The sequence below is a fragment of the Medicago sativa genome, chromosome 3 (genome assembly GCF_051527215.1).
Source record: "Medicago sativa cultivar Bolivia chromosome 3, Bolivia_mono, whole genome shotgun sequence".
NCBI lineage: Eukaryota > Viridiplantae > Streptophyta > Magnoliopsida > Fabales > Fabaceae > Medicago > Medicago sativa.
Window position 1 is genome coordinate 99,468,255 of NC_140751.1, and position 144,179 is coordinate 99,612,433.

The 144,179-nt window shown below is 33.6% G+C and overlaps 12 protein-coding genes and 1 pseudogene across 18 annotated transcripts; 8 read left to right on the forward strand and 5 right to left on the reverse strand.

Moving 5' to 3' along the window:
* Positions 1 to 9,397: 9,397 nt before the first annotated feature.
* LOC146942789 (alpha/beta-Hydrolases superfamily protein) lies at positions 9,398 to 14,576 on the forward strand. The gene is made up of 10 exons (XM_085756871.1): positions 9,398 to 10,030; positions 10,143 to 10,210; positions 11,079 to 11,149; positions 11,340 to 11,609; positions 11,869 to 12,029; positions 12,128 to 12,183; positions 12,281 to 12,333; positions 12,411 to 12,546; positions 13,610 to 13,707; positions 13,989 to 14,576. The coding sequence occupies exons 1-10, from the start codon at positions 9,801 to 9,803 to the stop codon at positions 14,058 to 14,060; spliced, it is 1,215 nt and encodes a 404-aa protein (XP_085612997.1). The 5' UTR covers positions 9,398 to 9,800; the 3' UTR covers positions 14,061 to 14,576.
* A 13,226-nt stretch (positions 14,577 to 27,802) lies between these two features.
* On the forward strand, positions 27,803 to 28,848 carry LOC146942790 (EPIDERMAL PATTERNING FACTOR-like protein 2). Its single transcript, XM_085756873.1, has 3 exons — positions 27,803 to 28,139; positions 28,252 to 28,286; positions 28,418 to 28,848. Exons 1-3 carry the CDS (start codon positions 28,040 to 28,042, stop codon positions 28,667 to 28,669), a joined length of 387 nt encoding a protein of 128 aa, XP_085612999.1. The 5' UTR covers positions 27,803 to 28,039; the 3' UTR covers positions 28,670 to 28,848.
* Positions 28,849 to 31,688: 2,840 nt separating this feature from the next.
* On the reverse strand, positions 31,689 to 32,166 carry LOC146942791 (uncharacterized). Its single transcript, XM_085756874.1, has one exon. The coding sequence runs from the start codon at positions 32,164 to 32,166 to the stop codon at positions 31,750 to 31,752; it is 417 nt and encodes a 138-aa protein (XP_085613000.1). The 3' UTR covers positions 31,689 to 31,749.
* An 8,150-nt stretch (positions 32,167 to 40,316) lies between these two features.
* Positions 40,317 to 43,622, reverse strand: ERG28 (ergosterol biosynthesis protein). The gene is made up of 3 exons (XM_085756875.1): positions 43,302 to 43,622; positions 41,413 to 41,619; positions 40,317 to 40,744 (listed from the first exon to the last, which is right to left on the reverse strand). Exons 1-3 carry the CDS (start codon positions 43,414 to 43,416, stop codon positions 40,665 to 40,667), a joined length of 402 nt encoding a protein of 133 aa, XP_085613001.1. The 5' UTR covers positions 43,417 to 43,622; the 3' UTR covers positions 40,317 to 40,664.
* Positions 43,623 to 57,496: 13,874 nt separating this feature from the next.
* On the reverse strand, positions 57,497 to 59,681 carry LOC146942793 (formin-like protein (DUF1005)). The gene is given in 2 exon segments (XM_085756876.1): positions 57,497 to 58,448; positions 58,838 to 59,681. Coding segments are annotated over 2 exon segments (1,365 nt in total). The 5' UTR covers positions 59,464 to 59,681; the 3' UTR covers positions 57,497 to 57,709.
* Positions 59,682 to 65,461: 5,780 nt separating this feature from the next.
* PSRP6 (plastid-specific 50S ribosomal protein 6) lies at positions 65,462 to 65,948 on the forward strand. The gene has a single exon (XM_085756887.1). The coding sequence runs from the start codon at positions 65,505 to 65,507 to the stop codon at positions 65,817 to 65,819; it is 315 nt and encodes a 104-aa protein (XP_085613013.1). The 5' UTR covers positions 65,462 to 65,504; the 3' UTR covers positions 65,820 to 65,948.
* An 8,688-nt stretch (positions 65,949 to 74,636) lies between these two features.
* On the forward strand, positions 74,637 to 79,318 carry LOC146942795 (RNA-binding KH domain-containing protein RCF3-like). Of its 4 annotated transcripts, none has more exons than XM_085756878.1 (8): positions 74,637 to 74,792; positions 74,878 to 75,580; positions 75,880 to 76,320; positions 76,408 to 76,662; positions 77,300 to 77,608; positions 78,278 to 78,354; positions 78,464 to 78,572; positions 78,949 to 79,318. In XM_085756878.1, the coding sequence occupies exons 2-8, from the start codon at positions 74,927 to 74,929 to the stop codon at positions 79,090 to 79,092; spliced, it is 1,989 nt and encodes a 662-aa protein (XP_085613004.1). In that variant the 5' UTR covers positions 74,637 to 74,792; positions 74,878 to 74,926; the 3' UTR covers positions 79,093 to 79,318. The 4 variants fall into 4 exon arrangements, with proteins under 4 accessions (XP_085613004.1, XP_085613003.1, XP_085613006.1 ...); XM_085756877.1 differs by having other exon boundaries at positions 74,902 to 75,580; XM_085756880.1 differs by having other exon boundaries at positions 74,637 to 74,788.
* Positions 79,319 to 81,603: 2,285 nt separating this feature from the next.
* Positions 81,604 to 87,493, reverse strand: LOC146942796 (amino acid permease 6-like). Its single transcript, XM_085756882.1, has 7 exons — positions 87,287 to 87,493; positions 86,329 to 86,562; positions 86,063 to 86,156; positions 85,678 to 85,892; positions 85,426 to 85,571; positions 82,318 to 82,545; positions 81,604 to 82,233 (listed from the first exon to the last, which is right to left on the reverse strand). The coding sequence occupies exons 1-7, from the start codon at positions 87,390 to 87,392 to the stop codon at positions 81,808 to 81,810; spliced, it is 1,449 nt and encodes a 482-aa protein (XP_085613008.1). The 5' UTR covers positions 87,393 to 87,493; the 3' UTR covers positions 81,604 to 81,807.
* A 15,481-nt stretch (positions 87,494 to 102,974) lies between these two features.
* LOC146942797 (uncharacterized) lies at positions 102,975 to 111,184 on the forward strand. The gene is made up of 13 exons (XM_085756883.1): positions 102,975 to 103,307; positions 103,400 to 103,488; positions 104,278 to 104,432; positions 105,123 to 105,187; positions 105,309 to 105,483; positions 106,682 to 106,927; positions 107,038 to 107,361; positions 107,490 to 107,549; positions 107,779 to 108,027; positions 109,867 to 110,125; positions 110,204 to 110,409; positions 110,494 to 110,544; positions 110,670 to 111,184. The coding sequence occupies exons 1-13, from the start codon at positions 103,237 to 103,239 to the stop codon at positions 110,958 to 110,960; spliced, it is 2,241 nt and encodes a 746-aa protein (XP_085613009.1). The 5' UTR covers positions 102,975 to 103,236; the 3' UTR covers positions 110,961 to 111,184.
* Positions 111,185 to 113,854: 2,670 nt separating this feature from the next.
* Positions 113,855 to 116,707, forward strand: LOC146942798 (cation/H(+) antiporter 1-like; annotated as a pseudogene). The gene is made up of 3 exons (XR_015032857.1): positions 113,855 to 114,135; positions 114,248 to 115,252; positions 115,379 to 116,707. The product of XR_015032857.1 is annotated as a cation/H(+) antiporter 1-like (transcript).
* A 2,606-nt stretch (positions 116,708 to 119,313) lies between these two features.
* Positions 119,314 to 123,504, forward strand: XK-2 (xylulose kinase-2). The gene is made up of 11 exons (XM_085756885.1): positions 119,314 to 119,402; positions 119,515 to 120,169; positions 120,264 to 120,352; positions 120,940 to 121,004; positions 121,208 to 121,263; positions 121,491 to 121,611; positions 121,711 to 121,785; positions 121,858 to 121,911; positions 122,012 to 122,103; positions 122,182 to 122,356; positions 123,002 to 123,504. The coding sequence occupies exons 1-11, from the start codon at positions 119,344 to 119,346 to the stop codon at positions 123,232 to 123,234; spliced, it is 1,674 nt and encodes a 557-aa protein (XP_085613011.1). The 5' UTR covers positions 119,314 to 119,343; the 3' UTR covers positions 123,235 to 123,504.
* Positions 123,505 to 124,629: 1,125 nt separating this feature from the next.
* Positions 124,630 to 126,634, reverse strand: LOC146942800 (tubulin alpha-1 chain). The gene is made up of 4 exons (XM_085756886.1): positions 126,419 to 126,634; positions 126,064 to 126,298; positions 125,590 to 125,960; positions 124,630 to 125,429 (listed from the first exon to the last, which is right to left on the reverse strand). Exons 1-4 carry the CDS (start codon positions 126,509 to 126,511, stop codon positions 124,773 to 124,775), a joined length of 1,356 nt encoding a protein of 451 aa, XP_085613012.1. The 5' UTR covers positions 126,512 to 126,634; the 3' UTR covers positions 124,630 to 124,772.
* An 8,465-nt stretch (positions 126,635 to 135,099) lies between these two features.
* LOC146942801 (uncharacterized) lies at positions 135,100 to 140,397 on the forward strand. 3 transcript variants are annotated; one of them, XR_015032858.1, is made up of 3 exons: positions 135,100 to 136,827; positions 138,919 to 138,965; positions 139,897 to 140,397. XR_015032858.1 is itself a non-coding variant. In XM_085756884.1 (2 exons), exon 1 carries the CDS (start codon positions 135,134 to 135,136, stop codon positions 136,790 to 136,792), a length of 1,659 nt encoding a protein of 552 aa, XP_085613010.1. In that variant the 5' UTR covers positions 135,100 to 135,133; the 3' UTR covers positions 136,793 to 136,827; positions 139,897 to 140,397. The 3 variants fall into 3 exon arrangements, 1 of the variants encoding a protein (XP_085613010.1); XR_015032859.1 differs by having other exon boundaries at positions 139,936 to 140,397; XM_085756884.1 differs by lacking the exon at positions 138,919 to 138,965.
* The last annotated feature ends 3,782 nt before the right edge of the window (positions 140,398 to 144,179 follow it).

Here is a 144,179-nt window from a genome sequence, read left to right on the forward strand (position 1 = left end):
TTTAAAATGCTAAAAATTGTCTCTAAGTCTTTTAATTCGCTTGTATAAACTCTTGCTTTAATCCCTTGTTAAAAAATCATTTTAAAATTGCATTTGAGTCGTTTTTAGTCGTTTTAGTCCCTAGGGGCGTTTTGGTCATTTCACATAAAAACTCTTGTCTACTTCGTTGTTTTTAATCGTCTCGCTTTACGATTAATTTTCAATTTACTTTTTTCAATTCAATTTTAGTTTTAATTTCCATTTTGGTCCTTGTACTTTTGTTATTTGCATTTTAATCCTTTTTTAGTTTGTTAGAGTCCAAGTGCCACGTGTCCAAATGTTATTGGTCCACAAAAGTTTGTTACAAGTCAAGTGCCACATGGCATTATTTTATTGGTCCAGGCTCACCACATCACCTATATAAGTCAAAGTCTTAGTCAATTTTTCAACACCAATCATTTTTTACACAAATTCCACAAAAAAATCAAAAAAAACTTTTCTCTCATTTTTCCCTCCTTCTCTCTCACGTGACCACCCTCATCCACCATAACAAACTTTCTCCTCCACCTTCTCCCACCATAACAAATTTTCTCCTCCACCTTCTCCCACCATAACAAATTTTCTCCTCCTCCTTCAACCAACACAACAACCTTCAACCACCATCAAACTTCATCTTCAACTACCACAACAACCTCCAATCACCATAAAACTTCATCTTCAACCTCCATAAACTAACCTTCACCTTCAACAATCATCATCACCAATCTTCAATCAATTCTCACGCTGATCCTCACGCTAATCACTACCGCGAACAGTTCACGAATCCGTCAAACAATACCACCGGAACGGAAGCAAAGGAAGAGAAAGAACGGTGCATATTCGTGCTCGGAAAAATCGCAAACGTTGCTGCTCCAAAAGCAAGGTCCAGATCTGATCAAAGGGAAAAGACGAAGAGGACGACGAACGAGACCGGAACGGCAATAGCTTCTTTCGGATTGTGTCGGCACCGTCGAAGGAGAGGTAATAGCGCTCCCTTTGTGATTGTGTTATAGTTGTGTTTATGTGAAATCAAAGTTTGAGAGTGAATTCATAGATCCACAACGCTGCTATCTCCCTCTTTGATTCTCGTTCTTGATTTGGGACAAAGGGAAGAAAAGGACATTAAAGATTGTAAAAAACGAAATCGGAACATAAGGTTACTCCGGCGCCGGAAACCGTCACCGGTGACCGCGTCGGAGTTGTTTAAACTCGCCGATGAAGATGAATCTTCATCCCCTACCTCCCCTTTTTTCTGGATTCGTTCATGAAGAGAGAGAGAGGGAGCAAGGCGTTGAACTTAGAGGAAGAAGAAGGAAAATGCATTTGAGCTTGCTTTCATGTGATTGTTATTTTAAGTTGTTGTTGTTCCATTTTATTCCATGCATGCCGTCCACCATATTATCATGCTCCCTCACTGTCCTGGTCTTGTGATTAATCAAGTGGCTCCTGAAGCTTCTCTGTGGGCTTGGGCCTTTGTTTCTTTGCTGATTTCATTTTTTTTGCTATTTTGGTACGGATAATTGCTAGTGACACCTCCTGCGTATCTTCTTTTCATGATAAAATTCCAAGAAAATTACTATTGGTTTTTGATGCTTTTTTGAGGTTTCTTGATAATTCTTGCATGTTAAATCTTGGTTAAAAAATGCGTGGAAAAAAAAATATTTTGGTAATTGTTTTTTTTTTTGTTAAAATGTTGCTAAAAATTTGTAAGAATCTTTGAAGATTTGGGGGACTTTTCTTGTAAGTAATTTTGGTATTTGAAGACTATCTTTTGGAAGGCAATTGCATGTAAAAAATTCATTTCGAAAACATGTAGGACATATTCTTGTTTTGCTTGCTTTTTATTAACATTTTTGTGAAGTTTTGATGTGGTTTTGAACTTGTAATCTTGTTACAAAATTGTGGCTTTGAACATGTGATTTCTTGGAGTGAATTTGCCTATTAAATGTGACATGTGCTTGCTGTTTTGAGTTAAATTTTTGTGGACTTTGTGTTGTAAATAATGTGAAACGCTCTAGTGAAATAAAGTGCATAAAGGACTTGAAAATCTTATAATCTTTGGCATGTCGATTTTCCTTGATTCTCATATCTCTTTCCTTGAAACAAGTCACCTAAAATTTCCAATGTTGTGAGAATTTAGGCCTCAAACTTGCTTTAGAGGCATATTGAATTTCAAGTCCCTTTGTCACTTTTTTACTAAAGTTGGTAGTTTACTTTACTTGCAAGTTATATTTGTTTTACTATGCATTTGTCATTTTGTTTCTATATCATTGGTTTTACTAACCCTTTTTGTTTCATGTTTCATAAGCATACTTCATCCTTCCATTTTAGTTTTATCTCTTGCAATTTAATTTTTGCCAAGGCTTAGAATGTAATACTTAGGAGCTTTTGTAATATTTTACTTTCATGTCATTTACTATTTTTGCAAGACCATAGAATGTATCTAGGATATGATGTAATAAGGACAATAGACTCTAATGATGTACACCGACACAAGCACCGACACAAGCACCGACACATGCACACATATCACTATATAGCTAGAATATGCATGTTTAGATGTATGTTTAGGATTGTATGTTTAGATGTATGTTTAGGCCTTATACTTAGAAAAATCATTTTCCCAAAAAACTTGAACAAACTTCACTCAAACATTTTTCATAATAAACCTTTGGGGTCAAAACCCCATTGAATTTTCCTTTTATTTTCTTAACCAAACTTCAATGAAAAATAATCAAACTTTGACTTCTTTTGCAAATGACTAATTCAACCTCACAATTTCCCAATCTCATGCCCTTGAGGCCTCTTTCTATTCTTCAAATTCCAATTTTCAAACTTAAAATCAACCAACAAAAACAAAAACATTTTTGGAAGAGAACTACGGTGGATTTGATCCCTTAATCAGGTACGTAGGCAAGGAACAAAATTCCTTCAATTCAACTAAAATAAAAATCCAAAAGCATTCTTCTCCCTCCAATTCTTCATTTAGTAACTTTTAGGTGTAAATAACATTTTCAAATAGCATTTAAAAACAAAGCGCGCGCGTAGAAATTAAAGACGGTTCCTATAGGATACTATAGTCGTTATGGGTGCCTAACACCTTCCCGTAGCGAAAACAACTCCCGGACCTCGATTCTCAAGGGTTTTGCTTACTTTTTCCCTTCCCAAGAAAAAATAAGATATCACCGGTTTAAAAGGTTCAAACGTAATCAATGTTTGACACCCGAAAACCAAGATAAAACACAGACAAAATCAAAAAAATTGAAAAAAACAAAGACAGAGGCATCGCCATTCAAGTGGGTCAAATGGAAAGAATGCAATGTATGTTGGTTTGATTAATGGCGACTTTAGCCTGTGGTTTGATAAATGGCGACGTCTGCCTGTGGTTTGATAAATGGCGACTTCTGCCAGTGGTTTGATTAAATGGCGACTTCTGCCATAATGATTGATTGATGAGTTTTACCCCGAGAAATGGCGACTCCTGCCTATGGGTTAATTGACGGTGTCGCCCATCTGTGGTTTGATTGATGTATTTTATCCCTTAGAGATGGCGACTTCTGCCAAATTGTTGATTGATAAGCTGTTTCCCCAAGTGGATTGATTATGGGGCATTCTCCCTTCAAGTGTTTTGATTATGGGGCATTCTCCCTTCAGTGGTCGGATTAATGGGTTGTTTCCCCTTCAAGTGGTTTATTTATAGGGCTTTACCCCACCAATGGTTTGATTATGGGACATTCCCCCTTCAGTGGTTCGAGTAATGGGTTGTTTCCCTTCAATGGTTTGATTATGAGGCTTTACCCTATCAGTGGTCTGTTTGAAGGGATTTACCTCGACAGTGTTTTGATTCATCTCCAGTAATGTTATCCCCAATGAAGATTGCCGAGTGTTTATACTGCAATGTCTGTCCATCTCCCATCTTACCTGTCTTGTTTTGTTTCATCGAGTTCACCTGCCATATAAAGTCATACAAGTTACACAAGTTTCACTCATACATTCATTCATACATATATTCATGCATATAAACATTCATGCAAACATAACTTGCATACATATGTCATTCATACATGATTGCATTAACCACCTTGTGTCTTATTTCAATTGTATCCCAAAAGTGACATCCTCAGTGTGTCTGCTCCAGAGAAGTCACCCATAACCTTGTTTTGGCCGCATCCTTTCAATTCAATCTTCACTCTTTGTATGTGTCAAGCGAATAGCTTGCAAACATATTTTGTTACATGTATGTCAAGCGAATAGCTTGCAAACATTTTGTTACTTGTGTGTCAAGCGAATAGCTTGCAAACCTCTTTTGTTACCTTGGTGTCAAGCGAGTAGCTTGCAAATATCTTTTGTTACTTGTGTGTCAAGCGAATAGCTTGCAAACCTCTTTTGTTACCTTGGTGTCAAGCGAATAGCTTGCAAACATTTTTGTTCCCTTGGTGTCAAGCGAATAGCTTGCAAACCTCTTTTGTGCCTTGGTGTCAAGCGAATAGCTTGCAAATTTCCTTTGAAGTCGGGTTGATATCCTGCCAAATGCCTTTGAATCAGGTTAATACCCTGCAAATGCTTTTGAATCAGGTTAATAGCCCGCAAATACCTTTGTGTCAAACAATCATTTTACCAATGCTAATCGGTTACCCCGGTACCCAGCTTAAAGTACTCCGGTATTGATAATAATCAAGCTTTATCTTCTGTTTCGTCGTCGTTACCACAGGCAGTTGGTAATAGACGAGCTTTGTCTTCCGTGGTTTCGTCGTTACCACGGGCAGCTGGTAATAGACAAGCTTTACCTTCCGCCTGAGCTTTATCTTCAGTTCAAGCTTTATTTTCTACATTTTCATCAGTTACCACAGGTTGTTGGTAATAGACAAGCTTTACTTTCGTCTCAAGCTTTACTTTCTGTCTCAAGCTTTACTTTCCATCTTAAGTTTTACTTTACGTCTCAAGCTTTACTTTCTGTCTTAAGCTTTATCTTCCGTCTCAAGTTTTATCTTCTGTATGAACTTTATCTTTAGTTCAAGCTTTATCGTCTGCATTTTCATCATTTACTACGGCAGCTGGTAATATACAAGCTTTATCTTATGTATGTTTGTCTTCACCATGGTAGTCGGTAATAGGCAGCTTTTCCTTTTCTCCCCAGTAACCTATCAGTTTATTCCCCAGTCAGTTTATTTTCGTCGTCTTTGCATTCATACTTGCATCACATTCTCATCATTTCAACTAGTCAAAAATTGATGTACTTAGTATTTAAGTCTCTTCGACCCGTTGATTTAAAAACTTCATGTTTTAAATCCCCGCGACGAAGAAACTTAAATAGGGGCATCTGTCATACCCCAATTTTTGACCATTTTAAAATTTTTAATAATATTTTTAAACGCCGAGTAATTTCGTCGTTTCAGACGAAGTTCGGCAGAGAGGTATTTTAAAATACCTCATTTGGTTCCGATAGGGACATTTATTTATTTATTATTACTTTATTTTATTTTATTTTTGCTATTTTATTTCATCTTATTTTTTTCTTTATATTTTTCTTTCTTTTCATTTTGTCACTCACGTGACACTTTTTTTTTTTTTTTTTAAGTTTTAGTCTTTAGTCCAATTTTAGTCAAGCAGAGTCCAATTCAGTCCAAGTTTCATCCAAGTCTGGTCCAAGTAAGGGTACAATGGTCAGAGGGACACATCATCAGAATACCTGCAAACCCTATTTTTACACAGTATAAATATAGCATTAATTGCAGTCACTGTACACAGACTGACAGCCGCAGAGCACAATCAACAAACCCTAAATCCATACAAACTTCAATTTTACAGAATCAAAACACAAAAAATGAAGAAATTAGCAAGAACACGAATACATTCCATTAACAAATTCGTTTCAGATTCAAGTCCAACACAAACACCTCAAAGGGACCGATTCACACAAGTATCATGGCTGGACTGTGGCGAGCCAGTAACAAACGTGTTTAAACTGTGAAGAAATAAAAGAACAGAAGAAGGAAGGTTCAACCACAACAAGCTTGAACCGGATCCAACTCATTTCGACAAAGCACGCAATTGTGAATAAAGAAGAAGGCGATTGAAGCTGAAATCGCGTGAAGAAAAAGGAGGTAAAGTTTAGTTGTTGTTTCTTCCTTCGTTTATAACTTTTGTGTGCGTTTTTAAAAGGTAGATCTAGAATGTTTAAAGCTCGTTTTCAAAATTTTGATTGCGGATTCGCACTTTAGAAAGAGAAGGATTTCAAAGCATGAAAAGAAATTTGAAAACGGAGAAGTTTTGTTCTCCGGCAGGGCGGCGACGCCGTTTTTGGCCGGCAGCCACCGTGCCGGAGCTATGAAGCTCCGTCGGAGTTCTTTTTTTTTTTTTTAGCAAGCTTTTAAAGAGAGAGAGAGAGTATGATTCCTTTCTGAAATGTTTTTATAAAGAGGATTTAAGGAAGAAATGAACCTTTTAGCAGCAAAATGTGTTTTATACTCTCTCCACTCAACCGACCCGTTTCAAATAACCCTACCCGCTCCTTGAACCCAACCTATTGCTGGATCTGCTAAGCCCAACTGCTTGTATCATATTCTGGTTTCTGCTTGCTATTGGTATACCCCTTGTTACTGCTCCGTACCCCTATCCCTGCATCTTTAGTATTTTTTTTCTTTCTTAACTTAATACATCATTTTAACCTTATTCCATGCATTATTTTTTAATCAGTTTTAATACCATGTGTTGTTTTAAGGTTTAATACTTTAATCTCATTTCATGCATTTTTTATATCATACGTCTTTTTATTATTATTTAGTTTTGTTTGATTAATTCAACATATATCTCATACATATTTTAAACTCATCTTATGTCTCTAATTCTAAGCATTTTGAAACACCTTAATCTTCATGACTTTTTATTCTGCTTTAATATTTTAAAACATTATTTCATGCATTTTAAATTTTTTTTTACTCTATAATATCTTGTGTTGATTTTGCTTTAATATTTCAATTTCTACTTCATGCATTGCTTTAATATTTTGACATCATGCTTTCTATTCGATCATTCCTCCTAGTATGTGATTCATTCAAGTCTCTTTTTATCTCTTTATATTTTGTTTGCTTTAATTTTAGTATAATCTCATGCATTTTCTTTATTTCTTGCAATTTATTTAAATTTCATGATATTAGTGTGTATTTAGGTATCGATGTAATTTATTTTTGAGCATTTTATTTCTCGCTTTAGAATGGATCTAGGATGGTATGTAATAGCGTAGTAATTGCACACACCGACACAAGCACCGACACCATATCACTTTATTTATTGCTTTACTCTCGCTTTATTTTTCACGTCTTACGCTCGCTTTCCGTTAGTTTAGAAAAATCTTTTTACCTCAAAAAATCAAATGAGCAAAAAGTCAAATTATTTTCTTAATAAACCTTGGATCCAAATCCAAGAGATTTTTCCTTTATTTTCTTAATCAAATTCCTAAATGAATCTTAATTAAACTTAGACTAAATTTCATAAATAAAATGAAACAACCTCACTCCCATTTTATTCTTCTATACCTTGAGGTCTCGCAACCCTTCTTAAAACCATTTTCAAAAAAATTAAAATCAACCTAACCCACCAAAAATATTTTTGAGAGAAAACTACGGCGGTTTTGATCCCTTTTAAGGGTACGTAGGCAGAGGGTTTATTCCTTCCAAATCAACCAAATAAAAATAACAAAAGCTTCATACTTCTTCTCCCTCCATTCTTTCACTTAGACTTTAAACAAGAAATTTTCAAATAAAAATAATCTAGCACAAGATAAAGTTAGAAAGAGGTTCTCACGGAGTACCGTGATCTTTAGAGGTGTTTAACACCTTCCTCTATCGAAACCAACCCCCGGATCCAAAAAGGGTTTTAAATTCATCTTTTCCCTTCCCACGAATAAAGATCGAAAAGTCCAAACGATTGAAGGTTCAAAACCAATTAATGGATTGATACCCGAAAATCATGGTCTACAAATATGGTTACACAGAAGATATGAGGTCATAAGAGCTCTAGTAATTCAAGCAAATCGTCTTCTAAACATGAATACCATATACTAGTATCAATATAATTTTACAATATTATATTAGTCTATTCCTCATTGATAGTCCCATTACAAACGTCAGCCACGAGTGTATGCATCAGGTTGAACTTTAAAAAAAAAGCAATTGCACCAAACAGAAAGGGAAAAAAAGCAGTATTACCTAACTTTTCCAAACAAAAACTACCGTATTACATGCTATAGCACTTTATTTATATGTAATTAATTTGTCCTCTCAAGTATATGTTTGGTTCCACATCTAACCGGGTTAAAATCAATTTAGATGTAAAATTGATTTTAGTATATTTGGTTGTGTTCGAGTAATATTGATTATTTCAAAAATTGATTTTATTCGAAGTTAGAAATTGCAGTTTTTGATTCTAAAACTGATTTTTATGGTGATTAATATTTTAATTCACTTTTATATGGATATAAACACAAATTATTTTATCTTCAACTTATTTTTAGTTAGAATTAATTTACTCAAAATCAATTTATGTTGCCCCATAATCATATATTCACCAAGTTTTTGTTGGAATTCAATTTACAAAATCAAATTCTATCAATGCACACACTAGTACTAGCATGAAGTCACTAACAAATACTCCCTCCGTTTCAAAATGAGTGTCGTTTTAGGTGTTTACACACATATTAAGAAATACAATGATTAAGAGAAAGATAATAGTTATTTTACCAAATTATCCTTATTAATTATTGGTTAGTTTTAAAAGTAATATTTTGGAAGTAGTGTGCAAAGTATTAATTGGAGGGTACAATTGAAAAGAAAAATTTATTATTGCATTGGAAACTGAAAGCGACACTCATTTTGAAACAATTTTTTTTTGCTAAAGCGACACTTATTTTGAAACGGAGGGAGTACTAGACAATAGAGATTGTATGAAGTCACTAGACAATAAAGATTATCAATGTCTCCCTAAACTATATAAACCTCAAGATTTTTTTATTTTTTTTTACGAAATATAAACCTCAAGACTTGATAATGGTAAATAGTAAATTCTACCTGAAGATTACCCACAACATTATCCTTTTATCAAGAATAAAAGTTGAACTCACATCTTACGAAATATGAATTAAATTTTTACGATCCAATTCAATCTCCATTGACATATTTATCCATCCATAGTATTTAGGAGAAACATACATTTTGAGATAATAGCCTTCCACCTTGAGAGAGGGTGAAGAAAATTTCCCTTAATTAATTAGAAAATAAAAAGAGAGAGGGAAGAAAAATCAAAGTCAACTATATTTATTTTGTAACCAAAATGTCAACTATTTATTTCACATTTCTAGAAGGAAAATGAAAAATGGAAAGATGGATCAATCATAAACGAGTGAGGCGCAACTAGAAGAAATTTACAAATCATCGTCGCAGCTTAGTTTTCCAATCTCGTACATACAAAAACACACACACCTGCCATTAATTATAATCCGACGTGTCGGTTCCAGATCGACCAACTATTATGGATTTTATTACTAGAAGATGAAGAAATAGGAAATCCTTGATAAAATAATAAGGAAAAGAGAACGGGTCTTAAAAAACGAGAAGGAAGGAAGGAAGGGTCAAAGTCAAATGAGTTGAACCTGAAAGGAAAGAAAGAAAGTCCTTACAAGGCTGCTGTTCTGCTCTAGAACCAATGCCCATACCCTTTAAATTACAGTACAATAATATCCCATATCATTTTTTTCTAAATCTCAAACAAACTTTATTATAGCTTTAATGGAATCACAACAGATACCCAAGGTTCAACATAGCGTTGTTGATGTACAGATCAACAACAATAACAATAAGAAGAATAAGAATAAGAAGTTGAAATTCCCTAAGTTTGGTTGTTTCAGAATCCAACATGATGCTAAAGGGGATGGTTTTGATATTGAAGTTGTTGATGCTTCTGGTCATCGTTCTAACCCTACTCACTTGATCATTATGGTTAATGGTCTCATTGGCAGGTTTGTTTTGTTGATCCAATATGAGTTTTAATACTTTATGAATGAATATTATTATAATACTCCGTTAATAACTTAGCTATTAACAATGACTCTTTATTGTATTGTATTGCAGTGCTCATAATTGGAAATATGCTGCAAAGCAATTTCTCAAAAGGTACCCCTATGATGTTATTGTACATTGTAAGTCCCTTAAATCCTAACACCTTCCTTCTTTTTCTTCCTTTATACCTTTCTAACGATTATTATCATTATCACTTTCATGTTTCTTACTATTAGATCAGTACAGTAGTATAAGTAATCTTACTTTTTCAATTACTTACTATATGTAAATTGACTAATGCAATGCATAATGTTGGTTTTTAGTCTTGTAAGATTGTAGAATTATTTGTACAAAAAAAAAAAAAATATTGTAGAATTATTACATGTGTTAAGGTATTGATCCTAGTTTCACCTGTCTCTATGTCTTGTGGTCCCAACAAATTTTGGGGCATATAGTTCTTGCTTGGAATTCTATTCTTATTACAAAGGGTGAAACCTTGGTGCTGTGGTTGGTTGGCAAGTGTATGCTTGGTTCCATTTTTCGAGAAGACAAAATTGATTTTAAAGATGTACAATTTATTTTGACATGTTTGCATGCTCTCAATTATAATTGATTATAATATGAAGCCAGAATTTGGAGTTTTTGCATCCACGATTAATATTTAGCCTTGAATTTATTGTTCAATGCACTTTTACATGAATCTACCCAAACATAAATCACTTTACATTCAACTCAATTTTATTCAGAATCAATACCACAAACTCAATTCATTCAAAATCAATTTTTATCAACATAGGACCAAACAAACACCTAGTCATTGCATTTATATCATCATAGTGTGTGTTTGTGTATTTATTCTTCTGCTTTATTTTGATTTTTTTTACAGTTAGCGAGGTTCTTCTTGTCTCTGAGATTTATTTTGGCAGTTTAGATTATTTTCATTCTTTTACAATCAAAGCAAAACTGGCTTCCATCATTTAATGTAATGCATTGCTATTTTGCATGCAGGCAGTGAATGTAATTCTTCAACATTGACATTTGACGGTGTTGATGTAACGGGAAATAGATTAGCAGAGGAGGTGTGTGATTTCTTTGGCATTTGACTCTAATCTTTGTAATTCTTTATTGCACTCGCAGTTCATATTGGATTACATTACAGTATCACTATTATTTTTGAATCTGTGTCTGTCTTAGGATATTGAATTGACTTCAACTCTATTGCATCAAATTCAGAAAGATAAAAGATATTTTTTCCATCTCCTTTCTCAGGTTATATCAGTTATAAAACGCCACCCAAGTGTTCGGAAAATTTCATTTATAGCTCATTCTTTAGGTGGCTTGATAGCAAGGTATGCAATAGCCAAGCTTTATGAGAGAGATATTTCTAAGGAACTATCTCAGGGGAATGTACATTGTGAGAGTCAGATTTCCAATCAAGAATGTCATGTTAGAAAATATGAAGGAAAAATTGCAGGACTGGAGCCTATTAATTTTATTACGTCTGCAACGCCGCACCTTGGTTGTAGAGGGCATAAGCAGGTAATTCTTTTGGACATGTAGTATATCATGCTTTTTTTTTTTTTTATTAAATTTTGTGTGAGTTGTCTGATGAAACTTTACTGCAAATAATGTAATTTATGTCTCCTTTACTATGGCTGATTACACTGCTACAAGTGATGGTTATTGGGGGTAATTAAATAGGAGTTTACAGCACCATAGCGTAAAAAAAAATGTATGTCATACTAATCTGTGTTGGTGAAAGCTTCATAACATGGTTTTGGAACTTCACATACTTTAGGTACCTTTGTTATGTGGATTTCACTCTTTGGAGAAAACAGCATCTCGTCTTTCACGGTTTCTTGGTAAAACAGGAAAGCACCTATTTTTAACTGATGGTAAGAATGAAAAACCTCCTCTTCTTCTCCAGATGGTTCGTGACTCCGAAGATATTAAATTCATGTAAGGTTTATTGTTTGGTTAGTTTGATTTTCACAACTTGCTTATGGTTTAGAAACCGAATCATGAACAAACAACATATTATATCTCTTTCTCTTCAGGTCTGCTTTACGGTCCTTCAAACGTCGCGTTGCCTATGCAAATATTCGTTATGACCGTATCCTTTTGTTTTAGTTCAGAAACATTAACCATTGCATATTCCAATTAAATTCCACTGTCTGTAAGTTTACATGAATAACTTGACTCCTAAATAGAGCTAGTTGGATGGAGCACATCATCTATAAGGCGTAGAAACGAGCTTCCAAAGGTAGACCGTAAAACTCATGCACCGTGATATGATATACTTAATTTATGTGAAACATATCTAACTAGATTTTTATTCAGAGCCGACATTTTAAAAGACACGAGAAATATCCACACATTGTAAATGTAGAGACAACAAAACCCACTTCCGTTCTTCCAGAGGAAGTTCCAAGTGAATCCAATGTTAGTAGTGGATCCGGTAAAATTGACTTCGAAGGTATTTTATCTTTTTGAAAAAATGGATTTCATTTGGTGTCTTACAATATCTAAAAAGTTCTAGGCATACCCACTTTGTTAACATGTGAGAAAAGATTGACCAAAGCTCAAAAGATAAGCACTTTTGCATACTTTTGCGAGATCAAATGGGCCATGAAAGCAAAAGTGGAAAAAGATACCATTTGAAGATTACTCAAATATTTTTTTTTTCCTCTGTTTAAGTTAATTTTTCATATTATTGTAGATATTTTGTTGGAGTAAGATAGTAACATCTCAGTTGTCTTTTTCTCTTGAGGGCTGTTAGATATCAGAAACTAATGATTCAATTCTTGATATATATCTTAAAGGGAGAAAATGTTCTAAGGTCTAGTTTGGATTAACTTCTACTTTGCATGAGCTTCTCAATTAAAACAAGCTTATGATTATTCACTTATGGAAAGGAAAAAAAAAGTCCAAATGAGCTTATAGGTGTTCAGAAAATAAGAGAATTTATGAAAAACTGATATGTAGAAACTAATTTTAACTTATACTAGAATGAATAGTAGGTGTTTAAAAAAACTCAAAATTTTCCATAAGCATTTTTTAGAAAGTTTCTCAAACAAAAAGATTTATGTTCAATGGACATCCCTCTAAAAAAAAAGTTCAACGGACATACCCTTATAATAGTGGTGTGATGTGGCAAAATAGTGAATTTTCATCGGACGTTGGTGAAAATCTGTCTGTTTTACACTGACTGTTTATATCCTTTAAAATTTAAATCCAATTTTATATTCATTAATTGAGAGGCGTAATTTTTGTTTACACACCAAGGTGTAATGTGGTACCTCTGGGGGAATATTTGACCCATGTTCCTTGAATTGGAAAAGACATATTTATAATACTACTATCCTCGTGTGTATCCTCTAATGATTAAGAACCTTGAAAACAAGCCTGCATAATGCACATTATCTGCATGTTTTTCAAATTACATTGTTTCTGCCTTTGGTTGAAGATGGAGAATTGATTATTTGTATTTTGAATCGTTGCTAAAATATATAACTGATGAGTGATGACAATACTCGCAGAGGAAATGATCAGAGGCCTAACAACAGTGAATTGGGATCGAATTGACGTCAGCTTCAGTGGTAGTAGGCAAAAATATCTCGCACATAATGCAATTCAGGCAAGTTAGTTTCTGCTTCGCGAAAATATAGTGCATGTTTGGATAAACAGTGAGTGAAATCATTGCGTGGCACTGATTTTAACAAAAGTTTTAATTTGGAACTTCAATAAAATCATGGTGCTTGTGTGATTTCATCAAACTCGCCATCATGCTTGAGTCATCAATGTCATAAAATCTCTGTTCTGAAAATCTAGTGATAATAGCCTGCTCTCATCTCTGGCATCTTATTATGTGTCCAAACTATTAACAATTATATATTCAATGCTTGGATTATATTTCAGGTTCAAACCTACCGAATTAATTCCGACGGAGTAGATGTGGTCCAACACATGATTGACGATTTTCAGTTATAGAACTTTCCTATATTACCCCCTTCTAACAAATAGGGTAAGGCCATTATTTTATCTTTTCAAGGGGAGACGGGCCGGGTTGTTTGTGCATATTCCCACCAACTTACTTCGCCACTTTGTAGTGGCGAGGGGTTTGAGTAGCATGCAAGAAGTCTTAGATTCAAACTTCATCCCCTTCATTGTACACAAAAAAGATTTGCCATTGGAAGTTGAAAAAGGTATAGGCAAAGAAGCCAAGAAGTATTATAACACGAAAGAGGGCAGGATAAATTGATGAATACCACAGAAGATGCTTTTATGCTACCTATTCTACACGGTTGCATAATTAGGTTTTTGAATTTGCCCTTGTTCTTTCTCATATTTCTGAAAGAAATGGGAAGAATGGTGATTGTTTTTATTTAAAATTAACAAACATGCATGAGATTTGATATATTTCCAAGTTTGCTTCAAATGGTGGAATTACCTACCACTGTGATCAATGTAGAGATAAAAGGGAAATGAATGCTCTCCTTTTTTTTCTTTTTCTCTTCATTATTAAAAGTTTGGTTGTGATTTTGCGGTTCCACTTGTGTACGATTAAGATATCAATGGTATATATCATTGGCCAATTAGAGTGTGCCACCTACCAATGTTACTTTATAAATGCTTTATTTGATAGTATATTTTTTTAAAGGGTGTGTCACGTGGCACATTCTAATTGGGCAAAATGGTATATACCATTATGGTACACAAGTGCTATCCGTGATTTTGAATGTATAAATGACATTTGGACCCATTATAGTCACGCTCTAATAATTATATTTTGAAAGCTATGATATAACAATGAAAGAAGAGAAATGTAGTTTGTTTCGTTCCCTCAAAAAAAATGTAGTTTGTTTCGTTCTTAATTGTGATAGAACCAAAAAAAAAAAAAAATGGAGGGAAAAAAAAGAAATGGACATGATCCAGTGCCAGATAAAATGTCTTTGGCTACGACGAAAGAACGTAAGTGGTTGCACAAACAAATAATTCCTCTTTTTGTAGATGCATATAATTCACTGGGTTAAGATTTTCTGCAACTCTATCAAAACAACTACGGTTCATTATCACTTTTTAGTATATCTCTCGTCTTTTTTACCGACCTTTCTAGGGATCGAAGTCGTTTTTCAACAATATGACATAAGTACTACAAGTTGTTCTTAGACTTTGTGATCGAATCTCAGACCACCTCACAAAACTTGTATATGATGCAATGGTTGTTTTCACTTCTAAAAATTTGTTCGATAGCGAAACCTGAAGATAACATATGATCAAACTGATCTTGAATTAACTCTCATATCATCTTAAGATTCGTGGTTGAGCATAACACAACCTCACAAAATTGGCTTGTGACGTGTGGATCGTCTTCACTTATAAACATTTGTTCACACTGTCTCTTATCCAAAGTGACTTTTTAACGGTTATCAAAGAGTTTTTACACCAACTCATTTTTGCCTAGGTAAAACGAGTTTATTTTGCATTAAAATAATATTAACATTATTATATACATGACATATATACTTATATAATATAGACACCCCTAAAAATATATTATAGACTCATAAATAATTCAAAATTTCAACTTAATTAGAAAAAGTAATAATACATCACCATAATAAAATGTTGCACTCATAGACCGGAAGGACTAAATCAAATGACAATGCCGGTATTGATAAGTTGAACACCTTCACCCAAATTCGAACTTGATACCTTGCATTTGTGTGTGTGAGATTTATGTGGCACTTACAACTTCGTCTATAAAAAAAAAATATCATACTCATAAACTTGTATAAACTACATACATTATCACACCAAATCATAAAAACTTGTATAAAAAATCATTAAAAATAATAAATAAAAGTTTCATAAATTTTTAAAGTTATTAAAAGTAAAACTATAAAAAAATCTTCAAAATCGGATAAAATTTAATTAATTTCTTCCGATTTTGTCTGATTTCAAAGACTTTGCCCCATGTTAACTCGAAATCCATATTTTAAAATGTGAAATCAAACAATATTACAAGTTAAAACTCGATTTTAACTGTGTAGCAAGATGCCCATGTCTTATTGTTTTAATAGTGTTTGGGAAGAATTACATTTTTGTAAACCAAGAAAGGAGAGTGTGGCCATGGGATACGTTAATATGTCTCACCACTTATTAATTAATTACACACAGGAAATAACAGTGACGCATGATGTGGGAACAGCAAGCAACTGTGCATGGAATACTGTGGCAATTCTAACAAGACGCACGCTATTAAACTAGTTATATCCCAGAGATGAGATGACCCACCAACCATTCCATTCCAACAATTTTGAGCACGGAACGATACACATTAAATGTTTACTCTCCGTATCAAGTCTTCCAATACATCATCATTCTTCCAACTCCTACACACGTGTGTAATAATCACTTTATTGTAATTTTTGTTTGTTTCGACTCATGCTAACATATGCCCTAAAACACAAGTACTTGTGGTAAGCACAATAGTACTAACTCTAGCAGCGATATGGTCTCTAAGGATCTATATGTTTGCTAGTTTGTAAAAGTGATGCCTTTGGGAAGGAGCCTTATTCGGCTTTTATACTAGCTGCGACCTTGTAAAAAGCAGAACGCCTCCTCTACGTGGGTTGCCATCTTCCTCTTTGTTAGGGTTGTGGACTGGAGCCGTTACCTTTTTACTCACCCCTTATTCCCATATATTTCTCAAGACGGACTTGGTCAATTGCCATAGGCTCAAGGATCTACCTCGGGTGCATGTATCGAACTTAAGACAAATATGGGTCTTAAGTTTGATTTACAAAGATTGCTTTATATGATATAACATTTAACTAAAAAAAAATTTTAAAAAAAAAATTGGGTCTGGACTGGTGTGGCACTTGCCACACTAGGCCTAGTCTAGGTCCGCCCCTGCGTGGAGGGACCACCCATCTGCTCGGGGAGACATGTGGGCCCTTGGCTGGTGTAAATCCTATGGCAGTACAATCACATTGGATTCTAGTTACACAAGTGAATTACACATTACAATTTTACTCAAAATTTTAAGGTATTACTTATAGGGTTATGATAGAAGACACCTTTTATGAAGGTGTCTTTTATCAAGTTACTCTATGAGCATTTGCGAAAAGACACCAACTTACTTTTAGGAAGGTGTCTTTTATCAAAGTTATAACTAAAAAGTGAAAATCACACCTTAAGGTGTGCCTTGATAAAAGACACCACCAAAGGGTGGCTTGTAACATAACCCTTACTTATATATATATAGGGAGCGTATCCAGTGAGAACCAATATCTATTGTGAGAAACGAGAACTATTAATTACAACCGTTAGATATATTAAACGGCTGAGATTAAAAAAATTCAATAAAACATCGCATCGTCTTTTCTGCACATTATAATCTGCTTTTCGTTATTTTCCGGTGAAAGGTGTTTTACAAGATGGAGAAGGCAGCGGTCAAACCATTCATAGAGAAAGGTACTTTTCATCAAAGGGCACATGAAATTGGAAAAAATCACCATGAAAATCAAATAACCAGCGGCGAAGCTAGCATAAATTTTATGCAGGGGCCAAATTTAAAGAAAAAATAAAATATTTTTAAAATCAACATATTAAATTTAAAGAAAAATTTAATTTTAGTCCAATAAATTATAACTTTTTAGGTTTAGTCACTACAAAAAAATTATTCAATTTTTGCCTAAACAATGAGTGTTTTTGGTCATGTAATCTTGATAACAGTAAATTAAGGACTAAAACTAAATAAATATTAGGAACTTAACTTAAAAATTGAGAGTGTTTTATAGACCAAAACCAAATTTAACCCTAAACTTAAATAATATGTTAGAAAAAAACAATAATTTTTACTTACATGAAATGTAAATTAAAGCAATAACAAAGAAAATAAAAATTGACAATAACTATTTAAAAAAGTTGGGCACAACACGTTTTAAAAAGTTAATTTTATTCATAATTGATTGTATACAAAATAGATTAATAATGTCTTTTTCAATGTAAACAAATAAGTTATTTGCAAAAAAACTCATTATATGTTTAATTTGTTTCTGACTATTGTTTTGACAATTTTTATTCTTACAAAAGTTTTCTCCATATCTGTTATTGAGACCGAAAATGTTAAACTAATACACATAAATCTATCGGTCTCCGTAGTAATTTCTCAACTTTCCTATTTATGTTAATTTTTAACAAATAAATTTGTCTGGGGTAGCTAAATATTTTTTATTTGGGGTAGCTAAATATAAAAACATACCAACCTATTCAAGAATAATATTTTTTTTGGGGTAGCCATGGCTACCTCATGCCAATGAAGGGAACCGCCCCTGCAAATAACCTGCATCACTTAAATCCAAATCACCGATGAAAATCAAATTGATTTGATTTACTTCTGCGATGTAATTGGAAAATAAATTGCTTAATGAATTGAAAAATAAGAAGCTTTTGCAATGGAATTGGAAAAAACTTTTGCGATTGACTTGGAGGTACTCTTCATCAAAGCTTAAAACACTTGTAAAAAAAAAAAATAGCATCAGCTCCATGAAATTGACGAGATGGATGTAGGTGATAGAGTGCCCATAACCCACGCGATGTTTTATTGAAATTTTTTAATCTCAGCCGCTTAATATATCTAATGGTTGTAATTAATAGTTCTCGTTTCTCACAATAGATATTGGTTCTCACCGGATACGCTCCCTATATATATATATATATATATATATATATATATATATATATATATATATATATATATATATATATATATATATATATATATATATATATATATATATATATAGGGGTTTGCTACAATAGACCCACTCATTTTTATGAAGGTCTATTTTAGCAACCAACACCTTTTCACTTGGACACAAAAACCCTTGTTTTTGTTTTTTGGAAAAACTAAAACTAAAGGGTGCAAATGTCATTTTAATTTAAATGTTAGATTTTATTTTTATTTCTATTTATTTTTACGAGAAGCTTCAAAGTCCATTCTCTTTCTTCCTTCATTGTTTTTACAGACTTTCTTCATTCTGTTTTTTTTACAGATCCTTCTTCAAATTAAACAAATTGGTTATTGGAAAATTTCTTAGTTCCGTGGGATCATTTCCGAAATTGAAGTGGCAGGGGAATGGTTATAAAAAACTGAAAACAGTGGATCATCATAAAGAAACTAATAGTGCTACTAATTACAATGGCTGAATTGAATAGGTTGAGCCCTCATTCTGCTTTTGTTGTTTTGCTCATTGTTGAAACTTCCTTGTGTGATTTTTATTGCAGTTGTTGAATTACTAACATTGTGTTTCTTTATTTAGTTTTTTTTTTTTATTGAAAAAGGGAAAGAAACAATGCATGTTACGAAAGAAGTAAAAGTAGCCTCAATAGTTCTGATGAATGCTATGACAAGCATCTATGTGGATGGTGTGGTGCTATTCAGAGACAGCTTCAAAGATCTCAATACAAAATGCAATATAGTCGGCATGTTCGAATAATTATCCCACAATGGTTTGTTTAATTTGAAGAAGGATCTGTAAAAAGACATAAAATGAAGAAAGTCTGTAAAAACAATGAAGGAAGAAAGAGAATGGACTTTTAAGCTTCTCGTAAAAATAAATAGAAATAAAAATAAAATCTAACATTTAAATTAAAATGACATTTGCACCCTTTAGTTTTAGTTTTTCCAAAAAACAAAAACAAGGGTTTTTGTGTCCAAGTGAAAAGGTGTTGGTTGCTAAAATAGACCTTCATGAAAATGAGTGGGTCTATTGTAGCAAACCTCATATATATATATATATATATATATATATATATATATATATATATATATATATATATATCATTTCACTTATATGTTGTTCAACGTCGACTATTTGATCAATGTTAGACCTCTAACTCATCAATCATTTAAATTCAACCTCGTACCCCCTCCATAATTCTAAGACTAACTTTCCATTTTTGCTTATAAATAGAGATGGAGTAGTTTTCATCCATTTTTGCTTACAAGGACCTAAACAATATTTAGCGTTTGAGTAAAAAGATAGTGTTTTCTGTAATAAAAAAAAAGTTATTTTAACCCTATATTAATTTTGTTGTTTGCATAATATAGTGTAATTTTTAATTCTATAATTTTAACCCTACATTGATAGCAATTGAGAATGATCTTTTGAAGAAAATACGGCACGAAGTTGATGATTTTGCTTCAAAAAGTTTTAAAATGATTACTCTTTTTAAGTAGTTAGAAGATTAATATTATCTTGAAGTTGTATTTTGATGTTATTGATAACAAGATGGTTCTTTTTTTATGTTTTTTTTTAAGGGATGGTTCTTTTTTATTTTATTTACATTGATGACTCTTTTTGATGTTATTGTCAAGTTTTTAATATTTACAATTTAAATAAAAGAGGAATCTTTTAGCATATTTGTGTTTTTTTATTAGGGATTTAATTTTTAAAATTAGAACAGAACTTCCAAATTGTTTAAGAGAATAGTTAGGACCCTATCTCTTTACAATTATTTTTTGAGTGAATGATATCTCTTGTAGTACAAGTATTTCTTTAAAGAGAATAAATTTGACCATGTCTTTCCATTCTAATGGAGACATTTTATTTGGTTAGAACTCGGAGTTTGAGGACTGCGTATGCATCCTATCTAATTACCACATGTATGCATGCATGTATCATAAGCTTTAATTTGTTAAATACTTCGAGTAACTAGTTGTAAGTGGAGGACCAAACCAACAAATTACCCATTTATGTAATGTAATAGATTCCAATGCATGCCCGTGAGTTGCTTTACTTGGAAAATATAAGGCATACTTGGCGTGTCCAAATAGAGCTGAACATTATTTTTCCCCCCGCTCAAGAAGGATACATACACACACAAAGATTAAAAATGAAAAGTGTGATAAATTAATTATTGAATGAAGTGTTGATAAAGTTCCTTTGGTTTTTCTCTTGTCTTTTGTTATTTGCATTTCGCAATAGTTTGCTCTGTGCGGGCCGTGGCAATAACTGTATGCCATTGCCTGCAGTTTAAGATTTGTCCCTATTGTATGATATATGCAACTTGTAGTTTCTGAGGAGGCTCAATAAACGAGATACTCCTACCTAGCTGTGTCTGTGTGTGTGTGTCTTAGTGAGGTCCTTGGTTATGCCCTTTCTTTCTCTCAAACGTCCAACATTGAGAATCCATCCTTTTTGTAGTCCTGCCTCATCAATTGATGGGGAAATAATTGGGATGGGAGGTAAAACTTTTTAAAGAGAGGTGTATGACACTGTAATTCTATAATTGCTAGGTGGTAAACTGTCCTATATGGTTTATGATAAAGAATTTTTAAACTTTTTGGTCAAAAAAAGTTATACAATATTGAGTAATTAAAATCACATAATTTAAAAGTGATAAAAGGATATTTCTATTATCATACTTTTTTACGTAATTCTAAACTCCAAATGAACATTTATAAATTCAAGTGATTGAGTTGAAGTAATTAATGATCTTCGTGTTTTTGATGGCTTAAACTTGAAATGTCTCTAATTTTATAGGAACTAAAAACATATTTAGTTTAAAAAAATACTATGTAACTTTTTAAGTGAATTAGATTGCGATAGCTCCTTGAGTCAGAGTATGTTTCAAGATTCATAGTATTAGGAAAGAAGAGAAATGAGAGTAAAATGATTTGTTATTGATGAAATGAGGGTTACAACTAGTATATATACAAGTAGCTAGGAGTATAGTAAGCTATCATGTGCATACAATAGAGCATATAAACCCTAGCTGCTATAACTTGTGCAACAAGTAATGGACCACTAAGTGATCTCAGGATCACTGTGTAATATCCCCCCACAAGTTGGAGGTTGATAAATGTTTATCAAGCCCAACTTGGATAATAAAGCATGAAACGTCTTGGGAAGCAATGCTTTAGTGAAGAAATCAGCAACTTGGTCTTGAGAAGAAACTGGAAGCAACTTGAGTATACCAGAATGAAGCTTTTCTCTAATCAAATGACAATCACTCTCTAAATGTTTAGTCCTCTCATGAAACACAGGGTTAGATGCAATGTGAATGGCACTCTGATTGTCACAATAAAGCACAGGAAGCTTGGTACAGGAGACATGCAAATCTCTGAGAAGGTACAGAATCCACTGAAGCTCACAAGTAGCAGATGCAAGAGCTCTATATTCAGCCTCAGAAGAAGATCTGGATACAGTGATCTGCTTCTTTGTCCTCCTTGAAATAAGAGAGCTTCCTAAAAAGAAACACTGACCAGAAATTGATTTTCTAGTGTCAAGACAGCCAGCCCAATCTGCATCTGAAAAACCTTGGAGGGCAAGAGAAGTGTTTCTGGGAAAGAACAAACCATTGCCTGGACAACCCTTGAGGTATTTTAAGACTCTGAGAGCTGCATGGTGATGAGCTTGAGTTGGTTTAGAGAGAAATTGGCTCAGTTGCTGGGTGATGAAAGTAATGTCTGGCCTGGTAGTGTTAAGATATAACAGTCTACCTACCAATCTTCTATAGGCAGGAATATCATCATAGAGAGGACCAGAATCATGATGAAGCTTAACTGATGAATCTGAAGGAGTGGATACAGGTTTGGAACCTATAGTACCTGAATCATCAAGTAAGTCCAAGCAATACTTTCTCTGACACAGAGAAATCCCTGATTTGGAATGTGCAACTTCAATGCCTAAGAAGTATTTTAACTGACCCAAATCCTTGATTTTAAACAATGAATCCAAAACACATTTGATGTGAGTGAATTCCTGAAGAGAGTTGCCTGCAAGTATGATGTCATCCACATAAACCAAAAGAATAGTAAATGAGGATGATGTTTTCTTCACAAACAAGGAATGATCAGAGGCTGCCTGAATATAATCATGTTGCATGAGAGTGGAAGTTAATCTTTCATACCACTTCCTACTGGCCTGTTTCAAACCATACAAGGACTTCTGCAGTTTACAAACTTGATTTGGTTTATCAGTCTTAATGCCAGGTGGAACTATCATGTATACATCTTCTTGAAGTTCACCATGAAGAAAGGCATTATTAACATCAAGCTGATGAATGTGCCAGTTATGAATTGAAGATAAAGCAATGACCAGTCTCACAGTTGTAAGCTTGGCAACTGGAGAATATGTGTCAAAGTAATCCAAACCTTCAATCTGATTGTATCCTTTGGAAACAAGCCTAGCTTTGTATCTCTCAATGGAACCATCAGCATGAAACTTGATTTTATATATCCATCTGCAACCAATAGGCTTGACATTTGGAGGTAAATCCACAAGTTTCCAAGTACCAGTTTTCTCAAGAGCTTGAAGTTCAGCTTGCATAGCATTCTTCCAACAATCAAATTTACTTGCTTCAGCATATGATGTGGGCTCAGATTGAGAGTGAAGGGACATAACAAAAGAAGAATGAGTATTAGATAACATGTGATGAGAAACATAATGTGAAATTGGATATGTGGATGCATGAATGTTATTGCAAACATAATCTTGCAAATAAGAGGGAGTAGTAATATTTCTGGTGGAATATCTGGGAACAAAAGGAGCAACAGTTGAGAGGAAGGGACAGATTCAACAATAGGAGGAGGTTGTGAAGAAGAAGTAGTAGTAGGTGGAGAAATAATGTCATCAAAAATGGGAGGTTGTGAAGGAGAAGTGTCAACAGAAGGAGAAGGAGAGTGATGAGAGAAATACTCCCAATCAGGTGAAGTAGAAGAAGGTGAATGAGGATAAGGGATATGATTTTCATGGAAGGTCACATGCCTAGAGACAAAAATTTCTCTGGAATGGAGATCATATAATGTGAAACCTTTATAACCTGCCTTGTAACCCAAGAAAATGGATTTTCTAGCTCTAGGTTGTAACTTTGTTCTATGAGATTGTAAGGTGGAAGCATAACAAAGGCATCCAAAAACTTTGAACAAAGAAATGTTAGGAAGTTTATGATGAAGCATGAAATAAGGGGAGTGATTTTGTAAGATAGGTGTGGGAACTCTATTAATAAGGAAGACTGCATGGTGAATAGCATAAAACCAAAAAGAGGGTGGAAGTTTGGATTGATACAATAAGGCTCTTCCAACATTTAAAATATGTTGATGTTTTCTTTCAACCCTACCATTTTGTTGTGGGGTTTCAACACAAGATTTTTGATGAATAATACCATGAGATGCATAAAATGAAGGTAAATTGAATTCAGGGCCATTATCAGATCTTATGAACTTGGGGGTTGTATGAAAATGATTTTTAATCATGAGAATGAAGTTCTGGACATGACTAGATACTTCAGATTTGGTTTTAAGAAGAATAACCCAAAGGAATCTGCTATGGTCATCTAAAATGGTAAGAAAGTACCTATGTCCATGCACAGAAGTGACAGATAAAGGACCCCAAATGTCTAAATGTACAAGTTCAAAATTGATGGAAGCATATGAAGAACTAGAGATAAAAGGTAAATGCTTATGCTTGGCAAAATGACAAAGATCACAAGTATCTTTATTATTGAAAGTAATATCAGGATACAAAAGAGACATTTTGGAAAGTCTTTGATTAGACAAATGACCAAGTCTAAAGTGCCACAAGGCATCATTAGGTACAAAATGATCATTTTTATTACAACTGAAAGGTAAAATAACATTGCAAGAAGCACTAGAAACAGAAAGTGACTCAATATTTGAAGCCTTGCATGAAGGATAAAACTTGTACAAGCCATCCACTTGTTTAGCCAAACCAATCATCTTCAAAGACTGTGTGTCATGTATGATACATTTGTCAAGATAAAATTGAAAGAAACAAGACAATGATTCACATACTTTGGCTACAGAAATAAGGTTGAGTTTAAAATGAGGTGAATAGAGAACATGATGCAATGTAAACTTGGGATTGAAAGAGACAGTGCCAGCATGATAAGCTAATACCAAATTACCATTAGGTAAAGAGACATACATAGGTTTGATTCTATAAAATGAACTGAAATATGAAAGATCACAACAAATATGCTCATTTGCACCTGAGTCAATGAGCCAAAAAGAAGGTTTACTTGTGGAAGAAGAAACAGAAGCAGATATACTTGCAGAAGCATCAGGTGTTGCAATGCTGGTGGAAGTGACATGATTTGAAGTAGCTTGTGAAGGAGGAGATGCTGAAACAACTAAGTTTGATTGTTGTAGCATGGATACAAGCTGAGCAAGCTGCTCTTGAGAGAAACCAGCAGATAAAGAACTTGCAGAAGCACCTGAACCAGAAGAAGATGAAGTACCAGTTTCCATATCTTCTTGACAAGCAGCATTTGCATTGGCACGAGGCATGGATCTATTGTTAACATTGGGGTAACCATGCTTCATGTAGCGAAAATCCACAGTATGATTTGTACGGTTGCAGAAAGTACAAAACCTAGTTGGTTTATTACCATAGGAACCTTTACCACGCCCTTGAGGTTTCCTTGATTCAGAAGCATTAATTTGAACAGAGGAATCTTCAGAAACACTTAATGAAGTGAGAGAAGCATGATTACTCTCCTCTTGAACAACCAAAGAGTAAACCTTGTTCAAAGAAGGAAGAGGATCAAGAAGAAGAACTTGAGTTCTCACCACAGAAAACTGATCATTCAAACCAGTTAAAAACTGCATTATTTGATCTTCATTTCTATGATACTTAGCAGTTCTTGAAGCAACACAACGACAGGGATGAACACAAACACAGTTAGGGATTGGTCTGTGTGAAGATAACTCTTCCCAAAGAGATTTCATTTCAGTGAAATACTCTAAAACACTCTTAGAACCTTGCTTCAAGTTGTTAATTGATGAACGCAAATTTGCAATACGAATACGATCAACTTTGGAAAATCTTTCTTTCAGATCAAGCCATACCTCAAGAGCAGTGTCACAAAACACAATAGTTGGTGCAATAGATTCTGGCACCGAATTGATGAGCCAAGATTGAACCAGATGATTACAACGTTCCCAAGCTGAACGATTCAAATCATCTTCATCGGGCATTGGAATTGAACCATTGATGAAACCTAATTTGTTCTTCGTTCCTAAAGAACGCTCAACAGTGCGGCTCCATGCAATGTAATTGGAACCAGTAAGCTTAGGAGTAATAGAAAGAGAATTAGGATTCTCACTAGGATGAACGAAGTAAACAGATTCAGTATCAGGAGATGAATTACGAGGCGCCATGGAAATTAAGAGAAGAATTCAAGTTGCAGAAAAACAGAGTATGAAAAAGCTTCAATGAAGAAGATGAAGAAAAGCAAGAAATTGGTGCAACTGTGAAAATCAACGGCGTAACAAGGTTGAAACAACCACAAGAAGCAAGAATCACGGTGGAAAACAAGAATCAACACCGGAAAGAACAAGAACCAACGATCAAAATGATGATCGGAGAAGAAAGTGCAGCGGAGAAAAACGGTTACAAAACCGTTATTGGATCGTAACAACCTTTCTCCTATGGAGAAAAGGCTCATGATACCATATTAGGAAAGAAGAGAAATGAGAGTAAAATGATTTGTTATTGATGAAATGAGGGTTACAACTAGCATATATACAAGTAGCTAGGAGTATAGTAAGCTATCATGTGCATACAATAGAGCATATAAACCCTAGCTGCTATAACTTGTGCAACAAGTAATGGACCACTAAGTGATCTCAGGATCACTGTGTAATTCCAAAAATCTAGGTTGCGATAGCTCCTTGAGTCAGAGTATGTTTCAAGATTCATAGAGCATCAACTAAGGTGCTTAGAGCAATTCCAACAACTTTTTCACCCGGTCTATCAAAGTGTACCAACAAAATATCAACTATTTATCCGTTCATTATTGGAGTCCGCCAACTTGAAGTGTATAGTTGCTTCAACAAGCAACTTTCATGAGGCAAAAGATGATATAAGACCCAATATAAATAAAATATTAATATATGAGTTAGAGTTGTGAACCCAATATGCGTTCATAAGAGATGCTCTATTAGAGCAAAAAATAGTTGCTTCAAGATAATGTGATTTTATGGACTTCACTTAAGATACTAGAAATTGGGCCAAGGCGCAAGCCTAGGCGGACTCCTTGCCCATCTCTCGTACGCGCCTAGTCCACATACACCAACTACACACATAGGATCCTTGCGATCCGTAACGCCTCCCAACATCAATATCCCTCAACGGTAGCCAATTTAGTCTATTTAAATCTATCGTTCGTAACAACTTTGTTGAGGCTTTCCAACGACTATCTTCTCAACCATATACGTTCCTTCACTGCAAAGCTACGTACAAACTCTGCTTAAAACATCTTTCATTATTGCTCTCTTACTAATTAGAACGCCAACGTACTTGTAAATACTCTCAACTTTCAACTAAACAAATCATTGTTCCAAGCTTGATCAATCACTCTCGAACACCTTAAATCACTAATGTTGGGTTGCACCATTAAAAATGTTCTTAAAAATATTATCCATCAGATAAATCCTTACATCGACAACGAAAGTTAAACTCTCGTTTTGTAAGCTATGAATCGATTGATTATATGGACTATCATATGCTGGGAAACTGCCAAATAATTTGTGAACTAGCAAATATCTACAAATTAGATTACTACAATATTAGCACATGTTCATTTTAATAGTATATTTTTGAATTAGTTGTATGACAGGTCGTGCACTGCACTGGTTGAATATGACGTGAACAATGTATTATAGAGGGGTGGCATTCAATATCTGACCCATTTTAGGACTCCTTTTTCAGAATATCAGTTTCACTGCCTTCTCAGCTGCCACATATCCCCTTCTCTCTCTTTCTAATTTCTATCCCTCCTCCACACACGTACATTCACTGTTCCATTCTACCAAATCTCATTTATTTCTCTCTTCTATCAAGTTTTTAGCAATATATATAATTTATTCTCACTCAAAACAATATATTAACTGCTCCCTTCCTCTGCCTCTTTACTTTACATACCCTGAGAAAATGAGCAGAACTAGTAAAATGAGTCTCAGCTGTCGCAAGTATACACAAATAATCATATACATCATTCTCTTTGCTTCAACTTCCATTTTCATGGCTCAAGGTTAGTCTATTTACCTTGCTTGCTTCTATAATCCAATATGATGTTCTATTCAATATTCCAAGTTGTAATATTCTTATTTTTAACCATGTCTATAAAATTATTATCTATGCAGGAAGACCAATTTCCAATCTCAATGAAGTTGCAAAGGTATTACTCATAAATCATATATATATATATATATATATATATATATATATATATATATATATATATATATATATATATTTTATATCTCTATGGTTCCATTATATCTCAATATATATTTTATGCATGTGCAGAATAGCATGGAAGAGAATGGATCAATGCTAGCTGAGAAACTTCAAATAGGGTCAAGGCCTCCAAAGTGTGAAAGAAGATGTAGAAGTTGTGTGCATTGTGAAGCAGTTCAAGTACCTATTGTACCATCAAAAGTTCAAATCCATAGAAGCCATTATGATTCAGCAGCTTATTCATCAAGAGGGGATGGTCTTTCAAACTACAAACCTATAAGTTGGAAGTGCAAATGTGGGGACTACTTTTTCAACCCTTAATTGACTCAAAATTGGATCGCCCATATTTATTTATTTTGGAATAAATAAATACTCCAAGTAGTATATATTAATTAATTTTTGTCTCTCTCTATCTCTCAGCATGTTGCCTCTCACCTTGTATATGGTAGATATTTGGCAACTATAGTACATATTAATTTATGACTTCTTTTTGCTTTAAAGACTCGTTTGTAAGCATTTGTTATTTCTCTCTGTTTCCCTTTTTTCATTATTATGTATTGCAATTTCAGATTAGAAATTACTAGCATGTTATTGCATTTGTTAAGTGAAAATGTGAAATGGTAAGATGAGATTTTACTAAGATTGCATAAAGAAGAAGTGAAGAAGAGGAGAAGTAGTGCAGTGTGTCAGAGAGAGAGAGAGAGTTGTGTTTTCGTATCCTACAAGATTAAGATTTATGCATCAGGATGATTGATGATATGAGCTAAAAAGCAACCGACCTCGAAGGAATAGAGAGTGGATACGACAGCAACAGCACATATACTATTTACTATAGCCTAGGTAGGATCTCTCATTACTCACTAATGTTCTTTCTTTCTCATTGGTTACGTTTGTTTTGTTGGATTCAAACTTACCTTAGCTGACACAAATATTTCAGTGATAACAACAAAACGTAGTACTAATTAATTTTCAAAGTTGGATTTGGTGGGTTGAACCAATTTCTGTCTAATTAACATCATGAATGCCAAACACATGATTGTGTTAAAAATGTAAATGTAAATTGTTTTTCTTAGAAAATATTTTAGTGCACATTTTTGTAGTATCAATCAAATTCTAACTAGTATGTGAGTATTATTAATTTTTTGTTAAATTAATGTACTGTACTTGTATCTTAACTTGTAGTACAATAGTATCACTTTTCCGGAAACAAGTATTGTTTTTTTTAATGAATCAATTCTGATAACTTAGTATCAGTAACATATCTTTACCTAACATTGAAGGAGAGAAAGACTTGGGTGATTCTCTCAGTTAGTTGCATTCACTTTTTATTTTCTCTCACTTTTGGTATTATTATTCACTCATAGTCTCATTTTCCCCTTTCCAGTTAGTTTTTCAACACTTTTGCTTAGCTGACACAATTATTTCAGTGTTGAACATTTAAGATGATGCATAAAATTAGCTAGCTATGTACCTGAGAGAAGTAAAGGTAAATATAATGGAAGTGGGATTTGGTTGCGTTGGATCAGTTTTTGGTTTAGGAAGGCATAATAATAACACCAGGACTGCTAAACACACAAATTTAAAAATCAAATATAAAAAATGTCATGATATTTAATAATTTGATATCTGTGATATTAGTTGTAATCACATACATTTAAATCAACAATGGTTGTTCGATCAAGATCAAACAATTTAAATTTAATTTCGGTATTTTAAATAATGAAATAAAAACAAAGCTTTCTCATGATCATATGGAATCTAAGTTTCCAAAACTTTAGAGCACCAGGGTTAAAGTAAAATATTTTTATTGAACTCACAAAAAAATTTATAGACAAAAATTGTTACACTTGTATTTTTTTTGGCACAATCCTTACATTTTTTTTATCTTCAAGCAGCCTATCAATTAAAAATTCATTTTTTAAAGGTGAATAAGTGAGATCTCCCTATCAATTTAGCTTAACTCACGGGGACAATCCTTACACTTTTGTTATTGTGTTACTTAATACCCATTTTTCAAGTTTAAATTTAGTGTTTACTTACAAAGCTTTTAATTAGTGTCATTACTTCCTAAAATGGTTACTTTAAAATTTACAATTTTCTATTAATAAAAATGTCTCTTAATAAGTGTATTCAAAAGCCTAATATTGAGGGAGGACAACAAATAGCTTATTCTTACTTCTAAGTTGGATTGCATATTTGCATTCACTTTGTGTGTCTTCTTTTGGTCCATACACTGTAAAGTAATTTAATGTCACTCTTTATTTGCTGCTTACACTATAGTACCAAATTATAAGGAATACTTGCCATTCAATTTTGTCATCAGTATACTTTGATTAGGCTGCAATCCCGGGTTCATAGCTATACAAGCTTGTCATCACTCATGGACAAATTCAAACCGATGTTCATGGAATTTTCTTGGAGCCACTACAACTTCAATTTGAAATTAAAATGTGAGTGATTGCTCCATCTAGAAATGAGTTCAATAAAAGATTTTTCTTCGGATTCTATGTATAAGAGAAAGTTCGGTCAACATAAATTGATGTATTTAGTTCAAAATTTAGACTACACATAAAGACATATTATTTTTTAATAAAATCGCATATTCTATCGAGGACCTCAAAATTTGCAAATTCCACCATCACTTCGATTGACATTCATACAGGGTCAGCATGTAAGTGCAACAAGGCCCTTGGCAGAGGGCCTTCAACTTAGAGGACATCAAAATTTAAAAAGAGGAAAAAACATTGTACCTACGGCCAAAATCCGTCTCTAAATATTCTTTTTCCGTAGGTAAAAGTCCTAAGACCAATTTTGCTTTCAATTGTGCATTGTCTATAGATAAATGTCTATTTATCTATAGGTAAAAGTCATATTTAAATCACTGTTCATACATTTTTAACTACAACTTAGTTGTCTGTCACTATAAGTCGTGTTATATATATTTTTTTTTGATTCTTTTTATACATAAAATTGTCAAGATTATAACGGGACCTCCAAATTGTAAGGGACAATCGTGCACTCACAGTGTGGACAATTTAACAAAAGCTTATGGCAGCATCAAAGTTGAATGATATGATGTGTTATGTATCGAATCATAATTCATCTAGCACTATGAATAACATCAATACACTTGGTTTGTAAACAAGTTTAGGGCTGTGTTCACTTGTCACATATTGTTTTGGACTTCAATCAATACACTCTTTTCTTTAAATGTTTTCCTTTGTCAAATTTATAACCTGTTTTTTTCTTTTTGTAATAATATTGACAACCCTTGTACACCAACTATCTATCATCGACACTTTTTTTTAAAACTGTGTTCCATGTCTAACACATGTTCATGTCCGACACTAATACAATAACTTTATTCGAATTATTACAAATGTATAGTGTCTCTTAGTGTTTCACGGTACAACAACATTTTTGAAATGTTTTTGAGTTGTTGGTTGTGTTTCTTTCTCACCTTCAGTATGGCGTTGATATTCGAATAAGCTCATATCTGCATCTATTGATTCGTTTTCATCCTCCTCTTCCTTGTCTTCTTCATCAATCATGTCCTCTACATCCTCCGGTTCTTCTTCTTCCACCGTATTTTCTTCCATGACAATTTTAGTTTCTCTCTCTTTTGCATCACCCATCAATTCATAGGGTTTTTTCATCCATAACTGCAACCCTTTTCTTCCAAGTATTTTGTTCTCATGTGAGTGTTTGAGTTGGTATAGCAACCAGATACCAACAACAATTAAAGTAAATATTTGAAGACCTTGTTTTACCTTGTAGCCATTTGTCCTCGGGTTTCGGTTAGGGGATTGCTTCAACATCTTTTTCTCATAAATTTCTCTTGCAAGTATATCAACAACACATGTTCTAGTTGCTTTTCTGTAAAGGAAGAATGGAATGGATGCAATTAAAAACATATAAATTAAACAAAGTAAGGCACAGTGAACGCAAGGTTTGTGATTTAAAGTGTGACAAGTAACTTGTTTGCATCTACTTGAACCTATTTCTTCAATTGAGCGGCGATTTGCGATTGGGTGATTTGCGGCGATTTGCGATTTGCGATACGATTCATCAACAAAAGGGATATTGCGACTACTAGAAATTCCTTCAATTGAACCATCATCATCACTCACTTGCTTTGTTTTTATGTGACTTTACGTGTGCCTGGATTGTTTCTTTGAGCTTTTGGTGTCCTTTTCATTGATACGTGTTTCAATTCACATCCACATCTTTTGCATTGGTTTGGTGTGCTAAATCAGGTTACTCCATGTGATCTTTTATAGTTATTTTGTTCGCCTTTGATTGTTTATTGGTGTTGCTATTGTTCATGAAATTGTCCGTCATTCAGAGATTAAAGATGCCTTTTGCCTGTTTGATATGAAAAAAGAGCTTTGTTTTTCCCTTTTAATAAGGAGTATTTGTTTTTCCCTTTTAATAAGGAGTATTGGTTTTCCCTTTTAATAAGGAGTAATATTTTCCCTTTTGATAAGGAGTTTTTGTGGCTATTAGAGACAATGAGTTGCATAGCTTGGAATTGTCGTGGTCTTGGAAACCCAAGGACAGTTTGTGCATTCAAAAAGCTTTTACGAGATAAAAACCCCACTTGTGTATTTCTTTCAGAAACTAAGAAAAAAGATTTTGAGATGAATAAATTTCGAAATATACAAGGTTTATCTGGGGTTGTTGCTGTTAATTGTGTTGGAGAAGGTAAAAGGCGTGCCGGTGGTCTTGCAATGTTTTGGAAGGAAGGGGTTGAAGTAGAGGTATTATCCCTTTCCTCTAATCATATTGATATCCTAATTGCTATTGAGGATGGAGATGAGAAATGGAGGCTTACTGGGGTATATGGTTTTCCGGAATCTCAAATGAAGTATAAAACATGCGAGTTAATTGACCGTTTAGCATTAGTGGAAAGCACCGATAAGTGGCTTGTAATGGGTGATTTCAATATGATTCTTTCACATGACGAGAAGGAAGGTGGAAATTTTGGTAGCTCCCAATTGATTTCAATTTTTCGAGACACCCTTCAAAATCATAATCTATCTGACTTGGGTTTTGAGGGTGACAAATTTACTTGGCATAATAGACAAGATGGTGCTTCTAATATTAAGGCTCGCCTTGATAGGATGGTAGCTACACCAGCCTGGTCTTCGTTTTATCCTTCGGCTTCAGTGGTGCATTTAACAAGGTATGCTTCAGATCATTTGCCTTTGTGGTTGCGACTTGTTTCTAGGAAGCCAAAGAAAAAACAAAATTTTCTTAAACTACAACGATTTGAAGAATGTTGGTTGCGTGATAGTGGAATTTTGGAAGCAGTTAAGGGTGCTTGGGAGATGACAGGGAATTCTATGTCTGATAAAATCAATCATTGTGTGAATGACCTTTCTAAATGGAGTAAAGATCGTTTTGGCGATGTTCCCAATCAGATAAAAATTACTCAAGAGAAGTTGGATGATCTTAATAAACAATCTCACCAAGAGGGAGTAATGTCTGAAATTAGAAAAATGGAGGCTAGATTGAATGATTTGCTGGAAAGTGAGGAAATTTGGTGGGCCCAGAGGTCTCGAGCTTTGTGGTTAAAACATGGAGATAAAAATACTAAATTTTTTCATCAAAAAGCTTCTCATAGAAAATCTAGAAATTGGGTGGACACTATTTGGGATGACCATGGGGAAAAATTTGATGATGAGGAAGACATTGCTAGAGTTTTTAATAATTTTTTTCAGGATCTTTTCTCCACCAGTCATCCTGAAAGAATTTCTGAAACTGTGGAAGTGGTCAAAGATAGACTATCAGATTCTATGCGTAACATATTGGAAGCAGAGTTTACAGAAAATGAGGTTTTCTTAGCCGCTAAAAACTTAAAACCTCATGCTGCTCCAGGTCCTGACGGAATGCCTGCTTTATTTTATCAACAGTTTTGGAGTATAGTTGGTAAAGATGTGACTTCTTTTGCTTTGGAGATTCTCAACCATGGTGGAAATCCTAGTGACATTAATTACACTTATATTTGCCTCATTCCAAAAAAGAAAAAGCCCAAGGTGCCAGGTGATTTTCGACCTATTTCTCTTTGCAATGTAGTTTTCAAAATAATAACAAAAACAATTGCTAATAGGTTGAAACTGATTCTTCCTGATATCTTTGGAAAATTTCAAAGTGCTTTTGTACCGGGACGATTAATTACTGATAATGCCTTACTAGCTTTTGAATCTTTTCATTACATGAGGAAAAAAAACAAAGGTAAGAAGGGGTATGTGGCACTAAAGTTGGATATGTCAAAGGCATATGATCGTATCGAGTGGAATTTTTTGATAAAGGTGCTTCAGTCTATGGGTTTTTCACAAAAATGGCAGAACTTAATTTTTAATTGCATTTCCACGGTATCTTTCGCTGTGTTGCTTAATGGAAGTCCTTGTCAGAAGTTTTGTCCTCAGCGCGGTCTCCGTCAAGGGGATCCTTTGTCTCCTTACCTATTTATCTTATGTGCCGAAGTTTTTTCTGGGCTTCTAAATAAGGCACAAGAGGAAAAAAGTCTTCATGGAATTAAAATTGCTAGAGGGGCTCCAAAAATTAATCATTTATTTTTTGCAGATGATAGCCTCATTTTTTGTAGGGATTCTTTTCAAGATGCTCAAACCATTCAGGGAGTGCTTAATTCTTATCAATCTGCTTCTGGGCAACTTATCAATTTGGATAAATCAGAAATCTCTTTCAGCCGAAATGTACCTGATGATCGTAAAATTTTGTTCCAAGGTTGGATGCAAATTAAGGCTGTTGAGTGTCACTCGAAGTATTTGGGGCTACCAGCTTTTGTTGGTAGGTCTAAGAAACAAGTTTTCGATTTTGTCCAAGATAAGGTGTGGAAGAAGCTGAAAGGTTGGAAAGAAAAATTTCTGTCAATTGCTGGGAGAGAAGTTTTAATCAAATCAGTGGTTCAAGCAATTCCTACGTATGTGATGAGTTGTTTTCTACTTCCAATGAGTTTATGCGAGCATATTGAAAGCATGATTAGCAAATTTTGGTGGGGCAGCAAACAAGGTGAGCGTAAAATTCATTGGATTAAATGGGAGACATTATGTAAAGAAAAAAAGAAAGGTGGAATGGGGTTTAGAACATTCCATGATTTTAACCTTGCAATGTTGTCTAAACAAAGTTGGCGAATCATGCACAATGACGACTTATTGATCTCTCAATGTTTGAAAGCAAGATATTTTCCTAGAAGTACTTTCTTGAGAGCTTCAATCGGTTATTGTCCAAGTTATACTTGGAGAAGTATTTTGCAAGCTCGTGTGGATGTTATTGAGAAAGCAGGTCTTTGGAGAGTAGGGAATGGTCACCTAATTCATATATGGGAGGACAATTGGCTTCCTTATCAAAATGGTCACAAGATTTGGTCACCAAAACCTTCTAATTGTGATATTATGTTTGTTTCAGATCTCATTCATGACGATATTCGATGTTGGAATGTTCCTTTAATTAATGAAATTTTTCTCCCCTTTGAGGCTCAACAAATTCTTCAATTGCCAATTTCTTTCTCTCAATCACAAGATGAGTTTGTGTGGGGTGCTTCACGATCTGCTATTTTTTCTGTGAAGAGTGCATATCGTTTCTTAAAGGCAAGGCGTGAGATACTTGTCTCCCATAGCTCAATACAGGACATTGACCAGCAAGTTTGGAAAAAATTGTGGAAAATAAAAAGTATTCCAAGACACATACATTTTGCGTGGAGGATTTTACATGAAAAACTACCACTCAAAAATGATCTTTTTAAAAAAGAAATCAGTTGTGATCCATTGTGTGTTTTTTGTGGGCAGCATAATGAAACAATTTCACATCTCTTTATGGATTGTCATTGGTCAAAGCATATATGGTTTGCTTCCTCCTTGGGTGTGATGTTCAATTCACATGCTTCTAGGTACATGCCCTTCCAAGAGTGGTTGAAAAGAATTATTATTGAGGAAAATGAGGAAATTATAGTTAATGTGTTGGCCTTGTGTTATGAAATTTGGTGCACTAGAAATAAAAAATGTTTTGAGGGGACTGAAGTTGATGTGACTACCACTGTACATAAGGCACAAAGATCTATTGCTAATTTTAATAGTGCTAATACGGTGTTGTTGGAGACGTTAAATGGAGGTCCAAACTTACCTATATCTGATGTTCACTGGACACCTCCCGATAATGGTTGCTATAAGCTAAATGTTGATGCAGCAGGTCCAATAGAGGGAGGTAAGTGGGGTATTGGTATTGTTGTGAGAGATTATGAAGGTATTGTGGTTGCTGCTAGTTGTTGTCAAGTCTTTTCATTACCAGATTCAGAGGTAGCAGAAGCTTTAGCTATGCGGAAGGGTTTGGAATTTGCAAAAGACATGTTTTTTCTGAATCTTATAGCGGAATCAGATGCTTCTAATGTGGTTCGAGCGCTGAACACTCATCAACAACATCCCAACTATGTTGGATCTATTATTGGAGATTGCATTAATTTTAATGTCTTTTTTAGTAGTTTAAGATTCTTGCATGTTAGGCGCGAGGCTAACCAAGCTGCTCATTATCTAGCTCAATACTCTCTTCATAATCCCGATTGTATATGGATTGAAGAGACCCCGCCTTGTATTTCCGCAGTCTTGGCTTTTGATTTATTGCCAGACTTTTGTTAATGAAATTTTATTTATCGTCAAAAAAAAAAAAAAAAAAAGATTTAAAGTGATCAAACCTTCAACCAAAAGAGAAGACTAGTATATTTTTGGCTTAATTGCATGTTTGGTCTCTTATGTTTATTTTAGATTTCAAATTGGTCCTTTATGTTTTAAAAGTTTCAAGTTGGTCCCTTATGTTTTAAAATTTCAAGTTGGTACAAAACTTTACTCACATTTGAATAAGTTAGTCCCTTCCGTCAGTTGACCGGTTAAAGATTTGGGTTCACCATATGGGTGGTGGAATTTAACTTATTTAAAAAATCAATTTTAAAATATTTTTTTAATTTTTCTATTTTATTAAACTCAATATCATGTCGTGGAAGGGACTAACTTATTCCAACGTGAGTAACGTTTTGGACCAACTTTAAAACTTTAAAACGTAAAGGACCAACTTAAAACTTTTAAAACAAAAAGGACCAACTTAAAACCTAAAATAAACATAAGGGGTCAAACATGCAATTAAGCCTATATTTTTTTTAGTGTCTAACAACTTCAAATAAGGTCAAATTGATAGAAAATGTTCGAGTTTGACATTTGATTGGAACAATATTTAAGTGGATTTTATTTACATTTCGACCGAACTTTAGTTATTAGTGTCAATTTCTCATAGTTTATAAATGTGTTTATTGTTCCTCTCAAAAAAAAATGTGTTTATTGTCGTCCCCTTCTTTATTTTCAACTTGAAATAATATTTTGGTTTCTCCATTTTTAAATATGGGATTCCATTCCCTTTATATACCTTGCCACCTTCATTCATGTTAGTTTGGACTAGAAAATGTGTTACAACTTTCTTTTTCCAATTGCATTGATCAAATTTAGATATACTCCTATGAAATCCATTGTTTATAGTCCAAATTAGCAATGTCGTAACATTAATGCGACATGTCATAAAAAAAAATGCGACATGTCATAAAGATAAGTCTTAAATTGAGTTGTGGAAAAACACTGAAACTTATAAAACACAAGGGGAGTAAAATCTAAAATCTCATAGGAGTGTGATAGTGAAATTTTGTTAGACCTTAATGGCCATGGGTCGACATTGATACTCCAAAAATAATAATAATCTAAAATCACGATTTTTTTTCCAAGAAAAACTAAAATCACTTTTGTTAAAATAGGGAACTAAATTCGAATTTATCAAAAAATATACATGGTATTTACATTATATCAAGTAAGCTACGAAGTATGAACACAAAATAATATGGTTTATTATTACTTATAAGTATAAGCCATAGTATTTAACTGTGTAAATTAAAAAATGGAAAAAGAGTTAAGGCACATAAAATAAGCCACTGCATATTCTATAATCAGACCAATCAAAAGAAAACACAAACAACCAAGAGTTCTAAATGAGAAAATAGAAGGCTCAAATCTCAATTAATAACATGCCGGAAAAAAAAAAGTGTGTAAAAGATGATTAAACGGTTATAAACTTACAAAGTCTGTAGAAGCTAATGTTAGGTAGGAAGAGATGGAGATATCACCAATTGGCAGTGGCTAAGACAGTGAGAAAAAAATAGAGTATGTATGTCACTGTGCTATAGCTCAGATTCTGTATCTAGTGGAGCAAAGCAAAGCCAAATAACACAATCATATTGAAAGAGAAAGAATATGGTAAACGCTCGTGAACGACATGGATGTCACGGGGCAGTCAAGTATATCCGAAATACAATTATGATTGATTTTGAGAGTGTGTGTGTGTGTATATATATATATATATATATATGTATGTATGTGTGTATATTAGGGTTAAATGTAATTAAAGAATGTGATATGTCATAAAAAAATAAATCTCAAACTAGATTGTGACTTAGGGCACAAGTTAGCATAACCTTTTACAAAACTATTCTTCACTAATGATATAGAAAAAATAAATTAAAAAATTGAAAGAAGTGAGAGTAATAAACAGTTGAGGGTATAGTATGAAAATAAGAATTTAATGTTTTATTGGTATTATAAAACGACTTAAAATTTGAGATAATTTTTTTCTCCAAAACGACTTATAATTTAAGACAGATTGTCAATTAATATTGTTTTACAGGTGTGTATTTTAGAGAGAGAAATAGTTTACTAGTATGTTTTTATCATACTTATCACAAGTTGTAGAAAAAATGCAACATATTTAGGAGTAAACCAAAACATAGCAATTTTTATTTAGGAGTAAACCAAAACATAGCAATTTTAAGGGAAAAATGCTGAAACTGTTAGGCCGAACGTCATGATCGGGGTTCGAACCCTGGTACCTCCACTTTGTATGTGTGAGTGACTTTGCCATCTCGTCTGTCTAAAAAAAACCATTATAGATTTTAAAGAGATATAATATAAAAATTTGTTTTTAGAAAGGATAACAAAATCTCAACCGGCGCCAATTAAAAGGTCATGTAAAATGGTCATAGTAAAAAGGATAACAAAATCTCAATCGGCGCCAATATTTTGAGATGATGGTAGTAGTTAGTATTATTAATTTTTTTGCTAGAAAAAAAAAAAGTAAACTTAATTGTGGGTCCTCTAAAATTTTAAAGGAAATCTCATAAAAAATACGATTTTTTTCATGACAGTCTTTAGCCATATGGAGGGTTGTAATTGTTTTGCCTGAAGCATACTTAAGGCAATTGTTCATCCTGAATGTTCTTACAAGGCGATGCCTGGCTTTTGCGTTGTCTTTTTGGAAAGGCTTGCATGGTGTGAGCCTTGAATAGATGTCCTACATATGAGATATCATATGAACATTCTATGACCTGTGTGGTGGTTGTGCTGTGATGCATAAAACGTGAGTTATAGTTTCGTATTGGATAAAAGAATTGATGTTGAACAACATATAAATGAGATAGTTCATAAACCAAAGACTTGCAATCTCACTTGTGTGGTTGTTCATAGTTCAATGTTTTAAACAATGTTTGCTTTGAAATGGAAGTGCCACCAATTCACTAGCAGAGTAGCCAGGCTGGATGCAGTGTTTTCTTTGGAGTATTAGATAGTTGACTTCCTTTAGATTCGAATTCAAATAATCTCTAATATATAACAACAAAAATGGTTATGGTTAGCAGGTAACGAAATGTTGTGGTCAGGTCACTCAGCACTAGGGGTCGAGTTTGTCTGTGGATGTTGCAGAATGTGTTATTCTGACCCCAATATTGACTCGAAAACAATATATCAGTTCAGAAATAATTGATGCAAGTTTGTCTTCTAAAGAAAACGAACATAACTGTTACATTACTCCATAAAAATAGGGGGGAAAGGCTTGAAAATATAATTACTCCAATGAGATGAGATGCTTATCTGTAACAATGAGTGCAAATCGATAATGATTATTGAAGCATTACTCCATGACATGCTTATATGAATAAATCCTCCATTCTTAATGCTGTGTAACTCGTACAAACCCAAAAATGACTTTTATTTTGAATTGATAAACCCATTGCATCCAAAAAGGAAACACAATGCCATCAATTTTGTAAACCAGCAATGGGTAGCAAAAGTTTGAATTCTAACAACTAGAACTACTCTTGAAACGAAGTAAAAGGACAAGGATGAGATATTAGAGCAACGTCTCTTTGTTTTCCTAACACATTCTGATATAGTACAATTCACACTGCACTTTCATCCCATAACTCTTGCTAATGCTAATGCTTTCTATTAGAAGGCTTCGAGCGGACTTTCAGGTGCGCATTCCATTGCAATAGCATCCATACTATTGACGTTCCTGTTATTATAAACACTAGATTAGATTAGATTAGATATTAAAATAAGCCGTATCCATGAGTAAATAATGCTGAAATAAGAGGGCAATAATAAGTGAGACTGAGTAAGTTCCAGAATTATAATGGGCTGGAAAGTATACAGTAGAGGACATATATTTGGATACAAGTTTTGTTGTTTATTTTACTTTCTTTTTAGTTAATTTAATTGGGGGTGCAAACAGAAATTAGTAAATAATTCTCACAACAGGAACTCAAGAAGACAGCTGAACTGCGCAGCATATAGTTGGGTTTGAATAATGATTTTGAATGAATTTACATTATTTACAAGTGAGTTGAACAATATACTTGATGTTTAAAATCGTGTTTGGAGGTGACTGTTCTAAATCTCATCTTCAAATTACAATCAAATTCAGAGGCAAAAATAGTTTTATTTCCAAACACACAAACTATAAAAATCAATGTGCTTAAACTCACTTTTACTTTTCATGTTAGTGAATCCAAATGGGCACCAAGTCTAAAAGTTCACTTGGCACTCAACTACATCAGATTAAACAAATAACACAGAATATTGAATCATTGGTGAAAAAAACAGTGATTTGGTTTAAAATCAAAGAAAATAATGCTATGTAATAGACAAATTGGTGGGACACGAGAATGAAATTCATCATACCTGCAAATATGCCGACAGTGGTGAGATTCGAAATCGCCATTGTGTGATAAATTAGGTATTCGGTCAAGAAATGACCAAACGCGTAGATGAATGACAAAAAAGTTGCCAGGTAAAGAGGCTTGTTATCAAGGTTGAATGCACAGATATAGCAGAGGGTGCAGGTCAACAGTGTCCAAGTTCCAAATGTGCGTCCATGAACTTCACTCACTGCAACAAGTGAGAAACTCGTATCAGTGCCCATAATTTGAATATTAGAATAATGTTTGAAATTATAATTTAGCAAGAAAACTCAGAAATGCAGCGAAACAACCTTGCTAAGCCATTGTGAAATGGAATATTGCTAATTCTTGATTTCACTCTATCATTAATGATTTGGTTGATTTTGTCGTGGCTTGATTTTACTCATTATCCATAGCATTACTTATAACAAAAACAAAAACAAATTATTCAGACCATGAAAGATGGGTGCTTCTTTTGTTTTAATTTATTCGGTCTTTGCGTATACAGGTATTGCATAAGCATTTCCTACTTCCATCAAGAGATAAAAGGGTTCCGATTCAAAATTCCAATTACTTTCACTGATTCATTGGATGAAAAATTCAAGATGAATTGTTAAATGATATCATATAGTAACCTAGAGAAATAATTTCTGCAAACTGTACAGCCCTGACCTCTGATATTGCTAACCCTACAACACAAAACTGGGATGTACAGGTACAGCCCTGACCTCTGATATTGCTAACCCTAAAACAGAAAACTGGGATCCACCTGACAGTTCTAGGAAAAAAATTGACATTGGTGCAGGTTGTCTCAGGGACGGCTCTACTGGATGTGGGGCATGGTTATCACGGATCATTTAGTAGGCTGTATGGAGTTTGCTGCAACTCACAAAGAAAGTATCAGGACCGATCTGACCCTGGCTGAATTGTTCACTGAGATTGTGCCGCAGTGGATATTTTCTACTACCCAACCTGATCATATCACAATTGAGCCAGACTATGGCGTAACTGTGAAATGCCTGCAAGGAAGACTGTCTATTTGTTGTAGTGAAGTTTTAATATTAGATTGCCTTGATTTTGAAGTTAGTTTGCCCAATGTTTTTATGTTACTTTAATTAGATGTAAGAACAAAGCTACTCATGGTCTGGTTAATATTGCTAGACAGTAGAGTTCTATGTCATGGCTAGGCAGTGTCCCAGAACCTGTAACATCCATTGCTTGTAAGGATTCTGGCCTTTTAATTTAATGCAAAGTATTTTCCCATCTATTATATAAACTGTGAAACCAAGATCAATGTATGAGATTGTCAACTAGATAACTGCATGGAATCCATTTCCAATAAATGCAGGGCCATGGTGATTACATCTGAAGTAAAATTGAATTTGTGAAAGACTCTTAAATCTCTACGCAAAATACACATGAGCTTGCTTGTCACACTTGCTAAATTTTAAAAGCATTGTTAATAAACATTAATCCTGAAGATATGCACAACAGGCAAACAAGGAGCAGATTCATTGTTTTTCCTAGCAATACAAGTGAAGTCAAATCCACCTTATGTCAAGTTAAGTTGGCATTTGTTTAACCACTAACTAAAAGATCAATGCCGCATTATTGGGGGAACATTAAGTCATATCGTAATAATTTACCATTTAACCATATTTGAAAGCAACAGAACATTGGGATGTAGGAGATCTCATACAGTACATACATTGGATCTATCTATTCTAACTTGTCTCTGAAATCAATTCAAATTCAGTTACTCAACCGACTCTAAAAACAATATCTACCATTGAAATGTGTGAAGATCAAACCATTAATTCGTGAATGAATGAATAATTGACGTAAAATACTCCAAGAAAGACAGAAGTTAATTAACAATAATATACTTACTGGTAGTGTTAGAGAAGACGGCGAGTCGAAGAGCCCAAATGTCGAAGAAACCGAACCATACGGAAGCTAATCGAAGCGTCCCAACCGCTATCAGCCACCATCCCAACGCCTTCATTTTACTTACTTCTTGAGAGAGAGAGAGAGAGAGAGAGCAAATCTATTGTAGAGAGATAAGGTGACGATGAGGACGGTAGCTGGACTCAAGCAAGAGAGTGACCGTGTAGATCTATCTATGGAAGAGGGATAGGCGATGACGGCGATCGCTGGCCAGCCAGACTTAGGCCAGAGATAAAAAGAAAGAAAAAAATTAAAAATGAAAACAAAAATAAAAAAAATAAAAAAATCACATTTGTCAAAAAAATGTAAAACATAACTTTGTGTTTTCTTTCTAATAAGTTTTATGAAAAAATGTAAAAATAATTTTTATTGAATGTAATTTGTGTTGAGTTTTGGTCCCTGTAAATATGTCAACTTTTCGTTTTAATCCTTCTAAAAAATTTCTTCAACATTTGGTCCCTCAAAAAATATTTCATATTCACTTTTGGTCACTCATGTGTAGAATTCATATTTTTGAATAAAATTTTGCAGAAAAAGTTCTAATATTATAAAAATCTTTTCCAAAAAAAAAATTAGAATTTTTTAACAAAACATGAATTTAAGATGAAATTTTATATCTTTTAAGGTTATAAATTCATACTTAATTTGTGTTTTGTTAAAAAAAAAAAAAAATCGGAATTTTTTTTAGAATATTTTACACATTTCTGCATAATTTCATTAAAAAATACAATTATTAAATTAAAAATATGGACCAAAAGTAGTGATTGAAAATTTTATAGTGACTAAAAGTTGAAGAAAAATTTTAGAGGGAGTAAAACGAAAAGTTGATATATTTATAGAGATCAAAAACATATTTAACCCATTTGCATTTAATAAGAAAAAAAAATTGTTGGAAAATATGGTTTTTTTTAAAAACAAAATTAAATAAATTAAAATTTTGTTTTTTTTCTTACATTTTGAGACAAAAAAAGTTTTTTTTTTTATTTTACATTTTAAAACGAAGGAAGTATCTCTTTTTTTGTGTTAAATTATCACAAGATCGTTACAACCACATCACATGTTAGCAATTTCATACACGATAATAAACAGAATTATAGTACCATAATTTCACCGTTGGATCCATCTAACAGTTCAACATTCTCCACGTGGCCTTCTTGGATTTTTTTCTCTCTTTCAAATTTTTTTTTTGGTAACATTCTCTCTTTCAAATATCTCCCTTCATTCTTTTTCCGACCGGTCGGGCCACCATGAGGTACGAATTGTTCTTTCGTTTACCTAACACAATGCTTAGAGGAAGTTATCTACTTCAACGGTAGATCTGGTTGTCGGATTCGTTTTACGACTAACAATGTTTGCAAGTTATTTTTTAAGAATTATTATTTTTTTAATAAAAAAATGAGAAAATGGTAAAGAGAGAGACATTTGACTTTGTGTAGGATATTAGATTGATCTCACGACTAAGAAGGTTTGGAAGGTAGGCTTCTTTCGCGCATCAACGACAATCCATTTCCCAATTCCATATTCGCTCCTGAATGACATGAAATAAATTTTTTGTATCCACGGAATTTAAATCATAGCAAAATTATTTATTTTTTGGCGATAGACGTAAGGATTAATATTGAATTTTAGTTTAGTTGTTGTGTGCAAGTGTGAGTTATATGTTTTACATCGAATAGAAAAGTAAAGGTTGAACACCTTATAAGTAAGAGAACTCATAAACTCATTGCCTTAAGGTTTGGGGTAAGAGTGTGGTGTCTCTCTTGCTTGTGCGGTTGTTCTAACCTCGATGTGGACGGTCCCCGAGATCCCCTCATGATCCAACAGTTGCGTCGAAAAAAAAATCAAATTTGGTTTAAAACCAAGAAAGAAAATTACACATAGTGAGCATGTTACGTCGCAATGCAAAGGGCTTCTGAATATGGTCCTCGCACCGTTCTCGTTGGTGCGAGCTAGACTGGATAATGTTGCAAAATTACACATGATAAAGGTGCTATAAATAGCTTGGTCGCGTGCACTATCTAATTCTTTTAATCAATTTGTTAAGCTGAAAATCAAGAAAGACAATCCACTTTAAAAATTTGTCTAATCACATAGAATTAACAAAAAAAAAAATCTAAATAACTTAAGAATTCAAAAACTAATTAAAACAAGGGTTAGGAATTCAAAAAGCATTCAAAACTAATCAGAGAGTGTGGGTAATGTTTTATACACTCGACAACCCAAAAATCTGAGCGGTGTGAGATTAACAACAAACTACAAGTAACTTTGAAACCAACTTCAAACCTACCCTCACGTCTAGTGTGGACCTGAGTCTAATTTTCACATTACAGTCTTTAACTCGGCTCTGATACTAAGTTAAATGGATTTAGATCTCGTCCTAAAAGGTAACTCAAAGAATAAAAATATTCAAACATATTTATAGACTCAAAAGTCTAGAAACTTGAATGGTGTGAGACCGACAACAGACAACCTTTTAAAAAAACAAACTGCAAACAACTTTGAAACCAATGTCAACATGTTAATAAAAAATGAGCAATGATATTTGTACATCAATTTCATGACAACTTTGTTTTTCTATCTTTTTATTGGTTAAAAACAATGGAGAGAGAAAAAAGGAAAAGAAGATAAGACCATCGTGTGAGTACGAAAGAGAAAGTTGTACAAATATTGTCACAAATTAGTTGTACAAATATCATTTCTCATAAAAAAATTATTCACTTCATTTTTTACGTATCCTTAGAAAACTTGTGAGCCTAACCCTTAAATTTTTGTGTAGTTTATTATTCAGATTTCAAACACAGTCAGCAGCCCTCGCCCTGCCCCAACCTACCCTCACACCATTAATTTTTTTTTAAAGACCCTCACACCAATAATTAAATAAATATAAAATTTTCCATATTAATTTCCTGTGTTTAACTTTGAGTTGTATCTACAGCAAATTGATTGAAATCAGAACTGGTCCGGTGGGCAAAGGGATGAAAAAATTAGCGTTGGACCAGTAGGGACACCACTTGTTTACCACTGGGATACCAATGCTAACATTGATCAATGAAGGTGTGCCACGCAAAAAGGTCTAAAGAGGAAAGAGAAAATATATGCATGTGAAGTCATATGTGGCACTCTTTCATTGATCAATGTTATATAACATTGGCATCCCAATGGTACACAAGTGGTGAATAGGACTAGTAGCCCATCCACGCAAGCACACGTCAGTGCGTCATCACCATATCACCAACCTCAACACTCTGCACTGTACCCTCGGCCCAATCATCTATGACTATGATTATGATTATATATGTAATATAATAATTTGTTATGATTATATATGTAATATAATAATAATTTGTTTAAATTCGCTGGCTGTAATCCAAAAGAAGAAATATAGTATAGCTTCATTCGCTGGCCTGGCCCCTCGTGCATATCATAGAATCCAAAGTTGAAATCCATAAATATAATATGCGTAAACGGTACGTGAATTGATTTGTTGCTAAGTCAAGGCAGAAACAACTTACTACACTTTACGGTTCCCGTCTTAATTAATAACACAATCCCTTCCAAATCCCATGACTTATGAGTTTTGATACAGGATGTCATGTGATTATTAATGTGCCTAATTTCTCTTTATTTGTTAATTATTATTATTACCACCCTTAAAGCACGCTTAGAACTAAATAAATATGAGTCTGCAAACAACTATACTGCGTTACAGCTATCATCCACATCATAACATCGTTATTCAATTTCGCCTTCAAACATAGCGTGCACGCACGCATCCTCCAAAAATATCAAACTAAAATGCCACATCTTTATTATTTCTCCATCACGCTGTTTAAATATATACAAAGTACAAACACATACCAGTGATATTCGTCAAGCTTAAATAAGAAACAAGCATTTCTGTTTAAACAACTGTCCTGTTTTGAACTTTAGGTTTCTGTTAACGGTCACTATTCATTTTACTCACAGTTAACAGTCACTGTGAAAAGTTGGTTTTACACCCAATCAATAAAAATAAACTAAACTTGCCCTCAAAGAATAATCATCTCAAAAATTAGAAAAATAATATTGATATAAGATAAGAAAGTAATAGAAATAAATATAGGACAAAACTTAGATACAATTCTTTAGGTGCTTTTCGTATGGTTCTTAACTAAAAATACAATTTTTTTGAATCTCTATTATATATATTTGCCTTAATTTTTTTGAAGAGTACACATGTCACCTTCAAATTCTAAAGAGCATTGAATGTTTCTCCATGTCATAAAAATGTGTACACCTATGAAGCATATGACAAGTAAATGTACATGTAATCATGTTCATGTTCCAAGTCAATCCTTATTAATTTGATTCCTTAAATTTTGTTTTTAATATAGAAATTATGGGTATTTGAAAAAATCATAAAGCTAATATTTGATTCTGGAATTAAAAGGAAAACAAAATAATGTGACTCATATTGAATCATATGGATAAAAGCATCAATAGGAAAGAAAAAAAAAATTGAATTATTGTTTTGATTTATTGAGAAAAAACCAGACATGCCCATTTACATTTTCAATTTAGCGTAATATTTTTTCTTTCAGCTATAGTTTTACATATTATCTTAACCAATTCAATTTTTTTAATTCACATCATCACCTCACTCATTGTCAATTTGAATAGTTACTAATAAAAAAATTTCTCTCACACAATTATCTTTGATAGTACAGTAAAAGCACATATTTTCAATTCTTAGTGGGTAAGAAATGCATTGATGTATCGATATTCAAAATCAAACTTTTATTGTATCAAATATTCATTCATTTATTATATCAGAAAATTAAAGGGGTAATTGATGTTATTTAATTGTTTTGTTTGCTATAAATATTGCTTCTAACTTTCAACATTTTCACACCATTTCAAAATTCATTCTTAATTTTTAAAATTCTTCTAAAATTTCTCTTTTGTTTATTCAAACTTCTTCATGGGTTTGTTATTCATATTAGTTGCTTTCTCATTCTTTAGTTGTTTGATGATGACAAAGCAAAGTTGGTGTAACCATGTTGTTTTACTTATTTCTTAAATATTACATGAATGAAAAAGATAGATATTAACTCTAGCAATACCTGTAAATTATGGAACATGAAGTGGTGTAGCACACCTCTCCACAATTTTTTATTCTTCACATTTGAGGGACAATTTTGTTGTATCAATGATTCCATTAGAAGCACATTTTGTTACGTGGTAGTGATAATTTCTTTTGTGTATAACATTTGAGTTTGTCTTTTTTATTGCTACAATTTTTATTTTATTTTTGAGAAATATTGCTACAATTTTTGTGAAGTCATGTTATTCGAACATCCAAAAATTAATAAATATCTGTTTAAAAATACATTGTTTATGAATAATGATAGGACTACAAGAAAGACCATACGAAAAAGCAATAAAAAATTGAATAATATCTAATCTTTATCTTTATCTTTATAATATAAATTTGACTTGCATCTCTATCTCTATCTCTATTATAAACATTTGTCTTAATTTTTTTGAAAAGTACACTTGACACTTGCAAATGTAATTATTCATTTAATTCTTTTATGACAACATATCTCTCTCATCAAAGCATATTCCTTCTTATTTTTCTGTGATTAAAACGTAAATAGTGTGACTAAAAAATGAATGGTTTAATGGCGTCTAAATGCTATTAACTTTCATTGCATTTTTTTGATTGCTAATCCAATGATTATTTGACAAATGTCATTATTATTTTATTGACCAATCCGATTGCATCAATTTGTTTTATTGCATCATCATTTTAATTTCTTTTTATTCTTTTTATTGCTTAACGCTTTTTTATTATATATTAGGAAAATGTTCAATTGTGCATAAAAGACATTGATCACACTACCAAAAAAAAAGACATTGATCAAGCAAAACTTTTTTTATTGTATACCTGGAGGCAGGAAATGTTTGATTGGGCATAAAAGACATTGATTAAGTTCACCCACACATATATGCATATAGCAAAAAGCGTAAGATTGGAATGGATTGTACAATAATCATACATTTTCCCCTAAAAAAATTCATACGTCTTTTTATTTTTTTTATTTTGCGCGTATGTAATAAATCAGTGCCACAAATTGAGGATCTAAACAATAGGAGTAATGTCATTGAATTTTACCCTATAAATAAGAGAAATGATATTTTGACAACCACTTTTTGACAACTTTTGGACAACTTTCTCTCTCATACTCACATGATGTTGTTATTCTCTCTCTTCCTTTTTCTCTCTCCATTGTTTTTGACCAATAAGAAGTGAGAAAAACAAGGTTGTCATCAAATGGATGTCAAAATATCATTACTCTATAAATAACTATTCTACTTTCATTATTTCTTACACCAATTCGACATTCAGTCAAAGAATTCTAAATTCTATCAAAATTTTATATTTTTCATGTTTTCAACTAATTTAGTTGTTCTCTTTTTCCTTTTTTTTTTTTGTGTCAAGAAATTGTTCTCCTTTTGTTAATGACTCCAAAACCAATATATAATATATATATATATATATATATATATATATATATATATGGGTTTTGCTAGAAGCCAACTATGAAGGTGTCTTTTAGCAATCCACACCTCAAGGTGTGGTTTCCACTTTTTAGTTATAACTTTGCTAAAAGGCACCTTCATAAAAATTAGTTGGTGTCTTTTAACAAATGCTCATAGAATAACTTGCTAAAAGACACCTTCATAAAAGGTGTCTTCTAGCAAAACCCTATATATATATATATATATAGATTAATCCTATAAGAGAATCTTGGAGTTTGATTATTTGTATTATTTCTATATACCTATGATGCAAAAGAAAAAAATGGGGTTAAGACAATGGATTGATGATTGATATTTATAAATAATTTTTACATAATTTGATCGATTTCATAAATGATGAATTATGGTTTCAAGTTTATTATATTATTATTTATGTATATAACAAGTGAGGTATTGATGAAAATTGGAAAACATCTCTTATATCAAATGATGAATAAGGAGGTAGGATTTATTTATTTTTTGAGGGAAGGTTGGATTTATTTATTGACCCCAATATAAGTCTAACTTGAACCAAATATCAGCTGTTAAATCTAACGCATCAAATGGCTCATTGAACCTTCATTATGGGCAAATCCCTTTATCCTCAAGATGACTAAGCTTTATATTTTGATAGCATACAAATATTGCACGTACAGTTTGACAGTTTGTGGTTTGATCAACCCCAATCATCAAGATTAAATTATAAATCGGTGAACATACCAATATATCTAGATTATGTTGGTTCAGTGATCCTCAAATATGTCAAATGCTTAATTATTATTTTTTAAGAATTTGAAATGAATTTTGTCACGTGGCATCATATTATTTATAACATCGAAGTGAAATTTAAATTCTCCGATGTGGGGAGATAATCTTCTAGCAAAATATATATAAAAAAAAAACAATTAAGGAGGTAAAGATCAGTTTTGCTTTCAGTTTGTAAGTCTGGGTAGTTAATAGGCATGCCCCATAGTGAAGAATTTAAGTGTTGTAAAACTATGAAAGAGGAGGACAACCCGAATACATATGCTTCAAATTTGATATATATATATATATATATATATATATATATATATATATATATATATATATATATTATAAAGTTTTATAGGCCATTTGATGCATAAGATTTGACGACTGAGATTTGGTGTAAGTTTTATGACTTATACATATGATTTTTCTTTGTAGTGATAATAATACATACATAAAGGAGAAGTGAGTTAGTTTTAATATATCTAATATGATAATTAGTAATTTTTTGATATTAACCCTTCAATTCTCAAAGACTACACATTGTATAATCTGACCAAGATTTGTTCACTCATACATTCCACTATAAACCAAAAGGTTAAAAAAAAAAAGATTTCAATGGTTTTACTTTGTGATGAATATTTTATTATTAGGACCGTATTCATTTGTAATTTTTTTTATTTTTGACTCTAATAATTGATAATTACCTTTATTTCCTCTCATTATATATATTTTTAAAAAGATCAAAATGAATTACATGTTAACCCGGAACACTATTTCCCTAACACAAGGTGTGCCAGAGATAATAGTTTAGAAGTTACATCACGGCAGTCAGCCAACACCCAAACATAAAAAAGGGTGTTGGCACCATTCATTAAAAGAAAACAAAGCTAACTTGCCTTGAACCACCAAATTACATCAAATTTTGGGTCTACACAAATTTGTGAATTTGATTGTATTTTTGTTATAAACATTGCTTTCATTTTCAATATTTCTCACACCATTTTGATATTCATTCGTTCAATTCAAAATTCTTCCTTAAATTTACAATTCTAATCAATTATAATTATTAATTATTTTTTTAAAATGTATCATACCAATTAACCATCCATTATTGTATTTATAGTCATAGCAATGACAATCATATGGTTTCAATGCAAAGATATCATGTATTACAAAAAATAAATGAGGATGCACCTTTCTTTCCTTTCAAATTTGAAACCTTAACCATTCTTTCGTTTATTTGCACTCATATATTTCATCTACTATAGTCCACAATTTGTGCATATTTTTTTGCACACATATGAAACTCATTTATCACCCATGAAATTATCACCATGATTTATTGATCATAAAAATTTATAATATGTATGCATTTTGTCAACTTAGCATAACACATTAGCATTGTTCCATATATGGTTTGACCCCGCAAAGACCAAAGTAAAGGAAGCTGAAATAATATAAAAAATTTGAAATAGTTTGAATATTGAATATCAAAAATATTGAGTAAATGAGATCCAAAAACTAACAAAACATTTCATCATAACGTTTGGATTTTTTAGTGAGCCTACAATGGGATGGATTATTACATTTGTCTACGACAAACCCCACAAGTGATATTGACAACATATCTTCATCAAAAACCTTAAGACATTAGGAGAGATTTGTAATCTCACTTATATGTTGTTCAATATATAATTTTGCATCCAACGTAGAAGTTTAACTGACACATATCACTTTAACGTACATCTCTCCCTTGAGTGTGAAACTCTATATGTCTATGATATGGTGAAATAGCCAAATTAGGTCAAATTGACAAAAAAAAATGTGGGTTGATGACAGTTTCATAGAGGGATGTTTTCTTTTCTACTTTATTTCATGAAAAGAGAGATGTTAAATTAAAAAAGGAAAGAAGACGAAAATCAATTTGAACATGAGAGAAATGATAAGAAAAAAGAGAGATTTTCTAAAAAAATTATGAGTTTGTTGAAAGAGTTGGAGATTAACCAGTAATGTCTAATTACGTATTTTGTCAACTTAATATAACACATCTCAAATTTATTTGTTAGATCCCACCAAAGACCAAAAGTGATGAACGAATATGAAATAATAGATGTTGAAAAAAAAGTATTGTGTTGACCAAAATAAAATTGCGTGAATGTGAATGACATCCAAAATAAATAATTTAAGATAAAAAATAAATAAACAAATTATATCCAAAAACTAAAAAAACAAATCATCATAATGTTGGAATTTTCAATGGATCCTATATTGGTTTGTATCATTGTATTAGGTTAAGAGATCACACAAATAAGATTGACACCACGTTTTTATTTAAAAAAATTAGGCATATGTATATGAGTCATCTCATAAATATGTTATTCAATATCTACTCTTCCATCCATTGCAGAAATTTAACTAATATTTTACGCACTAACATCTATCCCTCAAGTATGCAACTTTATGTGTCCCTAATTATCTGACACAACCAAATTAGGTCAAGTAGAGGCACAACATGATCAAAAAGTTGGATTGGTGGTAATTTAGTGGAAAGTGGTTTCTGTTTCTTTCTTTCATGAGAAGAGATAAAGGAAAATAGAAAGAATAAAAAAAGGCATGAAAATAAATTTGAGATTGAGAGAAATGATATCTGTAAAAAAAAATAAGAATTGTGTGTTTTATCCATGAAGTTATAAGGAACGGAGTGAGTTATTGATAATTTTATGGGTTCGTTGAAGGGGTTGGTGATTTTTGGGTAATTAATTTACCAAAAAATTAGAAGCAATTTAAAAAAAAAACATTTAAAAATGTATAATATACACTTATTTTGTCAACTCAGCATAGCACATCATCATTTTTCTATAACTGAATCCCACCATAGATCAAACTTGAAGGAATTTAAAATAATTGAGATTAATTAAAAAATATTTCATGAAAGTGAATGATATCCAAGAACTTAAATTTAATATAAAAATCAAATAAATGACATCCAAAAACCAACAAAAAATAGTTCATCATAATGTTCATAGTTCTGACGGAGCCTACAATGGGTTGGACCATCTCATTATTCTAAGAGCAACCACACCAGTGACATTGAAATCACATCATCATCGAAAATGTTAAAACATTAGGTATATTGGTCACCTAACTTATATGTTTTTGAACATCTATGCTTGCGTCCAATGCGAAACTTTAAGTAACAATTGCACATTAACATACCTCTTTTAAGTGTAAGACTCTTTGTGTATTTGATCAGGTGACGTAGCAAAATAAGGTTAGCGAAGACACACATTGGTAAAAAAGGTAGAATGATGGTGGTTTCATAGAGGAAGGTTGATTCTCATATCTTTCACGAAAAGAGATAAAGAAAATAGAAAAAGAATATGAAAATGAAATTTGAACATGAGATAATTAAAAATAGTGTGTGGTTTACCTGTGGAAGTATTGGAAAATGTAAATAGAGCGAGTTACTGATAATTTAATGGATTAGTTGAAGGAGCTTGAGGCGTGTAATGAACTCGATTAATAATATGCTACATCTTTTTAAAATATCTAATAAACATGTACTTTGTAAACTCAGCATAACACAATTACATTTTTCCATTGCCAAATCTCCCCAAAGACAAAAAAAGATGGTATTTGAAATAATAGAAGTTGGATAGAAAAAATTGCATGAATGTAAATAACATCCTAAAACTTATTTTTAACATAAAAAAAAATTAAGCATATAACACTCAAAAATAAAACAAAAAAAGTTCATCATGACGTTCAAAGTTCTGGGGGAGCTTACAATGGGTTGGATAATCATAATTAACTAAGAGAAACCTGACAACTGAAATTGCCACCACATTTGCACCCAAAACCTTCAGATATTATGTATATTGATTGTCTCATTTATATGTTGTTCAATATATACTCTTGCATCCAATATAAAAGTTAAACCCACACATGACACATTAACATCTTTCTCTTAAATATGACACTTTCTTCATCTATATTTTATGAGATATACAAATAAGGTCAAAGACACAACATGCTAAAAAATATGGGCTGATGATGGTTTCATAGAGTGATATTTTTGTTCCTTTCCTTCACGAGAAGAGAGAAAGTAAAATAGAGAAATAAAGAAGATGAAAAAAGAATTTTAACATGAGAAAAATGAAAAGGGTAAAAAACATTAGGAGTGTGTGTTTTATCTGCGAGAGTATGAGGAATAGAGTGAGTTGCTGGTAATTTTATGGATTTAATTTGTTGAAGTTGGAGATTTCAGGGTAATTATGCTACAAAAATATTAGACTCATTAAAAAATGCCACATTATGTAAAATATCTAACAATCGTGTATTTTGTCAACTTAATAGGACACATCTACATTTCTCTATTGTCAGATTCCACCAAAAACTAAAAGTGAAGACATTTAAAATAATTGAGGTTAAATAAAAAAAGGGAAATGCTAACCGGTGCCCCCGGGGCACCTGGTTAAGGATATGAAAAAGGAAATTATATAGTAGTTAATGCATTGAAATTGTATAATTAATTTATAATAAAATCAAAAGCAATTTCCTTTTATGGTAATAATTCCCTTTTATGGTATGCTTAACCGGTGCCCCCGGGGCACCGGTTAGCAGGACCCGCAAAAAAATGCATGAAAGCGGATGACATCCAAAAACTAAAATTTAAGATAAAAATTTAAACCAAATGATCATAATGTCAGGACTTATGTGGGAACCTACATTGAGTTGTATCATAATATTAGTCAAAGAGCAACCACACAAGTGAGATTGATATCACATATTCACCCAAAGTCTTAAGACAACATGTATAACGGTCATCTCACTTATATGTTACTCAACATATACTGTTCCATACATTGTGGAATTTTAACTCACACTAAATACATCAACATTTCTCCATTAAGCGTCAAACCCTCAGTGTCTGTGATTCGCCACCAAGAACCACTTCGACTACCCCCACAATGTTTAACTGGGTTATGATACCATTGTTGGGTCTTTTGGGGGAGCCAATACCGATGCAGATCAACACATTGGAGAAAAGCAGTCATGCAAGTAAGAATGATATCACATCTTCATCCAAAATTTTAAGGTTTAAGTATATAAGTTGATTCCCTTATTTGTTGTTCGACCTACACTCATATATTCAATGTAGGGCTTTAACTCACACTTGATACATCACAATATTTTCTCCCTCAAATATGACGAAATTCTAGCCCGTGCTTGGCACGGGTGTCCATACTAGTATAACAAACTTTGACAGAATTATGGATTTAAGGAAATCATGATTAATTTAGTTAAGAACCATACGAAAAGCACTTAAACAATTGTACCTAAGTTTCTTCCATAAATATATAGGATGTCCCATACACTTTATGTGTTTTGATATTCAAATACACGTAAAAAAATTAAATATACAAAGCTAATAGTAGTTAGTAAAAATGATAGTAAGGTATTTTGCTCCCATCCGTTGTTTAACATGAAACATTAGAAAACTTGTCGATAATATGTCGCGGTCAAGGGTTCGGTGTTTGTTTTTTCAGAGTCCTCTCTTTTGAGTAAGGTATGCTCCCAGACTAAAGAGGTTGTCCATATATATTACATTTTTTTATTATCAAGTAATTTAATGATTAAAAATTGACTTTTTAAGATTAATAAATGAAAAATCTCGAGTTCAAACATCAGTCATGCATATATAATTCAATGTCAATATTAACTAAATTAAGCTGAGGAAAACCAAAATAATACTTCTCCATCTAGATTTACAAATGTAAACAAAAATTCTATATACACAAATATTGTAGTTGAAAAGTTAATGTGGTTAAAAATCTGTTTGGTTTGGCTTCTGAGAAGCAATTCTAGCCCAAAATCAATTCTCTACAGTGCCAAAAGCAATTCTAGCCAAAAACAACGTGTTTGGTTCAGCTTTTCAGAATTGCTTTTGTCCTCCAAAAGCAATTCTCCATGAAGCTACAAATCCTAGCTTCTAGCTTTTCTAGAATCAATTCTCCTTGAACAACGTGTATAGGTTTGTATATTTTATTATTACAACACGTTATTTTACTTTATTGCCCTTTATCAATTCTCATTCTTTATCAATTCTCCTTTAGCTATGTCTATTTTAGTAATTATACATTCAAAAGCAATTCTACATAATTGCATCCAAACATAAATCATTTTGTTTAATCAATTCTACATAATTGTATCCAAACATAAATCAATTCTCTCAGAATCAATTCTGTCAGAATCAATTCTATCAGAATCAATTCTCTCAGAATCAATTATATTCAAAGCTGAACCAAACGGGCACTTAATCCACAAATATCAATTTTTCAACTACCATTTTTACTTATATTTCATTATCAAGAGGTAAATGTTAACATCTCACTTATTCAACAAACCCTAAACTTATTTATGCGGTTGTAAAATCGTATGCACAATACAACACCTACTTAATTGGTGTACCGTACTATGGATTTTATATGGATTGTAGCTACCTTAAAATCATAGTGAATTATTGAAATTTCAACAAATATATCATGTTCCAAACATAAAATTAGGATTAAACGTCCCATTCTGCAACATAATAGCTTATTAGGTGGCCAACTTTGCTCACTAAAAAAACAGATAGCCAGCTATCAATTGGGTGAACGATATATTCAAAGAACATTGACTGGTCCAAGTACTTACAACTTAAGCCTTACATGACTCAAGGAATCCAAGATACACCAGAAAAACAAAAGAAAAGCACACAAACACATGAGCTATGTATGAGTCAGTGCAACAGTTCTGAAAAATAAAAATTGTTAAACAGATTACAAAAAAGCTTTTCTTGATTTCCCATAATTAACAAAAAAAAGAAGACAGAAAATCAAAGAAAAACCACACGTGAATCCAAAACCCCACCGCTCTACCATTCCTGTACAGCCTGTAAATTGTTGTTTGTTAGTACGAGTAAAATGCCTCACTCACTCAAAATCAACAACCCCATTAAAAATATAAAAAAGAAAAAGACATAAACATAGAAATCATCCAACTAAATCCATTTGCTGACAAAGCTCTTTCCTCAACCGTTGAGAGAATAGCCTGCAAGCATCCACACTTAAATCAACGGCTGCAGCTAAAGCTACAAAAGCAGCAGCATCCTCCGTGCAATTCACGTGCGGCACACTCACCTCCACCGTAGGTTTGCTGCACCTTCCCTCACCTTCCACACTCGCCGACATCACAAACCCTCTATACATACAATACGGCCATAGCCCATAACCATAATCACCACTTCCCCTTGGACTAAAAATCGGCGACGTTGCATTGCCCGGCGTCGCACGACCGTTAGAACCACTTCCTCCGCCGCAACGGCTACTCAAATCAAGAACAAACTTTCCTCCTTTAGTCAAACTCAACGTTGACTCTGCAATGACTATACCACCAGCACTCATGCTACCGTTAGTGTCCGGCATAAGCTCAAACCGGTATCCAAGACCATCAGAGCCACCGCGTTCACGCCACGCTTCAAGTCTTCCCTAAGGCTTCCATGTACCATCACCAGGACGAAGAATAAGCCATGAACCGGGATTTGAGCAGCTAACCCGGTCTGAACCGGGAGATGCAACAAAAGGTGTGACCATTGAAGCAGTTGCAACCGGTGAACCGGAAAGGTCGTGAACCGTTATGGACCATCCTTTGCGTTCTTTCCCTGGACGTTCACGTTCACTTCCGAATGAACTTAACCAGCTTCTAGAAGCTCCTACCTCTGATTGCATTGATCTGAAACGAAACGGAATAACCATCACGTTAGATAACTTGGAAGATACAAACATACACTCAACGTGTAACAGAAAACTTTACAGATTCAGAAAATTCGAATCCCTAGAATTGACTCCTAACCTAAACCACTTCTAAAAAAATTTCTAAAAATCAACTAATCCAAATTTGGTAGCAACTGCATTCAAATTTTCAACTAGACATGAAATTGATATTTTCAATTTTCTACTTTAGCCTTTCATTTTCACTATCCATAAAGAGTAAAGTGCGCGAATTGCGTTCATACGGTAAACGCGGGTAATGGCGCTAAACTAAAATCATTGGAGTTAAAAAAAAATAGTTCAGGTAAATTACTAGCACGTAGATGAAGATTGTTCAGAGTCAATTTATACCTAGAACGTTGATTCCGGTCACCACTGTTGTTTCTGAAACTGAACTTGCACGTGAAAACAGGGTGTGAAATATTGCCTTGGATCTGAAAAACCTGAGGACTACATTCTGGCTCGCCGTCGAACTGGAATACGAACCTAGGATCAGGTTCTGTCTTAACATTTAGGTGAAACTGCGCAGAACCGCCTTTATCATCCTTCCCAACCGTAATCCATCCATTATGGAAAATAGTGGCCTTCGTTGGAGTACCGGTGAGGTTCAAAGGAACAGAGACTTTTCCGAGAAGTCTCCCGGAGTTAACGCCGCATGTGGTGCCACTACGACCAGTGTAGATCGCAATTTTGAGGGAAAGTTTTTTGGCGAATATGGATTTTCCGGTGAACCTGTCAAGATCAGCCTTACTGAGATGAAAAGAAGCGGCAATTGGTTGGATTTGTGAGTCAGGGGAATTATTCTCGTGAGGAATGAAGGGGACTAGAGCAGTTTGTAGAGGAAAGTTCTTGAGTTTTATCTTACAGAAACACGGTGAAGAGGAAGGATGCACGACGGAGCGTGCAGGTTTGGAAGCGACGGGGATTTTGAGGGCGAGGTTTCCGATGGTTAGACGAACGAACAGACAGGGATCCATGTTGGTGAAATGGTTGGGAAAATGGAGAAAGAGTGTTAATGGTGGTAGAAAAGTAGAAGTAACATTAGGTGCAGTGGAAGTAGTGTGTGTGTGTGTGTGTTTTGGGTGAAATGGGAAAAAGCAAGAGAATGTGATGTGCTTAGTAGAGAATAGAATTGAATTAGTTGAGATGAGACTAGACTTGAGGGAGGTTGAAGAGGTGAGAGAGAGAGATAGATAAAAAAGGGTAAAGGGGGAAAAAGGGAAGAGAAAAAATGGGTAGGGTGATGAAATTGTGGGTGTGGAAGACAGCTGGGTACAGCTAGGATTGTTGTTAGAGTAGTGGCTGGGAAACCTAAGTTGGCGGTATCTGTTACTATTGAGTTGAGGTCAGGTCCCTCTCTCTCTCGAATTTTTTTTTCTTCTACCCCTATCAACAAAAAAAATGATATGTCTGTCCCTAGTTGAAAACAATTGATCAAAATGCCCCTATTCTTCATTTTAGATGGCGAGCAGAACCAATTTTCAACAATCCCTACAAGTTTGCAGGCTTTTTTTTGAACAAACTGTATGTTCTCCATTTCAAATGGAGAGCAAGGATTTTTTTTTTCTTTTTCTTGTTCTTCTTTTCAAATGGCGAGCAAGCCATTTTTAGTTTTTTTTTGTGTGTTATATTTTTAAAATGGCAACCAAGCCATTGATTTTTTTTTTCGGTACAACTTTTTGTTTTTGTTTTTTAGGTACATTTTTTTTAGTTTTATCTAAGGGAATTAGACACTTTAGTCCCTGAATAGGAAATGAGTCGTCACTTTAGTCCCTGAATGCAGATAAATTGCAAAATAGTCCCTGAATGTAGATAAATAAAAATCCTTGCTCTCCATTTGAAATGGAGAACATACACTTTGTTCAGAAAAAAAGTCTGCAAACTTGCAGGGATTGTTGAAAATTGGTTCTGCTCGCCATCCAAAATGAAGAATAGGGGCATTTTGATCAATTGTTTTCAACTAGGGGCAGACATATCATTTTTTTTGGTGATAGGGGTAGAAGAAAAAAAAATCCTCTCTCTCTCGCTCCTGCACTGCACTTTACTGGACCCCACTCTCTCTCTTGTTTAATTTAAGCAGCCAGCCCATTGGATTTCATTTATGGGTCATGTTAACTTATGCCCTTAGGGCACATGTTAAGCAACCTAAATAGAGCAATTTTGTATTGGAAAACACAACATAACAACTTTTAATAAGTTGAATACACGCCTTTTGATATGTTTGATATGTGTATTTCTATAATGAGTATCTATTTTGAGGGCACAAGTCAACATTAACCTTCATTTATTTATTGCTATTTTAATTCTCGTTATTGCCCTAAGCTTTTTGTTACTGTCTGCTACAACGTAGGGGTAAAGGTAAGGGCAGGGCAGCATGATACACATCTGCCACGCCACACGTGGAGTTGCTCTTCAGTTATGTTTACATTACCACTCAACCAGTACGTACACAACCATGAAACCATAACATAGCATTGGGATTGCTGAGAGATGTGGATCCTTTCAAATTTCTAACATTATTTCATGAAAGGGTCATGTTAACGCACATATTAAGCAATCAAAAGTAGAAGAGAAATGCTAGGGTCACACCCCTAACACACTCTCTAACACACTCCAATAAAAAATTGCCACATGATCCCTTCTTTTTATTCCTTTAACCTGTCACCGATACAACAAGTATTCTCTTTTTTTTTTTTTTTTCAGTGTCTTCCTCCACTCTGATTCCTCCACTCTGATTTTGTTTTTGTGCCGATGCTTATGCTGGAAAAATCAATATCATCGTCCTCCTTGAAGAGTAACGGTACCGACCTAATAAGAAACCCATTTTTGATTTGCTTCAATTTGTAGTCCTGCATACACCATTTTTCAAGAAGACCCATGTCGATGTCTTTTTCATTGAAACCCATGGAAAAACATCATCATCCCCAATTTGGTACCCTTGATTCCAACGTTCACCATCACTAGATTCGATAAGATTCATCTTTTTCTTTCATTTTGCAATTACACAAATTGAGAAGAGGGGGTTGCTGTTACAAATTGAAAATGAAAGTGAATTAAAATGGAAGAAGGATGGTGTTGAAATTGAGAACGGGAACAGGGGAGAAATGAAAAAAAAAAAAAAATGGAACGATGATAATGGTTAACTACCACAGTCTCTCTCTCTCTCTGCAAAATTGTCATAGAAGACTGGAAAAAATTGCTCCAATTTTTGTTAATGTTTTGTAACTTGAATAGCCTGTAACAGGTAAAAGGAATAGAAAAAAAGAGGTGATGTGTCTAATTTTAATTGGAGTGTGTTAAAAGGTGTGTTAGAAGGTGTGACCCTAGCATTCCTCAAAGTAGAAACATTCTCTTGAATTTTGTGCATTTAATTAATCAAAAGTCAAAAAATTAAATTTAAATGCATTAATTACACCAAATTATTTTCACTTTTGGCTCATTAACTTGTGCCTTAGTTAATGCCTTAATGACACAAGTTAACATTTTCCTTCATTAAATTAATAGTATTAATTTTTTTGTTTAGCGAAGCAGCTAATACTCCTTAAAAATTCATTTTTTTTTTAAAATAAATACCTTTTATAGAGTGTTATGCAATTTTTCTATTCACATTGCCAAATTTGCAAAATTTACCAAAAATATTAGAACCAAATTTTTCTTTACTAATTGGTTGAAATGAAATATATTTGACTTAAATACAATTTCAGTCAAAAATAACTTTTTAGGTAACTGTTTATCAAGTAGAAGAAAGTCGTGGTCTCTTTGATTTTGTTTCTGTTATAGTAGAATTTACTAAATTAGTTTTTTTTAGTCCATTTACTTATTTTTTTCAAATTAAAAATTTTGACTTAAATTTCAATTTCCGTCAAAAGAACTTCTTTATATGACTTTTTATGAAACAACGGAAAGTCTAAGCCTCTAAAAGAAAACTCTTTTTCCTTCATTGTCATTCTTTAAATTAACGAGAGAAAAAAATAAACTGTTAGGATCATAACGAGAGCATCACTGGTGCTAAAACTCAAGATTTTGTTCTTGAGTTAATTTTGGTAGAACACATTCTATCAGCTCAACTAGGGATGGCAATAGGTACCAATAGGTAGGGTACTATAGTACCCTTCCCCATACCCGCGCTTGTAAAAAATACTCATATCCGAGTTCATACCCTCATGGGTAACAACTTTAGTGTCATTTTCCATATCCAGTGGGCACCTAAGTGTCCATATCCGTACCCATTACCCGCACTTTGATCATAAAAAGACAATAAAAAATATCACAATTGAAATAAAACTATGATCCAATTTTTTTTTAAAGCAACTCATAAAATAGTAGAAATCGTAGTATTTAACCAAATAAAAAAACATCCAAAATATTTCTCGAAAATTAAAATAAAAACATTCAAAATACATATAAAAAAGTGCATGTTAAAATAAACATCTAATTGTTTTAAATCATAAATTTGTAGCTCGTGAATATATGAAGGTAAAGACGAAACGATTACATAAATATGTATATGCAGGTTGTGGGGCTAGGTAGTATAGTGCCCTTCCATCTAAATTTGCGGGTAATTACCCAGACCCAAGACCATACCCATAAAAACGGAGTTTTACCATACCCATTGCGGGTATTTTTTACGGGTGTCTATCGGGGCTGGGTCCAATTGCCATCCATAAGCTCAACTTTAATCACATGGATAATTTTTTTTGTAGTGCTAAAACAGTAATAAAAATATAAATTGGACCTCAATTATTAATTATTGTTAAGATATATGAATAATTTCATGACTTTATCATATTCTCTGTCCTATAAGGGTGTTTGGTAAAAATAAATTTAGGTAGAAATAATTTTATATATTTTGATTTAGTTGATGACCGTTTCTTAGCTAAATCAAATGACTCGTATTTGAGGATTGTAGAAACATGGATCTTCAATCTTTTAAATTGAAATATATGACTATGATTCATGTTTTCAATCTTTTGAGCAACCTTGTCTTTATGCATAAGCTTGCATATAATAATTGTGTTGTAGTCTTTTTACTTTAATTGCGCTTTTTAAATTGTCGATACGTGAGGGGTTATGCTATATATTTGACGTGTGATTTGGTTAGAATGTGTTGCCTTACATGCAGTTCGTTGTCAACTATAGTCTTATTCTTCTGCCTCACGAACATGGCTTCAGCACAGGCGGACTTTTCTTTCGAGTCATAGTAAAAATGTTGTGTCATTTCATCTTTTTTGTTTTGGTGTGCGGATATATGCCCATATTTCTAATATGATATGGTTTGTTTCTTTTACTAATGATTGTTCTCAAGTAAGTTGATTTTTTTGTTTACAAAGGATAAGTGATAAAGTATCTCGATTGTTCATTCAATTTTAGCATATGATATAAGCACAACTTAGAAAAGTCATTAAAAGGTTATGTTACTGCAATGAGAAGAAATATGATAATCATGGTCTTTCGAGATTTAATAGTAAACAATGACCTATCCATGAATTTATGTTTGCTGGCATTCAACGGCATAATGGAGTTACATGAATCAAAAGTCTCAACTTTCCTTACGCTGCACATGATATTTTCTTCCAAATGTCTGTCCAAAATTTCTCTTGGGGTGAATCAATTTTTTTGTTGTTTATCTAATTAATCGAGTGACATTTCATGTTGTAAGTACGGTTGGTCTTGTTCAGTTTACGATCTCATTTTTTCCTTTTGTAATTGTCATGCATAGTTTTGAATCTTGATTATTTTGACGTGTTGATTTTTTGGTATTCAAAAGTAACACCAAATCAATGTAGATTCTTGTGCGGTTAGATGTGTCTTTGTGGACTATGGTACTAACAAAGATTGGTACAAATTATATCGTATCTTATTTGTAATTATTTCGCTTCTAAAGACGTCACTTTTTTGCTAAAAAAAAAAAAGACGTCACTTTTCACAAATAAAAAAAAAAGTTGTCTTGCTTCACTTGTCCCCAACTTAAAAGTTTGAATTTCTGGTTCTTGGTTATAGATTCTCTGAGACGTCCATTCCTATTTGTGCTCTTAATTATGTTTATGTTCATTCTCTTAGTCTTGATGAGCATCTAGAGTTCAACTTATCTAAACTTTTTCTTATAAAAAATTGTAACCGTGCTACTAACAAAGGATTGAAAGGACAAACAAGAAATATCAACTACTAAAATATGTACGGGTGTTGCAAATTTGTAGCTTTATGTTCCTAGTTAAAAGGCTAAAGCCATAAGAGAAACCCCAGTAAGAGATGCCCAAAATTTTTTTTACACTATACACCTAAATTTAGACCTTTGCCCCAACATTTTCCTTGAATTGCCTATTTTTCTTTCCATTTTGATATGCGTTCATGAAGATTTTTTTTTTTGAAGGAATGCGTTCATGAAGATTTGTTTGTAGGTGAGGTAGAGTTTTCGGAAAGTGCAAATACCACGTTTTTGGATTTCGGTTTCAAGCTTTTGTGTTTAAATGGTTTTCCAAAAAACTTAAGCAATCATTTTTTGGCTTATAATGAGTTACAGATAAACTTAAAACATTATTTTCCAATTCACCATTTTCCTTAAAAAATTAAGGAATTTGTTTGAGCTTAGATGAACTTGAAGACAAACATAGAAGTTATATGTTTTTTCGACCAATATAAAGAATGAGAGAAGGGCATTCACTTCTCCCAAATTTTGAAAGTACAAACGCAGGGACATGAAACGTTGAAAGTGAGGGTAAAAGCACACAAAAATTGTGTGAAAAGTTAAATGACAAAAATGCTAATATTGATTTACTTTTTTTATAAATTGCAGGGGTGAAGACACAAATATAGGGGTATAATTTCCCTGTCCGAGGGGATAAAGAGAAACACAACACGACCCAAATGGTTTGGGCTCAAACACAACTGGGGTGGGCCTCGAATATTTACAAAAGGTTAATTTGGGAATTACAAAAAATTCAGGAGATAAAACGATAAGGGGATAAGAGAGTCTGAGAAATGAGAAAAAGCAATAGAGAAGAGAATTGAAGAGAGAAAAATGTCATCGGTGTCAAGCATATTCGGATGCGGGGTTTCGATTGCGCCAAATTCATTGAGAAAGAAAGCAATTGGAATTGAAAGGAGAAATGTATGTGGAGGATTGTTGATAGAGTGTTCATCGAGGCCACAGAAGAAAGCAACTGCACATCACATGAAGACGAGGCCCAAAAAATCATCACTGTCGGATAGGAATCGGAAACCAACAGAGTATGCTCCTTTGCCACCACTGCCTCCTGATTTTACAATTGTCATTTCTGCTGATGCATCATCAACGGCCACGGTTGTTCCTCCGCCTCCTACTCCTTCTACTTGATTTGGTACCTTTTTAAAGTATCTGTGTTGTTGTTATTGTTATATTTTATCGGAATATGATTGTATTGTTAAAATATACTCGCTACTTGTTTCAGTTTTATTCTTCAATTCAATGTGATTTTCATGTTTACATATGTTGATCGATGACAAAATGTCCATGCTACTATGTTATGGAAAATGCTTGTTACGGTAAACCACATAATTATCGAAGCTCAGGTATAAATTATAGGTCACCAATTTCCTTTGTATTATTCCTTTCAAAATATCATGATGATATTTAGCAACATGCATCATAGTTACTTTAGGTGCAATTGTTGCCGAGTGCCAAAATATTCGGCACAATTTTAATAATATTAATTTTTCGCATGTTATAAGAGAAACTAATCAAGTTGCTCACTGTTTAGCAACATATACATTTTCTATTTCTTCTTATGATGTTTGGATTGAAGAAACACCTTGTATTGATGCAGTTGTGGCCTTCGATTTGATGCCACACTCGGATGAATGAATATATGTTTCTTGTCAAAAAAATATCACTATGATATTTCATCATATAGTCATACGATGTTTATGGAAAATAAACTTTTTACACTGGCGTTAACAAAGTTAAATTTGTATCCTTGTTCGCAAAAAAAAATAATTTGATTTTCCATAAGCTTTTACACTATAAAGGATAAAACTTTAACTTTGTTTATGTGCTTTAACTTTTGCCTTAAAGCATATGTTGTGGGAGTCTCACAAAGCATATGTTGTGGGAGTCTCACAAGTGTATAAACCCGCAGATAAGCTCAAGAAAGTGAATAACAAATCTAGCCTAAGTTTGTCGATAGACTAATTATACGTGAATGGAAGACAAGCAGATAATAAGTTGTGTTGTTAGGCTTTTTTGAATGGTAAAATCAATCCTCGTTAACAAATAACACCTGAAAAATTTAACTTTTAACCTTGTTAACTCTTGGAACTAATAACAAATTGATTCGCATTGACAAAACAATATGGTGGAGAAATATATATTATCGGCATTGTACTCCTATAACTATAAGAGACTGTGAAATACTGAAATTCATTTAATATCAAAGCTGATAGCAGATAACCTATTAACCTTATGTTTGATGTGCATTCTTGAGTTTCTCTGATACTCTTGCATGCAATTTTGATAACATTGATTTCTAGCTACAGGAAAAAAATTGCTCTGTTTCTACGTTTCAATTTTGATAGCATGGTTGAAGTTTTGTTTTATCCGTATCAACAGCAAACGGCGTTAAGTTTAACTGGGCGGTGAGTGCATATATTTAAAAATAAATAAGGGAGGTGAATTTGATTAAAATCTAGAGGGCTGTTTATGTTACATGAATAAAACTGAGGGAGGTGCTTGTAATTTGTCCTATATTTTGTTTTTTAAATTTGTATTTTATAAAGACTATTAAATTGCTATTATTATCATGGCAAAATGTTCAACAAAAACATATTAGTTGTTAAATTTCCTATATTTAGATTTCATTTTGAAAGAAAGAAAAATTGAGTAACACTTGTGTAATTTGTCCAGGAAATGATGATCCATAGAAGTATAGGTTTACACTTGTTCATCAATAAAGGGAATTTATGAGTGTAATTCAGGAAAGGGAAGAAAGTCTACCTATATTTCTAAATATAGGAAATTTCCTATATTAGTTGAATACACAGGTATGTAACTAAAACATGCCCATAGGTCCTCGTGAGCTTAGCTCAGTTGGTATGGACAATGCGTAATATATGCAAGGTCCGGGGTTCGAACCCCAGCCACCACCAAAAAAAAAAATGCCCATAGGTACACTTATATTTCCTGAATTATACAAGTATTCAACTAAAACATATTAGTTGTGTTGTAAAATTAGGCATAAATTATAAATATAAATAATAATCAATATATAAATATAAGAATCAATTAAATATAAAAATTAGAGAGATCAATAAACTTATCTCTTTGATATTGTTGTTGAATTATATCACTGACCACATCTTTATCAGTGGACCGCCATAATCTTTCTAAAAGACTTAGATGATTCTCAAATGATCCTTTCTCACGGCATCATCACTACGCCTTGTTCCAAGACTTGTGCTTGGGGGGCTGTGGACCGTCATAATGTTCTTAAGGACCTAGAAACCCTCTTGACAGCCTCCAAGGCCCTAAAAGGGGTCGGGCGCCCTCCAGAAGGGATCCCGAGCCCGGCGGACTCGCTTAAAGGCACCACCTTATTGAGTTTTCTAGAAACCGCCTAGGAACCCTAAAAAATACTCAAATACCCTTGTTGCTTGGGGACCAAGCAACCAAAGCCCAAGCCCACAGCAGGCTATAAATACTACTCTTGAGAGCATTCTCGAGGCATCCAATAGTCAGTCTAAAACCCTAATATACGATTCTTGACCCTAGAATCTTGACCGTACTTTTGCAAGTACAGTTGGCGCCGTCTGTGGGAAAAGGTAAAACTAGCCTTGACCACGTCTTTTCTGGGATCGCAAATCGCGATTTTGGATCCCTTCAACCAAACCTTCCGAATCGTAAAATTCTTTGCGATTTGGAAACCCAAACCTCTTTCGATTACCCACCTAGGTTGCAGCTCACGTACGATCTAGAGAAAAGCCTCCAACCATGGCAACACAAGAAGAGTTAGAGTCCATGCGAACCCAACTCGCTCAGCTGAAGGAACACAACGACGCCCTACAGGCGTCGATGGAAACCATGCAACAGAAACAACTAGAGGAGAAAGAAGAATCGAATCATGGCGAGATGGACGACCCAGAACCACAACCTTTGTCCATCAAAATCTGGGACGCGCCAGTCCCAGAAAACTTCAAGCCGCCCCACCTCTCCGTTTTCGACGGGAAGAGCGATCCCATGGAGCACGTTACAGCTTTCAACACTCGCATGGCCGTAGTCGGAGCCCCGGACTCCCTCAAGTGCAAACTGCTGGCCGGGACTTTTTCTGATGCCGCCCTACGATGGTACATGAATCTTCCACGATTCTCCATCCTTAGTTACCAAGATATGACGAGAAAACTTATCCAGCAATTCTCCGCCAGCCGCCACCGCAAGGTGTCAGCAACCAGCCTGTTCAACGTACGCCAAGGGTATAACGAATCCCTCAGGGATTACTTGGCCAGGTTCAACGACACTACCATAAAGGTAACCAACCCTAACCAAGAAGTATTCGTAGGAGCTTTCTAGAACGGACTAAGAGCGGGACAATTCAACGTGTCGTTGGCCCAGAAACTCGCTGACTCCATGGAGGAGATCATTGCCAAGGCAGAATGCTACATCAAGGGCGAAGAAAGCAACGCAGAGAAAAAGGCAAGAGATGCTAAGGAACGCACATCCAACAATTCGGAACGGCGTCCTTACCCGCCATCGGGCGGCAGGGACCGCGCCCCCTACTACCGCAAACCAAACCTGGAGAACTTCACCCCTTTGAACACAAAGCCGAAACGCATCATGAAAGAAGTCTACGAAACAAAGTTGATCCCAAACCCGCCTCCAACACAACGCTCCGTCATGGGAGAAGAAAGGGACAAATGGTGCAAATATCATAACCTACGGGGCCACGACACTGACTCGTGTATACATCTTCGCTGAGAAATTGAGAAACTAATCCAGAGCGGGAAATTGCGGGGATACGCTCGAGACAGGAGGGATGAAAGGCCAAAGGCGGACAACAAAAAAGAAGAAGTCGCCGAAGAGAAGAGACACACGTTGAACACTATATCCGGCGGCTTCGTCGGCGGAGGAGAGTCGAATTCATCTCGTAAAAAGTATGTGCGGCAGGTAATGTTGTGCCAAGAGTACGAAGAGCGGAATCATGAGCACGAGCCCGACATTTCTTTCTCAGCCAGGGATTATCGGGACGTGGTGCCACATGATGATGACCCCATGGTTATCACCCTACAAATCTTTAAGTGGGATGTAAAGAGGGTCTTAATAGACCCAGGCAGCTCTGCCGATATACTATACTATGACACATTTGATCGAATGGGTTTGGATCCAGAACAACTGCAACCTTTCAAAGGGACGCTGACGGGATTTACGGGCGACCAGGTTCATGTGAGGGGTTACATCACCCTAAAGACAACTTTCGGAAATGGCTCTCACGCAAAAATCGTTCGTGTAACGCATCTCGTGGTAAACTCGCCCAGTTCTTACAACATTATCATAGGGCGACCCGCTTTCAATCTTCTGGGCGGATTCTTGTCCACTAAATTCTTAGTAATGAAATATCCTTTGGATACTGGGAATGCTATCACAACAGTCTGCGTCTGCAAAAAACCAAGAAGAAATCCAGTAGCGAGATAACACATGAAGTTAACATGATTGACCTGGACCCCAGGGAAGATTTTCAGCAAGAGCGTCTGGAGCCCACCGAAGACTTACAAGAAATCTCTATTGGCCCAGAAACTCACCACACCACGAAGATCGGTACATCCCTAAGCCCTGAGGAGGAGACCGCCCTAATAGACCTGCTACGAAGGAATCTGGATCTCTTCGCCTGGAACCCATCTGAAATGCCAGGGATGGATCCTGACGTTGCTTGCCACCACTTGTCAATAAAACCCGGCGTAAAGCCAGTAGTTCAGCGAAAAAGAAAGATGGGCGAAGAAAGACGAAAAGCGGTAGACGAGGAAGTAAAAAAGTTAGCAGATGCCCACTTTAAAATGAAAGCTATAAATTACATTAAGAATATTTAATGTCTATAAAAATGTTTTTCTATATTTCTCAATTAAAAATATGTGACACAAAATATTTAAAACTTTTGAAATATACTCAAAATTTACATTAAGTTGTACGCTTGTCCATCAATAAAGGGAAGAAAGTCTATAGTTGCTGCTGCTTACTTTGTGGTTACGACAGCGATATTCATGCTTAAGCTCAGACTTAGAAAGCTTTGTTTGAGTCACAAACCGTAGAGAAACATGCCATAATTTTACGAGGGACCAACATTAACATTGATACAATCATTGCACCAATGTGATGAGGAAAATAACTATAGGCTACTAACTAGATGCAGAGATTCTGAAGGCAAAAAAGAAGAATACACAAAAGTTTCAAATTAAAAAATTTCTATAATCTAAAGAGTATATATTATTTGTATCATGCTAACAATTTGCCATCCACTGTAAGCAATGCTAGATTTATGAATCATAATTCATTCAATTTGATATTACTCTCAAACTTAAATAGCTCCAACATAAAAGTAAATTTAACTTGCACAATTTACTGCTTAAGTCATAGAAATCTAAATTAACGACTAACGAGGGGCATAGCTCTACTGTTAATAAGTTTGGTTTGAGATTCTTTGATTTTGCAATTTGGATTTATGTGTTGATTATTGACTTGCTATATAAGATTCATTATTTGAACCTCTCAATTCATCTTTGAAACTTATTTGATATTCATTGCCTTAATCTTCTTGTCATCAACATGCATAAATTCAATAGTCATACTCTTATCAATCCACAATTTTGTAAAGTCTTTTGAAAAACGAAAAACATTGTTCATCCCCCTTTAGCGCATTTTCTTGCTCAACATATAGACTAACATTTGACACATGTATATCCATATGAATCTCAAGCTGACATCAATCAACTTAACCATATAATCTTGCAACATTAACAGTTTGGTAACACACATCAATCGCACAACCCAAACATAAGAGAACATACACTTCGTCAATTTACACCTTTCTTCACCTACTTAACCCCAATTGTAACATATATTCAACATGCAAAACCATAAATGAATTCAAGTCCGACTCAACAAGATTTCTTTGCATGCATACAGGGGGAACCATTTAAAAATCAAAAATCAGTTTGCAACGACTTGATGAATTTGATGATGATCGTACTCGAAAATAGTGAGGGGGAGATTGAAATTGAGCTTACGATGATACTTAGTGCTGGAACATTGATGAAGACAAGTGAATTCTAACCACACAAATTAGACCTTTGAGATAAGACGTGGTTAGACCTCAACTCCACCATTCACATCGGCTATAATTGAATATTTGTGTTGTCCCAAGTTCAACTCTATTAAGGATTTTGTGTTCTTAGCTTGTGGAATATTATATATATATATATATATATATATATATATATATATATATATATATATATATATATATATAATAACTATTTGTATAATTTGGAGTAATTTTTTTTTCTTGGGTGTCTCTAATAAAATTGCTACAAAATGTGTTATCTGCCACAATTTGATCCAACAACATTTCAGTTGGTAATTTTTTTAATAGAAGCAGTTCTTACAATGATGATCCTTTACCGATGCACGAGAATAAGACATATTCATTTGATTTGATGCTCCTTATTAACTATCTCACAACGTTTAGTAGTTCCTTATTCTATACGCGGTACAATCACCAATATGATTTTGTGTTTTCGTAATGTCTAAAGAGGAGATACTTAGGGACATCAATTTTCATTAAGATCATTCTAAATAATTTGTTTTAGTGTATAGAACTAATAACATTGTTCAAGAACTCCTCGATATCTTCACTACTGTAACATATTGTTAAAGGATAATAATGACATATAAAACACGCACCATTATAGATTATTCAATGTCACATAACCCCAGTTTTGTTTGGAGAAGCATCCTTAGCGCCAAAGTGGTGGTTAGACGAGGAGCCCGTTGGAAAATTGGTACGGGCTTCAATATACCCATTATTCATGAACCATGGATTGGAGGAGGATCTAGTATTCCACCTGTTGGTGATGACATGTTGGCTCTTCAACCTTTTTCTGCGGGTCATCTAATTGATCAAGAGGTTAGAGTCTGGAATGAACCATTGGTCCGTCAGTTATTTGCAAGTGATATGGCCCAAAGCATCCTAAATACTCCTCTTTATCATCAGATTCAGAGGGATGAGCTGATCTGGAAGGCGGAGAAAAACGGGCATTATTCTGTCAGAAGTGCTTACCGCATTTGCATAGAAGAGGTTATAAATAATGATCATTTGCGCAAACCTGGGTATTGGAGTGGAATCTGGAGACTGAAAGTTCCTCCCAGAGTCAAAAATTTGGTGTGGAGAATTTGTAGAGATTGTTTTCCGACACGTGTGAAGCTGCGAAGTAGGGGTGTCAATTGTCCCTCAGAGTGTGTTAGATGTGAAGACCCCCATGAAGATAGTTACCATATTCTGTTTCACTGCCCGAATGCGATTGATATATGGCAGACAGCTAATAGTTGGCACTTGATTACTCCATCTCTGAACCAGTTTGACAATGCTCCTGACATCATTTTCAATTTGTTGCAAGAACTGTCTGCAGCTCAAGTTGAGAAGATTGTTACCATCATGTGGAGTATATGGAAAGCTAGGAACCTTAAATTATGGCAACAAGTGTCAGATTCGACTGTTACCATTTTGGAAAGAGCAAGACATCTCCTAGAAGGTTGGAGAAATGCTAATCGTAAGCAAGCTCCGATTAGGCAAGACAATACATCGCTCATCCCAAGTACGTCCCATCATAATAGTGATACAAACCTTAAATGGAGGAAACCGAGAAGAGGCAGGTATAAATGTAATGTTGATGCATCTTTTCCAAACAATACAAATAAAGTAGGTATTGGAATGTGTATCCGAGACTCAGATGGGAATCATGTCCGATCTAAAACTATGTTCTTCTCTCCTACGTGTTCTACGGATGTGGGGGAGGCTCTGGGTTTACATCACGCAATTCGGTGGATTTATGAACTTCAACTCACAAATGTTGATTTCGAGGTTGACTCTAAAAGAGTAGCTGATTATTTCAACAATGGCCGTGGAGATGTCACCGAATTCGGTTCTATTATGGATAGTAGTATCCACTTTTGTAACACCTATTTAACAAACTCTCATGTCGAATTTATTAGGAGGCAAGCGAATGAGGTTGCACACACATTAGCTAAGGCAGCCACATCTAGTACTGGCTTCCAGGTTTTTGATGATATTCCTACATGTATTACAGATCTGATCTTTAATGAAATGATATAATTTATTTTCTCTCAAAAAAAAAAAAATTCTATTCGTTAATCAACATAGAACTTTGCACTAATTTCCTTGAGATCAAATGAATATAAGGATTGTATCACAAAGGAGCTTGAAGGACGATTCAAGATTGAATTAAATAAACATCATTAGTAAAATTTCCACTAGAAAAGACAACACTTCATATACAAAGAGATTACACACAAGCTTTCATGACACAATCACACTATATGAAATGTGTCACGATTAGACATAACTCAACTTTTTTCAGAGGCGGTTATAAGAGATTAGGAGCTCTGGATCACCATTAGGAATAATTTTTAGTCTAGATTTCTCTTTTTAAAGTGTGCATTTCACTTTAAATGCGAAGTTAACATTACCCACCATTGATTACTAAATTACTTGTTGATATTCGAAGTACATCATAATAAATATCAATAAAAATAAAATAAAAATGTTTTTATTTTAGTTCATACAAGATTTATTTATATTAAAAATTAGTATCTGTAACATTCGTTTTAGTCCTTATTTTGAAGAATTAAAATCAAATATCCGGCCAACATGAATCTTTTTTTTTTTAAACGCGTAATTGTAAAAGTTAAGTCTCTTGATAACAAATCTATTTCAGATATTGATCTCTCCTAACAATTTTATTTCAAAATCCATTTTAGTTGCAAATCACTTTCAACAAATATTTTTCATACGTCAAAAAATTAAACCTTGAATCAAATAATAATAATTAAGAGATTTGAAAAGGATAGAGCTATACTTGATTTGACAAATAGGGTTAGTTAGAAGAAGTTTGGGCTGAATGAGTTTGGGTTGGGCGGCCCATACGCAGTCCCCCAAGAGGTCTGCTTAAGTCACACTGGCGAGCGAGGGAAATCTCTTTCCGATAATTTTTCCGTTCCGTCGTTCTCTGCCCTCACCGTCGACGCCGGTGCCGATTTTTCTCCGTCTTGTAGGTTCGAATCATTTTCAGATCTTATAACTTCAATTTTCTTTTACTATTGCGTTATGTTAATTAATTAAGATTAATATTATTGTTAGATTGATTATTGATATATGCAATAGGCGTGTGTGCCATTGTTTCAATACAATGACTAAGAGACCAAAGAAATCAGAATCAAATAGGAGACCAAAAAGAAGAAAGCCATCAGGTGTTTTTTCACCGTTGGATGTATCTTCTAGCGTTGTTTTCCGTTTGCTATGCCCTGCTAGTAAAATTGGGGGTGTAATTGGTAAAGGTGGTTCTATTATATCACAAATTCGCCATGAAACCGGCGTGAAAGTTAAAATTGAAGAGCCTGTTCCGGGCTGTGAAGAAAGGGTTATAACTTTTTTAAAAGAGAGTGAAGAAGGTAGTGTTGAGCAAGGAAAGGAGGTTAATGATAATGATGAGAGTGAAAGCAAGGGGAAGGATGATGAGGGGAAAGAGAATGGCGATGATAATGAAGACAAAGATTCTGTTTCCGTTGAAGATTCGCAAAGTGAGAAGGTGAATTCGAATCCGACTATTATGAGGGCTGTAATGTTAGTTTTTGAGAGGGTGGCTGAGGATGAAGGTGGTGATGAAAGTAAAAAGGGTTACTTTGGTTTAAGGCTACTTATCCTTTCTAATCAAGTTGGATGCATTCTGGGAAAGGGTGGCAGTGTGATAAAGAGAATGTCAGCTGAAAGTGGGGCGCAGATTCGAATTCTTCCTAAAGAAGAAATTCCCGCGTGTGCGTCAGATTCTGACGAGTTAGTTCAGGTAAATGTTGTCTTCGACACTATGCCTATATGCACTAAAATGGCATAGGGTGTATATTATTCCATGAAATTTCTGTTGTTGGTTTCATTTGAAGCAGTGAATGACTGGTGGATTGTTTACTCTGTCAAGAGGTTATTTGATTCAACTTTCATAAGTGTGTTTTGCATGTATGCATAGTAGTTTTAGTGAACATACAATAAGCAGCCGATTCAGCTAACTTGATGTATTTCACTTATTTTTGGACATGGTCATGCTTGATTTCATGTTTCAACATTTCTCATAATCATGATATGGTGTAGATCACAGGAGGAGTAGAAGTTGTCAGGAGAGCTCTGCAATCTGTTTTTCAGCAGCTTGTGGAGAATTCACCTCGGGATCATGAGTCTCTGCCTACCAATCTTACTGGGCCGTCATCTCATTCATATGGTCAATTCCCACCAACTAAACGCACTTTCGCCGGTCAAGGAGCATCTTTTGCTACTGGGCCTAATGAAATTCCTGTTTTCCATTCTGCTCCTATGATTCCCAAATTTCATGAAGGTGCCATCCTTGGTCGCATGAGGCCTCCACCGGAAATACTTACTTTCCGTTTACTGTGTCCTTCCGAAAGTGTAGGAAATTTAATTGGCAAGGGTGGATCAATCATAAAGATGCTGCAACAAGAGACAGCCAGTGAAATCAAGGTCATTGAAGCCATTCAGGGTTCAGAGGACTGCATTATCATCATATCTGGTCCAGCGGTATTGTACAAGTTTCCCATTTTCTCATTTGTGCTATTGTTGTGGGGTCACATTTGTTTTTCACTGATGTTAGTTTAATAATTGCAGCACCCAGATGATAGAATATCTCCTGTGCAAGAGGCTATATTTCGTGTGCAAAATAGAATATCCAGGGCTATACTTGATAGTAAAGAGCACAGTATGTTAGCAAGGGTCATTGTTTCTTCCAAACATATAGGTTGTCTCCTAGGGAAGGGTGGTTCCATCATAGCTGAAATGAGGAATTTATCAGGTGCCCATATTCGTATGCTGGGAAAGGATAAGGGTCCAAAGTGTGTTTCAGAAGATGATGAAGTAATTCAGGTTCAATTTCTACCATATCTGATATTGTGTATATTTAAAATCTACAACTTTATCCCATGTGGGTATAATTTTCATAGTAATGCTGATATATTGTAATTATTATTTTGATTAAATTAAACTTCTCCCGCTTGGATTTGGTAGATACAATACATGGTCAATATGACATAATCTCCAACAAAATAACCATGATTTCTTCGGAAAAACTAATATAGTTGTATTGTAAAGTCATGTAGCTTTGCAATGGAGAAGTTGGAGTAATGTTCTTTTTTGAAGGGCGAATATATATATATATATATATATATATATATATATATATATATATCTGTGTGTGTGTAATATTATAAATAATAAGGAAAAAGAGAAATACAAATAGTACATCAGGACATGAATACGAGCCGTACTCAGACAAAAACAAAAAAACAAAAAAAACATCACAACAACCAAAATGAATACACCAACCCACCCACCCCTACAACCAGAGACACCTCAATATCACATTTACGTGATACTAATTTATCAATTCGTTAATTGACTGGGATGTATGCTTTGTGATTAGTCTCTATTAGTTTAGTCAATTTTTTTTACCTAAGTACTAGTATTTGATATTTCAAATGGTTGCCGCTTATCCTTTTGGCAGGTGAGTGGAGTAATTGAGGCAGTGCACGATGCTCTTTTGCAAATAACTACGAGATTAAGAAACAATTTCTTTCGCGATGCATTTCCGTCTGCCAATTTTCCTTCTAATTCTGCATTCCTGGATCAACATTCTCCATTCCCACCTTATTTGGGAAGGCGGGGACTTTCACCTCCCGGAATGTATTCTGACCTAGGTCCGCGACATCCACATGCTGATTTTCCCCTCGATGATCACCCTCCTTTTATGAATAATATGTATAGATCAGGCATTCCTCCTCTCATATCTGAAAGGAAGCCTTGGGGTCCTAAGGTATTGGATTATTTTTGCTATTGTTGGTACTAATTTTGTTTTACCTACCCTCCTTTAGATTTAGGCTATCTTTTATCTAGCACTCAATCTGTGTGTATAAAATTAGTCTTATTGAAATGATTAAATTGAACTGGATGAGAAAGATGATGGGACAGTGGTACAAAACACATACTCCCTCCGGTCACTATTATAAGCAAAACTTCACTTTTTAGATACATTGAATAATTAATGTATCTAGTCTATAACAAAGACTAGATACATTGATTATTGAATGTACCTAGAAAGTGAAGTTTTGCTTATAATAGTGACCGGAGGGAGTAGTTTGCATCAAAATTTGTGTCTGCAGTAGCATATTTTGTGAAATATAGGTTTGTTAAGCTTATTTATGTGGATGTTCATTCTTATTTTCGTGAAATATTTCATCTGAATTGTGACTTGATCATTTCCAAGAAGACACCTAGAAAGTTGGGAAAAAAATTCTACATCCTTGAAATTTATTATTTATTTTCATTTACCACATAACGTTATTGCTGCATCCTATGAAATTTCAGATGGTATGGCATATCAATCTTTAGTTGCAACTAGCCATTATGTTTTAAACAAGATTTTTTCCCATACTGTTATGGCTACTAAATTGTTGAGTTGATTATATTGGATATCTGGTTCTAGGGGATACTTGAAGGTGGTGGACACATGGGCATGCCAGAATTTGCAGGAGGTCCCCGAAGAATTTCTGGATTTGCAGGGTGTGCTATCACTGTCAATACTTTCATCTTCATTATTTTTCAAATTTCCTTCTCTCTCTCTCTCTCTCTCTCTCTCTCTCTCTCTCATTGTGTATGTTTTATCATGCAGAGGGAGCCAACCGATTATCACAAGCACCACTGTTGAAGTTGTTGTTCCTCGAGCTCTGGTGGCTGAAATATACGGAGAAAATGGTGAATGCCTGAGACAGATACTCCAGGTGAGGCCATTGCATCTGACAATTGATGATGTTAATTGTTTAGTTTATATCTGCTTGTTATTTGGATGATTTTTGTGCAAACAATTAAATAGTTGTCTGAGCGACTCATACATGATTTATGGACACCTGCATCAATATTACTTCACATAAGCTTGTGTGTTAACACTTAGCAATTTCTTGCGAAAGACACAAAGGGTCCTATACTCTGAATGCTTTGTGTTGATGTGAGTAATTGGGCAAGTTTATTGCCGCTGAAAAAATTATTAAATTTTTTCTGTTTTAATTGGAATTCAAATTGTAGGATGGTGTGATTATTGATGAAATCACTGTATGGTTTTAATTGTTTTGACATTTACAATGTCATCCATACTTACAGATCTCTGATGCAAATGTTATTATCACTGATCCAAAACCTGGAGCTGTTGAAACTAAAATTATAATATCTGGAACCCCGGAGCAAACTAATGCTGCACAAAGTCTTATTCAGGCATTTGTCATGAGTGAAAGGGAGTCTGGTTGATCTATCCAATTGGGTAATACACTGAATCATTTGTTTTTTTTTTCAAGTATGACAGATGTATTGAGCTTTTTTTTTTGGCTTAATATCATTTCTTCGTGTTATAATTTTTAGTAGGAATGTGGTATAAATTGTAAAATACTATCCTATAAAATTGTGACTGTGCACCAGCTTTCTTTGTATGCACGTTTAGTTTGACGATTTTGAAATTCACATCCTATTTTTGACATATTTCTTCATGTCCTTAATATATGCCTTATTAATCTCACTCAAAACCCAGGTCAGGTGTTTTGAGGCTTGTGGAAGATAAACTGTTAGAACCTAGTGAAGACCAAAATTGTGGGGGGGGGGGGGGGGGGGGGGGGGGGATACTTGTTCTCCTGCAGTTTCTGCATACATTCAACTGACCCATTGCTCTGTTTACCTTGCTAAGCAATCTCTTTATCCTTCACCAACTTTATTTATTTAACTAATCCTCTCTAACTACCAACTACTCTAACTGTGCCTAGCTAATTTTCCCTTTTTTCTATTTTGATATAACTGAATATGGTTGCTCATAGTTTAGCTAAGGCGGCCATTTAATAAATGATATCAGTTGAGTTTAGTTTGTTAAAAAAATATATAAGCTGTATACTTTCTAACATGTCTTTGTATGTTTAACTCAAATTAGAGTATGCCTACTCCTTTTTGGGAGACATTTAGCGTTTAGGGTACTTGCTAAACCTGAATGCACCCTAGTAGTTTCTGATTTATTGAATCCTTCTGATGGGAACCCGAAGTCCCGGACTTAAACTGAATAAGAAATTGTATTGTTGATAAAAGATAGATGTTACTGAAGACGATCTCGTGCAATCCCAACAGCAAATGCTCCTCAAAGAAAAGATAATATTATGCTAGATCCATAAGTATTTTTGGATGTGGTAATTGAAAATTTTAGAATTCACAATCCAAATGATTTAATTGAATTCCCTCCATTTCTAAATATTTTTGTTAGGATAAAATAATAATAAAAATTCATTGTGAAACATTTTTGGGATAGTTTTATATATTTTAAAAGTTTTGGGTCAAATTTGGAATTTGAAAAACAGGGACCAATTTGCAGTATTTGAAATTGAGTCCAATTTGCATATTTTTTTTTTTTTGAAAATTTACAGTAAATATGGTGACCAACTTGCAAATTTGTTTTTTTTTTATTTATTTATTTTTTAAATTTTTTTTTATATAAGAATCAATTTGTCATTCACATTGTATAAACTATAGAGTAAGGAAGAAATTTCAAATTTTTAGGTGTCATTTAAAATTCTCTTAATTTATTATTCAATTTTTTTTTATTTTTTTTTATAAAAATTCTCTTAATTTAGTTTGGGCAAATTGTATAAACTTCCATCAGTTTGAAAATTTCATAAATTAATCATCCAAACAATGAAATTACATAGACGAATTTGAATTCCTCAAAAAAATTACATTACCTCATCCAAACATGCTGGTATAAGGTTTCTAATTGAAAAGATGCCTCCTGTGAGTTCTATCTAGGGATGTCAAAAATATTGTACCCGTGGATAAAATCTGCCACGGACACGGGGCGGATACCTTAATAGAATCCGCGGGTAAAATAAATGAATAATTAATGAATACAAACGCGGATTTCATGGTATTAGTGCCTGTGGACATCCGTACCCGTTAAGAAATTAAGTAATTCACTTAAAAATACTTGGTTAGCCTTGCAAATCCTAGATACTATTATTAATTATTATGTATTTGTAATGAAGGAAATGAATGCGATGAACTTTTGCTGTCAAATTTTAGGTGATTAATTTTATTTTTTTTCCTACAAAAATCCATTTAAAATCCATGGATTATCCGTCTAGCGAATACCTGCTCGGATATAGAGCGAGCACCTATATATTAATCCAACTTGGTGGACAAGGATATCATATTATCCGTATCCATGAATATCCATTTATATCCCTAGTTCCACCTTGTTATCCTTGGTCACATGTTGTTTTAACCAATTCTCTATTCATCCCTTTTGTTGGGCTAAGGCTCAAACTGCTGGGTATCTAACACCTATCTATAATATGGCTATTACTTTTCCCATCCTATGAGTTTCTCGCACGCCCTATTCGGATTCTAAAATCCGAAATGTTTTAACGTGTTTTGGAGGTTTTTATGGGGTGTTTATGCCGTTCGAATTCTATATTCCGAACTGCATAGGGCGCACGAGAAATCAGTATACTGGAAAAAGGAGTCCTATAATATTGGTGAAGAGAAATTCAAAAGTAGTTGTAGGACATTTCTGTTGGACTTGATAGTCACAGAATATATGTATGAGTATGACAGTTCAGAAGTCGAGTGTATGTAGTCAAATGAAACCCCCATACCCTTTCCTTGTCACAACACCATCAAATATAAAACATCAACAAAAGAATTTAACTGAGATTTCTTCTTCTATGTTGAGGTGTTATATTTTTCTTAGAGATAAAGGAGACATGTGATTTCAGTTAGTACCATAGATAACAAAATAGCAGTGTTGACTTTCAGACGTAGGGATTATTCATGACATATTATTATATATACACTGATGCTTGGTGTGTTATGCTCTTTCTTTGCATAAAAACCTTGATAACATTACATATGCGTGGACTTGCTGATGATGACTTGCTAAAACAAAGAAAAGATACTGAGAAAAGAAAACAATACAGAACTTGGAATTAAGTATTATTGCTGAGCTTTGAATGGCTGGTATTTTTTGAGATCATGAGCAAGGCCTTGGATGGAACCAGCAGCTGAGATGATAGAAACAATGAGGCATGCCCAACTCAATATCTTCATCCATGTCCACGTGAAAGAAAATCTTTGCATCTTGGACTGCTTAATGTACATCTCTATGGGAAAGTAAACCGTTAATGGCCAAAAGGAAAGTGAACCAATTAGTCCCAAGAAGTCATTGAAGAATGGAAATATCATAGCTATCAAAGCAGTGATAATAACATATGTTGTTCTCCACACTACCCTGAAGAAGTTCACATGCAAGGTTCCGCATAGGGGAATATTTACAGCATGTTCTCCATTTACAAACTGACTATTGGACCATTTTTCCTTACTCTGACTCTCTACGAATCCAAAGATTGGTTGGCAGAAAACCTGAAAATAAGAAAAACCCTTCATGAACAAATGCAAGTATGCCGTAGAACAGTACAGAAGCAGGAAATAACAGGCTTTGTTTACCTGATATGCTCCAATTAAGTGCACGGCGATGCAGATGTTGGCTAAGTCGATTAGCCAAAACGGCTCGTAGAAGCCGAACCCTGTGAGGAAATTCCCTGGTGCATCATTTCCAAATGCTGCATAACCTAGGCAGCCACATAGCATATAAAACATTGTTGTAGTCAAGATGCCAATCAAACTTGCTCGTTTCATGACTTGGTTCTCCGGAGGGCTTGATTTCAAGGTATCCTGGAAAAAATGTGGTTCCCATTCTCATTATAGCAGCCATGAAAGCAACATATCATTATAATTTACATGGCATTGATAATGGTTATTTCATTGCAATGAAAGTGATCCCTTATATAAAAGAAAGCGATCCTTCTTAAATGCACACATACTTAGTGTCCCATATTCCCCCTGTCTCTCTTTGTTGAGTTTTATTGAATTTCGAGTGATGTTCACTTCTGTATAATCTAATTTTCATTTATATATATATATATATATATATATATATAAAATGAACTAAGCTATTACCACCAGATGAGAATCATGAGATTTGCAGCGGGCGATAAAATACTCCTAACTGGAAAAATTCTTCTACCCTACTTAGCGGGATAGGAAATGACCGATTTGTTTTTGAAATTTGTTATATCTAGTGAAGTGGGACTAGGTTAATAGACTACCATTATAAAGCACTTATATCTTATTTTAATGGAAGAAAAAAAATGTTCCGTAGGAGACAGCCATATATGGATATAATGTTAACACTATAATATTTTCGGGATTAAACTGTACCGTACATTACGATGCACCTGCAAGCAACATGTGGGGCACAGGTGTATGCGAATGATTTTTTGGTTTAGTATTTTCTGTTATTTGAACTGAAAAACAAAACATTGGCAAAATAAAACCCTCTCTTACTAGTTTCTGTTAAAATTAAAAAAATTACTATATCCTCTCTCTCAATTATTATTATTTTTACTGGAATGTTACTTTTTTTCAATTAAAAGAAGAGTGAAAAGGACCGAAACCAAAATTAGAAAAAGAAAAAAAGAAGAGTGAAATGGACATATTGTTTTTTAGGAAAGAGTGAAATGGACATGTCACATGTTGATGAAGCGTGTCATAATTTTTTTTTTTAATATGCGGTGGGACATATAATTAATTTTAGTTTCATATAGTAAAATACAGTTGAGACAAATTTTCAACCGGTAATAACATTTTATTATATATTGAAAAGTCATGGTTTGAACTCTAAGGCTTTGTTTGGGAGTTTGGAGGGGAGGGGAGGGGAGAGTTTTGGAAAAAAGGAAGGAGCAAGTGGAAGAAATAGAAGACATTGGGAGGAGAGGGCTTTGGAGGTTAATTTTTTACTCATAATAAAAAATCCCCCTCATTTGGGGGAACTCAAAAATTGTATTGGGGAAGGGTTTTGGGGGGTTATGGAGGGTTTATATGAATTTTTCAAATCCAATCTATGTTGTTATTATATTCTTAAAGTTAAAAGTATATTAATCATAAGTATTAGTTTATCATTCTCTAAAAAACTGTTCTTTCAAAAAATGTGAATTTTTTTGTCCATTTTTCTATATATTTTCAACCCCCCAAAGCCCTCCCCTCCCTTCCCCTCCAAACTCCCAAACAAAGCCTAAATTTTCCAATCAAAGAAAATTCCAACCACTAAATTACTTGATCAAAATACAAATACAATTCATGTGAACATAACTTAGTTGATATGTACATTATAATAGATAGGGTCGAATTTCAAATCATAAATTTCTCACTTATATTCTATTCGTAAAAAAACATAATGTCCGTGCAAAACTAAACTACTTAAACAAACATAACGTCCAGGGCAAGGAAATATAATTTGCCTTGGTATCTTTTGCAATGATAGGTCGACTTTTGGGTAAAAAAGATATAGTAAGATAATTCATAATTTGGGTAATGTAGAAAAACCCTTGTTTCACATAAAAGTCCTTTTACTCTTGTAAAAAGGAAATCTTGTTACCAACCCATTAGAAGGTCTTTTTGATTTGATTTGGTATAAGAGGGAGTCACATCAGGCGCACACATATTAAAAATAATGTAAAAAGAGAAATGAATAAAATACGATATATTTTTAAAATAATAAAATGATATGACATATATTATCATGTATGAGTTCAAAAGATATGCCTTAATAACTGTGACCCATACCTATATTGGGCATGAGAAAAAGAAATAAAGAGTGACATAGTATATATGATATGTTGGTGATGTGATAAGAAGAGAAAGATAAATGGGTTAACTAAGTTTTTAGTCCCTATAAATATTCACGGTTTTTTTTTTAGTCCCTTCAAAATAAAATCACACTTTTTTTTTTTAGTCCCTTCAAAATAAAATCACACTTTTTAGTCCTTGTGACATTTTCCTTAAGCATTTTAGGGACTAAAAATGTTGATGGAAAATTTTTATAGGGATTAAAAATGCTGATGGAAAATTTTATAGGGACTAAAAACGTCGATGAAAAATTTTATAGGGAGTAAAAAGTGTGATTTTATTTTGTAAGGACTAAAAACAAAATTCTAAATATTTATAGGGACCATTTACTTATTTAACCCAAGATAAAAAAAGAGAAATCGTATTTTTACAACATTTTGAGACAACTCTCTCTGTCTCTCATACTCTCTTTATGTTTTTACCCTCTCTTCATCTCTCTATTATTTTTTACCAATAAAAAGAGAGAGAGAATGTTGTCTAAGAAATTGTGGTTGTATAAATATCGTTACTCAAAATGAAAGTTTAAATGTGTGTATGAACTACCCATTTTTCTTGGTTTTCAAACTACATCGATCTTTCTCAAAGAAGAGGAGTAAAAAAAGTGTTTGGTTTGTTGAAATCACCGAGTGCCCCAATATTGATTTCATTAATTGTAGTCAACAACTTGGCCACTCTGCCACGGTTCCCATGCATGCATGCAAAACAATACTATATCTATCTATAGAAGTAAGACACAAACAATATTGAAATTAACGCACCATACGTGTACAAAGATATGTGTATTAATTAATCGTGGATGAAAAGGCAAAGTACTAGTTTTGTATCATATAAATATCAACAACAATATTTAACATGCATGGGACTTGCCTGTATCTCAATGAGGACATTAGAATAAGCATAAGCGAAGGCAATATCACCAATAGCTTGAAACATCCTCCACACCTTTTCAGTCCCTGTAACGTCCACCCCAACTTGCACCCCTGTTAATGATGTCCGTACAGCAGGTCCCCTACCTTTTCACCATCAACCATTAACACACATGTTCATCTTAATATTGTTAAGTGGTAGTAATTAATAATTAACTTTTGCTAGGTTAATTTTGATCACTATTTTAATTACCTGCCACTTTAGCTATGGAGAGACCGAGGCCAATAGATGAATAAGCAAAAGACATAACGGCTGCAACAATGGAGAGCCACGATAGCTTATGAAAGTTTGGTATTTGGCTAAGGACAATTTGAATGCAAGCAAATATGATCATGAAAGGATTATTTGATATATAGCACTTTGCATCATGCCCTTGTTTGTGATAACAATTCGACCTCTTCACCGCTCTGATAATTCAAAAACAGAAAAATTAATTATTACATCATCATCATCATCACACATATATATATATATATATATATACACACACACACACACACACACACACACCACCGTTACTCCAAAAATTTTATAATAAATTAATAATACTCCATACTTTACGTGGGGATAAACTTACACCATACTAATTGAAGCAGTTATTGTGTATCCAATTGTTACACCGATAAGATTTATATATTGAGCTAATCCACACAGTTGGAATTTCCTTCCTCCTATGGAAAAATTAATTGGAAAACGCCAAAATTAATCAGATTAGACAAAATTTCAAGTCGGCACTACTCTATCTACTAATAAATTGTGTAAAAAAAAAAAAATCTATCTCATAATTAACGTTGACATAAAAAATGAAATAAATGTTAGAGTGGAGAATTTTTTTTTGAATACCTAAGACAGATCTAACAACTTCGGAATAGGTGTAATTTCTTTTGCCATGAACAGGGTCAGGTGAACGATAAGAATCAGCAAGAAGAGTGGAAGTGAAATAAGTTATAAAAGAGAAGGCAAGTAGAACTGCTGGGCCAGCAACCCAACCCATTTGAGCTATTGCCCATGCAAGTGATAACACTCCTGATCCTATCACTGCTGTTATGATATGTGCACTTGCAGTCACCCATGTACCTTCAAATTCAACACCATCATCATAAGATTCATAAAAAATAAGTATCAGCCAAGTTATATATAAAGTGTATGTTTTGATTGACTTAAATTTGAAAGATTTGTAAATATTACATTTTTATATCGTGGCTAACTCATCTTTACAAATGCAAGATGAAATGTGACACTCCTTATAATTAAATCTATTTATTTATTTTAAGCCGTAACTTGGTCTAATATGAAATTAAATTTTAATATTAGGTCTAACTTATCTTTACAAAACTGATTTATAAAATAAAAGATGTCACTCTTAATACCATTTTATGTTTGATATTTTTGATAGCGATCTTAATTTCAAAAAATACTATTAAATTTTAGAATTTAACAAAATCACTATGACATAAGGATTTTATCAAGCCTAATGTGATTCCAAAATTACATATGATTTGTTTTTCATTTCCACTTTTCATTTTGTTATTTTATCTTTTTAATTAATATTACTTTTGTTTTTCTTAAAACACATCTCATTATAGGTGTGTATATTATAGTTTACACAACAAAAATGAAGTACAAGAAAAAGTATGATATGGTTTACACAACAACTTGAATATATTATAGGTGTGTATTTGATAATGATCCTGCATATGATGAATATATTATTGGTGTGTTCTCCTCTCAAAAAAGAAATTATACTATAGGTGTGTGTATTTGAGCTTATATATGATTTAGTGTGTATATTTATACATACCCGTTCTTTTGGCTCGTCCATCGTCATCAAAGTTTTTGCTACCGTCAGTGAAAGCTTCAGGGGTTTCTATATACATGCTATTTTTCTGAAACTGATCACGGCTCATCTCTCGATCACTTGCAGTTTTTTAGTGTGAGATAGAGAAATAAATTAAGGTGTGTTGCGCTAGGCAAACAAAATGATAGAATGAAAGAAAGAAAATGTGATAGTTTGTGAGAGAAAGAATAAGGGGTTAAATAGAGAAAAATGAGAGGAGAAGTCAAAGGGGGAGTGTGGAAGAGTGTGGCACATGGGGTCAAATTAGGTGAAGAATTAATTTGTTTTTTTAATAAATAATTTATTTATTTATAATTTTAATTATCATGCATTTTGTAGGGGTAAAAATGTTATACTTTCAATGCATCACAATTAATCAATTATTCTCAACTTTTATAAATAATCATTGTTTATTTTTATTTTCTTTGTTGTTGTTTCATTTTATATATGTAAAATTTCATGCGAATTTACTTTGCTTATTCAACAAGTTTAATATATCAATTTACATGTAAATTTTTTATTTTTACTATATTTTTGACAAAATAAAAGATATTCATTCATTTAAATTGAAAGAGTACATCGATATAATGCAAATTCGCTAAAAACAAAAAGGATGAATCTGTGAACAAGCTCACAACATCCATGTTAATAGCATAAAACGCAAAGTACAAATGCCTACACATATATATGACTATATTTAAATCTCCGGAATAACCATGTTTCCGGATCTGCAACTTGGATGACTCCAAAGTCATTGATTGGATCTGCACTGGATCGAAGCTGATCTGACAATCTGAAGCGATCAAATACCTGAGAGAAACAAGAAAAACAAACAACGTCGCATAAAGACGACGAGCAACCAACGTCGCACGAAGACGACGAAATCACAAAATAAAACGAAATAGATGTGAAAATCACTTATTTCAATAAAAGGGAAGTAGAAAAACGAGTTAAAGAGGTGATTTTGGGTCAAAAATCACATCTCTTTGGTGGATGAAGGAGAAGAAACTAGGGTTTTTGTGATGGCTCACAAGAGAGAAAGGAAAGAGAGAGATATTTTGGTGAAAAAATATCTAGTAAAAATTGTGCTAGTTTCATCAATGAAAAAAAAGGCTTACCTTATAAATAAAACAATTTATTTAGTAATAAAAGTGGGCTATTGTTTTTCTTTTGGTGAAATGAACTATTGCTTTTTTTTTAAAAAGCAATGGAAGTAGAGAAATGCAAATATAATATTGAAAAGATAGAACGAAGAGGCAACGGCGAGAGTAAGATGAATGGGTGGGTTGGAAATGTGGAATTTTTGACACGACTATGAACCATTGAAGGTGGCAATTTCTGGTCTGGCATGTGGGTCCCACACTAGCCCATTTTTGATTTAGTCCATCCATCTGGAGAATTTTTATGGTAGCCAGTGATTATGGTTTTTCATGAAAGTAGCACAAATAAAGAAATCCCTCACCACCATGCATGGCGTCTCTCAAGTACTAGATTCTCTTCACTTTTTGGTCTTATTGGCTTTTTGTTTTTATATTGTAACACTAACACATACTAAGCTTGTACTAAATTTATGTTTATGTAGTTTATTTTGGTAAGATTCTATTGGCTTAATATAGTATTTTCAGAATCTGATCAAATCTATGGGTTCAACCGAATTGAATCAGAAATTGCTGAATCCGTCAATTAGTTGAATTGCAGTTGATTCTTTAGTCTCTTACAAATGAATTGAACCGGATTAAATGAAGTTAAATTAGGTTCAAGTTCATTTTTTATTATTTGTAAAAATATTTATTTATTTATTAATCATATATTTCAACTATAATTCAACAAATTGAATCATGATTCAAGTGTCTCACAAGATTTGTGTTTTGGACTGGTTAAGGTCCATAAATCTTCACATATCAGACTCAATAGTACTATGGATTAAACACATCACTAGACTTAGCCTCGAAGCATTGAATTCGCTCCCCCTTACAATAGTATTATGCCTCAAACACTCTTTATCTTGATTCAATGCTTCTAGACTAAATCAGTGATGTGTTTGATTGTTGATACAACTTCTTTCGATATTGTAGATACTCACTTGTTTTATACCAGAGATGATTGTTGTTTGATATTTTTGAAAGGATGATATATCTTGTTTCATATTGGTGAAATAATATATATCTTTCTCTTTGTTCCATAATAAATTCTTGAAATTTAACCGATCAATTCGTTTTTTTAGTTTAATATTTGTGAAATGATATATATTTTGTTTCATATAAATTGGTGAATTTTTTTTATACTGAAAAGACACATATACAGCAAAAATCCACCTAGAAAATTTTGCCTAATCGATGATTAAGATAGCATATGAAATTTGACCTAACTTGCCTAATTTTCTTTGTATACTTGAGGTGCAATGATGAAGATCATATCTAGTGCACCTCTGCTATGACATAAATAAATCCTAGTTGCCGACTAGGCATCCTGTATCTCCATTTCATTGGTTCCAACCTCAGAGGCAATAACTCACGATCAACTAAGAAAATATTTTATTTTCTTAAAAAAATAAATGCTTTATTATAGCTATCTTTTTAAAAAAACAAAAAAAGTCAGCTTAACCTTTACACTTTGATGCATGTGCCCCTTGTTTTCATGAGCCCCAAATGGATGGTCTTAATCTTAATTGATGCCCATGATCTAGATAACTTTAGCGGTGAATGGTGTAGAAAATATTTTAAAGCAGACATTCAAACTTTAAAGTGGTCCATCCAGCCATCATATTGGTATCTCTACTCTAAAAAAAGTTCACAGTATTGGAATCTCTACTACTGTCTCCGTCTCATATTAATTTTTTTTTTTTTTTTTAATAAAATTTGTTTATTTATATACTGTGCTACCACACCATATGATAGCAATATTGAAAAGGTACATGAATTATAAATAAAGGTATAATAAGAAAAATATGAAGTCGTTCAAAAAAAAGAAAAATATAAAGTATTGCCAAACAATATTTCTGATTATATGTGCTTGAAATGAATAAAGATCGATATGCTTAAAATCTGAATCTTGTCATTTACTATTACTAGTACTAGTATCTAAAAAACCCATTCTGTTTTTCAACAATAATAAATCCATTCTGATCCTTTGCTGGCTTTGTTGTCATCAAGTGTTAATTAGCATTGACCAAAGTGCGGTGCGTACCCTTTCACACCTACACAACTGGAAGTAACAAGGCAAACATTTAAGGTATGTTTAGGAAGAGGGTTTAGGAAGGGAAGGGAGGGGAGGGCTTACATTCCTTTTTTAATTTAAAGACATTATAAAATGATTTTTAAAAAATTGAATTAACAACATGATAAATGATCATATAATACTTCAAAAACACTTAATATATCTTAAAAAGACATTTTACATTGTTCGTAATTTAAAAAATAAAAGTGAGCCCTCCCCTCCCTTCTCCTCCTAAACCCTCTTCCCAAACACTTAGGGTTTGCTATACGGAATTCAAGTCTTCTATAGTCACTCGATTAATTATGGTCATAAATAAAATATAATTTTAGACGCAATTATAAAAAAGTGAAATGTAGAATTAACATTTTATAAGTGTGTTTAAGTGATTTATATTTCTCTTGCGAACATACATGAATTATAATCATATCTGATATCCCTGCAAAAAAAATACTATTGGGGTCTTTCCAAAAACAAAACAAAAAATACTATAGGGGATTAAGTAGTGGATTTTTACAACCATTCCATGTGTACTATTTTACATGGACAATAAAGATTTAATTTTCTTTCAATGTTTTTATTTAAAAAACATACTTTTTTGCTGTTTATTTTGAGAACATTTATGTTTTTTTTATGTAGTACTCTTATAGTACTTTTAGACTTTAGTCCCTTTCTTGTCTAAGTTGTCTTCTAACCCAAAAATTCCATATTCATCATACTCTTCTTTTAGATCGTATCCTTTGTTAAAGAAAAATAGATTAAGGATGACAATTGGGTGAGAAAATAGTGACACAATGCTCCTTTACTCGCCTATGAGAATATTTTATTTTTCCTTGATGTTCAAAACAAAACAAAAAAAATTGATTTTCCTTCTCCTTGTTGTTTGTGGGGGAAGGGGTGGGATTAGCAATCTATCAACTCATACTCATTCGATCATTCAACCACTTAACCATCCACCCTACAAAATACTTATCAATATCAATTAATTACATTCCATTCATTCTTTATGAATCGAGGATTACGGATGAATTGAATTTTATTATTGCTCAAAAAAAAATTATTGAAAAATATATATTTTTTACTTGAGGCGCTAAGAGCTTAACATTCTAACACTAAGTAATGAGTCTGAATCCCTTCAAAGACGATTGTGAAATGATTATTAGTTTCTCTTGATTACAAGAACACACATTGTATTTTCAATAATTTTTATTTGTACTGTACAAAATTATTGGTGTGCATTTTATTGTAACAAGTATGTTTAATTTATTTAATGAGGTTATAAAAAAATTTCTCAACAATAACAAATACAAATACAATAAATGTAAAACAAAATGAAAAGGAAACAAAAAATGTCTAGAGAGAGAGAGTGTGTGGTCTGGTGAGAGAGAGTGGCGGGTTTCCTCGTCATCGTCGGGGACAACCGCGTCGGTATTCACCTTCACCGGAAGTAAGGTACTATAGTTTTGGCCCAAGACCTCTTCGTATGTTAAAATGTTGGGAGAAGTTTTCTGGTTATCATGAGTTTGTCCGTGAAAAGTGGAGTAGTTTTCAGGTGGATGGTTGGGGTGGATATGTGTTAAAATAAAAGTTGAAAATGTTAAAGGCAACTTTAAAGGTTTGGCACCAGAATCATTCCAAAAATTTATCATCGAAGATTTTATCTTTGAAGGACCATATTGCTGATATTGAGCTTAAGGCTGAGTCTGGGTTATTGCTGGAAGAGGAAGTAGAAGAGTTACATGGGTTTTCTGAGGAATTATTCTCGTTATCTCGAATTAATTCTAGCATTTGTTGGCAACAATCGAGGATGCAGTGGTTACGTGAAGGGGATGCGAATTCAAAGTTTTTCCATGGAGTCATGTCTAGTAGGAAACGTCAGAATGCAATTCAATTCTTTATGGTGAATGGGGTTTTGGTGGAAGGAGTGGAAAATGTGCGAGCGGCTGTGTTTGATCACTTTTCTACTCATTTTCAAAATGGCCGTGAGTATAGACCTGGTATGGAGGGAATGCAGTTTCGATCTCTTTCTAGTAGACAAGGGGCTGAGTTGATTAAATTGTTTTCGGTGGAGGAGGTGAAGTTCGCAATTTGGGATTGTGATAGTTTCAAATGCCCGGGTCCTGATGGTATTACTTTTGGATTCATTAAGGATTTTTGGGATATGTTGAGGGATGATGTGATGCGTTTCTTGGTAGAGTTTCACAGGAACGGGAAATTGACAAAAGGGATAAATATTACTTTCATCGCTCTTATTCCTAAAGTTGATAATCCGCAACAGTTGAATGACTTTCGTCCTATCTCGTTGGTGGGAAGTTTGTTTAAAATATTGGCGAAGGTTCTTGCGAACAGACTCCGGTTCGTGATTGGGTCCGTTATTTCAGATTCACAGTCAGCTTTTATTAAAGGTCGTCAGATCCTTGATGGAATTTTGGTGGCTAATGAAGTGGTAGATGAAGCTCGTAAATGCAAGAAGGAGTTAATTCTTTTCAAGGTTGATTTTGAAAAGGCATATGACTCTATTGATTGGAACTATTTGGATGAGGTGATGGTTAAGATGGGGTTTCCTGTTCTTTGGCGTAAGTGGATAAAAGAGTGTATTGGGACAGCTACTGCGTCAGTGTTGGTAAATGGGTCTCCAACAGATGAGTTCTCTCTAGGCAGGGGGTTGAGGCAAGGAGATCCGCTCTCGCCTTTCTTGTTTCTTCTAGCTGCAGAGGGCTTTAATGTTTTAATGAAGGCGGTGTCTGATAATAATTTATTTTCTGGTTACAAGGTCGGCACTTTTGATCCGGTGTCGGTTTCTCATCTTTAGTTTGCGGACGACACTCTTATTTTGGGTGAGAAGTCATGGGAGAATGTTAGAAGTATGCGTGCAGTTCTTATTCTTTTTCAAGAATTGTCTGGTCTAAAGGTGAATTTTTCGAAGAGTCTTCTGGTGGGGGTGAATGTTCAAGGTTCTTGGTTAGCTGAAGCAGCGTTGATTTTGAATTGTAAGGTTGGAACCATTCCGTTTATGTATCTAGGTTTGCAGATTGGTGGTAATGCTCGTCGATTGGCGTTTTGGGATCCCATTTTGAAACGTATAAGCTCTAGACTGCTGGGGTGGAATTCGAGATACTTGTCATTTGGTGGTCGTCTGATCCTGCTGAAGTCTGTCCTATCCTCGTTGCCTGTTTATGCTCTTTCCTTCTTCAAGGCTCCGTCAGGTATCGTTTCCTCTATCGAATCTATTTTTAATAGTTTTTTTTGGGGGGGAGTGCAGACCACAGGAAAATATCTTGGGTTGATTGGCAAACTATTTGTCGGAGTACGGAGGTTGGGGGTTTGGGGGTAAGGAGAATTATAGATTTTAATATTGCATTGTTAAGAAAATGGTGCTGGAGGTTAGAGGTGGATAGGGATTGTCTTTGGTTTAGAGTGTTGTCGGCCCGCTATGGAGTGGAGGGTGGTCGTATTTGTGATGGAGGCCGTGAGGTCTCTAATTGGTGGAGGGATATATCCAAGTTGCGTACGGAAGAGTGGTTTCATGGTAATGTCAGTCTGTTAGTGGGAGATGGTAAAAATTCATTCTTCTGGTCGGATGCTTGGGTGGGGGATGTGCCTTTTAGAGTTAGATTTCCTAGACTTTTTGAGTTGTCTTTGTTGAAGGGTGCTTCTGTTTTTGATATGCATTCGTTAGGGTGGGGGAGTGGCGGGGGGGCTTGGAGGTGGAGACGCAGGTTATTCGCGTGGGAGGAGGAATTGGTAGGGGATCTTAGGCTTTTACTTCAAAATGTCACTTTGCAGGTTGATAGGGTTGATAGGAGGCTGTGGCGTTTGGAAGCTTCGTCCGTTTACTCAGTTCGTAGTGCTTACAATTGTATTAATGTTAATGCTCAGGTTGATTCGTTGGTGCCTGCCTCATCTTTGTGGCATAAGGATGTTCCTCTGAAGGTGGTGCTTTTTGCTTGGAGGTTGTTCCGTGATAGGCTCCCTACTAAGGATAATCTTCATCGTCGTCATGTGATTGATATCGACTCTCAGCAGTGTATTGCAGGTTGTGGGGAGGTGGAAACATCCTCTCATTTATTTTTGAATTGTAACATTTTGGGTTCTGTTTGGAACTTTATTCTTAGGTGGCTTGGAGTATCTTTTGTGTTGCCTGGTGATGTTTCAAGTCATTTTTATCAGTTCAGTTTTATTGGTGGTGCTGCTAAGTCAAAGCGGTCTATATTACAGGTTATTTGGTTTGCAACAGTGTGGGAAATTTGGAAAGAAAGAAACAATCGAGTTTTCAATGAAAAACATTGTTCTATCCAACAGGTGGTGGACAAAATTAAGTCTTTAACTTATATGTGGTTGAAGGTGAAGTTAGCCAATCTTTCTCTTAATTATCATGGTTGGTGGTGTAGCCCGTTTAATGTCCTAGGCATTGGCTAATTGTGTTTTGTTGTTTGTTTTTTGGTGGTTGGTTTTGACCTTTGTAATTAGTGTATATACTTTGGATGTAACTATGGTGTTTCTTCCTTAGCATATCTTGTGCTAGGAAGACCATTTTGTTGTGGTAATATATTTCATTTTAGCCTCTTCAAAAAAAAAAAGAATTTCTCAACAATAAAAAGAAATTACGTAGTATATAATGACTCTATTGTTTAATATATATTGTCCCTCATATTATAGTGTAGTAACAAGTTAATCGTTGAGTTTTTTTTTTTTTTGAGGGAAGTTAATCGTTGAGTTAGTAACAAGTTAATTGTTGACTGTATCGGGCCTGAATGATCCCAAAGTTGTATGACATATGCCTTGTATAAACAAGAGACATGTCAATGAATGGAGCGTGTGTTCAATTATGCAAAATTACTTGATTTCTGAATATTTCAATCGAATCACATTGGTTGCAAACTAGATGAAGAGATGTGGTGAAGTCATGATCAAACAATCGAGAACAAGGTGATGAGAACTCTCTCCTCAAAGTTTGAGTATATTATAGATAGGGATCGTTAGGCCGAGCTAGGTTTTGCAAAGCCTGAGTCTGGTCTGCCAATTTTTTTAAAGGCCTAAGCCTGGTATGCGGCCTGTCATAAGCTTACTTTTTAGGCCTGAGCATGGCCTTCTTAAAGTCTGATACGGTCTGATAGCCTTTTTAAAAACCTATTTCATATGAACATCTTTAAATAAGCAATTAAATATAATTCTCTTTTGATAATCAACATGAGTTTTTAAGAAATTTGACTATATATTTCAATTCTAGTTTATAATAATGCATTTAAATATGCAAAAGATTAATGTATACTAATAAGCTTAAATTAATGAAAAGTTAACAAATTTTTATTTTAATTCAAAGTACAAAATATAATATAATAATAAATCATATTATTCATATTTACTTAAATAAGCCGGTCTAATAGGCCTAAGAGGCTTTTTTAATGGCATGTGGCCTGACCTTTTAAGTTAAATAGGCTTCTAAAAAAGCCTAAGTCTTCTCTATTTAAGAAAAAAGTATGACCTGACCTGTCGTAAGCTAGGCCGTAAGCCCCTGTAGACCAGCCTAGCCCATTCCCATCCCTAATTGTAGAGGTAATTGAAGGATCAAAGGACTTGACAAATATGAAGGTTGAAGAATACAAGTACACAACGTTCTTTGAAAGCTCATGAACAATGTATCTTCGAGTAGATATGTATTTTTACTATTTTTGAAACTCCATATAAGTTGGAAATTTAAAAGTATTCTTATGTAGTCAATACAATCATTGATATATGTTGCTAAAATTAAGTAAACAATTTTTTTTAAAGAAGTTTAAGTAAAACTATTATTATTATTATTATTATTATTATTATTATTATTATTATTATTATTATTATTATTATTATTATTATTATTATTTAATTGTATTTTTAGATGAACCGATCAACCGAATCAAACTAAACCAAACTGAATATCATTGGTTTAGTTTGTTCGGTTTAACTTTTAAAAAATGTTGAAAATCAAATCAATCCAAATAGATGTAGATTTTTTTGGTCTTAGATGATGTAATAATCCACTGAAATTAAACTCACACACAACTGTGAGGTCGCGAGTTCGAATACTCACACACAACTGTGAGGTCCCGGATTCGAATCCGGGTTTCGGCATTTGTCATCTGAGCTAGGACTTCTAGACAAATCGATGTAGATTTGTTAAACTTGGATATTTATTTATCCTTATTTATTAATTTTGTTACGTCTGCAGCAATTTAACCTAATTTTTTCCCACTCATTTGTTATATTAGGTTAGCACTAATTTAACCTAACAAATTTTATCTAAAAAAATGCATCGCACCTAACAAATTTTATCTAAAAGAATGTATCGCACCAATTTCATTCCTATCCGCTTGCCTTTTTTTTTTTTTGCTATCCTCTTTCCTTTTTTTTTGACAATATTTTGTGCACAATACTAGAAAAATTTATCGCACTAATTTCATGCCTTTTTTTTTGACAATATTTTGTACACTTTTTTTTTTTGAACCAGTTTCAAGCCTTTTTTTTAACAATATTTTGTACAATTTTTTTATGCAATTTATTAATTGTGTTAGGTCTGCAGCAATTTAACCTAATGTACCAATTTCATTCCTATCCTGTTGCCTTTTTTTTTTGACAATATTTTCTACACTTATCCTTATTTATTAATTTTGTTAAGTCTGCAGCAACTTAACCTAATTTTTTCCCTCGACTAATCCCTTATTAGGTTTGCAACTACTCAATCCTAAAATTTTGGCTCTAAATTTGCATCATTAAATGTTAATCCTCAACCATAAAATTTTGGCTCTAAATTTGCATCATTAGTCTTTATTTATTAATTTTATTAGGTCTGCAGCAACTTAACATAATAATTTCCCAAAACGTATTTGTCAAAAATATTCTCAAAACTCATGAATTAAGCTCATGAACCATATTGCGTAAAGAAAAAAAAGCTTATGAACCATATTTGTTTTAAACTATTAATCAATTTGTGATTGCGTAGTTTATATTTCTCTCAATTTGAAATTATGCAGTCTTTTATAAGTGTGATTGTTGCTGCCTATTTATAATATTTGAAATTGCCTCTTTAGATTTATTGTGTGAAATATTATTGATTTTATGATTGTATTTGCTTTTGGTGTATGTGAAAAGATATACATGGATTAAAACCCCGAGCTTATGGTTGTTGCATGAGATTAAAGCCTATAAAGTTAGGACATAATCATATATGCATGAGATCAAAGCCTCTGAGTTAGCATCATAGAAAAACAAGTTATTTTAGGCATTTTTGGATTGTCTTATTTTCGATCTTATGAAAATAGGTAATGCAGGTAAAAAGCTTTTTTGTTAATTCATAAGTACTCACTAACAAAAATTGAATCTTCATAAGTTGTATTTTTTCACAAATTACCTCTACACAAAAAAAGCGTGCCATCACTTTGAATTGAAGACTCTATTTCTAGACTTTTAGCCCATGGGTCTTATCGTTTGTAATTGACACCAATATAACTAATATTACATATTTCTTTTTATTTTGGTCAAATAGTCTCATGACTTTCTAGCCACTAGACTGTTTGGCTAATATATATCACTTATTGATGTCTTTTAAAATCGTTAGGACCCTTGTGTCGCAGGGTAAAAAGTCTAATTTTTTACTAAAAAGTAAAAACCGAACCATTAAACCCCCTGTCCGAGTAATGGATATGGAGGGATTAACTGTGAACCAAAATGAATGGAAAATTGCTGTTCACACATTAGAGAAGGCTGGGACACACATGTAAAATACGCTTTTGCCCCCTCGGCAGTTAACCGCCGAGGAATTTGAAATCCGGCTGCAGTTAACTGCCGAGGAATTCCTCGGTAGTTAACTGCCGAGGAAAGCATTTATGCAGACAGCAGGTCCTGCATTAATGCTAACCCTTACCAAGCCGTTTTTAGGCCAGTTTTGACCTGTAATTTCACCAGTGCATTTCCATAGGCAATTCAAATTATACAACAATGAAACTCGGTCATAAACAAGAAAAATACAATATCTTTTACATATGTCCATAATTAAATCAAACCGACATTTGGTTCAAACCACACAAAAGTTTGAAATTCATCAAAACGGAACATAGTGTCCATAATCAAACAACACATTACAAGTCATTACACATCATTACACATCATTAAATTAAATCCCTACTTACATTCATTACAATTGCATATGGAACGAACATATATATATATATATATAATACATTATTTTCCACCATATTCCTAAACATAAATCCGACGTCGCTATCGTCTTTAATAATCCAAGGCATATAGCTTGCCGTTTTCCATGCGAATTCATCTCTATCTTCTCCTAGGTCTATCATTGCCATTAGAGCAGACAAGTGACGTGTATATTGATTTTCACCAAGATGCTCAAAATATGTGTTAAGTTGTGTCTTCAAATCATCAATAGAGTCCGTCGGTGTTATCATAACCTTAACCGTCTTTTTAAACGAGCAATACCTAACACGACCTTCAATTCTTGCAACCTCTGACATGTTTCACTTGACAAAAGCTTTAACAAAATAATCATAGATTAGAACAAAATTAAATGGAATGTAATAACGAAAAATCAAATGCGTAAACATTAATAAGCTATAAATAAGTATTGCACTAGTTTCAAGTCAATAAAAGTCATATTATCATATATATCAATATCAATTACATAATGTTACTTATATATTGGCCACAAAAAATTGGCATTACAATTTTGACCCCAAAATATACGTCGGTGTAATTTCTACCAAAAAAAAGGACTAACACCGACAAAAAAATCCCTTGTTAAAGGCCAAGTGATTGGAGAAGATCAAGTGACATAAAATCTTCCTCATCTTCCGCAATAACTTCAAATTGTTGCTTTGGTTTTTCGGGAGTGTCCAACAAAATAGGCGCCGCTTTGTTTGATTCCTTTTGTGGTTTTGGCGGTTTGTTTCCACTTTCAATAGCCATGAGCTTTCGGAACAACTCATGTTGATCCAAATACTCATCTTCCCAAGTCACCGCATCTTGTTTCTTGTGATTGTGCCACTCCGTAGATGATGGAGGTAGTGGATAACCATTCCTCAAGTAAATAAGCACAAAGTGATTAGGAATTACCCCAAGGCACATGATGGGAGTTTTTTGCTTACCCGGCGGTGGTGGCCCTCTTAGTGGAAAAAAAGATTCCGAGTTACCAACTTCAAGATTTGTCAACACAACCACACACCTTTCGTAATAATTGGCAACAATGTGCCCCATGTCCGGAAAAGTCAACCACTTATCAACAAGATGTGCACAACTTTTTGTATTTGCGGGAGGATGTAAGCCATTTAAAATGTAGTTATAACGATCCTCACCCGCAAATACTTCAACATAATCAACTCTATGATCTTTCAATTCTTGAATAAGATGTGTACGAATCATGAGACGATTTTGTTCGGTTAAGCCCATGAACTCGGCTATAGCCCGGAATCCACAATGTCCATCGCCAATAACATCCACCACTTTTTCAATAAATGGAAGCATGAAGCGTGGCATATAATCAATAGGCCTCATAACCAGGATAGCCTTAGGCTTTGGATACCGAGAAGGTGGTGGAAGTGGGGAAATTGGTGCTTTACCAAGACGAGCACCTTTTTTCCTTTTATATGATGATGTTGTTGGTGATGGTGACGGTTGACTATCCGGATTTTGGGAATCAACAACCTCCCAAGAAGAAGGGATCCGGCTAATGGATGTAATTCTTCCTTTAGACCTCGCAATGTCCACTTTTTTCTTGGCTCCCTTGGTTGTTGCTTTTTGTGGTGGTGGAGACATCATGGTGGTTTCAGGAAATGCCAATTGCCGCAAAGCCTCCTTGACTTCAAGCATTTGGAAAGGGAGTTTATTGAGACGTTCTACAATACCCTTCAACTCATCATCCACCGAAAAACCAAGTTCATTACTTTCTTCTCCCATGCGTAACCTTTGCCAATGGTGGTGTATCTCATCCAATAAAATTGGCTTTTCTTCAAGGAGTTTAGTTGCAATTTTGCATGCACATGGTAAGCCGTAAGATGTCCTTTGAACACAACCACAAATTTCCTTGTTCATGCACAACGTTTCCCTACAACGTGACTCTTCCATAGCAATGTTGTCCAAAGCATATCTAGACACATGACCACCTAAGCCGGAGTACAAAGTGACATCTTTGAATCTATGTTCCAACACGGTAACGCTCTGACCAAAGGCTGTTTGTATCGCAGTGTGTTGAAGCAACAACATGCTATGTATTTTCTCCCAACAAGTACCCAAATCACCCACACTATTGTCCAAATATTTCTTCACCAAAGCATGAGCCGATTCTACCCTATTGGTGGATCTACAACCAAGATGCAACACACGGTCTGTCCATACCCTCACTATTTTCTCCTTCACTTCATTCAAGGTGGTCATGGCATAGGCTAGGAAAGGTGGGAAATCACTACAAGCATCTTGGAACTCCACTAATGCATTTGCATATAACTCTTGAGTGGACGATTCAACCATATCTTTCCATGCCCTCATGATCTTCTTGACAACATCGCGATTACTCACCTCTTTCCCATCCTTTTTTCCCATAGGATATTTACAATCTAAGACGCACCTTTGTTTAACATTTGCTTGCACATGAAAGTAACAATTCATACCATAACTTTCCGGGAAAACAATTCCAACCGCTTTCATCAAAGACCCATCTCTGTCGGTAACAATCACCTTAGGCATATTCATCTTTGAAGTAAGAAGTTTACGCAACATTTTTAAAACCCAAACAAAGTTTTCCTCTTTCTCATGCATCAAGAATCCAAACCCAACCGAATATGTCAAATCGGTCGAAGTTACCCCAACTACCTCAAACATTGGCATCTTATAAAAGTTGGTTTTGTAGGTGGAGTCCATAACCAAAACCGTTGGAAAATTGTTAAACAACTTAACGGATGTTGGATGAGCCCAAAAGATATCTTCGATTGTATTACTTTCACCATGTGTTCTTGAGTAATAAGTATAGTTGTGCTCCTCCAACTTCGAGATTAGATATTGCAACGGCTTCTTGTCACCTCTATTTGCCTTCCATATTTTTTGACGTTCGTTGTACACTTGCTTCACATTTGTCATGCAATGTGGTCTTTTGTTCTTCAAGTGTATCAAAATATTTCTTGGAAGCATCTTGCTCTTGGTCAAGTCATGTACAATCTTCTTGTCATCCTCCTTTAATCTACCGGCAAGAATGTGTCCTTCTAAAGCCGGCTCCATCGCATGGTTGTGAACTCCATTAAGAATGTTCAATCCCCATTCCTTTGTTTGCGTACTTTGATATCCACTAATCATGAACAAGCACCCGCATTTTCTTGAGCCCGTTGTCGCATGCTTTGGTTTTTTTTTAGGCACTTTGTGAGCTCCACTCCTTTCACACACTAGGCGCAATATTGGATGGATCAAGCTTGATCTTTGTGTAACAATTGTAAATCCCGCCTTATTTGCTTGACAACGTACCCACCCAAGCAATTCTTCTCTATCTTGAAACTTAATGTCGTCACAAAAAAACCTAGCCGTGTCCACTTCGTGGGCTTGAAGTGGGACGACACCGGGGCTAACATATTTAAAAGCTTGTTCAATGTTTGGTTTGACTTCAACCTTAGGCGGCTTGACATCTCCGAAAATTTGGACAAAATTACGTTTTGTCTCTCCCGAAACATCTTCCGCGTTCTCGGTCATTACTATAATTAAACAACACATAAATATGAATTAACAACTAACTAATGCATAAACATCAATGCCATAATGAACTAAAACAAAAAAAACAAAAACAAAAAAACAAAGAAAATTTTTTTTTTGAAAAAATGGCAGTAGCTGCCATTTTTTCGTCCTTCTAAATTTTCCTAAGTGTTCCTCGGTACTTAACTACCGAGGTTTCCCTCGGCAGTACGCTACCGAGGTTTTCCTCGGCAGTAAGCTACCGAGATTCCCCATGACAGTCTTACGTGACTGACGTTGTAAACCAACATGACAGTGTAACATATACAAAAAATAAACCGAATAAAATGCACAATACCTATTTTTTTACGTCAAAAGTGTGTTGAATCATCCTAGGCTTGATGTTTGAATCATTTGGGGGAAGATTTGATAGAAAAAAATTATTGGATTTGGGGGGATGGATGAGTTTGATATGGAAGTTGATGAAAATAGTGTGTAGGGGAGCAGGTTTCCTGTTTCATCTGACGAAATATAATACTCGGCAGTTAACTACCGAGGAAATCCTCGGCAGTTAACTGCAGCTGGATTTCAAATTCCTCGGCAGTTAACTGCCGAGGGGGTAAAAGAGTATTTTACATGTGTGTCCCAGCCATATGGAATGTGTGAACAACAATTTTCAAATGAATGATAGAGATGAGGTAAATATAGAAAATTGATGACGGTAATACATTGAATTAAAAACACGTAGGTGAGAAAAAAAAAAATCGTTGGAATTCCAACCAAAATAGGGACATGCAATTGGAGATTGGTTCAACCCACACTATCCATTCTCAATTCCAATTTTGTTACATTCTCAAGCCCTAGAATAAGAATAGAACCCCTTCCAGATTTTCATTTTTTCCTTTCAGAATTTCCAATAAAATAAATTCATTATTGCTGAGTTTTGTTCGAATGTTGAATCTTAAAAAGAAAAAGGTTGCCCAATGTGATGTAATGTAATGTTGGAAACTGTTCAGGAAATTGCCGTATATCTTCATAGATTTCACAATCTTGATCTCTTTAAACAAGGGTGGGTATATATACATTCATTCATTCATCATGCTTTTAATTAATTGCTTTTTAAATTTCTAAACGCATGTGTTTTGTTTTGGTTTTATATAGATGGTATCGGATTAAGATTAAAGTAAGATGGGAAGATAGTGAAAATATTAATTCATTCGGTATTCCAGCTAGAGTTGTTCAATACGAAGGTAAATTTTTATTTTTATTTTTATTTATTTATATATTTGAAGCAATCAAACTCCCTTATATCCTGTACCTTGGCTAGGAAGTAATATTACAACATGGCACCATAGTCAAATATTAACCCTCCGGTTCTTAGAGGAAGGAGCCCTAGCCGGGAAGTAAAGTCTGACCAATAATTGTACCAGCCAAGAATCGAACTTGGGAACGATTGATCTTTACATGTAGCTCATTAACCACTTGAGCTCAATCACTTGATTAGCACCACCATAGTCAAGTATGATTGAGCGTGTTCATAAAAACAATAGAGAACAATAACATCAACGCATAGTTAATTGACTCTAAAATAATTATTGTTGAAAGGGGGTCTGCACCTTTAGCTTCTATCACCCAACGGAGAATACCTCACCACATGGTCTGCAAGTTGAGAAATATAAGAGTAAAGAGATACAATGATTGATTGGAGTAGTAGGTTTTGTTAACTCTGGACTTCGCGGGCTGAATCTAGGTATGCTCACTGCTGGGTGGTGAAAGTTGAAACTTGAGGCCCAAAGTTGTCGAAAAAGAAATGAGAGTTATGCTGTAAATGAGGATTTTTTTCGTGCTTCCAAAGTATGTTTCATATCTATGTATGGAAATGTGGAATTCTTCTTTGATTACTTTTGATACTATTGTCTGTAATCTTTCTCTCTTTTTCTTTAGTTTGTGGATATTCAATTTTCTTCAATTGAGATTTCTCAGTGAAGCTTTTTCTCATGCAAAATTTACATCTGAGGTAGAATTTTTTGGTTCTGCAGCTCCTGATCTGGACCAAAGCAGTATTTATGGAGCATGGAAGATTGATGATACAGAAAATAGTTTCTCAACACAGACCTTTCGGATAAAATATGCTAGACAGGATGTTCATTTATGTATGATGATCTCATTCGACTTATCACGTAGTAGCTCTTTGGTAATGATCTCTCTGTCACTTTCTTCTCTTTCTACGTCCATCAAGGGGAAGGAAACTTAGTGAGAATCAAATTATATCTTCATGCCATTGTGCTAATTATCTATTTAGTAAGGTCCCGTATATACCGCACGTCATTACGTCAACAAGGTTGGCATACCTATTGCCTATAAATTTGTCTATACATACCAGCACAACTGCACTGCCACATGTATATACTGATGTAGACCGTAGAGGCGTAGACAATATATGAACTAGAAAAGAAACCCAACACGTTTACATTATGAAATTACATTGATTAGACTTGAGTAATATTAACAGTTAACTTCTTTCTTATTTTTTGTTTCATTATATCCTCACAAATGAATTTGCATTTGATATTCCAAGGGTCACTACTGTGTAAGCAGATATGCTCCCTTTTTTTTTTTTTTTACAATATTGGGTGGGACTTGATTTCCAGAATGAGGTTTACATGTTCATATTTTAACATGTAAATTGAAATTAAGTTTTGGAAAAGTGATAAACTAGTGTAATTCTGTTGCTAAAGGGGATAAAAAATAGTAGTCAATATTAAAGGTTTCCTAACCTTACTTGAAAAACCATGTAGCATGATACATATATTATTCACAGCTTCGTGTGTTTAGTTCAATATTGTTATCCCATTGAACTGTTTTATGTGGCTCTTATTTACAGGATTTAACTACAAATGGGGTTATTTTAAAGTTTGAGCTTATTTATGCTTCGACACTTGAGGATGGGTGAGTCATAAAAGTTGTCTGTTCATTAGCCTATTATATGATCCACAAACCTGCTTAATTCCTTTTTAGTTGGCATTTGCTTGGTGAAAATGTAACGCTGACTGGAGGTTACCATCCACAGGGATGATCTGGATGCTTCTCCGGCTGCTATCCATGAATTCCGAATTCCTCCTAAAGCTCTGTTAGGATTGCATTCGTATTGTCCCGTTCATTTTGATGCTTTACATGCGGTACTTGTTGATGTAAGTGTACATGTCAGTCTACTGAGAGCTGCCTCTTACTCATCTGCCTCGAAGGTACCCAGGTTTGTTAGATTTTCTAATTTTTAGTATGAATATAATAGACTTTCATTTTAGTATTTTGTGTTCAATTCTGAGTAAATGTTGTATCTTAGCAGCTTTGATTGAAAAATTGTTTGTGTTCATGTTTGATTATGTAGATTAACATGTTCAAATCCTAAATTCGAATAAATAAATTAATATTTTTTAAGTCAACTTTTGTTTACAATAAACACGGCCATTTATCTAATCATTGTGATATTCCACTTGCGTTGCTTTGTTTATATAAATTGGGGAAACTAGAATAGAGTGAGGTATGCTTTACATCTGATATTGTGAGTGAAAGGAAGGAGAATTCCTTTATGAACGGAAAGCCGTTGGGGGAATTCTATTTCCATCTTTTGTTCAATTTCAACAATACATTATTCATACCTTCTAACCTTCTATATTTCTTTCAATGCAGTTCGTTGGTTCTACTTGAAATATGAGAGAAATCTGAACAGTGTTTGATGATAATTGAAGTACAAATTCTAATGTTAATATATAGGCTGATCACAAAATAAGGAAATGCAATACTCCCTCCATCCTATTCTGAGTGTCACATTTGCAAAAAATATTATCCCAAAATGAGTGTCATGTTCATAAATGGACAGGGGAAGATAATGACTTGAGAGTGATGCACATAATATTAATTAGATGGTACAATCGAAAATTACCATGCACACTCTTCTCTCCCCTGATGCCTCATTTAGGAAATTAACATAGACAAGAGTATCTGCCGCGCAAAACCTTATCTATCTTGCTCACATGAATCACTAACTCAATGGCTTTTCCTTTATTTATTTTCACATAAACTGTGATGAAGGGGAGCCTTGGTGTCATGATTTGGAGTTGCGCACCTAGGCCTAGGGGGTCATAGGTTTGAGTTATAGAAATAGCCTTTGATAAAAGCAAGGCAGGGAGGCCTACCATAGACATTGAGTTCTAACTAATGCATGGCAAGGATGCCTACCATAGACACTAGCAAAAAGCTTTCCTCCAGTGCTGAAAATAGGGTTAAAGATATTTAAGGAATGTTACATAGGACTTATGGTAATTTCAATACTTGTATGTGTACTTTAGCAATATGGGGTAATAAAAGCCCTTGTTCATTTTTTTTTAATCATTCTTCTTCAAGCATTAACATAACATGAGAATGTTTTGCGTGCCTGTGCAGGGCTTCAGAGGTGTTACTTCTCTAGATGTGAAAGATATCATGCTTGTCAGAGCGTTATTATCTTCTCGTGATTTATTGCTGGAAGAACTACACAAAATGAACAAAGCAATTGGTGAAGCTATAGATACGTCAGATTTTGTGTCAAAAATGAATAATGCGGACTTAATAAATTTTGCGGCGCAAGCAAATGGGTTTGCAATAGATGGTGAAGTTTTAGAACAAGGCAAGCCACAAAATGGTCTTGAGGTCTTTGCTTTATTTCATGCTACATAGCTTTACCTTTTTTTTTTGTTTGGCATTTTATATTGTTTTTACCTTTTCTTTTTTTATTGATTCTTTGTTCTCTTTTTATACAGGGAGGAAATGGGGATCAGGATATTCCGAATGCTGAAAACCTCCATTCCCTGTCTCAAAGTGAACTGTTGAACTGTTTTCATTCATTGGGAGATCAGCTGCACTATTTATGGAAGATATTTTTAAAAATTCATAGGGAAAACAAGACAGAGATACTAGGACTTTTACACAATACATGGGCTAAGGATCGGAAAGCTGAGTGGTCAATATGGATGATTTATTCTAAGGTAGAGATGCCTCATCATTATATTAATAGTGGGAGTGATGACTCTTCCCGTCGTGCTATGCACAAAAGAGTTTCCAGTTTGTGGAAGTTACCTGATGAGGTAAGGGCTTGTATGTTCCTTCATACTTTTGTACATACAAGTTGCTTAAAAAGAAAAAGAAACGTGGATTGAATTAGGAAATTATGATATGACATAAAAGCATTAATTTTGTCCTGAAAATCATACAGCCTCTTGAAACTGCAATTTCATGTGCTGAACTTCATCGGAGGAGCATTGCACAGATGCGGGTGAGCTATCAACTTGAATATGGGGACCACCTTGTGACTCTTAAACTCTTAAACTGTGAAGCACTGACACACAGACACCGAATACGATACTGACAGGTCGACACCGATAATAACTTGAGAAAATAGAATAATTGAATGTAACCAGATGTGTCGGTGTCGGACACTGACGCGTTTCGGTGCTACATAGCTCCTAGATATGGCCTATTGATGAATCAATGCTTTTTTGCAGATTAACGGCCGTTCAATTCAAGACATGCAGATATTTGGAGATCCTTTGCGTATACCAGTTGTGCTTGTTGAAAGGGTGATGAATGTACCTCGGCGTAGTACCAGTGAAATTCCACTCCTAGGACATGTTGGACTTGTGGATTCACATAGCTTAATAAATGGACTGGGGAGTCATACTTTCAGCAAGAAATCTGCACCAAAAAGTAATGTTCGTGTGTTGAAGATTGTTGTCTTTGTGCATGGGTTTCAGGCATGTCTTGAGAATTTTATTGCAAAACTGTACAGTTTTTTATGTAGGACTTGAGCATGTTAAGTTTATCCAGTTACGTTAGAGTTAGTGATTAGTCATATTATAATGTTGATCAACTATTTGTAGCATTGCCAAAAGGGGACTAACCTTGCAATACTCATCAGACCAAGCTGAAGAGGGGCCAGATAGGATTAGCATGACTTTAATCATGCTGGAAAACCTAAAATCCCAAGCCCATTAAGAATACAAAGTTCAAAAAGGACCCAGGGTCAGTTTTAACTTCTGACCTTGTGATAAGTATCTAAGTACTTGGGGAACACTCCCACGAAATCTAGCTATCAAAGGGAAGAACCAAGTCATTTAAACACTCCACCGAACATCCCATACTAATCAACGTGTACTTGGACACCCCATAATATCCAAGTCTTTATCATAGCACTGCCACTGAGAGCTGAAACCTGGCACTCTACGACACTTTACTCAGTCTTTCCAGGCAGAGCAACGACCTGTCTCTGATACCAATTGCTAAGTATCTAAGCCCTTGGAGAACCATCGCTTAAAAACTAGCTATCAAAGGGGAAGAACTAAGCCACTCACAGAACGTTCCATACTACTCAATGTGGAACTTGGGCAGCTCATAACACCCAAGTCCCCATCACGTTGGGTTAAACAAAGTAGAAAATTGAAAATCTAAACCCGTTAATTCTTGAAGTTATCTGATTTGGATTTGGTTGTCTAGAATATTCTCAATTAAAGTTGTGCTTCGCGGCCAAATTTCAAACATGGATGTAATAAATAAGTAATACTACTCAATTCTCATACAACCATGAATGTTGCATGGTCTGGAAAAAAGTGTATTACATCACAGCTTCAGGAGCAGGACTTTTCAGTGTCTCTTCTTTTTCTTGGACACTAATGTTGTTTCTCTTTTCTCTTTGCCGTGCACATATAGTTTGGGATTTATTGCTGTGTTGAATTTCTCTTCTCTGCTTAGTAACTTTCTATTCAAATGGGCTGTAGATTTGTAGTTTCTTCTCTTCTTTTCTGTTGTTTTGTTGAGATAATGTCACAAGTTTTGACAAAGTTTGCTAAGTTCTTTAGACATATAGGATAGTGTTCTGTCTTGTGGACACGCACACATATAATTGTAGGTTGCTTAAGTTCTTTCTTTTAACATTGTGATATGGGTTCAAACTTGGCTTAAAAATGAGAGCTACCAAACTCAGGATTGAGGCTATAAGCCTCGTATGAGCTATATATAAAATGAAATTGTGGGATGTTTATTAGATAGAACTTACAAACAAAAAAAATACTTTTATTCACCTGAAATTAAGTACGGATTTATTTACTACCATGGCTGACTCTTAACTTGATCTTTTTCAGATAGTTGAGTTAAAGTAAGTTTTTTTGTTTGAAAAAAAAAAGACATGATCAAAGTAAATCATGTCATGTTAAGCTTTGGTTATCTCTCAAGTTTTTTGCATGTAAGTTTATTTCCACTGATGTTTACAATTACATCTATAAATAAGCGCACAGGAAACTGTAAATAAGAAATAAAATTTTGAATGTGAAGTCTTCTATTTTTTTTGACCAAGTATACAAAAGTTGGTAATCACTATCTCTCTCTATTATATAGTTGAGCAGACGTAAACCGAGTCTACTATGCTGTTTCGAATTCTCCTGTCTTTGTAATTGATATTTTTTGAAAAATGAAGAAATATAATACACATCAGATGTATTCTTTTCATTTGAGCTACAATATTTGCTTCCATGTTAATTTTCATGTCTGGTTAAAAAGTTGATTAAAAGCCTATTCTTCGTCCTTAAAAATGTTTTTAGGGGCATCATCTGGATCTACGACTAGTTCGGAATCAATGGCTTTTGATAGATCCTAAAGTAGAATTTCTCATGTCAGAGGCTAATGAAGATAAAACAAATGGAGACTTCAAGGAAATGGGACATAGGCTAGCTCAGGAAGTTATTTCTTTTGTTAAAAGCAAAATGGACAAAGTAACAAGATATGGGAAACTGGGAGATATTAAGCTAAGTTTTGTTGGACATTCAATGGGGAATCTCATTATAAGAACAGCGATAGCAGGTAAGTTATTTTAATTGAATAGAAGAGATGATGTTGATCAGTTGAAGTTTGGTAGTAAATTCTGTCCTGTGTTTGCAGATAAAATGATGCAGCCATATCTAAGACACCTACATACATATGTTTCAGTATCTGGTCCACACTTGGGATATCTTTATAGTTCAAACTCATTATTTAATTCTGGAATGTGGTTTTTGAAGAAGCTAAAAAACACACAGTGCATTCATCAGCTCTCCTGCACGGATGATCCAGATTTGCAAAACACATTCCTGTATAAACTGTGTAAGGTATGAAAGTGTCCTACAAAGGTTGGGATCAAGTATCATGAAGAGTTTTTAATGGAGTTATTTATTTTGCACTCTTTTTTTCAGAAGAAGACCTTGGAACATTTTAGGAATGTTATCTTGATATCTTCCCCTCAGGTATTGCCTTCTCTCAGGATTCTTAAAATCATTTTTAAGAATGCTCTTATCTGGACTCTTACAATAATTTTCTTTTGCTTGAAATTTTCTGGCTTGTTTTTAACTGATACAGCACCATTTTTTAGGATGGCTATGTGCCTTACCATTCTGCTAGAATTGAATCATGCCAGGCTGCTTCACATGACACTTCAAAGAAGGGTAAAATGTTCCTAGAGATGCTGAATGCTTGTTTGGACCAAATACGTGCCAACCCCTCTGAACATCGAGTATTCATGCGATGTGATGTAAATTTTGATGCCTCTGCCCATGGCAAGAATTTGAACTCTTTCATTGGGCGGGCTGCACATATTGAATTTCTTGACTCAGACATTTTTGCAAGGTTCATAATGTGGTCTTTCCCAGATCTATTTCGATAGCACGTAGCAGGTATTGTCATTTGTCCTCGCACACAGTATACAAATTCTGGGTTCATGAACTTTAAGATATTTATATTGAACACAGTTGTGTACATCCTTAGGAAAAGCCAAGGACATATTGGTGTAATCATTTTAGTTTAGTGTTTAGTAAAATAATTTGTTGAAATGGTAATGCGTATATATGGTTCAAAATTTTCCCGTTGCTATAGCTAATACAACTATAAGTATTTTCTTCTTGCATATACACCATATTAATATGATTTTATATAAAATAAAATATTCATTTTCGTATACTAAGTGTAATCTCCATGGTTATAAAATAAATATTCATTCCTTGGATTAAAAATATACTTAGTCCCATGTATTAACTGTAATTAGATATAGGACACGCGCGTTAAGTGGTGGGAAAATTAAATTAGAATTTTTTTCCCCCAAAATTTCTTCAAAAAAATATGTGTGAGTATAAAAATTAGGAAAATGCTAAAAGCCACGACAAAAAAAGTCGTTGAAATTGCACGAACCATTCTTCCTTATAATTAATCTTGTTAGAGAGTATTTCATTGGCATTTGGCACTTGATCTTATAATGAGTTAAGTTTAAAACATGAATTTGGAGCATCTTTATGTGTTCTGATTCTTTTTAATCGGTGCAACATTGACAATGATGGTGACGGTGCTACCGACAACAACAATTTTAGGTTATGAGTAATTTATAACTTATTATATTATATTTTATACATCTTAGTTGATCTTTTATTTTATAAAACCATAAGCCAACAAGAAAAATGTCATTAACCAAGCAAATTGTGTGTTCAGAGCATGTCGTGCAAGAGTCGTGCAACAAATCTCTCGTACCATATAGCAAGACTCTAAAAATTATTCAGGTGATTAGAGAAAAATCAAGTTTTAAATATGGCAAACTAATGTTCGAATATCAGTTGGGAGAGATATCTATATTTAGTATCTAATGTACCTAAAAGACGATTAGCTCCGGCTTGATTCTTTTGAAAATGTTATTATAATGTTCTTCACCATGTTTTAAAAACTAGCATTCATTGTTAGTATAAACTCGTGTCCACTATGAAGATGAGTCAAACGTATAAAGAATAGAATGAAAGCAAATGAGCCAGGAGTTAAGAATATGCGAGTCGGTTACGGAAGAATAGTGACTTTAAGCAATGAGTGGAATGGCTTTAAACAGAGAATTTAAAAAAATTGATTTATTGAGAGGAAGATCTTCCATTTCTTTTTTTTCTTTTTTTTAAGGAAATAAGTTTTATATCATTTCATTACTTAAAATGTGTTCAATACAATCTGATATTTCTACCAAAATCTGGAAACTAGCTGAAGATGTGGCCTCCTTAATTAATTTATGGACTGTTTCATTTGTTTGTCTCCTTACAAACTCAACACTAGAGTTGACATGATATTGAACCCAGATTCCATTTCTTCTAATACCTTGTTTTCGTATCAGTAGTTCATTAGCCTAAGACAAATCCATCTTTCTCAAAAATGTTCCTTAAATCATGGGTTCATCCTATGAAATGTTTGCAATTGTATATAAAAGCACACATATTGACATTTATGATTTGATTAAATTTTCTCTTGGCAAAGTATTGTGAGGTTCGCTCAGTTAGTTTTAATAACGCATTTGGGAGAAGGATGACATCGAACACAATGAGTCACCTGATACTTACTAATGTGAACAAGAGCTTGAACCACAAAAGAATGATACAAAAATATATTATTTATTTAAATAACTTAAATTTAAAAATTAGGTAAAATAAAATATAAATTTCAGTACGATAAAATTAATAATATGAACTATATTATAATGAATAGAAATTAAATATTAAGTTGTGTGTGTTGGTGTTAAAATTTATAATTAAGTTATATTACTGTCATATATTTGAGATATATCATCTTAAATTAAATATCATTATTTTTTAAGTTTAAATTAAATTATATTGATTGTAGTTCGAAACTAACTTTAAAAAATCTATTAATGTTTGAATTTAAATTTGAAATTAATTTTAAATGAAAGAATGGAGCAAAGGAAATTATCTTTGCCCTTAGTCTTTGGTTCAGCGAATAGGGGAATTTTGTTAGTCTTATTCCCTAATTGAGTGAACAGGTCGGCAAGAGAAATGCGGGTAAGAGATTAGGGAAATAATCCCTCCATAAACGAAGATTGAGCGTGGAAGAATTCTTCGCATGATAAACCAAAACGAAGAAGGTAGAGTGAATTAAATTGGAACTTCAGCTAGGTAACTCGACTGGTTTGATCTATGGGAAAATTTCTCATAAATGCAAAAAAAAAAACGTTTCCCAAAGGGTTTCTAGTGCCCATACACCCCATGCGCTGCAGGCACACACATGACAAAGCGCATGGCCTTGTGTTTCATATAATTCTATTCTTTTAGAAATCACTCACAAGTTATAAGAAAAATTTTTCTCTCAAAAAAAAAGTTATAAGAAAATTTTAGTATGTTTTCCTTTGCCTATTGTTACATTTTTTTCTCCAATGCAAAATAAAAATTTCAAGATTAGCTATTAAAAATATATATTCAAGATTCATCTTATAAGCACATTGTCATTTGGACAATTTTTGTAGTATAGGAGGGGATGTATATATTTGGTACACTATACTTATTTGTATGTTATCTTTTATGTTTGTAAGCGACTTGGTGACCCAACAATTTTACTCTGGTGCATGCACTGGTCGCAAGCAATTAGTTTTTGATTTTCTATTGTTTTTTTAAGAAATGATTTTCTAGTTAAAATCAAACATAAGAATTGGTTGTTAGCTTTAGCTAGAGTAAAGGACGAAAGAGTAGACATGACAAAATGATTGATCTTTACTTACAAGTCTTTCACCAATAATTTAGGATCTGAAACACCACCGACTCAAATACTCCAAATGTAAAACAAAACATTTGTTAAAACGTAGAATTTCAGATCAAATTCCTTTCTTTGTTTAATTTATTGATTGAGTTTTGACAAACACAACAAAAATGAGCGCAGCGGATGCCACCCACAAAATGTTTTGTAATAAAGATCTAGTTAACCCTCTATACTCAATGGGCATGCAAGTGTCGTGTATTCTTGTTGTCTCATACTTCTTCAACGTTGTCCTTAGGACCCTAGGTCAACCCGGACCCGTTGCACAAATTCTGGTAATTAACGATGAATTAGTTATCGTTTCATTCTACATTATTTACATTGAATTGAAGTAGTTTTCAAAAATCAATTAATTATTAATGCATTGATTGCATTGTTCAATTACAGGCAGGGTTGGTATTAGGTCCAATGTCACATATTCGAGGCATAAAAGAAACATTCTTTCCTGCCAATTCGATGAATTACTACGAAGTTGTGAGCTTCTTCTGTCGAATAAATTTCATGTTTTTATTTGGCTTAGAGATGAATATTCAATACGCAATGCGTAATCTACGTTTTGTGAGCTTGGTAGCATGTGGTGGTGCGGTGATGGGTGTAATTTTTGGTCTATCTGTCTCATTTTATTTATATCAAGAATTAGGTATCGATGGTTCACCGTTTTATTTCTGTATGATTATTATGTTAGTTGTATCATACACTAGTTCCCCTATGGTCATCCGTTTGGCAACATAATTAAGGTTTGCCGCATCTGATGTCGGTCGAATCGCGGTGTCAGCCGTATTGATTGTAGAAATGGGTTGCTTGTTGGTGTTTAATATGATGGTTAATACGAAGAAGGGTGATAAGAAGTATAATGCAGCACAAGCTTCAAAGGGTTTAAGTTGTCTCCTTCTTACAAGTTTTGCGGTTCTTATGAATAGATACTTAGCCATTTGGTTAAATACAAGAAATAGAAACCAAAAGTATCTAAAAGCCCCTGAACTATTATTCATCCTCTTTATTCTTCTAACTACCTCAATGATTATAGAAATTTGGAATTACAGTAGTATTATTCATTGTTTTTTTATTGGATTGCTATTTCCTAAAGAAGGCAAAACTGCTAGAACGTTGCTTCATAAACTTGGTTATTCGATTTATAACTTTATACTTCCGATATATTTTGGATACATGGGTTTACAATGTGACATTATAAATGTGTTTAAGAGTGTGAATAAGATAACCAATACAGTCATATTGATTTTGCTGAGCATTGGAAGCAAGCTTGGTGGAACTCTCTTAGTTTGTCGTTACCTTCATATTCCTACAAGTGAAGGGATTTTTCTTGGATTTATATTGAACACTAGAGGGTATGCCGACTTTATTGTCGTTGGTTCAGCAGCAAAGGTAATTCATGCAACAAAAAATTACAAGAACTAATAAAAAATATGGTATATGTATTTTGAGGGACTAAAAACATATCATACCTAATATTTCAAATTTCAATTATCTTAATTTGGTTATTATTGTATGTATATACAGGATTTAGATGCAAAAAATTACAACGTGGTGCTAGTAGCAATAGTACTTAACACAATAATATCAGGAATTATTGTGTCTTTTCTAGCAAGAGGGGAAGAGAAAATGTTCTCAAATAACCATACTGCTATTGAACCACAAGAGATGGAAGACGAGGTTCGAATTTTGGCTTGTGTATATGATCCTCGTCAAGTATCATCAACACTGGCAACAATACTAGCAATGCATGGATCTAAAACATCACCTTCAACCACTTATTTAATGCACCTAATTGAGCTTGTGAAGAAGATCAAATCCAATTTATTGTTTCATGAAAAAGAAAATGCTGACCTTAGTGACGATGATGATTATGGTGGCAATGACGTGGTTGAAATTAATAATTCATTAGATGCATTCACTGCAGACACAAAGATTTTGGTTCACCAAAGAAGGGCAGTATCATCTTTTCCAAGCTTGTATGAAGATGTTTGCAATGAAGCTGAAGATCTTCAAGTGTCAATTATCCTTCTTCCTTTTCACAAGCATCAACGAATTGATGGTAAATTAGAAAGTGGAAAAGAAGGTATAAGGATTACTAATCAAAAGGTTCTTAGACACGCATCTTGTTCAATTGGTGTTATTATCGAAAGAGGAATGTCTAAGGTCCCTGGTTTCTCACAATTGATTACATCTGATAGTACGAAAAACGTTGCAACACTTTTCTTTGGAGGCCCGGACGATCGTGAGGCTATAGCTTGGAGCCTACGCATTTCAAAATGCCGTCGCATTAATCTGACAATCATCAGATTTTTTTTGTCTTCGTCTTTGTCACATAAAGAACATATTGAAAGTGGAGTACAATATGATGAAAAAGAAATTTTAATGTCTTTATCAGGGGAAGCGACTGTGAATGAGATTGACAATACTTTTATGGTTGATTTTTATAACAGGTATGTGACTTCAGGACAAATTGGATATGTGGAAAAGTTTGTGAAAGATGGAACACAAACAGTGGAATCTTTGAAAGAGATTGGGGACTTGTACTCTTTGTTTATAGTAGGAAGAGGTGGTAGAGGAAATAGTTCATTAACAATAGGTATGAGTGATTGGGAAGAATGTCCAGAACTTGGAACAGTTGGTGATGTCTTGGCTTCTTCAGACTTTGATATTCATGGTTCTGTTTTGGTCATTCAACAACATAGAGATGTTAAGAAGGGCATAATTCATGATTAATTAGTATTTCAAGTACCATAATATTATACTTCTTATATGTTGATATAGCTTTATCAACATATAGGGTGTACATAGGAAACATTTATTTGTTATTCAACAGTGTGTGAAACAAACAAGAAATACTATGTATGTTTTCAAGCTATATTATTAACAAAACAAAACCTTATCAATTGTCTCTCTCTTGTGAGCTATCACCTAAAATCGTTTTTATCCTTCCCTTTTATTTAAACAAATGATTTTCACATCTATTTAGTTTTATCTTTTGTGATTTCGTCGTCTTAGTGCAACGTTGTTTTGTCTGTTGTATTTGTGCAGTATTGTTTCTTTCTCGCTTATTCAGGTGTTTGTTCAACTCAAATTGTCATATCAGTTTCGATTCAATACAAATCCAATTAATGATATTAGTGTCGGCAACGTTGCAGATCCGGAGGCATGTGTATTTCGGAGACTTGAATATAATCATATTTTCAGGCTTAAGTACTTTGTCGTTTTATGCTATTAACATGGATGATGTGAGTTCGTTCGCAAATTCATTCATTTTTTTTGTGAATTTGTATTACATCAATATACTTTATCAATTTGAATGAATATCGTTAATTTTTAGTAAAAAAAATGTTTTCAAACTATATATATTCTTATGTCAGCTAGATTATACAATTAAGCATATATATGGATAAATTATTGAAATTTAGACGACCAATTGATATGATGAGATATTCACAACCCACTTGAGTTGGTCTGGTGGTATTGGCTTGGGATATGGGAGTCTGGTCCTCCTCAAGGTCTCAAGTTCGATTCTTCCCAGTGCCAATTTAGATGGGTTGGTTTAGTTTCTTAAAAAAAAAAGTATGAGATATTCACAAAATTTAAATTGTGGTGTATTTTGTCTTGTTCGCATGAGTTTGCATTGATGTAGCTCTTGCAAATGTGAGTTATCAATTTTCAACCAAAAATAGGTTAAGGTATTGCAATGTAAGTTATTAATTACAGTAAATGTGTTTGCGACATGTTCAAAACATAGAGATCGTGGGAAGTTGGGTAATTCAACTGATTTTAGCTAAAAATGAAGGAATCAGAGGTCTTAGGTTCAACAAACCCAAACAAATAAATATAGATTAATCTAACAAATAATTACTAAAATTTGTCGTTAAAAAAACCTAGAGGTTGTTGGTGCACAAAAAATATCCTTTTCAATTTCAAGTATTATGAGTTGTATCAACAACATTCCATCTATATTTTACATGTTCATTCCCACAGCGTCATCATTGATTTCTGCATGGTCATAGACTAGAGAGACAAAAAAAAAAAAAAATAACACACCTATAGTGGTGGATACATGTGTCACGGTCACATACACAGAATTAGGAAGAGTAATGTTAACAACACTTTTTTTTAACACTCTTTGTAATACTCATTATTTTATTGTTTAAAATTATTGTGGGTCTATATTTTAAAAATTAAACTCACACAAAGTTGTGGGACATATATTAATTTCACCGAACAAAATAATGAATGTTAAAAAGAGTGTTGAAAAATAAATCTTACTAACATCCCTCAACTGGTAAATGACTCGTGTTGATTTAAATGAGTTGGGACTAGAATCTTTGTCAGATATAAAATGCATTGTTACTAACATGAACAATTGGTTTATTTACCTCCTAAAACAAAATTGGTTCATTTACAATTTTGTATTATTTTTTTACAAAAGCAAAAATAAGAAAATTCACTAATAATCAATTATTAATACATGTCGGAACATCATCACAATTTTGAAGAATAATATATGTAAACACCCCTATCAAAGCCATTATTTGGGCTTTTCTCTTTAAAAATATTAATGTCCCCTTTATTACAATCTAGTTGTTTAATTGTGATGATATATTATTTAGAATTTTGAGTTTGAACTCGGGTGACCACATCTCTCCTCTCCTGTATATCTTTATTTGAATACGTGTTAGGTTAAGAAACTGATAGCAAAAAATAAAAGGATAAAATACTCTTAAATTTAAAATAACAGGCCTCTATTCATATTTGTCCTCCTCTTTAAATTTCATGTCATCCGTAGTGTCTTTTGAATCCATCTTGAATATCATATTAGTTTATATGAGCTCAAAGGAATATCATACAAGAGAGTCTTGGCTTCCACTCTTAGCATTTGGAGTATATGAGAGTGACTATTTTAAGTGAAGGTTTTTATATCGATTAAACAAAATTAACAATTTTCCAATTTGTTTTGTTACATTTTTCCAATTTTATTTTAGATAGACGAAATGAAATGACAAGAGTTGTTGGAAACTTATCTACACATGTAAAATAGCCGGAGTTTAACTCTGATCATAACATCTGACCTGACGATTTTTAGTATTTGTGGACACGCTTTTCCAACTTTAATTGCAAGAGTTTTATAAAATAAAATAAAAATTAAAACCCAATTTTTTATTAATAACTTTTAAAATAGATTTTTTAAAAAAAGTTTTTAAATAGATAAAGACCATTAAAATATTTATTAAAATTGCTATCTTTTTAATTTTAAAACATAGTTATGATGTGATTACGTAACATGATGAGATAGAAGTGGATCTATATCCAAGATTTGACTTGACCCACAAAATACAACATTTAAGATCATTATCCTTCTTCTATCCGAAAAAAATAAACAATTTGTTCTCATCCAAAAACCAAAACTATTTTTATATTTATATATCAAAAAAAATAATTCTATATTCATCATCATCATATCATTCATCAGCACAACAATGGCCGAATTTTCTCTTCCGAAGGACTCTTATTTTCTCGGATTTGACAGTTCCACTCAGTAAGTTTACATCTACATTCCCACAATTTCATATCTTGTTTTCAATTTTTGAATTTTTTTGATGTTATATTTACTGCATGAAATTAAAGTTTGGATTTTTATTGTTTTGAAGATCGTTAAAGGCAACAGTTTTGGATTCAAATCTCAATATCATTGCTTCTGAATTGATTCACTTTGATTCAGACTTACCCCATTACAAAACCAAAGATGGGGTATACAGAGACCCTTCTATCAATGGCAGAATTGTTTCACCAACATTGATGTGGGTGGAAGCTCTTGATCTCATTTTTCAAAAGCTTTCTAAATCAAATTTGGATTTTTCCAAAGTTTCAGCGGTTTCTGGTAGTGGACAACAACATGGTAGTGTTTATTGGAAAAATGGTAGTTCTAAAATATTGTCATCCTTGGATCATAAGAAACCGTTGTTGGAACAGCTTGAGAATGCTTTTTCCATTAAGGAATCTCCAATTTGGATGGACTGTAGCACTACTAATGAGTGCAGGGCAATAGAGAAAGCTTGTGGTGGTGCTTTGGAGCTGGCTAAAGTGACGGGCTCACGTGCTTATGAACGATTTACGGGCCCTCAGATTAAAAAAATATTTGATCATCAGCCAGATGTTTATAATAACACTGAAAGGATCTCGCTCGTTAGCACGTTTATGGCGTCGCTTTTTATTGGTTCTTATGCTGCTATTGATCATTCTGACGGTGCAGGCATGAATTTAATGGACATCAAGAAAAAGGCTTGGTCTAAAGTTGCACTTGAGGTTTTAAATGATTAAGAATTGTTTTTTCATGTACTAGCTGGTATTCCTATGTTCCCGTTTGATCAATATAGATGAATTCTGATGGTTGTTGCAGGCAACTGCCCCTGGATTGGAGTCCAAACTTGGAGATTTGGCCCCTGCATATGCTGTTGCTGGAAAGATTGCTTCGTATTTTGTAGAGAGGTTTGTTTTTCCTTTTGAATGAAAGTAAAAAATAAGCAAGTTTATTACATTCCATATGATATATGCTGTCAAAATCTAATGATTTTTTATAGTTTACTTACAGACTCGCAACACATCAATACTCAAGTAACGTATCCTAGAGCGCCTAATATTATCTGCTGGAGTTGATGTTTAATTATACATTTGAAATTTGAAAAAACTATGGATACATTTTGTTAATTAAATATTTAGCACTCATATAATTGCAATAACTGGCAACTTACTCTGGATTGTGGATATTCTGCATTTTGGCCATTTTTTCAATGACAGGCCTACATGGTACATACTACATAGCTATTTGTTTGCAAACTGTCTGCAACAAGTTTGAACAAAATGCTATATAGTAAGGATGTGGAATTGATTCACAGCCCTTTGCTGGCCGAAATGGTCCATGTTGTCTAATGACTGATGACGTATGGAATGTATGGGGAATTCTATGTTTAAATTTCAGTATGAAACTGCTGTGGTTCTCCATCCACTTGTTGCAAGAGCGACAAGCCATATTAAATTCGTAGAGCGATGAATAAAGTTTATTTGTTTCACATTAGGTATCACTTTAACAAGGATTGCTTGGTTGTTCAATGGTCAGGAGACAACCCTAACAGTGTGGCAGGTACTGTAATTTTTTCATAACATACTCTTTCCAGTAAGATTTACTTATAAACTTCAGTCGAAGTTCTAAAAATGAAAATCAACCTCTCACCGAGGAAAATGAAAATTTGAAAACTAATTCATTATTCATGTAGTGTTTGTTGCTGCCATCTTTGGCCAAAGAAAGATATTTATACGTCTATATTTATACGTCCATATCTGCAGGTCTGACTCTAAATATTCCAGGAGATCTCGCCATCAGCCTTGGCACTAGTGACACGGTATGTTCTACACATTGTTAATTTACCTTACCTTTGTTGGTCTGTCACAACTGCTTACTGCGAAACCTAGGAAATTACAGAAGCTTCACATGTTGCCAATGGAGCAATGCTGACGATTTTATAACTAAATATCATTACACATTTCCATATTAACATCTAACCAATTTTTTATAATGCAAACTAACACCATTGCTTTTAGTTATAATACATTCTATCTTGTCTCTCAGGTATTTATGATCACTGAAGATCCTAATCCAGGATTAGAGGGACATGTTTTCCCTAGTCCGGTCGATGCAGAAGGTTACATGGTCATGTTAGTTTACAAAAATGGGTCCCTTACCCGAGAAGGTAGCGGTGTTGTCTATTTTAATTTTTGCTTGTTTGTATATACATCCCCCTTAAAATGATTCTGTAAGTTTCTAATTTTGTGCTTGATCTCATTGTCAGATGTGCGTAACTGTTATGCAGAAAAATCTTGGGATACTTTCAATAAATTCCTGCAGCAAACACAGCCTTTGAATGGTGCGTATCATAAAATTTACGCTATGTTGAACACTCTGGTCTGTGATCTCACAATGCCTTTTTTGTTAACAGGTGGAAAGTTAGGTTTCTACTACAAGGAGCATGAAATTCTGCCTCCTCTTCCAGGTCAGAGATTGATTTTCCCACCTATTAAATTACTTGTACTCGACACCAAATTGACTTTGCTTTACTCAAGAAGTTACTGACAATTTTTTTACGGTCCCAGTTGGTTACCACCGCTATGTTATAGAAAATTTCTCAGGCGGATTGGATGGAATGAAGGAGCAGGAGGTGAAGGAGTTTGATCCTCCATCCGAGGTTAGGAAATACCTGACAACTCATTGAATGGTGTAGTCGAAATCGTGGATAAATGTTGAACAGTAAGCTAAATTGCAGGTACGGGCATTAATTGAGGGTCAATTTCTCTCAATGCGAGCTCATGCTGAAAGATTCGGTATGCCTTCTCCTCCAAAGCGAATTATAGCCACTGGTGGAGCATCAGCCAATCATTCCATCCTCAGCTCAATAGCCTCAATTTTTGGCTGTGATGTTTATACAGTTCAAAGACCTGGTAAGCAAATATTGGCAATCTCTGCTTGAGAGAGTATTAGTGATGTGAAAGTTTGTTTATGCTTATGTTATTATATTATGTTTAGATATCTCTGTATTCTGTCTTATTTACACTTGCCCTTTAATAGATTTCTATAATGATTATAAGTAAAAAATGTTTCTCCTTAAATCTGATTTGACAAGTTATTGTTTGACATTTATTCTACGTTTCAGTGAAACAAGATAGCTAGTAGTCAGTTTCTTTTCCATTTTTTAAGAGCCAGTTGGATACAGATTTTTTGAGAGAAAATTTACTTTTTTCAACTACAAAATCATTTTTTGGCTTTAATTGTGTTTGTTTAAGCTTTTAAAATTAATCAGAATCTTTAAAAAAAATATATATTAATATGAGCTGTTTTTTATAGCTTCTAAAAAACATCTGATTTTTGTTATAAAAAAAAAAAACTGATTTTAATGTGCGTCATAGATGAGAGGCTAAATTATAAAAATGTAAGTTATTTTGTCTAATAATCACTTTTATTTTAATCTTAAAAAACAGACCCTAAGTTATATGATATTTCCACTACATCACTCTTTCCCCTACATCTTATTTGTAAGTGTGATAAAATCAACTAATTAAATTGAAAATTCTTAAACTTGGTGACAGATTCAGCTTCTCTTGGAGCAGCAGTGAGAGCTGCTCATGGCTGGCTCTGCAACAAGAAGGGTGGCTACTTACCAATATCAGATATGTACATGGATAAATTGGAGAAAACGTCTCTAAGCTGCAAACTTTCAGCTAGTGCAGGAGATCAGGAGGTGGTTTCCAAGTACGCCGCTATCATGAAAAAGAGAACTGAGATAGAGAACCGTCTGGTTCAAAAGCTTGGACGTTGTTGAAATATTTAACTTGCTATTTTGGTCTAAATTCTCTGCTGTAAAGGAAAAGTCCTTCGTTGCTGAGTTTTCTCATCTTCCGTGAATAAAGTGATTACAATGTACCCCAAAAGAAAAAGTAGGTGATTACAGAATTGTAATAAGCATTACAAATACTACCATTATTAGATAATGATAGTAATGATTGGTGCCAATGCCATCACGTAGATGAATGTGTTAATTTCCTTGGATGCTAACAACCAAGCCAAAATGAAAATAACATGGCATGTGCAATCTCTTCTGGCAGGGTACAAGGTTTTGTCATTGTTCCTAGTCCGTGAATTTGATTTCTGGTATATAATTTTCACTAAGCTGAAGCTTTATATGGCATAAATACATTTTTATGTTATGTAAAATGGGATCGCCATTAGTTGCAAGTTCTTGTCACATGAAAGGCTTTGCCTACCAGAATTAATGCAAAGAACCAAGTTAATTATTGGTATTGATGACTAATTTCTTGGTGCAAAGAACCTAAAAATAATATATAATTCATTAAAAATTATAACATTTCAATTGTTCGTATTTATTTTTTTAAAATACCCACATTTCCCAATTAGAATTTTAAATTGTCATGTCGCGAGAAACTAGTTCATTTCGGTAGACTGAATCTTTATTTGTACTTTAAAAAAATTGCTAGACTACAAATCTAACTATTTTGTAACGTAAATATTTTCTCCAATATTGTTTTAAATCATTTCTATAGCAGTCTACCGGTTCCTTTAGTCCGCTGAGGAGTCACGTTGAAATTCCCTAAAGTTGAAGAAATGTTTGACACAATGATTTCTCAAATTTCTCAAAAGAAAGACTCCTAGTTTTCAAGTCATTGTTGAGCAATTGAGTTTTTTAACACAGACGTATCAACAGTCTGGAGATTGTGGCTATTCAAAACCAGAAATGCCCAATGTATGTCCGTTGAGGAGAACAGAGAAGTCGTTGATAGAATAAACATCCCACAAAGATTAAATTTCTAATAACAAACCTTGCTCACAAAACACTTATAACTCAAGATATGAAGTTAATTACCACAAAGAAAACATTAAAAAGCACAACAAACTCAAGATAAAGAAGTAGAACAAACATATCACAAACAAAGCAACATATATACATACAGACAATATTTCAAGACTTCAACAATCCAAACGATCCTGCACCAATGAAACATAGTAATGAACACTCAAGCAAAACCGGTTTTATCTAATTTTTGAAACATTGCTTATAGTAAAGCCCAATGCTAAGGTGAAAATAGTTGCATGAGTTGGATAACACAATCTGCCAATGGAAATCCACATCCAATAAAGAAAACGTTCATCCAATGAAAGTTTAAAACTAATAAGATTTTAGTACCAACACTTAAAGAGATTCACCCAAACAAAATGTAGATTAAAGTTTGTGCTAAACACAGCACAATGATAGCAAGTAACATTCAAAAACAACACATAATTTTGTCCCAGAAATTAAAATGAAACAGCACATTACAAGCAAGAGATCAAATCCTGCAAGATCTAGTAATCCTCATCTCCATCAACATCATCTCCATCACCAGACTCAGCACCAACCTCCTCATAATCCTTCTCGAGAGCAGCAAGATCCTCACGAGCCTCAGAGAACTCACCTTCTTCCATACCCTCACCAACATACCAATGCACAAAAGCACGCTTGGCATACATAAGATCAAACTTATGATCAATCCTGGAAAACACCTCAGCAACACTGGTAGAGTTAGAGATCATGCACACAGCCCTTTGGACCTTGGCAAGATCACCACCAGGAACAACAGTTGGAGGCTGGTAATTGATACCGCACTTGAACCCAGTTGGACACCAATCAACAAACTGAATGGTCCTCTTGGTCTTGATGGTTGCAACTGCAGCATTCACGTCCTTAGGCACAACATCACCGCGGTACATCAAACAACAAGCCATGTATTTTCCATGGCGAGGGTCACACTTGGCCATCATGGAAGAAGGTTCAAAAGCACTGTTGGTGATCTCGGCAACAGAAAGCTGTTCATGGTAAGCCTTCTCAGCAGAGATAACAGGTGCGTACGAGGAAAGCATGAAATGGATCCTAGGGTAAGGAACCAAGTTGGTTTGAAACTCTGTTACATCAACATTCAGTGCTCCATCAAACCTCAAAGAGGCAGTGAGGGATGAAATCACCTGTAAAAGCACATCAAACAAATCTCAATATTTGTTGCAAAACTCAAATTCAATTACTCATCAAATCTAATCAAGTAAACCTCAATATTTGCTACATAATTCAAATCCAAACGCAAATATTTCAAGATCCATTCTCTATATTTGGTTGTTAAGTATATACCTGAGAGACAAGGCGATTGAGGTTGGTGTAAGTGGGACGCTCAATATCAAGAGAACGCCTGCATATGTCATAGATAGCTTCGTTGTCGAGAAGAACAGCAACATCAGTGTGCTCAAGGAGGGAATGGGTTGAAAGGACACTGTTGTAGGGTTCAACCACAGAGGTAGAAACCTGGGGAGATGGATAAACGGTAAAACCCAACTTGGATTTTTTACCATAATCAACAGATAAACGCTCCAACAGAAGAGAACCCAAACCAGATCCGGTTCCACCACCCACAGCATTGAACACCAAGAAACCTTGCAGACCGGTACAGTTATCTGCTAGCTTTCGGATCCTATCGAGGCATAGATCAACAATCTCCTTCCCAACTGAAGGACACAAATCATATTCATATATCAGATTTCAGTTTCAGATTCAAATTCAAATTCAAATAAACAACAAAAATACGAGAATTGAATGACGAAAACGTACTGGTATAATGACCACGGGCGAAGTTGTTGGCGGCGTCTTCTTTGCCGCTGATGAGTTGTTCAGGGTGGAAGAGTTGACGGTAAGCACCGGTTCTGACTTCGTCAATGACGGTTGGTTCCAGATCTACGAAGACGGCGCGTGGAACATGCTTTCCGGCACCGGTTTCGCTGAAGAACGTGTTGAATGCATCATCTCCTCCTCCAACGGTCTTGTCTCCAGGCATCTGGCCATCAGGCTGAAAAACAACACCGCATCGATTAATCAATTGAAATCACAAAAAATATTACAAATGATGAAACCCTAAATTTGAGATCTAGAATTAAAAAAATGGAAATGAGAAACCCTAATTAATTACCTGAATGCCGTGTTCAAGGCAGTAAAGTTCCCAGCAGGCATTTCCGACCTGGATACCGGCTTGACCAATGTGGATTGAAATGCACTCTCTCATTTTCTCGGGAAAATTTGAATGAACAAAGGAAAATCTAGAAGAAAGAGGAAGAAAGAAGAAGAAGAAGAAGAAAACGGAAGAGGAGCGGCGTTTATTAAGACGCTTCTCCCTTTTGAATTTTGTGAAGAAGAATGGAAATGAAGGAGAGGTTATATAATAGAGCGAAAGAAAAGAAAGAAACTAAATTTGAAATGTATGGTTAGGAATTAACTAGGGTTAGTTCACCTTGGTTGGTTTGACAGCGATTTTTTGAATTCTTTTACAGGCTGGCTACTGACCGTTGAGCCATTTCATTTTTTAATTTTTTTCATTTTATTCCCTCCCCGAAATTCAAGTAATGCCATTGGTCTTTTTACCATCTTTGCAAATCTTACCTGTTTGGCCTATTGTTTGTAGTATTTCAAATCAAAGGCGGAAGATAGAGCTCACATATTTTAAATGCGGAGAAGTGGGATGTTCGGAGCTGCTTATAATATGCAATATCCCTACCAACTGAGTTAAGTTCACGAAGATTTTTACTTAGAGTTTAATTATATCATTTGTTGGTGTATAATTATTGTACTTCGTTATTATATATCATCATTAATAATGTTTGTCGCATAGATTAACAGTTAACGTGATAGCACATCATTGAATATTTGTGTAAAATAAATTGTACAATGACAAATTATATTGTTTTTTTAAAGAACAAACTATACTATTTAAATGTTTTTACTTATTTAATTTCAAATCGAAAAATTTAAATATTGTCGATTTTAGATTAATTATTGGTGTTTTAAATATTGTCATCCGATCAAATTTTATGATTTTTCCACATCATTAATTATATTATTTTTAAAATAAAACGATCCAACAATTAATCAAATCCCTAATTTTGGTTTCCATTCCCTTTTTACTTTTTTGCAATATTCAATTCATTTTCTCATCTTTGCCTCCCTGTAACTTGATTGTTACAGCAACGAGAGTAGCAGAACAACAATGACGGTTGACATAACCGTTGACCACGACGACCTTTTGGTGTTAGTGACTTGTGGCTGAGTGATGAGGGAGGTATTGCAAGATGCAACTTAGTGCGAGAAGAAAGAACACAACAATGACGACGGGTTGTTGCAGACTTTTCAATGTTCATGGTTGTTATGCAAATTACGCTACATCTAAGTGGACATCCATTACCAATACGCGACATACCTTTACCTTTCCCTACTCTAGATCTCTCTGAAGTCTGACCCATGAGTAACACGACCATTAGTGTTGGCATCACTTGCAATTTGAAAGACCATGTGAACTTTCACAACCAACAAAGCTATGTGCTTTAACTTACAAAGAAGAACAAGCCTCGTTTCAAAGAAAGAGAGATACCAAATTTGAGCATTGAATATGAAGAGACATGAGAAGTTGTATTTGTTGGCCTGACACCAACAGGAAACAGGGAGGATAGGGGTATATGAAATTGAAAGTGAGAGGATGGTCGTTGTGGTATGGTTTCTGCAACGTGGTATGGGGGAGAGATAAATCATATGTCTAGTATCATGGTGTTATGCTAGAATCCCGGTGATCCACTTTTCCAAAAGTCATACTTTGTAGCTTTTGCAAAATCACGGTGACCCACGATGGTGGATCACCGTACTGTGGGTGAGGGTAGTTTTACTTTGCTGATTAATTAAATTGTTTAAAAAATTACTTAAATATAACATGGCAAAAGGATTGATTTTAATTAGATGCATGTGTAAGTACATGACACTTTTTGTGCATACTCTTTATTCTCTAATTTCTCCTTTGAAAAACTCAATTTTAGTCATTAAAATAAATCAGACTTAAATGTAATGTTGATCTCCCTAATTTTTTTAATAGCAAATTAAACTGAAACTCAAAAATCTGATTTTTTTTTAATCGCAAAACTCAATATTTTAGAAAGCTTGTATTTAAATTTTCAGAGAAAAAAGTATTTCCAAAAATAATAATAACATATTCTGATTTTTCCAAATATATATGAAAGATTCTATAAGAAAATTTAAACCAATGTTATAAAATTAATCAAAATTAGAACAATATTTTGGAAGTATGGAGGTGAAGAGTAAGAGATAAAATAAAAGAAAGTAAGAGCAAATTTTTGTTGCATTCTTCAATGTGTATCATTTAGAATATAACGAGTCATATTTATAGAACATAAAATAAGAAAGATGATGTTACCATGAACGTAGTTCAATTGAGAGAGACGTTGCAGTATGCAAGTACCAAAATTTTAATCTTGAATTTCTTACTTATTCACTTTAAGGGATGAATTTATAGTCACTATGTTACTTGATAAAATAAATAAATAAGAGAAGGACATCCCTTAAATGTAATGTTGATCTCCCTAATTTTTTTAATAGCAAATTAAACTGAAACTCAAAAATCTGATTTTTTTTTAATCGCAAAACTCAATATTTTAGAAAGCTTGTATTTAAATTTTCAGAGAAAAAAGTATTTCCAAAAATAATAATAACATATTCTGATTTTTCCAAATATATATGAAAGATTCTATAAGAAAATTTAAACCAATGTTATAAAATTAATCAAAATTAGAACAATATTTTGGAAGTATGGAGGTGAAGAGTAAGAGATAAAATAAAAGAAAGTAAGAGCAAATTTTTGTTGCATTCTTCAATGTGTATCATTTAGAATATAACGAGTCATATTTATAGAACATAAAATAAGAAAGATGATGTTACCATGAACGTAGTTCAATTGAGAGGGACGTTGCAGTATGCAAGTACCAAAATTTTAATCTTGAATTTCTTACTTATTCACTTTAAGGGATGAATTTATAGTCACTATGTTACTTGATAAAATAAATAAATAAGAGAAGGACATCCCTTAAATGTAATGTTGATCTCCCTAATTTTTTTAATAGCAAATTAAACTGAAACTCAAAAATCTGATTTTTTTTTAATCGCAAAACTCAATATTTTAGAAAGCTTGTATTTAAATTTTCAGAGAAAAAAGTATTTCCAAAAATAATAATAACATATTCTGATTTTTCCAAATATATATGAAAGATTCTATAAGAAAATTTAAACCAATGTTATAAAATTAATCAAAATTAGAACAATATTTTGGAAGTATGGAGGTGAAGAGTAAGAGATAAAATAAAAGAAAGTAAGAGCAAATTTTTGTTGCATTCTTCAATGTGTATCATTTAGAATATAACGAGTCATATTTATAGAACATAAAATAAGAAAGATGATGTTACCATGAACGTAGTTCAATTGAGAGGGACGTTGCAGTATGCAAGTACCAAAATTTTAATCTTGAATTTCTTACTTATTCACTTTAAGGGATGAATTTATAGTCACTATGTTACTTGATAAAATAAATAAATAAGAGAAGGACATCCCTTAAATGTAATGTTGATCTCCCTAATTTTTTTAATAGCAAATTAAACTGAAACTCAAAAATCTGATTTTTTTTTAATCGCAAAACTCAATATTTTAGAAAGCTTGTATTTAAATTTTCAGAGAAAAAAGTATTTCCAAAAATAATAATAACATATTCTGATTTTTCCAAATATATATGAAAGATTCTATAAGAAAATTTAAACCAATGTTATAAAATTAATCAAAATTAGAACAATATTTTGGAAGTATGGAGGTGAAGAGTAAGAGATAAAATAAAAGAAAGTAAGAGCAAATTTTTGTTGCATTCTTCAATGTGTATCATTTAGAATATAACGAGTCATATTTATAGAACATAAAATAAGAAAGATGATGTTACCATGAACGTAGTTCAATTGAGAGGGACGTTGCAGTATGCAAGTACCAAAATTTTAATCTTGAATTTCTTACTTATTCACTTTAAGGGATGAATTTATAGTCACTATGTTACTTGATAAAATAAATAAATAAGAGAAGGACATCCCTTAAATGTAATGTTGATCTCCCTAATTTTTTTAATAGCAAATTAAACTGAAACTCAAAAATCTGATTTTTTTTTAATCGCAAAACTCAATATTTTAGAAAGCTTGTATTTAAATTTTCAGAGAAAAAAGTATTTCCAAAAATAATAATAACATATTCTGATTTTTCCAAATATATATGAAAGATTCTATAAGAAAATTTAAACCAATGTTATAAAATTAATCAAAATTAGAACAATATTTTGGAAGTATGGAGGTGAAGAGTAAGAGATAAAATAAAAGAAAGTAAGAGCAAATTTTTGTTGCATTCTTCAATGTGTATCATTTAGAATATAACGAGTCATATTTATAGAACATAAAATAAGAAAGATGATGTTACCATGAACGTAGTTCAATTGAGAGGGACGTTGCAGTATGCAAGTACCAAAATTTTAATCTTGAATTTCTTACTTATTCACTTTAAGGGATGAATTTATAGTCACTATGTTACTTGATAAAATAAATAAATAAGAGAAGGACATCCCCCCCCCCCCCCCCCCCCCCCCCCCCCCCAAAGGAGATGGAATCAAATGTTGTTTCAAAAGTTATCGTAAATTGGTTGTACAAATACAATTCCTCCAAGATTGTTAGGTTAACGATTACAAATATCATCTTATAGTTCACTAATGTTAGTTCTAGACCATGAAAAGGAATATGGAAGGAATTGGCACATGCCGTAAAGATATCGTAAAAGTTGCATAGCCAATTAGCCATCAACTATCAGAAATTCATTTCTTAAGGTGAATAAATGGTGAACCATACCTTTAAATCACGACTTCTGCATACCGGAATGTTTCTACAAATTGGTTTATTCTCATAAGGACAAACGAAATAAATATTTTACAGTTTATAAAATTATTGGTTGAATTAGTTGATAAATATAAAATAAAATAAAATACATGTATTTTTAATCAATATTTAATTTCTTTTCCCAAAGACAATAATGATGAAACCGATAGAAATAATCATAAGTGCTACGCTATATGCTTCAAAGCTACTTGAAATGGTTTATAATTTTTTTCAAGGAAGGAATATTACAAGTTAGTGAAATTCGCTATAAGTTCATAAGCAAAATTGTTATCAAAAAGTTTTGTTTGACTCGTTTAAATTATTCTATTTAAGTTTGAAAATTGACTTTATTAACCCAAAGATAAGTTAAATTATTTATAATATTTAATAAAGGATTTAAAATCTACTCACTCGTGTTTTTTTAGTTAAATGGATGAGTGTACCATTGAAATGACGGGACTTGATGTAGACAAACTAGCAGAACGAATCAAAGACGGAGTGTTGCGCAAGAAAGATTCACTTGAAAAGGTTCAGATTTTGATTCAGTGTCAAAATGACCCGAATTTTACCTTTTTGAAAAGCTCCAGACCTCACGGGCAAAACTCATCGCTTCGCCGTGATTTAGGGATTATTTTAGTCATTCAAGGTCGTCTGAAGGCCCGAAATCGCCTTTTAATATTTTAGCATATTCTAGAATTTTCTATTTTATTTCGGTTTGTTATTTTTTGACTCATACGGATTTGTTATTTCTTTTAGTATTTAAACATAACTTGTGCAGGCTAAAAGACACTTTTCATTCAATAAAAATATTCGAGACTTTCTCTCAATTCTGGTGGATTTCGGAAACCGTTATTTGATAGGTTTGTTGCTTACAACATGTCTGTTTATCTTTTAGGTTTAGCGTTTGTTAACCTACGCTTTTGTTTTGCGTCAGAACTTCACTTATAGTTTTTATAAGTTTTTCTAGAGGATGTATATTTTATAAGTCGTGGAGTCCAGTGAATTTTAATAGTAATATCATTCACGTAACTTAATTTATAGTTTTTATAAGTTTTTGAGGATGTATATTTTATAAGTCGTGGAGTCCAGTGAATTTTAATAGTAATATCATTCACGTAACTTAATTTTTTTTCCACAATTGAATCCAAATCTCTCAAAACGACATGATAAATGTTTAAGCGGTCTTTGAGTTGCTCATCCTCTTTTTATAGCGTTTGATTTGCTTATATAACCTATCGAAATTTATCTTCCGAGTAGTATTTTTACTAACTTTTAAGCAATGTAAGGTCCTACGAAGCAAATCTCAAAAAGATATATCTGACCCATCTTCTTAAATAATGCACTTGAGTTACATCTTTAAACTTGCACAATCTCTTTGTCAATGATGGTAGGGAAGGGTAAAGGATACGCGTATGACATTGCGTGTGGCATGTGATTGGCCCCGATTGTGGTACTTATAATTTCGACCGGTGGGCTATCCAATTCTACGATCCTACGTTTCTATTGCGGGTCCCAGGTCTTGTTTATTTTTTTTTTTGGCAAATGATCATTCACAATGATATTTTAATGTATCAAAATTTCAATATAACATCTGATTGTACAATCAATCAAATTAATCTTTGACGTTAAAATTGTCTTTCAACGTTTACATTAATTATTTTTATATAGGAACTAATATCATAATAATTAAATACTTACAAAGAATAATATGAAAATAATTAAATACTTACAAAGACTAATATGAAAATAACTAAATGTACTGAGGGGTTAATATATAACAATATTAACGGAACAGTTTAATGTAGGAGACTATTTTGATTAACATGAGCATAATCAGTGACTATTTTAAAATACTGATACATTGAAGGACTATTATGACTACTCATTACACATAAATAGAGCAAAGCGACTAATATTCTGTATTATTTTTTTCTTTGGGTACAAGTTTTGATGAGTTTTACACGTAGAATAAAAACAATATTTACCAAAATAAAATACTGATGCAGCTCAATAGTAGGTTTTAAAACTTAGACCGAAAAATAAAAAAGTGTTTATTAAGAGTAAATAGGTCCGTTTCATATATTTTTTAAGGAAAAAAATCTATTAAATATATATTATTTTTGTCATTTTTAAGTGTTTGTTTATGATTTTAAAAAATTTATTTTATGAAAAAAAATCAATTTTGACTCTAAAATGAAAAGCTATAAGGATTGACTTTTTTCAAAATCCCTTTTGTTAATAGGGTCATGTTAACCGGTGCCCCCAGAGCACTTGTTAAGGAACCTAAAAAAGAAAATTTTAAAATAAAAATAACACTTTTTATGTTTTTGAGGAGTTGACAACACATGTTCCAATGCAATACTTACTACATTTGCTTTCTTAACCAGTGCCCCGGAGGCACCGGATAACATTACCACTTGTGCTTTTAATTTAGCCAAAAAATTGCATAGCAAACAAACCGAAATAGTTTGAGGTTTTTTTTCTTCTAAAACTCTAAGAAAAAAAATATTTTTTTAACATAAAATGTATTTTTTTAAAGTTAAAACAAACACACTCAATATTAGTGCAAAATAGTAGTGTGTGTAAAGAATTAGTTTATTTAGTACACACTTATATGTAAAAATATTTACACATACAAGTCGTTTTGTAAAGACGAGTTAAGTCTGATATAGAAAACTTGAGATAATATAAGAGTCTATCGATCGTCTCACCCACCATGTATATACACGCATAAAACCCAATTATGTTGGTGTGAGAGGGTCTATTGGAAAAACTCAAGTCACACATGAAAAAAATAAGACATTTGATAATAGCTTATAAAGAGAGACACATCACTTTACAAGCATATTTTGCAAGGAAAGGTACACAATATAAAAAGAACAAAACATATGTGCATATCGTAGGTGCTTTTGATGTGGTAGTTGTACGTATTTTATGCGAAGAACCACATGAAAAATACATAAGAAAATACACTTAAGTTCTGTCAATATAAAAATCCGATAAATAGAGTTCTATTGTAAGGAAAAAAAAACTTACAACTTATCATTCTTTTCTCCCAATTTTACACATATTCTTTCATTTGAAAAAAATGATATTAATCACACATATTTGTTTTTATATCATTGTATATTTATAAGTGAGTTCATCTGCCACCAACAATGAATTGATCAAAGTAGTAAAGGATTTGGGCCTCTCAAACACATGGTTTGTGGCTTGATTCATGACTCTTGCGTGTGGAAAAAGTTCAACTGGAAGGAGAAAACCAGCATTTATGTGTCCCACATGTTTTCGACGACGATTAGTCACTCATAAATGGCGATGAAAACTTCATACCAGTATCATGTTAACCCAAAAAAAATTTGTTCGTATGTTAATTTTATCAAACGTTGTAATTTTAATTAACTATTTTGTCTGCTATGAACTATAAACTACATTAACTTATAAATTATTCGCTATAAAGTCATCCATTATATGTTAATTTATCCATTATTTGTTTTTTTTTCAAACAAAGCCAAAGTAAATTTTTATAAAAATTACTAGTTTGTAGAATTATTTCCACAAATAAAAGTCTTACTAAAATTTTGTGTTTCTAGTACGAATAAACTCTTAGTCGAGAATCAGCTTTGTTCAGTTGGTAGGGATATTGCATATTATATAGGTTCGAACCCTGTACACGTCTCTTCTCCATATTTAAAACGTGTAAGGTCTAGTCCCGAAATAGAAAAAAGAATAGAAATAGTCTAAACAAAATCAAAAAACAATAGGGACAAAAGCGTAAAACACCTCACCTTCTTGTCACCGTCACTGTCTTCGTGTTCATGCTTTCTTCACTTTTTAGTTTCACGTCCTAAAAAAACCTAATTTCATCGCTGATTTGAATTGAAACCATTCACTCCACAATGAAGAGGAAGAAAACTTCTCATCCCAAATCTGCACAACAAACGGTTTCAGATTCAACATTAACCACGACGGATTCTTATTTACCCGATGAGTGTTGGGAATCTATCTTCAAATTCATCATCAACAACGATGACGACGAAGACAACAACCGTCGCAACTTGAATTCTCTCTCCCTCGTTTCCAAACAGTTCCTCTCCATCACTGACCGTTTCCGATTCTCACTCAATGTCTATCATCCAAAAGAACTTCGTATCCTCAAAAGGTACACCAACCTCAACTCTCTCAACCTCGCACGCTACTACAATTACCACACTGATCTCGACCAGTTTCTTCGCAAAATCTCTCGTTTCCCATCGAAACTCACATCACTTAATCTTTCCAAACAACTCACCTTTCCTACAAATGGGTTGCGAGTTTTTTCACAAAAGATTACAACTTTGACATCTCTCACTTGTTCCCGCATTGATGTCAACCGTTCGCTTAATAGTTCTCATTTGTTCCTCATTGCGGAATGTTTCCCTTTGCTTGAAGAACTCGACCTCAGTTACCCCACATATTGCGGCGAAATTTCCTCTAGCTTTGTTGATGGGGTACAAGCACTTTCACTTGCTCTTTTCAAACTGCATAAGGTTAATTTTTCTGGCTTTCCCATAAACAATCAATCGCTTTTCCACCTGTTATGCAACTGCAAGCTTCTCCAAGAGGTCATCATGTTTGACTGTAATCAAATAACCAATGCAGGAGTTACTTCTGCTCTCCGTGAAAGACCAACATTGACGACTTTATCCTTTTCCACTACTCCTAACAATCCAGTATTCAATAATTTACATTTTATTGATTCGTTGGTGAGTTTGAAGGGTTTGACTTGTCTTGATTTGAAGCATTTGACAATCTCGGATGAGTTGCTCTACTCAATTGCAAGGGAAGGTCTTCTTTTGAAAAGGCTTGTCCTTCAAATTTGCACCGGCTATAGTTATGCTGGAATCATTTGTTTGGTATCCAACTGTCAACTTTTGAAACATTTGGATCTTCAAGATGCTGCTTTTCTGAATGATCAACATGTTGTAAATTTGTCTTTGTTTCTTAGTGATTTGGTGTCCATAAACCTTAGTGGTTGTCCTAAGCTCACCAAATCAGCCTTGCTTACACTTGCTAGGTATTGTCCTTCACTTGGTGAGATCAAAATGGAAAACATTGGGACGGATTGTGTAGAGAATTCTGATTCTTTGGTGGACTTTGGTGTATACCCTCAATTAAAGTCTCTCTATCTGGGTGAAAATACATGGTTAAGTGATGAAAGCATAATAATGTTTGCTTCCATTTTCCCTAATTTGCAGCTGCTTGATTTGAATTCTTGCAATCACATATCTAAAGGTGTCTGTGAAGTTTTAAGGAGATGTTGTAAGATTAGGCATTTGAACCTATCCGAATGTTCAAGAGTGAAGCTATTTGGAATGAACTTTGCAGTTCCAACACTGGAGGTGTTAGACTTGTCATTTACGAAAGTTGATGATAAAACACTCTATGCAATCTCAAAGAATTGTTGCGGGCTTTTGCAACTATTACTGGAACGTTGTGATAATGTCACGGAGAAGGGAGTGAAACATGTTGTTGAAAACTGCACACAATTGAGAGAACAAGATCGCCTTCTTTACTAGTATTTTGAAAGTGCTGTGCTGAAAGTTTGAACTCTGTAAGTTTTTTTTTTTTTGAAGATTTAATTCTTTAAGAAATTGCATTTTTTAAATGTCAACTTACAAATGTGCATTTACTCATCAGTCTATGGATGATAATTCCCCAAGTAATAGTGTAATATTTTTATATAATGTACAGTGTAATGCTAACAGTTATTTAGGGTGTTGTTAAATGGCGGATTTTTAGCAAAAACCATAAGCAATTATATGAAGGAATACCGGTGCCCGCCATGCAGTTGCCATTGGCTGCAATGACATGTTTATATGGCGGATTTTTGGCCTTCCGCCATCAACACCACTTGGGGGCTATATGCAGTTTTAAATTGTTTTGCTTTTGTTCGCTTTGCCTTGAATTATATAGCTTAAATAATTCATTGGCAACATGAGTTTCACACTTTTCTCTGTTGTTACTTTTCTTAGTTTTCCATGGTTTCTATCAACTTTTGATATCCAACTTTATGTTATTTCTTTTTGGACAAAACTTACAGCCATTCTATACTTTATATTCCTGCTCTGCCCTGCCATAATTTAACATGTGGATTATATATTCCAGTTTAGACCAGCAACTAGCGGTTTATTTACCTCTTTTCTTACCTGCTTAAGAGTTTTCTGTTTTTTATTTTTATTTTTATTTTTTATGATATATTTAAGAGAATAAGAGGTAGTGTAGACATACATGTGTTTAGAAAACCCAAACATAATTGGCCCAACTGAACTGATTAATTAACCACTGGGTTCTGTAGATATTCATGGATATGGCGGTTTCTTTGGTTAGAATCGGAAATAATACATTTCAGCAGTTAAGCTTGATTTCTAATTTTTCTAAGCTTGAATATATTTTTCTAAAGTTGAGAAAACATTGTCTAAACTTTTTCATACCCATAGGTGTTTGCAGCATACAAAAAAAATAGAGAAATATGAATATATAAAAGAAATCAAATCTCTAGAAAAAAGTCAAATTTTCTGCTTAAGTACTTTTCACTTGAAGATCCAATCTGCTGACATAAATTAATACTGTAACTTGTAAGTAGCACATGTTGCATCTTGCTTCTAATACATTTTTTCTGATCTACTAATTTCGATGTTCAACAATGTTTGAGCCTTGTTGAATAAACTGATTAGTAGTCTATTTTATAAATTACTGAAGAGGTCAGATGAGAGATTGATCCTTCCTTATTCTTGTGGTCCTGTGGGTTTAGTTTCGCTTAGAAAATCAGTCATTTTTGTAAGTTAGTTTCATGAAGTTTGTTTTAAAATTTTCTTATATAACTGATGAAAGACTTGATATTAGAGTTACATAGCTTATGTCCTGTGATTTGTCAGTGATTTAATTTTTTTAGGGAACAGTGCTTTGTTTTATTCATGTAGGGGTGCTTTATGGTTTTAGTTTTTAGAATATACATATACTATGTGTGTGTACATAATTTCAGTTTCATTTATTGTTACTGCTGGGAAGTAATGTTAAAATAACATCACTTTGTTATTTTACTCAAGAGATGCTCTAATGTTAAGCTAGATTAATAATTTGATGGAGAAACAAAGCCTTCAACAAAATGACAGAGACCTTTGTTTTACACGATCTCTGATGGTTCAAGTAGAAGAATTTCTTGTTAAAATTAACTATAGAATAGATCTCTGATGGTTAAGTAGAAGAATTTCTTTTTAAAATTGACTATAGAATCAATTCAATATCTCATATGGAAATACCAAATACATTCCTTATTCAAATCCAACCGTCATGATCAAATTAAGCTTTAGGTCATAAAATATATTCATGGTTTTCGTTCAATGGTATCAGTACACTCATGCTAAAAGTCATGTTAAGTTCTATTCATTGATTTGCTTTAAAATTACTTGAAAATACACTTAAGGCTATTGAGCTTACTTAACATAAGCCTTTTTCTTCTCTCCTCTGCTGAAGTTGACTCTGCTGAACTGACAGAGGTGTTTTTTTTTTCAACAACTTTGGATTTCAGTCTTCTTTTATCTCCTTCCCGCAACTCTTTTTTTTTTTTGTCCATATTCATTAACACTTTTTTCTTCTTCCGAACTCATTTATTTAATCCATATTCATCTATTTTGTTGTGCAGAAAATTAATTGTAGGCATTAGTCTGAAGATTGGGAAGACAACTTCTGGTATGGATTGATTCTTATACTTGATTTTTAAATTTCGGTTTCCTTTGTCTCTATTCCACATTTGAAGAAAGTCAAAATATGAGTTGTGTATTATGTTCACATTGTGTCATTGACACTTTTGTGTGGTTAAGCTCTGTTTTCGAAAAACTTCAAGCCATTTTTTAGTGTTTTGACTGTTTTCCCAAAGAAAATTAGAACTCTCATTATTATATATTTTTACTATGGAGTTCGTCCTTTTCATTTTCTCTGTAAAACTAATACAAATTTCATAATAAATATAGTCGCATTGATGTTTCCTGCTTCATGACTTTGCACAAATATTTTTTGTATGTGCATGTTGTATTGACTTGCCAAAATTTATTTTACCACTTACTCGGAAAGATGACGGTGCATTTACTTAATACGAATTAGTTTCTATCTAGGTCATGTTTGTCACTTTTTATGACAAGTAATGTTTTATTTTTCATAGATGTACACAACTTGTTTCTACTGTCACGATTTTATTTGTTCTGCCTTGCCTTTAGTTTCTCATTATGACAAATCATTGATATCAACAACTACTTTGTTTATGTGTTATGCCACAGTTTCACATTTAACCTGTTAGGAAGCCAAAAAAATGAATTTCCTTCATTGAAAACTTTAGTCTGAAATAGATTTTGCTTTGTTGCCAATTAGTCTGCTTTTAAAATATAATTTGTGGGTTTTAGATTCTAAATAAGACATCCGAAGTAAATTACATAGAAATTATGGAAAGAAAACCGAGAGAGGTCACAAACATCACTTACAATTATGTTACTTGAAAAAGTAGTCTCATTATGTTAAGCATAGGATTCATCATGAACTGACTATCTTCTTAAAGAATTATTTTCATATGCTATATTAATTTGCAATTGCTGCAACTGAAAATGCTTCTTATACTAAATTGTATCAGATCCAAATGACTGATGCTTACTTTGGAATATGTGGGCAGGAAGGCAAAACAGTGATGAAGTTGAGAGATTACTACGAGAATATCAATAGTACTTCAAATTTATTAACAACTTAAGATGCTTTCCTTTTAGCTTTGTTCTCAATATATCTTATATTTATTTGAGTATTTGAATTCTGACAGCTGAAATTTGGTTTACAAGGGATATAATAAAACATATGCACACATGTAGCTTTTCTAAATCTTAATCACTATGAACATGAAACCATATACTAAAGTGGGAATCCATGTTGTGCGTGATGGAAATTGGAAAAGTTTTAAACATTTTGTCACTAGGGAAGGATCTTCAAGATATAGATGGTTTCTGCATTGACAAATAGTTAATTGAGTTATGCATTCTGTTCTATATACATATGCAAGTCTCTCAGTATTGAGAAATACATCTTATTCTAAATCAGTCTAGTTGTGATTATATGATGATAAGGGATTCTTCATACTCCTTAACCTCTTTCGTTGTTGGTAAAAAATTTAAATTGTTTTTGACCTATAAATTTCAGTCTTCCAATATAGTGCCTTATTCAAAGATATATTAAAGCGCTACCCATCAACAAACATAGTAATTTGATATCTTATAGTCCTTCTCACGATGAGATTTATGTATTTTTTAGTAGAATTCTTATTTTCCCATGAGAAAAAGTTGATATAAAAATTCAGAGTTCCAATCCTAATAAAGAGAAAATTAACAAAACAATTAACATTTCACTTTGATATGAGTTGTGCTTACGAGACCGTATAACTTGGCTAATCATGAAATGACTAGAAGAAATAAAAAGACACAAATAATATCTTATGTTAAAAGACAATTGTGTAAAAATAATATCTCATGTTAATAAATTGTTATTATTCGGAATTTTTTGGCGATACCTCTGCTCACTTTTTATTATCTCTCTTTTTTTACAAAACTTTTTTCTTTAGAAGCATTTAGCCAACGCACATCCCATGATTTTTTGGTAGTTTATAATTAGTTTACTTTTTTATTTTATTTTTTATGGATTGGGTGTAATACAGGGTTACAGTTTTGTTATCTACAGATACTAGGAGAAGAGGAAAAGTATTGTTAAAAAAAATCAGAAAAACAGTGGATCGTTTAAAAAATAAATAAATCAGGTGTGTCCAATTTAGTGAACCATTGAGTAGTTCTTTTAACATTAGTGCCATTGAGATTTCTTCTATTATATGAATGTTGGTCATGCAATTTACCAATGGTGGGAAAAGTAAGGCCTTTTGCCCACCTTTACAAAGGTTCTGGTATATCATTATAGAGGCAATAATATCGCTCAAGACAACAGATTGTGGGGACATACGGTGAGTCTCAATGCAATGAGAAGGAAGGAGTTACTCAGTAGCATGTAAAACAAAGGTATAATCAAATCTGTTGGCCACAATATTCCGAACATGATCAATATGATACACAAGTGAAACAAGTCTTACATCATATATACCATAAGTTTGTTTCCGCTATTGGATCAAAAAATCTTACCATCGGATCAAATGTGATATGATATGACTTATTGATCTAATGGTATAAAATAAATTTATGCATAATGCAAGATTTATTTACTTGTGTAAATTGGTCAAAACATAATAGAAAGTTATAAAGTTTATTGTGGAAAATTGGAAATATCTCATTCCTTTGCCTTAACAATAATAAAACAAACCACAACCAACTCACCTAACATGCGCACAAGAACAAGAACCAACAGTCTAAAATGAAGACAAACAAATTTGTGGGTCAAAATGACAGAGTGAAGAACGAGACAAACTGCATATGTTTAAGTGTGGTAGATTGCAACAAGAAGACACGTTATAGTTAAGAAATTTGAAAATGAAAGGAAAAGAACTTTATGAGTACACAAGAACTAAAAATTGAAAACCGTAAGTAATTAACTATAGGAAATTTCACCCTATCTCCAATAATCCAGGAAGACCGACCCTTGTTTGACAAAATGCAAATTAATTCTAAGAAGAGGTGGTAATGTCAATTTCAATGGGTGACAATATGTATGAGTTGCTGTGCTAGAACAGAAAATCAATCACATGATGCTGTAAATAGTTGTTTCAATAAAGAATGAACGGGGTATACACACTATAGAGTATGATGTGCAACCGAATAAAAACATAAACAAGACTCTTAACACTGCTAAAGACATTAAATTAGACCAGAAGAATGTGAAGGTAATACTGTAGTAAGTAGTAAATCCAAAATGTTTGTTCCTAAACAACAGTTTCTCTTTACTTTCTTTGTGGGGTGGCTTTGACCTAAACAATGGATACCCGGGAACCTTCATTTTCTGAGAGATCTTGCAATTTTTTATTCCTAATATTATGTTCATAACTAAATAAAGAACATACATGTATGTTTATTATGGTAATCCTAATGAGACAAATAATAATATAATAAGGTCACAGAAAATAAGCCCCACTAGTGTGTCAAATCATGTACATGAGTGAAGCATAAAGGGGGAAAAACAGTGACAAAAAATTTCAATTCCACACAACACAACAATCCTTCTCCCTGACATTCTTGGACCACATTTGATCCATGTTTTTTCCCCCTTTTTCCCTACCAGTACATTATTACAGTATTTCACACATAACATAGCAGCACAAAATATAAAATAATTAATTATCCACTTGTTCTAAAATCATATACTACTGCACAATCAACAGCAACAACAAAAATTAATAAATCCCCTTCTTTATATTGGATTCAATAAATCAAGAAAATCCTCGATACAAGTTTTTTTCCCTTTCAAATCTGATTATACCACCAGGAAAGAAAAAAAAAAAATGAGCGAAAGAAAGAAAGAAGTGTTGTTGTTGGTGATGAATGAATGAAAGAAAGGTAGTAATAGTAATAAATATTTCTATATTATTATATAATATGCCTGGCTTCAACCTGTCTGCCTTTATGGACGCGACGCAATGGTGCGATGTCAATGTCTGATGATGATGATGATGAGCAACGAGGTTGTTGTTGGATTTGCAAAGAGAACCACCACCTGTTTGTGAGCAAGGGTATAAGGGTCATTGCATGCTGCTAGTACTACTACTACTACTACTGTGGAAGAAGATGAAACAACCACCGCCGTGTCCACCACCATCACATCCATTGCTGGTAGCTGCAAAATAGAATGAAAATGATAACAGTCAAGCCAAGCCAAGCCTTCTTCTTGTCTTTCAGTCGATAATGTTGTTATTGCTGCTAATTGCTTCTCTCACTCACACACTCTCCCTTTCTTGATGTTACTAGTTGAGATCTTAGAAAGAGAGAGAGAGTGTGTGTGTTGTTTTCTAAAATGGGAAAATTGATTGGTTAGGGAATAGAGACAGACAGTAATAGTATTTGCAGGCATTGAGGAGGAAGTTTTGGGGAAAGGCCGGTGAAAGGCCATTTTCAACTTTCTCTCTGTTCGTTACTACTCACTCTTTTGTCTCTCCTATATAAATCTACTCTACCCTTTTCTTATTTTTCCTACCATTAAATAATTAATTTCAACCAAAGAATGCCAAAATGTTTTAAATTTTGTTGTGAAATCACATTTAAATGTGTTTTTTTTTTTTAATAAATGTGTTTTTGCTAATCAACTTACTATTAATGAAAGAAATAATTTGATGTTGTTCTAGACCGGCCCAAAACACAATCTTTTATTATCTTAAAGCCCATTTCGTAAAGGTTGAATTAAATAGGACCAATCTCTCAGCTTCAAATCTTCTCTGATTTGTAATGCCTCTCAAATTATATATTAAGGTTGTTTATATATTAAGGTTGAGTCTCAATGACTATCAAATTCAAACATTGAAGAGTGTCGTCCGTAATGATCCCTCCATCACGCTCCAATGACTCATCTCATCTTTGATGCATATAAAACATATACACTTCTTTCCACTTTAAACCCCTAGTTTTTTGCTCTTTAATTAACTCAATCATCAAGGTGTTTGCAACCACCACCCCAACTTCCAATTTTACGAAGTCGCTCCGATTCAACTAATATTCTTGATAAGCTCAGATGAAACGTGTCTCTAAGTTGAACATATTCGAGAACTACTGTGACTAGCTTATACTCCCTTCGTCCCGTTTTAAATGACCTAATTTTAAAAAGTGTACTATTCATATAACATGCTTTGACCTCATTTTTCTATTAATACATAAATACAAAATATAGCATATAAGATCTTGTTGGATTCGTCACGATGAATATTTTCAAAATATCATATTTTCATAA

What these genes read in the sequence shown, in the direction of transcription:
- LOC146942800 (XM_085756886.1), bottom strand. Translation starts at nt 126,511, where the DNA reads ATGAGAGAGTGCATTTCAATCCACATTGGTCAAGCCGGTATCCAGGTC. An exon ending in CGCCCGTGGTCATTATACCA is followed by an intron (nt 125,961 to 126,063) that starts GTACGTTTTCGT and finishes TGTGTCCTTCAG; the next exon opens with TTGGGAAGGAGATTGTTGAT. An exon ending in TCAATCGCCTTGTCTCTCAG is followed by an intron (nt 125,430 to 125,589) that starts GTATATACTTAA and finishes GTGCTTTTACAG; the next exon opens with GTGATTTCATCCCTCACTGC.
- PSRP6 (XM_085756887.1), top strand. Translation starts at nt 65,505, where the DNA reads ATGTCATCGGTGTCAAGCATATTCGGATGCGGGGTTTCGATTGCGCCA.
- XK-2 (XM_085756885.1), top strand. Translation starts at nt 119,344, where the DNA reads ATGGCCGAATTTTCTCTTCCGAAGGACTCTTATTTTCTCGGATTTGAC. An exon ending in CAACCCTAACAGTGTGGCAG is followed by an intron (nt 121,005 to 121,207) that starts GTACTGTAATTT and finishes CCATATCTGCAG; the next exon opens with GTCTGACTCTAAATATTCCA. An exon ending in TTATACAGTTCAAAGACCTG is followed by an intron (nt 122,357 to 123,001) that starts GTAAGCAAATAT and finishes ACTTGGTGACAG; the next exon opens with ATTCAGCTTCTCTTGGAGCA.
- LOC146942790 (XM_085756873.1), top strand. Translation starts at nt 28,040, where the DNA reads ATGAGCAGAACTAGTAAAATGAGTCTCAGCTGTCGCAAGTATACACAA. An exon ending in TTCCATTTTCATGGCTCAAG is followed by an intron (nt 28,140 to 28,251) that starts GTTAGTCTATTT and finishes TTATCTATGCAG; the next exon opens with GAAGACCAATTTCCAATCTC. An exon ending in ATCTCAATGAAGTTGCAAAG is followed by an intron (nt 28,287 to 28,417) that starts GTATTACTCATA and finishes ATGCATGTGCAG; the next exon opens with AATAGCATGGAAGAGAATGG.
- LOC146942797 (XM_085756883.1), top strand. Translation starts at nt 103,237, where the DNA reads ATGTTGGAAACTGTTCAGGAAATTGCCGTATATCTTCATAGATTTCAC. An exon ending in CTTGATCTCTTTAAACAAGG is followed by an intron (nt 103,308 to 103,399) that starts GTGGGTATATAT and finishes GGTTTTATATAG; the next exon opens with ATGGTATCGGATTAAGATTA. An exon ending in GGAGCATTGCACAGATGCGG is followed by an intron (nt 107,550 to 107,778) that starts GTGAGCTATCAA and finishes GCTTTTTTGCAG; the next exon opens with ATTAACGGCCGTTCAATTCA.
- LOC146942796 (XM_085756882.1), bottom strand. Translation starts at nt 87,392, where the DNA reads ATGAGCCGTGATCAGTTTCAGAAAAATAGCATGTATATAGAAACCCCT. An exon ending in ACTGCTTCAATTAGTATGGT is followed by an intron (nt 85,893 to 86,062) that starts GTAAGTTTATCC and finishes TTGAATTATCAG; the next exon opens with AGCGGTGAAGAGGTCGAATT. An exon ending in ACTTAATTGGAGCATATCAG is followed by an intron (nt 82,234 to 82,317) that starts GTAAACAAAGCC and finishes TCTTATTTTCAG; the next exon opens with GTTTTCTGCCAACCAATCTT.
- LOC146942789 (XM_085756871.1), top strand. Translation starts at nt 9,801, where the DNA reads ATGGAATCACAACAGATACCCAAGGTTCAACATAGCGTTGTTGATGTA. An exon ending in TCCGAAGATATTAAATTCAT is followed by an intron (nt 12,030 to 12,127) that starts GTAAGGTTTATT and finishes CTTTCTCTTCAG; the next exon opens with GTCTGCTTTACGGTCCTTCA. An exon ending in TGCAAATATTCGTTATGACC is followed by an intron (nt 12,184 to 12,280) that starts GTATCCTTTTGT and finishes ACTCCTAAATAG; the next exon opens with AGCTAGTTGGATGGAGCACA.
- LOC146942801 (XM_085756884.1), top strand. Translation starts at nt 135,134, where the DNA reads ATGAAGAGGAAGAAAACTTCTCATCCCAAATCTGCACAACAAACGGTT.
- LOC146942795 (XM_085756878.1), top strand. Translation starts at nt 74,927, where the DNA reads ATGACTAAGAGACCAAAGAAATCAGAATCAAATAGGAGACCAAAAAGA. An exon ending in TCATCATATCTGGTCCAGCG is followed by an intron (nt 76,321 to 76,407) that starts GTATTGTACAAG and finishes TAATAATTGCAG; the next exon opens with CACCCAGATGATAGAATATC. An exon ending in AAGATGATGAAGTAATTCAG is followed by an intron (nt 76,663 to 77,299) that starts GTTCAATTTCTA and finishes TCCTTTTGGCAG; the next exon opens with GTGAGTGGAGTAATTGAGGC.
- ERG28 (XM_085756875.1), bottom strand. Translation starts at nt 43,416, where the DNA reads ATGAAGGCGTTGGGATGGTGGCTGATAGCGGTTGGGACGCTTCGATTA. An exon ending in CGTCTTCTCTAACACTACCA is followed by an intron (nt 41,620 to 43,301) that starts GTAAGTATATTA and finishes CACTTGTTGCAG; the next exon opens with TGAGTGAAGTTCATGGACGC. An exon ending in CACTGTCGGCATATTTGCAG is followed by an intron (nt 40,745 to 41,412) that starts GTATGATGAATT and finishes TTATAATAACAG; the next exon opens with GAACGTCAATAGTATGGATG.
- LOC146942791 (XM_085756874.1), bottom strand. Translation starts at nt 32,166, where the DNA reads ATGTTGAAGCAATCCCCTAACCGAAACCCGAGGACAAATGGCTACAAG.